We start from the raw sequence: 144,179 nt of genomic DNA, 5'->3' as shown, positions 1-144,179 counted from the left end.
AGACAAGGAAGAGGCTCCCGATCACACCATACAGGTTATTTCACAGGATCTTTTCAGAAGCCCTCCGAAGCAGGACTTAAAAAATCCCATTATACGTGTAAAGAAACTGAAGCTTCGAGGCAGGTGCCGAAACCTGCCCAGGATGCTCCAGGGAGGAAGCGGTGGAGCCTGGTAATGATGTGGGCTGGCCAGACTCCACGCCCTGTGCTCTCCCGGCCTCTGCACAGCACCTCTCTCTGCGCCAGCCCCAGGTGGGACTAACCAAGGCAGACCGACCTGCCAGTTCTGGGTCCCACCTCGCCTGCCCAGGCCCAAGGTTTCAGGACCCCAGACGGGGCCCCAAATCCACTCCACAGGCAGGCAGACTCAGACATCCAGGCTCGGGCTGCCGCCACTACCCTGGGAGGAGAGCTGGACCAGGGCATCCACTGGACGCCCAGCCCCTAGATGAGGCTCTGGAAGGACGATCTTGTCCCACAGAGGGGTGGAAGGGAGAGGGGGTTAGGCTGGGGGCTTTCTGCTATTCACACAGCTCACAGAACCCAGGTGGCCTCAGCCACTCCTTCAGAGTCACCATGGAGACCTCAGGGCCGACTTCCTGGCCTGAGCCCTCCCAGGACTTTACAACAACCAGGCCTGCCCCAGGGAAACTCTGCACCTATGCTCACCCTCCAACCCCTGTCCCATGCTCCCTAGTGCCTGTGGGGGGCAGGGAGGAGAGGCAGGGGCAGCACCCGAGGATCTCAGCTCAGCCCCAGCGGGCCCATTCTCCCAGCCCGGCAGGCCCTGGCCAGCCTGGAGGTCGTGCTGCCCAGGCCCTCCCCCCACGGCATCCTGGAGGAGTGTGGTCACCAGGGACAGCAGTATGGCCCCCAGCGGTTTTCTCCGGGAGAAGCTGGAGTGACCTCAGCCTCTACTATAGTCTCAGAGGTTCCTGAAACACCCTGCAAGCCCAAACCTGACCACATGTCCATCCGGGACACTCCCCAGAGATGGGACTCCAAGGCCCCGGACAGTGTTGTGGGCAGCAGGGGTGTTGAGGAGCTCCTGGAAAGAAGAGCCCCTGCCAAGGGACTGACACAGTCAAGTCCCCAAACAGGTCAGACGTGGCCAGGGCATGAGCCGTGACATGGGAACAGCAGTGCAAGTCCTCAGGTCCTCCTGAGGCCTCCCGGGGCCCAGCACGGGCTAGGAGCTGGGGTGGACAAGCCACCTCGGCCCTCCAGAAGTTCCCCCCCACCTCCCCACGCCCCACCCACCCTGGGCCAGACCCCAGAACCCCGTCACCTAAGCCTGCTGGGGGCAGAAGGCACCCAACGAGGGCCAGCATGGCCACAGGAAGCGTCAGGTAGCCCAAGCAGGAAAGGTTGTGAATTCAACGTCCCGTGGTGGGACAAGTCCCTGCACTGCTCCGGAGACGAAGGGAGCCCAAGAGGGGTCCCAGAGCGGGGCTGGTAGCCTCCGCCACTCCCGCTGCCTCCATCGGGGGGCCCCCTGCCCTAACACAGAAAATGCCCTGCCTTAGGCCTGAGTTCCTGATGGGAGGGGCTCTGGGATGAACCCTTTCTCAGGCTGGATGACCTTTGGTTGTCACTGCCCCCCTGGCCTGTCTGTGCAGACCGACCCTGCTGTCTGGTCCCAGTAATGGCCACCCTCTCTTACACGCGGCCCCGGACCAGGCGTGGACCCTTCCCCACCTGCTCAGGGCTGTGCGCACGGCAGGCAGCCAGGCTCTGGGCTTTAGATCTGGTCAAGCCAGGTAGGCTTCCCAACCCCCCACGCTTGCGGCAGAACTCTCCTGAGGCAGCAGGAGCAGAGGCAGGCCCCACCCAGACGCCACCAGCCCTGTGACACAGCCGTGAGACGTCACCAACATCCAAAGGCGTTACCTCGCCTCTGCCTCTCAGCCGCACTCCCATTTCACACGTGGACTCACTGAGCCCAAGAGAGGCCCGTGCCCAGAGTCACTCAGCGGTAAAAAGGGTCGGGCTGGAAGCCAGGCCCCCGAGCCCTAGTCTTGCCTCACACACAGTGGGCTCAGGGACAAGCTGGTTGGATGAGTCTCAGGGGAGGATCTGTGGGCCTGGCACCATGATTCAGCCGATGACTGGAGCGATAAGCACGCCTGCCTGCCCCACTGCCACAACCTGCCCGCCGCGGCTTCCGTTCCTGCGGATGAGCGGACCTGGGGCAGGTGGGCAGGAGGCCTGGGCGTGCGCAGAGAACATCACCCAGCCCTCACCCCCAGCCTGACCTTGCCCAGGGGCCTCCATACACCTCTGGTTCCCATACTGAGCCCTAAGTCCACCTCTTCCAAGAGCAGCCTGCCGTGACTCCCATCCCACAGATGAGCCCTCAGGCAGGCAGTGCCCCCTCGAGTCCCCAGAGGAATAATGTTGGAGGATTCTGAGCCCCCGCTAGGTCCCCCCAGTGCCACCTTCACCCTCCCCAGGACAAGGTCTCTTTGCAACCACATGGCTGTTGGAGCTGAAGCAGGTAAGGGGGGCCCCTTGAGTGCACAGGGGAACTGAGACGCAGAGGGGCGCGGACCTGCCCAAGTCACACCACGGAGGATTAAACTGAGACTAGGTGGGGCACGGGGTCCTGGCCACCCTCGTCTGTAGGAATAACTTCCACAGACTCTTCTAAAGCCCGGGATAGAGGAAGAGCTGCAGTTAAAAAGGGAGGGAGGGAGGAAGACAGCTTCCTGGTTTCTGAGGAGGAAGTGGCAGACAGGTGGTGACCAGGTTTCCCAAAATCTCAGACTGCAGCCTAACCTGCGGGGAAGCCCAGTGAGGAAATCGACAGGCCAAGCAGAGCCCAGTCATAGCTGCAACCCATGCAGCGTGTGCACGCACACACGGCCTCTCGTGGGGCTGCAACCCTCACATGAGTCACTGGGCAGAGGAGTTTCTTCCCAGGGCTGAAGGCCAGAGGAAGAGCAGCCTCTCCATATAATTAGGCAGCACCACAGAGCCATAAACACGGGAGAGAGACCCTCAAACCTTCCCCCTCCTGATCCGACGGCCCCGAGCCCCACGACTGCCCAGCGCCTCCACAGCCTTGAGGCCCTGCCAGAACCCCTGGCTCCCCAAACCCACAACGGCATGACAGGCAGCAGGACCCTTTCCAGAAAAAGCTTAGACCACTCTGGCCCGTGCCACCCCTCCTCTGCACCGCTCCCCCGCAGGGTACCAAGCCCCAGGGAGCTGACCAGGTGCCCCTGCCTTGGACCTGGAAATGCAGGGGACTTTCTAGTGCTGACTCCCCACCCAATGTCAGCATCCCAAGGACAGGCAGAGGTGGTAACACCACACAGATAAAGCTAGCCCTTCTGGGGGGCAGTGGAGGGGGCTCCCCACATCCACCTGGAGCTGGAAGTTGCGTAGTTGCTGAAGTGACCCCGAGCGCAGGATCGTGCCTCCGGGGGTGAGGGGATGCCCACACGCCTGCCCTCTCTCCGCACCGCCAGGGCACTCATGGCCGTTCAGAGGGAGGTTCCAGAATACACGCCCAACCTCTGCCGAACAGCTGAGAGGGAAATGACACCGCACGGAATCTGTTCCAGGGTGCAGGATCCTGGCGCCTAAAGCCCTCTTTCCACAGACTCCGTTAATCCCCTTCCCTCTCTCTAGACACACTTACGCAGGCCCTCAAGGGGCGGCTTTCAACCCAAGGCTCCAAAATTCGTTGTTGAAAAGAAGGAGGAAATCAGGAAATTGTTTGTTCTGTAGAAATCCCAGGGTTCCAGCGCTTAATGACAATTCCTCATGGGGCTGCTCCTGAAGCGGCGGCGGGACCTGGCATTGAAGGGGCCGGGAGGTGAGCCCAGCACAGGAGCCACGAGTCCTGGGTTCTGGTCGCCCCACTGGGGCCACGGTGCCCGGCTTCGAGGCTTAAAAAAAGATCTACTAATTCCACAAATGTCTCCCCAGTGTCCATGATGAAAGTCAGTGCAGGCTGGTTGTTGCCCTGGGGACAAGCACAAGGGCAAACCTTGCTGGTTTCAGCCAGTCTCCTATGCTGGGTTTGTGGGGGAGACTTGCCAGTCCTTCAATTTCTTCACGCCACACACATATGCACACACGTACGTACAAATCCTGGTTCTCCCACGTCGGCCCCTTGTAGGGGCTCACCTCTGCAGGCCTCATCCACAAAATGGGTACAATGACATACATGGTAAAGGTTTGGGGTAAATATGAAATAGGGATGCAGGAAAAGCATCGAGCACCCAACAGCAGGCACTCAGTTAAAGGTGATCCTAATTCTATTAACAGCTAACTTTCCTCTGGTGTTTTCATTACCAAACACTTTCACACCTTCATTATGAAATGAATACGCAAATGAAAGAATCAGGACGAGGAGAACAGGTATGATGTTCTCTTTACACAGGACATCAAGACTTGGCTGTGAAGTGACTCGCCTGAGACTACGTGGTACATTAGTGGCGGAGCAGAGACCCAATACCGGGGGCTCTACCTCACCCAAAGCTGTTTCTGGCCAGCCAAACAGTATGGGTGCACTGCCACCCGAATAAAACACAGTGTGAAAAATAGAGACAGCCCAAGCTAAGAAAGAGGGCCCTTCGCAGTGGTTGAGAATCCGCCTGCCAATGCAGGGGACACAGGTTCGAGCCCGGGTCCGGGAAGATCCCACATGCCGTGGAGCAACTAAGCCCGTGTGCCACAACTACTGAGCCTGCGCTCTAAAGCCCACGAGCCACAACTACTGAGCCCACATGCCACAACTACTGAAGCCTGCGTGCCTAGAGCCCGTGTTCCACAACAAGAGAAGCCACTGCAATGAGAAGCCCGCGCACTGCAACGAAGAGTAGCTACCGCTCGCCACAACTAGAGAAAGCCCACGCGCAGCAACACAGACCCAACGCAGCCAAAAATAAAGAAATTAAATTAATTAAAAAAAAAAAAAAGGAATGAGGGCCCTTGCCAACCAGGATTTAGATGGAGTTAGCCTTACTGGGTCCAGGCTACCCATGACTGACAAGTCATTTACAACTTCAGCCAGGTGGAAGAACTTGGAACATGGGGTCATCTGTTCCCCTAGGGAGCCCGCCCATAAGCACCTCCCTTGACAGCCTCTGTTATTCTAGGTACTATCAGGACACCACAGAGGTCATTGCTCACAGGTGAGACCCTTACTCAGCGCTGAAAACTCTTGTCTTAGAAATAATTCTAACAAATCTGACTAGCTTCTTAGTACTGCTGGAGAAAAGTGCCAGTTAGAAGTGAACTGAAAAGCCGCTTGCTATACTCAGGCCCACAAATGTCACTTATGGCTGCTATCAGACAGGGATGGAAGAGGAAAAAACGCAAACCAGAATCCCAAGTGCACCAACAGAAGGGCACCAGGCCAGAGGCAAAGTGCTCTTCAGAGCTCAATAAACCCAGGAGACAAACGCCATAACCTAACATGGTGACAGCTATGAGGACCCTGGCATCCAGAGATTTAACTATGCTTAGTAGTCTTTCGTTAATAAAGGAAGGGAAATAAATATTTCGGAGTCCCGCCCAAAGTAAGAATATTTTTGAGGGTAATAAGGATTCTTAACTTTCTGAAAAAACCTGGATACCAAGGATACCTCATTCTCAAGAGACTTCAGAATCCAAAATTCTGCGGCAATAAAAAAGATTCCTCTATAAACTACTCCAAAATTCAAGCTTTTCATTAATTCTTTCCAGGCTCCTCTCCCTCCCTTTCTTATTTCTCTCCCCACGAATCTGGGTTAATGAGGTTTTATTGGAACCCACTATGAGCCACAGGTAGAGACTTAAACCAGCCCCACCCTCCCTGTGGAGCTCAAGCCAGGAGTGACATCACCTCCAGAAGGCTCGGAGCCCAGGCAGAGGAAGTTAATGCCTCCCCCAGCCCCACCCACTCCGCCAGGCCGTCGGGAAATGTCTCTACTAGCCCCCATAATTAAGGCAAAAAGGGATTTTCTGCCTTTCAAGAAAGAGAAGAGAGAAAGAGAGGAAACAGCAAATAACTTTCCAGAACAAGCAATTTTTCTTGCATGGCAGAAACAAAAGACCATGGGAATCTCACACACACACAACCATGCGGAAACCTTTTTAGACAAACCTGTTCTCGTCTCTTGGGAGTGGTTTTGAGCAACCTCCTGCCCTAGCAGCCTTCCCTTGTCCAAAGTCAGGCGCCCAGGATCATACCCTACCTCACTGATCCCCAGGGGATTCTGACCTGCTTCCCACTGGGGCCAAAGTGAACCCTGGGAGAAGCCAGATTTCTGCAACCAGTGGACACCTCCTATTTCAGCAAATCCCACTGCCTTATTTCTTTTAGTAAGAGGGCTCTGGGAAGGTACTTTGTGCCCCCACTTTGAACCAAATATGGACAGCCACTATAAAAGGGAGAGGACAGGGCTGGGAAAGAGAAAACAAACTAAACTTAATAAACAAACAATCAAACAAACAAAAACCTAAGTTCTGAGCCAGTGTCTGACCCCAAAGCTTGGTGCTTTCAGGCTCAGCTCAAACACCCCCTCCAGGAAGCCCTCCTACCACCACAGCTCTAATAAGCCTCCCTCCCTTCCTCGTTTCCCCCTTGAAACTCAACTGCCCTGCCTTTCCATAATGTATCATATTTTCTAGGGTAGAAAAAAAACATGCAGCATCTGCTTCTTCCCAGCACACAGAAAAAGTCTGGGAAACGTGGCCCACAGAAAATTTCTAATCCCATCTGCCTCCCCGTGTTAAAAGGTGCTCTGGGATCCCCGCTCAGGAATGCCAGCCTCACCTAAGGCAAGCAAAGGAACCACCACCAGCACTCCTGATTCTGGCTGGAAATAGGCGGAGTGCTGCTAAGGCCCCACCTTGTGCCTGGAGAGCGTGGGGCAGCCAGGAAAGGCCAGGTGGGCCAGGGAGGTAAGCCAAACACCTTCACCCTCTTCTCCAGAGTACTAACTATTGGTTCAAGGTGCGGTCTGAATGCCACAGAAGCCATACTCTTCAAGAGTGAAGGGGAAGCCAGATGCCAACTTCTTGGACCTAAAAGCCAGGCGTGCTACGGAGATCCAGCTCAGAAATCCTGTCCTTCCCCATGGCTCCCCCAGATAGGGCACCCCACATGAACACTCCAACTCATCAGCAATTCAAGCGGCATTAGGGACCCCTTCCTGGACTCCAAAATGTTTCCAAGCATAACAGTCACCTGGGAAGCAAGGAGGGCACTTCACAGATCAGCCTGAAAAGCACCTCACCTGAGCCAGACCCTGCAAAATACCGCAAGGCTCTCAATAATTGGGAGCTACTATTATTATGGAGGGACCCGCTTTCAGCGGGTTGGCGTTGCTGAGGGACTTGTCCAGATAATACATTGTAAGTGGAGGACCGGAGTACCCACGCCCGGCAGCCGCTCCTTCCCCTCCCACGTGCCTCCTTTTGCCAGAACTAGGGAAGTCGAGCCGTCCAGATGTGCTGGCCAGAGACTGCCACTTCCGGCACGGGAAGAGCCCCTCGGTCCGCACCTCCCTTCTTCATCCCGGGGGATGGCCGACCCGGCCCGCGCGGAGGACCCCGGGACTCTAGCAATGGGTGTGGGGACTGGGGGGGGGGATGGACATGACCACCCGGCGGCCAGGGCTGACACCTGGCGGCAGCCCAGGTCCCAACCCACATTAGGGACGGCGCTGCGGGGCGGTTCCCAGGAAAGGGTTACAGGGTCCGAGAACAAAGCGCCCCCTTTGGGGAAGGCGGGCCAGCGGACTGCGGCTGAGGCGGGAGATCACTTTCTGGGGACCCTCGGGATGCTCTTTGTCGGCCAGGTCCCTCTTCAGAGGGGACTCACTCCTCGCCAAAGATGGATGCTGGAGTCCTACCCAAAGGCCTCCCCCCCAGCCTCGGGCTCCACATTTGTCCCCCTTTTCCTCCAGCTCCACTGGGCGGGCCAAGGGACCCGCCTTCCCTCGGCGCGGCTCCAGCACAAAGCCAGGCCGGGGGAGGGGAAGAGCCATTCGCGGGTCCACTCTCGGGGAAGCTGCCCGCGCGCCGCGGCGGTGCCCAGCGCCGGCTCGCGTCCCTCCCCGGGCAGCACAACTTCAGCAGCCCAGAAGTTGGATTCTTGCGGGTCTCTAGCATTCCGGGGCCAACTTCCCGGAACCTCCTTCTACCAGCTCGGCCCGGCTCGTCTCGGGCAGCCAACGGACAGCCGAGGACCCCGCCTCCGCCCGCCCGCCCCAGTCCCCCTCGCAGCCCTGGCTGGGGCTCCTTAGCGAACACGCCCGCCTGCTCCAGCGCCGACACCGCTGCGCCCAAACTTGCCTCCGCCCGAGGGGCCAGGAGCCGGGGCTCGGCGAGTCTGGTTTGAATTAGGGTCCGCGGACGGGGTATAGTTGCCGCGATCACCGCATCCTCCCGGGTCACAGGCGGGGGAGCCGGCGCCGCGGCGCCCGGGGTGACCGGGTGGGAGCCGGCGACCCCAGGCGCCGCCGCAGGCTGGCGGGCTCCTTCGCCTGTGGAACCGTTTTACCTAATTGAGCGCGGAGCCCCGGCGCAGGTTCCGCTCCGCTGGGCGCCGCGGGCCCCGGGTCTCCGCCCCGAGCGGCGGAACCCGTGCGGCGCCCCCCGACGGCGGAGGTAATTGGGGCGGGAGCCCTGATTTCGGGGCTCCGGGTACCGGGGCCCGCCGGGCTAGCGCGGGAAGAAGGGAAGTCCCCGCTTCCCCTCCCCCTCCACGTGCAGCCGCCGACATCGGCGGCTCTGCCAACCCCGGCTTCCCGCCGCCTCCCAGCCCGGCCCCGGGCCACACTCACCGGGAGGGCCGGCTGCAGGCGCAGCGCCAGCGCGCAGAGCCACAGCCAGAGCGCCGGGCGCCTCATGCTGCCCGGACCGGCGGCTGGAGCGCGGCGAGCTGCGCGGGTCAGGGCTGCGCTGCGCTGCCCAGACTGCACGGGGCTCCGGGTCGGCTCCGCGGGTTGCGCTGCGCGCAGCTCCTTCGAGCGATGTCCAGCGCGCGGCTGGCTGTCCTAGGCGAGGGCTGCGGGGTCCGCCGGCTGCAATCCGCTTTCTACGGCTGGATTCCTCCCCGCTCAGCTCGGCTCCCGCCTGCACCTCTCCCGCCGAGCTCCGCCTTATAATAAAGCCGCAGGCCCTTAGCCGTTGCAAAAACTAGCCCCCCACCCCCAGCTCTCCAGGTCCTGGGGCCAGCCCCAGTCCCCACCCCCTAAGACCACGCCCCCTGAGTGGCCCGGCCCCTCAGGATCGCCCCGCCCCCGGCCTGCGGTGCGTGGGCAGAGCCTCGCCTACCTCCGGAGCCACCTTTCCAGCTGGCCGTGGTTCCGGCGTTGCAGCTCAGCTGCTCCTAGGTTCCCGGGTGGTGGGGGCCGAGCGCACTCCTTTGCGCCCAGGCCCAGGGTATTGAGGCTCTGCCTGGGAGAGTGGCGGGAGGGGCGGCAGTTGGTTGTCGACTGTGGGCGACGGTCAGCAGCGCCCTCTGGGAGTGGACACCGAGCGCCCTCCAGGTGCGTGGGACTCCCAGATCCGGGCAGGAACACTTCGAGGCTGTGCGGAGCCCCGAGGTGATGGGGCCTTAAACGGATGGACCCTACCCTGGCTGCGGATGGGGCTGTCAGCGCCCCCCCCTCCCTCCCCCCAGCACAGGTTCCCACATGCGCTCGCCTTCTGCCAGTATTGGGAACGCGGGGCCTTACTTTAAACAGCTGGACACGCTCAGGAGGGGCTGTTAAAAAATTTAAGAATCTCCGGTCACCTCCGCCTGCCGAGGCAAGGTGGGGAATTAAGAAAGGACTTTTCGGTGCCTCTGTAGAAAACAGTGCCCTCTCTCTTCATCCTCCGAGCTAAAAGGAAAAATAAACGGCTTTGTGTCCAGGTGATCTCCGGCCTGCAGGTCTGAGAAGCACCACTGAGGTTTCTGCTCCTTCATGATTCCCGCAGAGGCCCCAGACCTCAGTCTTTCCATCACCAATCTGGAACCTCGGTGCAAAAAGACTATGGAAGACCTGCGGGTGTACTGCAAAAGGCCCCGAAAGAAAAGGGGGGGGGAGACTTCCCTGGCGGTCCAGTGGTTAAGACTCCATGCTTCCACTGCAGGAAAAGAAAAGGGGAAGAACCGGCAGAGCCCTGCCGGCAATCTGGTAGGCGGGAGAGATGGTGCCAAACGACCTTGGACCTGGAGACCAAAGATGGCGTCTTCCCCACCCGCCCTCCCCAGGCAGAAGACAAGGCCCGCCCGGTTGGCCGGAACTAGGAACCAGAAAGCCTCCTGAGGCGTCTTGGCCTCTTGGGCAGTCTCCCGTGTTTCTCTTTAAACGGATTAAACGTTCCTGGGTCCTGGGTTTTGCAAGTAGGGACAGTTGGCTGTGGGCCCCTGGATTCTTCTCCACCCACTCTGCAGGTTTGCGGTGAGCTACGCAACCTCCTGCGCCCCCATCTTAGACGCTCCTCCCATCAGGCCACTGATGCCCCACCTCCACCCCCACCCCCACACAGCACTCAGCCCTGGTTTTGCCTCTGCTCCTGTATACTTGTTTGACCTCAGGCAGCTCTCCCTTCCGGGGTCTCAGTGTCCCCGGATCTGTCTATGAGGGACGACAGATCCTCATCCGGGTTCTTGAGGCCTGATGCAGGGTCTCTTAGTGCCTCGGTTTCAAGGACCGTCCAACAGCATGGCACCAGGCAGGGCTCCTCCAAGGAGCTCAGGGGGTCCGGGGTAAAATGCCCTTTTGGTAGAAGACCATGAAAAAAAAAAAGAAGACCATGTGTGTGTCCACCAGGGAGTGGCTCATGGTCTGAAGTCAGCTCTCTGGCCCTTTCAACCCAATATGGAGGAAAAGTAGGTACGTTTGAAATCTTGCCTCTCTCTAATGCACAAAATAAAGAAAATTGAGGTCAGGGAGCATTTGATGGAGTCTTTTTATATTATAAAAATGACCAGTTCACTGTTTCTTTCAAACTGAGTAAATTTGCCCCAGATCAATGTATATTTCTCTGGGCAGATTAGGAAGAGGAGGGGACTCAAGGAGGACACTTAAACAGAGAAAGGAAGTAGAGGGTCAGGGCTTGCCTTGACCCAGCTGATTCCTGGCCTGCTTGCTTCTCCTCCCAACCCAAATTCTGCAAGAAAATCTTCCTCCCAGAAGCTCTCTCAGAGTCCCATAGTAGCCAGGACATGTGCCTCCTCAGATCCCCTATGACCCCTTGGAATGCCACAGGGACATCAGCCCATATGCACTGCTGTGGCCACCCTGTCTGCACTCTTATCAGCCCCTTCCTTGGGATTCCCCCAGACCTTCATAGATCTAACAACTAAAGGGTTAATGTCTGGCTGAGCAGAGGGCCTGTAGCCTCCCATCTGGAGGCACTAAGGCTAGGCCTCCTCCTGATTTGTGTTCCTAATAGGGGGTATTAAATATTTTTAATATCATCCCTGTTGAGTCACTAACTGCCTTCAGTGTTGCTTCCTTCTCCCATGAGAGAAAAGAAGTTCCTGGAAGGCAGGGCCAGTGTCCCCACCCCTCATTTCTGTCATTTTTCCCACGTACACACAGGGCTTCCTTCTGGGAGAAAGGCTTACTGTTGCCACTGGGGTGGCAGCTGGAGGAGAGAGGGTAGGAAGAGGCCGGCAGCTGTGTGTGTGGGCGGGGGGAGGGTGAACCTTGGGCACGGGGGCTGCCCCTTTGTTGCATTAGGCACCTACATTGGCACAAGCATTCTCTGGGCAAGATGACATCTATCAAAACTTAAAATGCACTTATCCATTAACTCAGGAATTCTGCTTCAGTGAATTCACTCTTCATAAGTATTTTCACCAGTGCCCAAAGAGGCATGTCTAAATGTTCACTGATAAAGGAACAGTGAAATAAATGTGGGTATTCCCACACCATGGAATACTATACAACACTTTTTTAAATTAAGAAAATGGTATGGAACATTTTTCAAAACCTATTTTTAGGTTAAAAAAGCGATGTAAAGAATGATCTATATGTAGTATAGCCAACATTTTCTTAAAACAAAAACGTGTGTAAACATAGACTGCATATGTATATAGTAAAAAAGGTCTAGGGAAGGAAAATGGGATGGGGAAAGTGAAGGAGAACTTTAAAATTTTCTCAGTATTATTAAGTGTTTATAATTAGAATATATATATATTACTTATCTAATTTTTTAAATTAGAAGTTATTTACTCAATCAGTGAAGATGCTTTCAACCTCAACTAATAGCTTGCACTCAAGTCGCTTGAATAATAGGACATGTATTGCATGTACCTATACCTGTATTACCCACTCAACAGCCAAAAACTCCACAACACTGGAACTTAAGCCCCTCCTACCCTTCGGCTCTGCCTTCTCCTCTGTGGCTCCACCTTCAAGATGGTGACAGAATGGCAGCGTTACAGCCATGCCCAGGACCAAGGCCACCTTCTCCTAGTGTCTTTCTTAGGAGTAAGGAAATAGTTCCTGAAGTTCACTCCGCACCACACACACACTTCTTTTCCCATCTCACTGACCTGAAGTGTGTCCCGTGCCTTCATGAAGGCAGCACTAGCAAGGGGAGCTTGAATACCAGTGTGGGTGTAGCTTAACCTTCTAGGGGCTTTGATTTGGGGGAGCCAATGCCACATCCACTAAATATTTCGAGTTCTTAAAGAGTATTAGACGCATGTAAGGGCATTCTTCCAGACGATGCGTTTTCAGAGTAACTTCTTGCCATTATGAAGCATTTTAAAATACCGTTAATCGTTTAACTGTGAACCATTTCAAACAGATAATAAAAAATAAGGTTCCCTTATATGTGGAATCTAAAAAAATGGTACAAATGAACTTATTTACAAAACAGAAATAGAGTCACAGATGCAGAAAACAAACTTATGGTTACCAAAGGGGGAGAGGGGTGAGGAGGGATAAACTGGGAGATTGCGATTGACATATACACACTACTATATATGGAATAGATAACTAATAAGGACCTACTGTATAACACAGGGAACTCTACTCAATACTCTGTAATGACCTATATGGGAAAAGTATCTAAAAAAGAGTGGATACGTGTATATGTACAACTGATTCACTTTGCTGTACAGCAGAAACTAACACACCATTGTAAATCAACTCTACTGCAATAAAAATTTTAAAAAAAGAAAAATAGTAATGTTCCTCAGAAAATTAAAAATAGAATTACCATATGATCTAGAAATTCCACTTCCGGATATATACCCAAAAGAATTAAAAGCAGGGACTAGAACAGATATTTGTACACCCACGTTCATGGCAGCATTATTCCCAATAGCCAAAAGGTGGAAGCAACCCAAGTGCCCACTGGCAGATGTATGGATAAATAAAAGGTGGTATATAAGTACAATGGAATATTATTCAGCCCTAAAAGGGAAGGAAAATCTGGTACATGCCATCACTGATGAACCTGGAAGATTTTCTGCTCAGTTAAATAAACCAGTCACAAAAGGACAAATTCTGTATGATGCCACTTACATGAGGTTCCTAGGGTTAGTCAGACTCATAGAGACAGAGGAGAGAGTAGTGGCTGCCAGGGGTTGGAGAGAGGGGAGAATGAGGCATTATTGTTGTTGTATTTTGGTTTTTTTTCTTGGCCGTACCGTGCGGCATGTAGGATGTTAGTTCCCTGAACAGGGATCAAACCCATGCCCCCTGCGGTGGAAGCACGGAGTCTTAACCACTGCACCGCCGGGGAAGTCCCCGTTTTACCCATTTTAAGTGTACAGTTCAGTGGCATTAAGCACACTCACATTGTTGTGCAACCATCGCCATCTATCTACAGCACAGACCTTCTTTCATCTTCCCAAAATGAAACTCCATATCTATTAAACAATAATGCCTTGGACTTCCCTGGCGGTCCAGTGGTTAAGACTCTGAGCTTCCCTGGGACGAAGTGAGAGAGTGGCATGGACATATATACACTACCAAATGTAAAACAGATAGCTAGTGGGAAGCAGCCGCATAGCACAGGGAGATCAGCTCGGTGCTTTGTGACCGCCTGGAGGGGTGGGATAGGAAGGGTGGGAGGGAGATGCAAGAGGGAGGGGGTATGGGGATATATGTATATGTATAACTGATTCAGTTTGTTATAAAGCAGAAACTAACACACCATTGTAAAGCAATTATACTCCATGGACATGCAGGCAGACAGACACTTATTCAGGACCTCGGCCCAATAGGAGCCAGGCAGTGAGGCCAGGTGAGTTCAGAGGAGGCCCGTGAGATGGTGGGAGCTTCTAATGACAAGTAGGCCTTGTCTCTGCAGAGCAGAAAGGGAAGGGCCCTCCAGGCAGAGGACACAGAGTGAGCAAAGTGGGAGGGGCTGGAAAGTGCCTTGTTTTACTCGAAACCAGATCACCGGGCTTATGCTGGGAAGGTGCAGTGGGCTGGGGTCGTGGAGGGCTGTGAACACCAACGCTGGGTGGTGGTCCTGCACCCGCAGATGGTGGAGAGCCCTCTGATGAGCAGGCAATTTTCCCACATTTCTCCTGGCCTGAGGGGGAGGGTCTGGGCCACCCTCCAGTCCTCTAGACGAGCCCTCTTTGGGGAGGAGACAGGCTAGGAGTGAGAGCTTCAACTTCCTGCCAAAGGGTCTCTTAATTTACCCATCTTGTTGATCCATTCAATCGTTCAGTTATTCATTCATCAAACCCTTCCTTAGAAAATGGGCTTTATTGTTATTTTAAAGTTTGCTGGTCATAATAAATTCAAACAGTGTCAAAGCAAACAACAAAACTTGAAAAGTTCCTTTAGCCCACTCCTCGAGGTAACCACTGTTAAAAGTTTGTTATGGATCCTTCCAGTTTTTTTCCTATGTATACACAGTTGCATGTGTGTGTTAATATTTAGATTAACTATATATATTGGGCCTATTTCCAAGTCAACATATATAGATCCATCCCATTTTTTAAAAATACAAGTAACCCAAGTATATATTCAGGTTACCAAAAATTCAAACAAATTCAAACGCTACGAGAAGGGTGGGGTTTATTCAGACCTTTTCCTCTGCATTTACACACATAAATGGTACTTATACAGACATCTGCAACTCGCCTTTTTGACTTAACATGTCTTAGAAATGTCGGTATCTATAACCAGACTCAGTCTTGCGGCGATTCCCTGGTTTGGCTCTATGTTGGTCTTTAACCATCTCCCTTCTGACGGGTGGTGTTGTTAAGACTTTGCTATCAAAAAATGCTGCCGAATATCCTCACATGGGCTTCTTCATGCAGGGAGTCAGCCTTCCTAGGATGGCAGTGGATGGCCTGCATGGAAGGAGATTCTGAGAACTCTGCTGAATTGGTCCCCCTGCAGGCTGGGCTTCCACATCCCTTCCCAGGGCTGTTAAAATGGCATCGAACACCTGTCCTGACCCAGGTCCTGGCACAGCTCTTGGCAGGGATACAGTCTTAGGGTCCTATGATGGGGTGATTCAGGGGCCATGGGGGCCCAGAACTGAACAGGGAAGGCTTCCCAAGAGTAGAGTTTTGCCAGGCAGAGCAGCAAGCGGGAAGGTCTGTTCCAGGTGGACGAGGGCTTGCCTGCCAGGCCTGGAAGGGCCAGGGCCATCCGTGCCCTGTTGAGTATCGCTGTCCCCTTAGTGTTCAGGACCACGGAGGAGGGGAGGCGCAGAGGTGGAGCCAATCTGGGGAGTGTGAAGGTCACCGAGGAAGGTCACAGAGGGGCAGAGACGCTTCATCCCCCTTTCTCCCCCACTCACGCCTTTCACGCCCAAGCACATGGTCAAGCCCAACCCAGGAGAGTGGGAAGGGAAAGAGGCAGGAAACTCCTCTCTGCTAAGAGCCCACAGTGAAGCAGGCCCTGTGTGAAGAGGGGTTTTCTTTTGTCCCCTCTCCCTCCTTCCTTCTTTCCTGCCCTCCTTCTTCTCTTTTGTCTAATTAATAGACTTTTTAAGAGCAGTTTTAGGTTTACAGAAAAATTGAGGAGAGAGTACAGAGAGTTCCCGTATACAAGCCCCCCATAGTTTCCCCATTACTAACACCCTGCATTACTGGGCGGGCGGGGGGGGGTTACATCTGTTACAATTGATGAACCAATATTGATATATTATTATTAACTAAAGTTCACAGTTTACATTAGGATTCATTCTTGGTGGTGTACATTCTATGAGTTCTGACAAATATATACGGTCATGTACCCACCATTATCATATCACACAGGGTAGTTTCACTGCCCTAAAAATCCCCTCTGCCCCACCTATTCATCCCTCCCCACCACACAACCCCTAGTAAACCCTGAGCTTCTTACTGTCTCCATAGATTGAGCTTTTCTAGAATGTCATATTGTTGGAATCACACAGCACGTAGCCTTTTTTTTTTTTTTCATAGCAGCATTATTTACAATAGCCAAGACATGGAAGCAACCTAAATGTCCATCGACAGATGAATGGACAAAGAAGATGTGGTACATCTATACAATGGAATATTACTCAAGCCACTGAAAAGCATGAAATAATGCCATTTGCAGCAACATGGATGGACCTAGAGATTATCATACTAAGTGAAGTCATGATAACGCTCATACGTGGAATCTTAAAAAATGATACAAATGAACTTATTTACAAAACAGAAACAGACTCACAGACATAGAAAACAAACTTATGGTTACCAAAGGGGAACAGGGGATAGAGGGATAAATTAGGAATTTGGGATTAACAGACATACATTACTGTATATAAAATGGATAAACAACAAAGGCCTAATGTATAGCACAGGGAACTATATTTAATAACTTGTAATAATCTATAATGGAAAAGAATATGAAAAAGAATAACTGAGTCAGTCTTTGCTGTACACCTGAAACGTTGTAAAGCAACTGTACTTCAATTTTTTAAAAATTAAAAAAAATAAAATAAAATTTAAAAAATTTGTGGTAGAACCACAAGGGATTTCTTTGTGAAATAAGGTGATCAGACACTTTATCTGATCTTCCCACTTATTCTATAATAAATGTCATAAATGAACAAAGGGATGGATGAATGAATGATGTCCATCGTGATGGATTTGGCCAATGCTTGGAGAAATGTGCACATCGAGATTGTTCTTTGGCGGGTAACTCCAGGCCTAGCCCCTTTAGCCACTCACCCACACCCAGATGAAGGCAAATATTCTCTTCCTTGTTGGAAAAGACCAGAATCCACCCCCAAGCCCACCCTAGGACAACTTGTGCACTTACCAGCATCAAATATTCTCATCCTGGCTCCACACATGACCCTGGGTTTCCACATTTTCTACCAAAGGCAGGATTCTCCCCGCACCACCCTGCCCTGCTGCTCTGGCTTGAGAATCTTTGCAGAAGAGAACCAGAATTGCCCACGAACGGCTTTGTCTTTTCTTCCCAAATCCCAGAATTGTTAGAGATTTGCCCTGGGCTACACTTGTTCGTGAAAGATTAACGAATAAGAGAAATCTCCAAAGTTAACACCAAGTCACCCCATTCCACTTTTCTCATTAGACAGCACACTTTTTTTAGAAAATAAAGTGAACATAAAGATGAGGGTGGAAAAATTCCTTCTCTGTTTTCTATCCCAACCCAACTGGGTCTCATCTGAAAACTCACGCGTCTCCTGGAGATACCATTGGCCTCCTTTGTAAGTGAACTGATGCTCATACACCTGCAGAGACCTGTGTCTTTGCATTTGCTAAGGGTCTCCTATAGGCCTTGCTCTGTTCTTGCAGTTTTACTGCCTTAATTTGTTTAACCCATAATCATCTTGCAAAAAAGGGACAGTTACCGTCTGTGTTTTACCAATGAGGGCACTGAGCTCACAGCACTTTGGGACTAACTTGCGCACAGTGCTGGGAGGGGCGAGGCCAGGGCTCATGACAGGTAACTGGGCCGAATGTCGCAAACAAGGGAATGCACGAGTGCACGCGTGAAGGCCTGGATGCACACACGGCAGCCACCGGCTGAGTGCCCGCGCACACCAGGTGCTGAGAATCCACGAAAGGCGCCACGGGCCTTGCATCCCACCTCAAGTCCTGGATGTCACAGCTGCTGCTTCTCCTGGAGCCGCTGGGATGTTGTGAGGTCTGCTGAACTCTGCCTCCACAAAAACCCAGCACTCACAGGGACATCCTGATGCCATCCAGGTGTCTGAATGCCCTGATCCCCTGGAGCAGCCAGTGCCCGTCGAGCGCATCCACTCTCCAACGTTCCGGAAAGAGAAGCCAAGTTCGGTTGTGAATGATGTGGGCTTTGTCGTGTGGACCTTCGTGGTTTTCTAGCTTACTTTCCACTCAATGAAGGAGCCGGGTCACCGGTACGTTGCCCCTTGCTCACGGCCGTCTCCACAGAACCATGGTAGACGTTTAGTGCAAAGCTTTTTTTCCCCTTTCTGCTTCGTCCGGTGTCACTGGCTCACACAGTGCCACACGCAGAGGATGTAGCCTTTTCATATTGGCTTCTTTCACCAAGTAATATGCATTTCAGCTTCCTCCCTGTCTTTTCATAACTTGATGGCTCATTTCTCTTTATCTCAATAATATTCCATTGTCTGGATGCATTCATTTGTGTATCCATTCACCTACTGAAGGATATCTTTGTTGCTTCCAAGTTTTGGCAATTATGAGTACAAGCTGCTATCAACATCTGTGTGCAGTTTTTTGCATGGACATAAATTTTCAGCTCATTTGGGTAAATACTTAGGAGCACCATTGCTGGGTCATGTGGTAAGACTTTATTTTCATAATAACAAATACAGTCACATAATAAAAAAATCATTAAAAAATCGAACAGTACTATATATAACATGAAGGTTGCACCTTGGCCCCGGCCCCAATCCTGTGCTTACCTTATTTTACAAATGAGGAAAGTGTGTCCCTGGGATGTAAGTGACTTGTTCTGGAGTCCACACCAGTAAGCTGGGGAACAAACACTTGCCCTGCAGGCCGTTGGAAGAGAGTCAAGGGTGCTGGCCTGACTGCAGGTGTGAGGCTGATGGAGGTGGGGGGCTTTGCTTACCCCCTTCCCCTCCCCTTCAGAACCCAGTCATCACAAAGTGAGAAAATCAGGCTATGGGAAGAGGTCTCCGTGTGTGGCTGACAGCTGGCAGCTGGCGTCAAGTGCCAGACATGTGAGAGAATTCGCTGTCTTATGATTCTAGCCCCCAGCCTTCAGCCTGCCCCAGCTGACACCCGATGCAGCAGACATGCTGCCCTGCTGATTCTGGTCCACACTGCTAATCTATGAGTGTTTTGTTTTGTTTTGTTTTGTTTTGGCTGCACCACTCAGCTTGTGGGAACTTAGTTCCCTGACCAGGGATTGAACCGGGCCTTGGCTGTGAAAGCGTGGAGTCCTAACCACTGGACCACCAGGGAATTCCCCAACTAATCTATGAATTTAAAAAAAGAAGAAGAAGAAGAAGGAGAATTGCTGTCGTTTTAAGCTGCTGGATTTGGGGGTGGTTTATTTCACAGCAAAAATAGAGCAAAATGTATTAGAATATGACAGAATATTGCAGGCTCATCTTGGACATTTCCTACCCTAGACCTGTAATTAGCCAATGAGAAACGGCACTTGAAGAGCATAGTCTGAACTCTTTGGGTGAATTGAATTTATAGATTAATTTGAGGGAAAATAACAATTTGCAACATCAAATCTTCTTATCCAGGAATATGCTGTCGCTATTTTCATCCATTCTTCTTTACCATCTTTCAATGAAAATTATTTTCTTCACATTGAAAATTTCTTATTTGCTTTTTTCATGGTTACTTCAGAGCTTTAGGTACTATCATGAATTTTTTAAAAATTTAGCTCTTTTTGGTGGATAGAAAAGCTATAGCTGTTACTAGTTGTTGTATATTAATCTTGTATCTGGCCAACTGCTTGAACTCTTAATAGTTCTAAAACTTTTTCAGTTGACTCTCTTGGATTTTTTAGGTAAACAATTCTATCATTTTTTTCCTTTCTAAAACTTATACCTCTTACGCTTTTCTTTCTTTCTTTTTTATTTTAAATATTTATTTATTTGGCTGTGCCGGGTCTTAGTTGCGGCATGCAGGATCTTTAGTTGCGGCATGTGGAATCTAGTTCCCTGACCAGGGATCAAACCCAGGCCCCCTGCATTGGGAGCACAGAGTCTTAACCACTGGACCACCAGGGAAGTCCCTCTAATGCTTTTCTTAATGCATTGTCTAGGGCCCCCTGCTTTATGTTGAATAGCAGTGGAGATTGTGGACATCCTTATTTGCTTCTGTCTTTAATGGGATTACTTCTAATGTTTCAACATTAAGCTTGCTGTTTGCTTTATTTATAATACAAACACCAAGCCGTTTTATTTTATTTTTTTAATTAATTAATTAATTATTTTTTGGCTGCATTGGGTCTTCACTGCTGCATGCGGGCTTTCTCTAGTCGCAGCGAGCAGGGGCTACTCTTCATTGCAGTGCACAGGCTTCTCATTGCGGTGGCGTCTCTTGTTGCGGAGCACAGGCGCTAGGCACACGGGCTTCAGCAGTTGTGGCACACGGGCTCAGTAGTTGTGGCGCACAGGCTTAGCTCCTCCAGGTATTTGGGATCTTCCTGGACCAGGGCTCGAACCTGTATCCCCTGCATTGGCAGACGGATTCTTAACCACTGTGTCACCAGGGAAGTCCCGCTATTTGCTTTAAATTTTTGATAGATACTACTTTTTAGGTTAAGGAAGTTTCTCAACATTGTTAGCTTGTTACGAGTTTTTATCAGCAATGGGTATTGAGCTAGACACCTGAAACTAACACAACATTGTAAATCAACTATACTTCAATAAAAACTTAAAAAAAAGAAATCGGTATTGAAATTTATCAGTTGCTTTTCTTACTGTTTGATATGATTTGTTTTCCCTTATGTATTAATGTACTAAATTACATTAATACAATTTCTAATGTTCAACTATCCTGAATTCCTGTGATAAAATTCTGCGTGGTCATGAAATATGACTGCTGGATGCGATTGGTTTACATATTACCTAAGAGTTTTGTATCTATACACGTAAATGAAAATAGCCCACGGTTATTGTTTGTGTGCGTACTATCATTCTGTGTTGTTTTCCAGGTTATCATAGTTTTGTAGAATAAGCTGGGAAACTTTCATTATTCTCCATGGTCTGTAAAGTTTATATAAACTAGGAATTACATGCTCCTTGAAGATTTACAGTAGGCTCACCGCCCAGACAGTCTGGGCTTGTGCCTTTATTTTAAGGGTATATCTTTGATACCTTCTTTTTTCTTTCTTTCCTTCCTTCTTAAACATTTTTAAGTGTACAGCTCAGTAGTGTTAAGTATACTCACATTGTTGTGCAACAGATCTCTAGAACTTTTTCATCTTGCAAAACTAAAATTCTATATTCACTTAACAGCGACTCTCCATTTCCCCCTCACCCCCCCAGTTCCTGGCAACCACTATTCTGTTTCTATGAATTTAACTATTTAAAACTCCTCATTTAAGTGGAATCATACAGCATGTCTTTTTGTGACTAGCTATTTCACTTAGCATAATGTCCTCAAGGTTTATTCATGTTGTAGCTTGTGTCAAAATTTCCTTCTTTATTAAGGCTGAATAATATTCCATTGTATGTATATACCACATTTTTTTATCCATTCATCCATCAATGGACACTTGGATTGTTTCTGCCTTTTGGCTATTGTGAATAATGCTGCTATAAACATGGGTGTGCAAATATCTCTTTGAGATCCTACTTTCTTTTGGATATATACCCAGAAGTGGGATTGCTGGATCATATGATAATTCTATTTTTAATTTTTTGAGGAACCGCCATACTGTTTTCCATAGCAGCTGCACCATTTTACAGTCCCACCAGCAGTGCACAGGGCTCCAGTTTTTGTACATCCTCACTAACACTTGCTATTTTCTGTTTGATAATAGCCATTCTTATGGGCAAGGGGTAATATCTCATTGTGGTTTTGATTTGCAGTTACCTAATGGTTAGTGATGTTGAGCATTTTTTCACATGCTTGTTGGCCATTTGTATATCATCTTTGGAGAAATGTTTCTTCATGTCCTTTACCCATTTTTTAATAGGGTTGTGTTTTTTCTTCTTGAGTTGTAGTTCTTTATATATATATATATATATATTTTAAGATTTTTTTTGATGTGCACCATTTTTAAAGTCTTAATTGAATTTGTTACAGCATTGCTTCTGTTTTATGTTTTGGTTTTTTTGGCCAAGAGGCAGGTGGGATCTTAGCTCCCCGACCAGGGATGGAACCCGCAACCCCTGCATTGGAAGGCAAAGTCTTAACCACTGGACCGCCAGGGAAGTCCCATGTATCTTGGATATTAACCCCTTATCAGATACATGGCTTGCAAATATTTTCTCCCATCCTGTAGGTTGCTTTTTCACTCTGCTGATTGTTCCCTTTGATGCAGGCATTTTAAAGTTTGATACAGTCCCATTTAACTACTTTTGCTTTTGTTGCATGTACTTTTGGCATTACATGCAAGGAATCATTGCCAAATCCAATGTCATGAAGCTTTTCCCATGTTTTATTCTAGGAGTTTTATAGTTTTAGGTCTTGCATTTAGGTCTTTAATCCATGTTGAGTTAATTTTTGTACATGCTGTAAGTTAAGGTCCAACTTCATTATTTAGCATGAGGATATCCTGTTTTCCCAGCACCATTTGTTGAAAAGACTGTTCTTTCCTCTATTGAATGTTCTTGGCGCTCGTGTTGAAGATAATTTGACCATATACGTGAGGGTTTATTTCTGCACTCTCTCTTCTATTCTGTTGGTTTATATGTTTGTCTTTATGCTAGTCCCACACTGTTTGTTTTGTCTTGTTTTGATTTTTAAAGATATAATTGACATATTAGTTTCAGGTGTACAACATAATGATATGGTATTTGTATGTATTGCAAAATGATCACCACAATAATTCTAGTTAACATCCAAACACTGTTTTTTGATTGCTGTAGCTTTATAAAAAGTTTTGAAATCAGGACATGTGAGACCTTCCTTCAGCTTTGTTCTTTTGACTACCTTCTTAATTTCTTTTATGATTATTGGTCTGTTCAAGTTTTCTACTCTTCTTGAATCCTTTTTTTTATTGAAGTATAGTTGATTTACAATATTGTGTTAGCAAAGTGATTCAGATATATATATATATGTATATATATACACACACATATACACATATACATATATATATATTTCAGATTCTTTCCCATTATAGGTTATTACAAGATACTGTTTCCTGTGCTATACAGTAAATCCTTATTGCTTATCTATTTTATGCATAGTACTTTGTATCTGTTAATCCCATATTCCTAATTTATCCCTCCCCTGCTCCCTTTCCCCTTTGGTAACCATAAGTTTGTTTCCTATGTCTGTTTTTTATCTCAATTCATTTGCATTATTTTTTAGATTCTACATATAAGTGGTATCATATAATATTTGTCTTTCTCTTGAATCAATTCTTGAACTTTATATTGCCCTAGAGAATTATCCACTTCATTTGATTTTTAATTTACAGGTAGACTTTTAATATAAATGGTCTCCTATAATTAAAAAAATAATTTTATATCTGATTACTGTTTGCATCTTCCATCTTTTTTCATAACTCAAATTTGCCAAAAGCATGTCTAATTCATTCTTGTTTTTAACCGACTCTGTTCTTTTATGTGGGGTTTATTATTAATTCCTTCTATTTATTTTTTTGGTAATTATTTTATTTTACTAAATTATTAAATTATCTTCAGATTTTTTTGCTAAGCATTTTCTCTGAATAGGCTTTGGCTCGAGTCCCCCAGGTTTTGTATAGCACTCTCACTGTAATTAATTTTGAAGTTAGCCCAAATAGTTTATTCCAGATTAGATTAGGTCTTTTACCTAGGAGTTATTAAAAATGAACAGTATTTCAAAGATTCCTAAGATATATTTCTAGTAATAGATATATTTCTAAGATATACTTTCAGCCTCCTTTTTAAATTCTATTCAGTGAATCCTACTGCATTCCATTCAATGAATGTGCCCTGTATGATTTCAGAACTGAGCTTCAAAGAAGTAGGGGCAGGGAGGGCTCCCAAACATCCCTCCTCTCCTCTGGGTGATCCACATGCTTTCCTCCTAACCTTTGGTGTAAGATGGGCCCACCAGATGTTGAGACCCCTTGACTTTTCAAGGCTCCTTCTCATGAAAGGCCTGGGTGAGACTGAGGCGAGAGATGGGAGTTGGCAGTTGTAATGGGAATTCTTTAGCTCTGTAACTCACAGAGCTAACTTCACCCTCCCTCCAGTTTCTCCCTACTTCTGATGCTTTGCCCATCATGTAGGTGGATCCTTTCCAGCACTGCACTTGTCACTCCCTGCTCAAGAATTTATGACGATTTCCTATTGCTAACCACAGCATTGCTTCAAGGACCTCATTCTTTGAGGTGCTCATCAAATACAACTGTAAGAAAACATGGTAGCTGATGCCACAGCCTCAACCCCAACCTCCCAGGTCCTCCTACTCATCCTAGTGTAAGTCTATTCACCTCTCCTTCCCCTTACCAGCCCAAGGCACTGCATCCAGTGCTGTGCTTTTCACCAGTATTTATCTTTGAAATCTTGATTTCCGTCTAGATTTAAAGCTACTGAGATAGAAACTAATTTTTTCTCAGGCTTACTCTCTTTCCAAACAATAAATGGGACATGTTTTCTCAGCATGATCTTACTCGATCACGGAATAGATCCATGGTGGCGTATTCTTCTCCACTGTTTACCATTCTTTCCATAAGCCCTGTCTGGCCGTGACCTAGGTTCTGGATACACAGTAAAGACCTGGTCCTGAACTTGAAGGGAATCTCCTACTCAACTGCACGGGCACCAGCACTGCTCCTAAAATGTCTGCTGAGGTGGGAAAATCACAGTCTTCTCAAGCAGCCTTTGTCTTGCCTAGGAAGTCAGACGGCCACGTCCATGGGGAGTTATCGGGCAGACTCAGGCTGAATTCTGTGAGTGGTATCAGGAGTTGGGTGAGACCCTCTGGGTTTCTGATTTCTAAATACCTACTTTGAGGAGACTTCAGCTTGTCCTAACATTGTTGTGCAGGCAGATGCCAGAGGGATTGATTTAGAAGGCCAGCAGGCATTATCTGTCTCAATTAACTGCTTCCCTTGCTATAATAAGCCAAGTTGGCAGAAATTACTGAGGAGTGTTACTGTGGCTTCAAGTCACATCAGTCGGGTGGACCCATACAGAACGCTTTTCCTCACTTAGCTATCACTAGAGCTCACCTCTCAAAGCAAGCAGATACCCATAAAATATCCAAGGCGACTCTTTAATCTTACACTCAGCAAAACATCAATATAGGGCTTCCCTGGTGGCGCAGTGGTTGAGAATCTGCCTGCCAATGCAGGGGACACGGGTTTGAGCCCTGGTCCAGGAAGATCCCACAAGCCGCGGAGCAACTAAGCCCGTGCACCACAACTACTGAGCCTGCGCTCTGGAGCCCGTGAGCCACAACTACTGAGCCTGCGCTCTAGAGCCTTCAGGCCACAGCTACTGAAGCCTGCGCACCTAGAGCCCGTGCTCCGCAACAAGAAAAGCCACCGCAGTGAGAGGCCTGCGCACGGCAATGAAGAGTAGCCCCCGCTCGCTGCAACTAGAGAAAGCCCGCATGCAGCAACAAAGACACAACACAGCCAAAAATTAATAAGTAAAATAAATAAATTAAAAAAAGAAATCAATATATTGGCAGACCACTCTTTTTACTGAAGCATAATCCCAGAACCAAGGGCTCCCAAACTACTCAGTGAAAATGATGCAAGGGATGGCTGTGAGGAATGGCAGAGACCAAAAACCTCAGTGGCTTCTGAGCCTCTAATATGCTTTCCTAGGTGTGTGTTTGTGAGAGATTTTCCCACCACATTGCCTTCGATTTCCTCGCGTTGCCTCCATCCTGGCAGCCATATACATCAGGGCAAAGCTACTGTTACCTATATTAGTACCAAGAAAAAAAGACTAACTGTACAAAGAAAAAGAATTAAAATGCTGTAAAGTTCCTTACTCGTATCTTCAGTAGTTTTCCTACTTAGTGATTTACCTGCAGCTTGAATCGAGAGCTCATTTGCAGAAACATGAGCTCCAAGCCAAATGTTTTGAGGCTGTATGTAGGCAAATTAAAAACAAAAAACCCCTTTTCAAAAGTTAACTGTAACAGGAGGCACTGAGTACTCACTGCCCCTGCATGTCACACATATTTTCATTTAATTTTAGGAGGTGGGTATTTCTTCCCTTGCCTACACATGAGGAAATTAACGCTTAAAAGATGAAAATGCTTGCCTAACAATGTAAAACTAAAGGAACCTGGGCAGTCTAGTTCCAGAATCCAAACTGAACCATTACATGCTAATGCCCAGGAAAATTTGAATCTTAAGGTAGCCAATTTCTTTCTTAAACTATCAAATAGAGTACAGAGCTATTTCATTTAAGTTCCTGGTATATATTTAGAAAAGAAAGTTGTATGACTGAAACATAAACAAGAAATTATCTACAGGATGTGGAGGTAATAAAGTTCAACAAATATTCAACCTAATTTTGAGCTTCCCACAGGATCCATCCTGTAGTTGTAAGGTTCTTAGCATCAAAAGTACTCTCAGATCTGAGGTTCTGTGGGAAGTCAGGATATTATTCCTACTGTGCAGATAGATAACTTAAAGGCCTAAAGGGTTACCACACAGACCACACGCCTCAGGGCCTAACCTAGGCCTGACCCACTCCTTTTCCCTCAGCAGTGCCTTCCAGAGGCCCACTGCAGCCTCTTCCAAGTGGGCACTATTCCTTCTCACCTCTGTCTAGAGATGAATTTACTAAATGTCTGTAGCATCCAAATCCCATCAGATATGTTAATCCAGTCCTTTCAAGTTAGATGGGTAAGGCAGACACTGAATGCTGCTCCTCAGGGCTTCCTCTGCCTTCCCCTACTGGCCCACCCCCTTCTGAGAAACCACTGTCATTAGGGCAAATATTATAGAACACTACCCAGGTCACTTTAGGAAACTACTTTTTTGAAGTTGATAAGCTAGGGTGGGAGGACATGACATTTATTTCCTTTTTAGGATCCTTAATTTCATCACTGCAAGTGGCACAAGTAAACAACTCCAGAGGGGCTTTCAGTTTGGAATAGAACGAAACCAGGATAAAATTAAAATGGAGGACAAACAATGTGTATGATGAAAATTCCTTTTCCCATTTAGTTTTATAAGATCACCACTTTGGATTCTACTGAATTATCTGTATAGATTAAAATAAATTAGTTATAGAAGGGACAGGAAAATGGAAACAGTATTAGCAGCAGTTGAGAATTAGGTTCTAGGTATCTTTTTATATATATTCTCAATTCTTAAAACCATGGATTTAAAAATAGTTCCATCTCATAGTAAAGATGAAGGCTCTGAGGCTAACACACCCAAGTTCACAAGGTTTGTAAACAGTGAGGTTAACTTTAAATCCGTGCCTGAACCCAAACTGTACTTAGTCTCCTGAAGTGCATGTGGAAAGGAAACAAACACGTGTGGGTAGATATGTGATTTAATTTGATCCTCAAAAACCATCATTTTATCAGTATCATTTTATCAGTAAGGAAACAGGCTTAAAGTTTCATCATATGAGGTGTGTAATCACGCTATGTAATTAGATTATGAATATTAAAAGGCAGAATTAATACCATCAGTGTAATCACCAGTGGCCCTAGACTAGCATCCATGTGATAAAGGTATTTTTGTTTTCCTTCAATCAGAGTAAATCTGAATGGTCAATGGAACTGTAACTGAGGTACAGAGGGGTATTTTATCTAGAGAAAAACACAAGACCAGATTTATTTCATACAATGTTATTCACACATTTTTCATTTTCTAATTTATACATAATATACAAAGAAGTGAAGATAACATTATTTCATATGAACCAATAAGAGCCAGGACTTAAGACAAACTGGTCCAGAAACAATCCATATCAAGACACCCAAGAGCAAAGCCTAAGTGGTTCTGCCTAATTAAGTTTATTCTGAAATGTCATTTTCAGATTATACCAAAACTCCACGCCAATTTATTAAAAGATGGAATTAGAGAGGTGGGCACCAAAAATATCAGACCGCAAAATTTCTAGAAAATACAATAAACCCTAAAATACTGGGAAGATTGGTTGTCAACACTGGGATACATGGGAACATCAGGAACCCAAGACAACTGTTCAGTTTCCCAATGTGCCATTCTCTAGGACTTTCTAAATTTGCAGAAATAATTTGCCTGTGTGAACAGAAGATAAGGATAAAGGAAAACCGGGAATTCAACTGTGCAAATCCAGGAAAGTCACCACCGATCTGCAACAAGGACAACTCTGATCCTGAAACCATGATCTGATACTGGGAACAAAAGTTCAACACAGATCCAAGACATTCTGAGGCTGGCAAAACAAAGTGGGCAAGAGTGGCAGAGAGCAGTTCTGTATGGAGGGAAAAAAGCTCTGTTTCTGTGCCTGGGACATGCTGATGAACTAGTGTGACTATGAGAAGGGACCGTGACACTGACAAGTGGTTAAATTTTATGGCCTCAACACGAAATGTTGGGTTATTAGAAAACTAGAATAACTCAACATCAAACATGAAGAAGTATGCCTGGCACCCCAAACTTTATGCCGTTATTCTTAGGTTCATGATATGAACAGCTATGTGAAAAAACCTTTATATTCAATATTGTGCTCAGAAGATTGCTTTTCTTCTGCAGACTTCTAATAAAAAAATCCCTTACATGTTCAATTGAAAGAGACAGCATGGTTCATTAGTTTTTAGCATTAAACATAAGTGGGTCAACATAAAAGTTTTATACAAAATACTGACTTCAACAAAATACAAAGCACTTTCTTTATCTTTCAGAAACTGAATATACAAAGCAAGTTTTTTTTCCAAAATATTTTCATAGGCAAAGGATTAAAAACGATTTTAATTATACACATATGGTCACAATTTTGCCTTAAAAAGATTGTTGGGAAATGTACATAAGGCCGCTTGTAAATGTACATCATGTTACTGTTATGTCTTATGTCCAGAGAAAAAATGTTATCATACAGATTTGCTATTACTTGGGAGTAGGCTATTCAAAAATACAGTACTCTTCTGTACAAAGAAAAAAGTCACATCACATTTAATAAGATGGAAAAAGCATTGGCCTCCATGGTAACCAAATATCTCAGTCCAATACTTTCTATTATGCACAATACCCTGACTTCTTGAAAGTGATCCAAATCCTAGCATGTCCATATTAACAGAGTCAACAACTATGTTATAAAACAAAATGTTTTTCACAATAATAAAAAGAAAGCTGGTTCATACTTCTGAAACCATATAAAGATAAAAAATTTTTAAAAAATCACTCTTGATTTGGAGAAATAAATTTACATTATACAACACTATATGCCAGGTCAGAGGGCAGGGACATAAATGTACACTAAAATGCAAATGTTTCCCAAAGAGATAAAACAAATTCCATTTACAGCATTAAGGTTTACAAATGTACACCTGTACAACCAAAGAAAACATCATTACTAAATTAGCAAGGCTTTTTATAACAAACATTGAAACAAGATTTGCTTTCAAAGTGTAAACTTACATCTATTACTACACACACACAATGCAGATATTTATAGGAAGCAAAAAAAGCTATCTGAATATGTAATCATGCTTAAATGTTGAGCTATCAAATTCACTTTTCAGTGGCCCCTTTTCACCTCTATCTTGTTCCTACTTTCTGAATCTACTATGAAAAAGCAAAATAAATCTCAACACTTTTTCAACATGTCCTTGTAATTCTATAAGCAAAACAATATACAAATCTCCACTCTTTCTCATCGCAAACCAAACTGAAAAGTTAAAATGGAACTTAACTTTTCGTTTAGCGTACTTAACTGGATGGAAGTGTCACCATGATTTTGTTTTTTCTACCTCTTACAACAATTACATATGTAAGTATATACAATACTTCTGTACATTGCCAGAGACATTTTGGGGCAGTATTTGTATTAAAACCACATCTACTGTAAATAATGTAAGTTCATTTCAAATCATTTAATTCTTGTCTTACTTGCCGAGTTTTTATTTGCATGATAGTTTGTGAATTACCAAAATACAACTTAACTTTCTTTTAAAAATATTAATAATATTTATGCAGTTGATTGTTAATCTGTTATAAAAGGCTTCACACAAAGGACAAAAAAAAAACCCATAAGGACTATATTTCTATATACATTTCTATAAACCTGTTGTGCTATGGGGTCCGTAGACCTACCAGACTGCAAGCCAGTTTATTAAAAGAATACTGTACTTTTTCCTTTAAAAACTATTTTTGTGACTTTACAAGGTAAAAATTTACAAAATATGTGACAGCATTTTTTGATACAGTTACATCATATACAGGCATTCTGTGCTTTGCCAGCAATCCAATCTGATAGGTCTCCACTCAGGGCTGAATATAATTTATAATTCACCACCCCCCACCCCCAAATATACACAAGAACCTTAAAAAATTTACAAATGGATGAATAAAGTCAATAAATAGTTTCACTTTAAAAAAAATTTGAAGATTCATAGTTGAGTTGTGTTTTGATAATTCACAAAAGAAACGTTCCTCTCACATGGTTACATCATCTTCTCTTTTTCCTTTACAGCATTCCATTTGGTGGTCCTCCAATAGGCCCTAGATCTGGGCTATTTTTCAAATAATATTTTTCCAACTTGGCCAGTATATGCTTCCCATATGTGTATTTGCGCAAAGTAGTAATGTGAGGTCGAATCTGAAAAATAAATGATCTGCTTAGGAAATCTAAGTTATTTTAGTTTCTGATTCCTTAAAAAAGTGCCCCCAAATTTGGGTGATTTGGAAGAATAATTGAAATTTTAAAATTCAAATCCAAAGAAAGTTGTTTGCAAAAGCAGTTCTGTTCCACTCAATCTCTCCCAACTTCTACTCTCAAAATTGTTCAATGAATAAACAAACCACTATTCCTATAAACTACTACACATGCAAACAGTAGAGGGGCTCCAAACATAGCAGAGAAGTATCACTAATGAGCTATTATATTCTAAGGTTTACGAGGGCAAAATTCTATAACTCTAAGCAACTGGACAAAAATTCATACAAAATGGAGCAAAAGACATGAACAAGCAATCAGACGTGTGATAGCTAATACATTTAACACGTTCAATATCTCCTTGTTTTAAAAATGCAAATGAGAAGAATCATACCATTATCTTTCCATCCAGACTGGCAAAGATTTTATAAATAATAACTGGTATTGATGAGATAACAGTAAAACAGGCACTCTTCTCAAATACTAGATAGATCTGCAAACTTGTACAAGATTTCTGGAGAGCTACTTGGCAGAAATCTACTAAAATGTAACATGTTCACATACTCTGTGCCAGCAATTCCACATCTAGGGATTTACCTTACAAAAACACTTAATTATGCAAAGTTGTTTATATAAACACTGCTAAGAAGTTATTAAATAATCAAAATGCCCTAAATATGATATTGATTAAATAATGTAGTTGTTAAAAATAAGACTGAAAAAAATGTTATAGTTATATATTCTTAAGCAGGAATACTAAATTTTTAAAAACACAGAAAATCAAGAGGGCAAAAATACTACCAGTGTTCTTTTTAACAGTAAGTTTTCCTGTGGAAATTAATGATTTCTTAAAGAATCATTTGATTCTAGCAGGACAGAGAGAGAAAACAGCTTAATTGATTAAAAAAAAATCAAACTGATATAAATTTTCTCTTTAAGAAAATTTACTAGGTGAGAAAATCTAATCAGATTTTAAAATCAATGTTCAGCCAATGTATTATGGCAAATCAAATATACCTAAATAAGACGGTGAAGGGAAAAACAATGCTAACTAACGGTAGGTAAATAGATGAGAAATGAGCGTGATTTTACTGAGTTGATTACCTTAAGAATTTAATAAAGGGGTATTCCATACCTACATCTGCCAACGGTTTCCCACTGATTTTAAATGTTTTTCTGGACTTGAGGATATGGGGAGGGGGAAGGGTGAGCTGTGACAAAGCGAGAGAGAGGCATGGACATATATACACTACCAACCATAAAACAGATAGCTAGTGGGAAGCAGCCGCATAGCACAGGGAGATCAGCTAGGTGCTTTGTGACCACCTAGAGGGGTGGGATAGGGAGGGTGGGAGGGACGGAGACGCAAGAGGGAAGAGATATGGGATCATATGTATATGTATAACTGATTCAGTTTGTTATAAAGCAGAAGCTAACACACCATTGTAAAGCAATTATACCCCAATAAAGATGTAAAAAAAAAATTTTTTTTTCTGCAGTTGTAACAATTCTGAGGAAATTAAAGCCTAGGGAAGTTAAATGAGTAGCCTGAAGTCACACAAATTGAATCATCTATTTTAAGTGCTACAAACTGTATTACCTTGTGCATGATTATCTTTCTCTGAGCAGGTTCAGCCATATCAATCATCTTCTGAACTACATAGTTGGCATACTGGTCCTTCATCATGGTGTATAAGGCACTGTGAGGACCATCATTCTGGCAGCAAACTTCATCAATCAGTAATGCTCTCTCAGCACGGGAGGCATGAGTAACACACTTTTCTACTACATTGCTAAAAATTTAAAGTACATACACAAAAAGTTATTTTGTTATATTTAATAGAAAAATTTCCTTGGTTTTTGAAAGTACCTGCTCAACGCACTGGAAGACAGAAGAGTCAAAATAGGATTCTCTTGTAATTCTCTTACAGTTACTTTCAAAACAGAAATTAATATCATAGAAGAACCCATATTGGATATCTGTAAGTTTAATTACAGGCCTCAAAATTATAATTAAATAATAAATAAAACTGTAATTCAAGGGGGGGGGAAGTAGGTCATTAATAAGGTCTGAGGCTTTCGTGAACATGCACTAAATAAATTAGATTTGCATTTATTTACACATCTTGGGGAGAAATAATTTTCCAAATACAGATTTCAAAAATGGAATATACGAGGGCAAACCAATTTGTCGTGTAAATTCTATAAGAACAAAAGCAACATTCTATTATGTACCTTTTGCCTCTACTAAAAAAGACTATATTCCAACGCTATATTCTATATGCATTTCTGTGCTTACTAATAAAAGCCAGAGAGTTGAAAGACTTGACCCCTGGAATTAGAAAATAACGCAATACCTGGCAAATTTGTGTTGACTCAGGGCTAAGACCTTTCCTCTGATTTCAGAAACAATTTTGCTCTTGTCTTCAGGTCGACCATGTTCCAGTACATGCTGAATAACATAATTGCCATACTGATCCTAAGTGCAGATATTAAAAAATTACTTTCCTTAAGAATAATGGTAATTCTTTAAAAAGATATTCATCAATTTTCTAAAAATCCAATAGTACAATCAGGAGAATACCACAGGTTTTGTCTCACTGAGTGTTTCTACAATGTGTTAACAATAAATTATATTTCCTTTTTAAAATATCAGAATATTTTCAAAAATATATAAACATTTCAAAATATTACGGAGTTTATACCTGTACCAACTGCTCTGTATGTTGGTGAAGTTCTTCTAAGATAGGTAAGGTCTGTTCTGCAGTGCAGTGCTCTAGGATGCGCTGGATTACTCTGCAGCCGTAAGGATGAGTTGAAAGTACAAACACCTTAAAACAATTAGAAGAAATAAATTTCCATTTTGTGACATTTTTGGAAGGACAGGTTTTTGATAACATGCTGAATTAATTTAAAATAGAATGGGGAATTCACATTTATTGATAATATGCCAACTGTCATGTGACAAAGGCTGGGAAGCAGGGTACTGAATTTAGGAGCTAATGGACATCCTTTTTGTTTTTATACTGATTTTTAAAAAACTTTTTGTTTTATATCGGAGTATAGCTGATTAACAATGTTGTAATAGCTTCAGGTACACAGCAAAGCCATTCAGCCATACATATACATGTATCCATTCTCCCCCAAACTCCCCTCCTATCCACGCTGCCACATAACATTGAGCAGAGTTCCCTGTGTTATACAGTAGGTCCTCGTTGGTTATCCATTTGATATACAGCAGTGTGTACATGTCAATCCCACGCTCCCTAACTATCCCTTCACCCACCGCCGGTAACCATAAGTTCACTAACGGATATTTTGATCAAAAGGAACCTAATCAGAAGATGGAAGGCATGTAATAATGACAAGGAATGGATTGTGCAGTAGGGGTAGTGCATGTTGTAATTAGAAGCTATTAATTATTATGTTTTTACTTACTAACTGATATTTATTTTGCCTTTTATTATACAGTCCTAAGTCTTCTTCCCTCCTCTCCCTCACCCAGAAAATTTGGAAAACACTGTTGGGTTTACAATTCTAACAGTAGTTGTCTTTCTTTACTTCTTAGAGTAATATAAATTAAACTCATATTTCTACATTTTTCAGCTGCAAAAAATGAAGCTATCTATTGACTCACTCTATAAAAGAGGCAGAAATTAATGCACATTCAGTATTTATCTCCTATTTTTGTATGAAAGTACTGGGTATTATCTTTTGATTTATAAAAAACATGTCAGTTAACACTCAAATTCTAACTAATTAGAAGCCAAAAATCAATCTTACTTGTCCTTTGAAAGCATCAATGATGAACTGTAGTGACTGTGGTTGAACACATTCAATACATTTTTGTACAACATGGTTTCCATTTTGATCTTTCACACATTTCAGTACATGACCATCTAGCTCCTTTACCATTTCACTCTGCAAAAGAGAAGACATTTAAATTACCTCACCAAACAGCATAGAAGGATTTTACATAAAAGCACTGAGATAGGAACAAAAGTATACTCAAAAATTTGTTTGCAATTTTTTATACGTCAAAGTTTAAAATTCCCACCCCATCCCCCAAAGTGTAATAAGCAGAAGCCACTGAAGGTGAGAATTACTAAAACATTTTACAGGATTATAATGTAAATGATACCTGCTGAAATATAACTTAGTGGTACTCAATTTGCTATATACTACTATCTTCACTGTGTACATCTTCCACTTATCTTTCTCAGCTGACAACTAAGATAATGATTTTAGAATTCTACGTTTTTTTATCCACTTAGCATACCCCTTCCCCCAAATAATAATTATTATTATCATTTTTTGGCTGTGCCGCACAGCATGTGGGATCTTTGTTCCCCGACCAGGGATTGAACTGTGCCCCCTGCAGTGGAAGCGAGGAGTCCTAACCACTGGACTGCCAGGGAATTCCCCCAAGTAATTATTTTTGATGGCTCCTTGAGCTTATCAAGTGACCGGAAAAGGGTAAGGAGCTGAGTGAGCACTGATGGGCTATGTGATTTTCACGTAATATCTCAATTATGAGAAGAAATTATTGTTGAGCACTTTTATTCTTCTTTTTAATAATCTTACAACAAAGAACTTGATTCAGGGAATTCCTTGGCAGTCGAGGCGTTAGGACTCTGAGCTTCCATTGCTGGGGCCTGTGTTTGATCCCTGGTCAGGGAAATAAGATCCCACAAGCCGCTTGGTGCGGCCAAAAAAAACAAAATAAGAACCTGACTCAATATAACTTTCCTTTATCATTTGATACCTTCTTCAGGGACAGATTCTCAGGAGATTTTAGATTTTTGCTCATTTAATGGGCAAAAATGACACCTTTCAATTTTATATTTGATTACTAATAAGGTTAAACTTATTTACAGTAAGGTTTATTTACTAAGTGCATTTTCTTTCAACTAACAATCTTAATATTTTTTTCTTAAGTTTGTAAGACTTCATTAAATAAACATCTTAATCCTTAGGGGAAAATATAGGTAGCCACACAATAACCTGCGTGCCTTTTTAGTGCAATAGGAAATAGTATTGTGAAGAAATGGAGTACACCTAGTGTAAACATATTCACATTTTTTTTTTTGGCTGCGCCGTGCAGCATGCAGGGTTTTAGTTCCCTGACCAGGGATCGAACCCATGTCCTCCGCAGTGGAAGTGCAGAGCCCTAACCACTGGACCACCAGGGAATTCCCGGTATTCACATTTAAAATTTCTCTCACCCAAGGACTTCCCTGGTGGCGCAGAGGTTAAGAATCCACCTGCCAATGCAGGAGACACGGGTTTGATCCCTGGTCCGGGAAGATCCCACATGCCACGGAGCAACTAAGCCTGTGCGCCACAGCTACGGAGCCTGCGCTCTAGAGCCCACCAGACACAAATACGGAGCCCGCACGCCACGACTGCTGAAGCCCACACGCTCCAGGACCCGCATGCTGCAACTACCGAAGCCGCACGCCTAAAGCCCGTGCTCGGCAACAAAGGAAGCCACTGCAATGAGAAGCCGCGCACCACAACAAGGAGTAGCACCTGCTTGCTGCAACTAAAGAAAGCCCGCGCGCAGGAACGAAGACCCAACACAGCCAAAAAAATCCCCAAAACTCTCTCACCCAAAAAACTCTCAACTGTATTCTGACATAACTAGAGGAATCCCTGAAGTCAAGATATCACACAAATGTTAGTTATAAACTAAAAATATGGACTAAATTACAAAATCAAATGTACTTAAGAATCCAAACAGGAGGGAATTCCCTGGTGGTCCAGAGGTTAGGACCCTGCACTCTCACTGCCGAGGGCCTGGGTTCGATCCCTTGTCAAGGAATCCAAAGAGGAAATGTAATACCATTAATCATCTGAAGCTTACTCCCAATGTTTTATATTTTCAAATATTAAAGACACGTAAAATATCGGGGTTTTTTTAAAAGAAAGAATTGGAAAATTTTACTCAAGCCAAACTTGAGGATTATAACCTGGGAAGGGCATCTCAGAAAGCTCTGAGAACTGTTCCCAAAATATCTTTAAAGTATCTATACCAGTCTGAGAGTTAAGAGCAGAGAAGTTCTAAGTACCAATACAGTCAAACTGTTAATCTAATCTCTCTCCATTATGACACATCTTCAATGACTCTAAAACTCAGGATTTCCTCAAGAGGAACAATGCTATTTTCTCACAGATGTTCACTGCTGTGATTAATGTATATACATAACACATACATATCCATCCATATATATTATTGCCTTTAATTCTGGAATTTATCATATGAATGTAGGTTGAAAGTCAGAGCCAATCTCTTTCCAAACTTACTAATTACCAATACCTTTTAAGAAATATTTTCTTTACTCTTATTACATTTCATTGTAATACATAAACCACTTATATACAGTATCTATGGGAGGTTATGAATTTCACTTTAAAAGTCTGTTTACCTCATGCGCAAACCATTAATTAGTGATGCTACAGTTTCTTTAAAAAATCTAGTGGATAAGCAATTTTCCTCATCCCCTACTCTCCTTAATATCCTTGTCTATTTAAAATAATTTAAAAATTTATTTTGATCATTTACAAGAAAATTCCTAGGAGTACATAATTGGAATTGTACTAATCCCTTTTTTACTTAAAATACTTAGACCTTTCCATCCAAGAACATGGTATACTTCCCAATTAATTTATATGTGCTCTCTTTTCTCTTAAAGAACTGTAAATCTTGTTAAGAGGATGCTTGAGGCTACTTTTCCTGTTGAATGAAATTTTTAAAACTTTGTATATACTTTTTTTTTTTTTTTTGGCCACGTCGTGCGGCTTGTGGGATCTTAGTTCCCCGACCAGGAACTGAACCACTCCCTCAGCAGTGAAAGCGTGGAGTCCTAACCACTGGACCACCAGAGAATTCCCTGTATATACATTTTTAACTGGCATATAGGGATACAATTGGTTTTAAAATATTTATTCTTATGATAGAAGTTTAATCCAAATAAACACTGGGAATAGTAAAATGTATTCCTGATACTACAGAAAATCAAGTGAGTAGTGGTAGCAGAAACACCTACCATCTAGCACTCTGCTTGACATAGAGTAGGTACTCACTTTCACTTAGAAATGAAAAGATGAAGAAAATGAACAAAGGACAGATCAAAGATGTGTTGTGTAACTTTCAATTAATTACATACTGTTTGAGATACATTTTAAAAAATATTTTAGTCTGTGGAAATATTTAACATTTCACTCCAAGATTATTGTAAGATAAAAATTTAAAAATTGGATAAAATAATACAAAAATTTTGTCTTAACTTACAATTACCTGCTGGTCAGATGAAATAGACTCTAATGCTTTCTGAATAACACGGCAGCCATACATCTGCAATGCTAAGGGTAGAACATGACCACGAATACGAGTAGCCAGGGCTAATTTTTGATCCAAACTCCCAAACTGACAGAAAAAAAAAATTAATAAAAATGACTATAATATTACTTTGTTAAACTTGAATAACCCACTGTTTGCAGTCTATTTAATCTATTTATAAAATATCACATTTGGCAAGTATGTAGGGAGAAGGCATTTAGGTAAAAGCGAATTAAGATAGACCCAGAGATGCTTGAAATAATATCACTTTTTAGAGGGTAAGTCATTCTATCTACTATTTCCTTTTTACTAACATATTAACCACCTGTTATTCTTTTAAAGTAAACATCTTCACTCTTCATTTCAAATAAACACCCCCACTGTCTTCTAATAAAATGAATTTCTGAGGCATACATTCAGACCAGATAATTCTCAACTATATTCTGACTGTGGAGGAAATCTGTTAAGTCAAGCTACAACACAGATGTTTAGTTATAAACTAAAAAATTTTCTGAATTACAAAATAAATGACACCTAACAAATCCACATAAAGACTGTACTACTATTCATTAATTGCTTCACATAAGACTTACTCCTAATGCTTTATATTTTCAAATATATTTCAAATATTAATCAGGATTGGTATTAAACTTCTCATTTAATGTAAGACCATACACTTAAAAATATATACCATAAAATATGACATTTAAACCATTTTTAATTCAGTGGCATTGACTATATTCTCACCATGTGCAATCACCACCACAATCTGATTCCAAATCTCTTCCATTGCCCCAAACAGAAACACTGTACTCTTTAAGCAATAACCCCCTATTCCCCCTCTTACCCCAACCGGTCTACTAGTAAGACTAGGAAACCCTAGTCGATTTTATGTCTCTATGAATTTGCTTATTCTAGGTATTTCACATAAATGGAGCCCTGTAATGTTTGTTCTTTTGTACCTGGCTTATTTCACTTAGTTCCATCCATGTGTAAGCATGTATCAAAGCTTCATTCCTTCTTATGGCTGAACAATATTCTACTGCATGTATATACCACATTCTGTTTATACATTCATCTGCTGGACTGTTTCCACCTTTGGGCTATTATAAACAATGCTGAAATGAACATTGGTGTTTAAGTCCTTGTTTTCAATCCTTTTGGGTATACACCTAGGATGGAATTGCTGGGTTATATGGTAATTTTATGTTTAGTTTTTTGAGGAACTGCCAAACTTTTCCACAGTGGCTGCACCATTTTACATTCCCATCAACAACGTACAAGGGTTCTCATTTCTCCACGTCTTCATCAACATTCATTATTTTCTGTGTTTTAAATTACAGCCATCCCACTAGATGTAAAATAGACTCTCCTTGTGGTTTTGATTTGCATTTCCCTAATGACTAAGGGTGCTGAGCTTCTTTTCATGTGCTTACTGCACATTTGAATATCTCGCATGGAGAAATGTCTATTCAAGCCCTTTGTCCATTTTTTAACTGAGGTGTCTTTCCGTTGTTGAGTTTCAGGAATTCTTCATATATTCTGGATATAAAATCTTTATCAGACATATGATCTGTAAATATTTTCTCCCAAGCTCACATATTTTTATATGAAAATAAACTCACCCAACTCTCAGAGCTTTCCTAAGCATTAAGCATATACAAACATGTATGTGTGCTTACCTCAAAAAATTTCTGTATAACATAGTTGCCAAAAACATCTGTCATTAATTGATAGGCTGCTTGTAGAATTTCATTAAATACCATCTGTCGCTCAGCTGGAGTAGCTCTCTCTAGCTTTTGCTGTATGAATCTATGTGGGAAAAATTTTAATGCCATGACAGTATATTGATAATAAGCTCCGGCAATATCCGAATCTGACTCGAGTATTATACACCCTGATATATATTGGATATGTGTGTGTGTGTGTGTATATACATATCCACATAAATAAAATCATTTCCAGAAATAGTACTAATACATTTTATTCAATTTAAAATAAAAAGAACAAAAGTTATGGAGCATTTCTTTGTTAACACCTTAATTTAAAATAACTTCTAGTTAGACTGGCAAAAAATCTGGACATGCAGGTGTTTAATGCCTCAAGTTAGTTCTGGTTCTATTATAATCAATGAAAAACTACAAAGATATTACTGGTATTCATTTATTTTTAATAATCATATTACTAAGTATTTTTAGAACATAATAAAAGAAACCTTTAGAAATAAAATTCATGAGACACAACTTAATTCCTAACTAAGCTAGCCACTGTGGACTTCCTTGGTGGTCCAGTGGTTAAGACTCCGTGCTCCCAATGTAGGGGGCATGGGTTCGATCCCTGGTTGGGGAAGATCCCGCATGCCACGGCCAAAAAAAAAAGCTAGCCATTGTGAGTGACACAAGGTCGATTTGCTACTCTTAAGGAACTTTAAGAACTTTCAACCATAGGAAGATAAAATTTGTATGCAACTATATAATCAAAAATTACTTAAAAAAATTTTAGATTTACTTTAAAAAGACACCTCAAATTTAATAAATGTGTTAGAATTCTACTACCATTTTCCTTTCTGTGTATTATCTTGAGAACACTAATTTGCACGTACCTCAAGCATTACAGTACACGTGGTCTGTTTAATGTAAACTTTGTTTTAAACATTTTTTTAGACAAAGTATATATCAGGGACACAAGTCCATAAATGTAATTTGGAGCATTATTTTCAAAAGGAAATTTGAAGAAATCAAATGTATTCTGTCAATGTAACAAAGATAATCCAATAAAAGGACATTGTTGTATTTTTATTATAGAAAACTGAAGAACCATAGAAAATAAATTAAAAACCTGTATTTTTATAGTTCATCCTAACAGGAAAGAAAAATCCATATTGGATATTTATTTTTTAAACAATTCTAGCTTTTATAAAGGTTAAATCATTCTAGTCAAGAAAAACTTTGGCTCTTTCAAAGCAAAAATGCAATAGAAAGTATCATAAATAATAATCACCTACCTAGAACCATGCTGGTCTTGAGAAAACTCAACTATGTGTCCAATCAAGTCTCTAAGTTGAAGGTTTGGGAAGCGGTTGTTTCTGAAATCTTCCAACAATCTACTTCGGCCAGAAGGCATAATATCAGACCTATTATACCGAAGCCGAGAAGGAGGAAAGAGCTGGCTGCTGGAGCTAAACAGACTGGAAGTGCCTGAAGCACTTCGATATTTTGCTTCTGCTCCAGGTGCTGCAGAGATATATCGACCACTACCATTTGTCAGTCCTCCTACAACAAAGCAGCTGTGGTCAGCAAATATTTTTGACAAAGTCATTCCTCAAATAAAAGTCATTTAAACCAAGAAGTCAGTCAATATAGAAATATTCACCCCACTAATTCCTATATGGTATAACAGAAAATTAAAGTTGAAGGAGAAATCTCACACATTAACTTAATGTGTCTGGCTATAATATGGGGGAAAAAGGAGACTAGAAAACATGAGAAAAATAAACCTGTATTTGTTCTTGGCAGTTTAGTTTAAAAACGTCTAACGTCATACACAAAACCTGTATTGGTTCTTGGAAGCTTAGTTTAAAACATAATTATAACAACTAATGTCATACATACTAGTATCAATACCAGAATAATACTGAAACCAACAAAATTTTCAGTTACATTAACAAGCAAGTTACAAACAGCTAGCAAACTCAGATTTTAAGCCACTAAAAGTTTAATTGAAATTTACTCACAGTGTTAACAGAACACCAACTAAATGTGTACTTTTTTGGAATATATAAAAATTCATTAAGTCATATATACTTGTATGTAAAGAAAAATGATTTCTTAGTTAACCCGATTAAGTTTCAAACTTAAAAAACCCACAATATCAGATAATAAAGCCAAATTACACACTATTTAAATTTTTTATTTAAAAATTACTCTCCATAAAATACTACTGTTTTACAGACAAGAAATAGTAGCAGTAAACATATTTACTATTCCTAGAGCTTTAATGTTTTAAAACATTTAAAACAAATGAATAAAAAGCCTTTTTAACTTATATCCCATTCCAAAGAATACTACTAAAGGGCAGTTGATAAAAACAAAAATAAATAGAAGCAGGTAATTGTTCTTATTACAAATAACCATTTAAAAGTACTTGACAGTGTCCTTTTAAAAAAGAAAAATGTATAGAAAATTATAAAATGCAGATTTAGTAGTTCAGATAAACAAAACCCACCGCCAGCTTTCACTATTGTATATCACTTCTATTTAGAATAGTGCTGTATGTACAATCCAGGCCACAAAGTATAGATGGTGCCAAGGACACACTGTCAGTGCAAAGTTACAGAGGCATTAAAGGCCAAAAAGAGTTACAGGGACAAGGAGCAGTAAAAGAGTTATAATCCTGGAGAGTGAAGCAGGTTAGAATATCCCTCTTTTACTTTCAGTCCCCACTGCCCTAGCTTTATTTTTCTTCATTAAATTTCCCATCATCCAGTATATTATACATATTTATTATTTATTTGAATCCTCAGCCCCATTTCCAATGTAAGTGCCATAGAATCACATTCACCTACGTGCTAGATACGTGGTACCTAAAACGATGCCCCATACATAGTGAGTACACAAATATTTATACATATTTAATGTAATATCAACTGCCTAAGGTCTAGTTCCGTAGTATCTTTCTTAAAAGTGTGTAACTTTAACAAGCCGTTTTATACACCAAAGTCATTGACATCAAATTCTCATGTTCATTCCAGTTCTACATAAACTCGTGCTCATGTATGAAAAGTCTAAAAAGTAAAAGAATTCAGTTTTTTAATACTGTCTCGATCTCTTCACTATTAATCCTTCTAGTCCCCTATTTTTATTTCTGTTTATAGTACCATCAACCGTTCACAACAATAACTGATCATTAGCCCATTCCAGTCTCGATAACAATTCTTTAAACTTTTTGTAGGGTAGGGGTGCTCTGCTTATCATTCCAATCTGTTTTCATAAACAACAATTATATCTTCCCATTCAAAGGCCACTTTGATGATGTCATTTTATACTAAAAACCTACAGCATCCTGCTAGAGTACCTTCTCTATATTCTTCAGCTTACTTTTCAAGTCATTACTCCAAACCTACTTTTCACATGAATTTCCTAATAGTACCCTAATTGTTCACTTCTCTCCTTCTTATTCATTACTATCTCTGTACCACTGCTTATCACTACTTGAAACAAGGCCTAATCCTACCTCTTTATTCTTAATGCACTAAAGGTTTCAACACCAAATTCAAAATACATACTTACCCCAGAAAAGACAATTTTATTTGGTACCTTCCAAGTAGTCCTATCAATATCCAACAGGAATTCCTCCTGTGTCTAGATATTTCTTGATTATATTCTATCAGCTCCTAATATACCAAACTCCTGATGCACTTTGACAACTTAAAATGTCTAATGACGCCAAACTGCCTTGAGTTTTAAAAAATCTTGGAATTTCAGTTCTAGAAGACTAATTAGCACTTTCATTTATAAAGTTGAAAAATTAATTTCACAAAGGGCCAGGATACCTTCGTTTCTTTACAAATTAATTAAATAAGCATTTCAACTCAATTTAAAATATACATTAAACATTTAAAATTTGGTTTTTTAGGGAATTGCCTGGTGGTCCAGTGGTTAGGACTCCTCACTTTCACTGCTGAGGGCCTGGGTTCAATCCCGGGTCAGGAAATTAAGATCCCTACAAGCCACGTGGGGAAAAAAAACCCAAAACTGGTTGTTTTTAAACACTGAAAGCATGTCATCCAAAACTATTTTGGGATTGAGGAATATTTTACAAAATTGGCCTATACGTTTCAAAAATGTTGAGGTCATAAAAGACTGAGAAATAGTTCAAGATTAATAAGAGTCATGACAAATAAATGTCATGTGTGAGCCCCCAAATCCATCAATCGCCCTCTCCACCCCAATGCCCCCCCCCCCCGCCTTTCTTATAAAGGATTTCAATGAGACAACTGGCAAAGTGAATAAAGTCGGCTGATTTGATAGTAGTATTGTTAAGTTCCTGACTTTGACAAAAGAATGTCCTTACTTTCAGGACACACACACACACTGATATGTTCATGAGTAAGGGACACTGTGTCTGCAACTTCCTTTCAAAAGTTATCAGGGAAAAAAAATGGGTGTGAAGGGACAGGCAAATGCAGAGAGGGGAAGCGAGGAGAGGGAAACAATAAAGCAAATTCAGTTAAATAACATTTGGAGAAACTGGCTAGGTTTTTTTTTTTAATTGTTAATGATTTCCTCTTAAGTCTGAGATTATTTCAAAATTAGTTAAAAACAAACATACAAATTGGTCATCTATATTCATACCATTGCTACTGGTCATCTAAAAGATGTGTCCTGCACCAAATGTGTTAAACGGTAACAGTCCCTTCAATTTATCACTGACCTCACCCCTATCATTTATCACTTCTTAATCACTAGCTTAATAAGAGTGTATGGGACATGGAGATCTGTACTATAATTTCACAGATGAAGTCACTATAATCCAAAAGTGATGTGACATGCAGCTAGGCAACCAGGAGTCTTAGGCCAGAGCTCATCACACAGTAGTGTGCTGCCCCTTATATGCTATTTACATAGGCATCTATCAAGTTCATTCATGACAACTGAATGAAGGCAAACACCTCACAACTATCCTAGTAGAAATAATATGATTTTATAAGTTTTCATTAATTTCCTTGAGAAGTCCATTGTTTTAGAATCCTTCCCTATTTAATACCAGAAATCAAAAAGATCTTAATACTGTGAAAAACACAGGGGAGAAAAATATAAAACAACTGAAACCACCACAAAATAAATCTTAAAAGTTTTTTCTTTTCATTATTTTCCACCTCCCTGGGATCTGGAATAACAACTCCTGAGCCTATTCTTTTATTTATTTACCTTTTCTATTTTTTTTTTTTTGCGGTACGCGGGCCTTTCACCGCTGCGGCCTCTCCCACTGCGGAGCACAGGTTCCAGACGCACAGGCCCAGCGGCCACAGCTCATGGGCCCAGCCACTCCGCAGCACATCGGATCCCCCCAGACCGGGGCACGAACCCGCATCCCCCGCATCAGCAGGTGGACCCCCAACCACCGCGCCACCAGGGAAGCCCCTACTTTTTCTATTTTTTAAAAAATAAAGATTCTCAAATCTTTCCCAGTGGATAGTTTTTATTTAAAAACAAATCTACCTGAAGATTATTCTGATAGAGGTTTGGAGGCTAATAAATTAGAATCAAGATAAATTAAGGTTTCATTTTAGAGCAAGTTTTCAACTACTAATTTCAAATAAAAATGGTAATCCAAGTAGATTCAGGGTCCCGAAAAGGGTACAACTACATATAGGCTACTAGGCAGAGTCCCTTTCAGAAGGCGAGGCTCTGGAAAGCTCAAGAATGATAAGATGATAATGAAAGATGACTAGTTAGTTGGAGTGGGCAAAGAATAAATGATAAAGAATGCATAGTTGGAAAAAGTCTAAAATGAGGATGACCTATTCCACTTTAAGCTATTACCTTCAGTTAGTTCTAACCCAGAGCCCATACACTTAGTACTTTCAGTTCGCTATTTTTTTTCTCTGATTACTTTTCAAAAGAAATATATGGAACATTCAGAGTAGACTGTAACAGCCATGTAACTCCTTTCCTCCTTCCAATTTCTGCCTTTTGCAAATGGGACTGTCTAACCTATGCCTGTCCCATGACTGTATTTTGGAGGCAGATAACTTGTTTCCTAGGTTTCATAGACCCAAAGATGGAGAGGAATTTTGCCGCAGGGTAGACCACATTCAGAATTTCACCTGATTTAGAAAATAAGATTTGGGATTTTTGGAATGGTTCAAGACTCTTGGGGATGCTGGAATGGGGTGAATGTATTTTGCATGTGGGCGGAACGTGAATTTGGGGGGACCAGAGTTTACATGGTACTGGGCTGAACTGGGCTTCCCCAAAAGATATGTTCAAGTCTTAACTCCTGGTACTTGTGGATTTGACTTTATTTGGAAATAGGATCTTTGCAAATGTAATCAAGTTAAAATGAGGTGTCATGCTGGAGTAGGTTGGGCTCTTATCCAATGACTGGTGTCCTTATAAGAGAAGGAAAATTAGGACAGACACATAAGGAGAATACCAGGTAATGATGGAGGCGGAGACTGGCGTGCTGTGTCTACAAGCCAAAGAACGTTAAGTGTTATCAGCAACCATCAGAAGCCAGAAAGAGGCAAGGAAGGATTGTGCTTACAGCCTTCAAGGGGAGTATGGCCCTGTTGATACCTTAATTTGACTTCTAACCTTCAGAGCTGTGAGACAATAAATCTGTTTTAAGCCACTTAGTTGTAATTTGTAACAGCAGCCTTAGAACACTAATATATAATGCTATCTTAACAACACTCTGAGACAAGGATATTATCTCCAGTTTACTTGTGACACAATAGGCTTAGAGAAGCTAAATCCTTAATAAATCCTTATTCAAGGATGCATAGCTAATAACTAGACTAAGTTTTTTTTTTTAACTATTATATCTGAATAATTCCCTTTCGGTTATACTCTGCTACACCTCATGAAGAACATTTAATGCCATATACCATACTTAAATCTGGGATATTCTTGAGGTTACATGGGAGAGTAAACCACGTAAATTTTTTAACTATAAAATTTTAACTATATATTTGCCATATAAAGACACAAAATTTTTACTCGGGAAAAACCAAGGCTTCAATGAATTAAAAAACCTACATAATTCTAGTTAAAAGTATAATCTTCCACATCATCTTAAAAGACTAATATAAAAAGCAAAAAGCATAAATGTGTCAAGTGTGCTATCTTAAATTTGTACATTTTATGACCATATGTAAGCAAACAATATCAGGTGCAAACTACAAACCAAAATAAAAATCTGTTGTTTCCATTTCTATTGCTTGTAATTCTTTTCTAAAAGCAACTAAGTAATTAATCTACCTTTTAGCATCTAGTCCTTCAACTTTGTAAAAATATAAAGGTAAGAGAGAGGCCATCTTCACAGAAGATACTTAATATTAATAATCTTCCCTCATTCATCAAAGAGCATTTAAACAGACTGAGTTTTAACATATGAACTATGTAGTTCAGACTAGTATTATATCTCACTTCTACCTCTACTCACCTTGCCAATTTCCATCAAAAAAGGCTTGTATGATTTCAAGAACTGTCTGAATCTTACATCTTTATTGAAAACTAAACTACTTCTGTGATTACTGAACATGAGGACACTCTAAAAACCTACCCCTACCCCAAACCAAAGAACAATACACACAGGCAAAAATAAAAACTCACAACCGTCATAAAACTTCTCAAAGTGGAGTACTCTACAGAGTATGATCTTAACACACTGATCAGAGAACACACTACCAGTTAAACAATGCTTTAATGTAGAAATCTATATAGGATGTGAAATAATTTTTTTAAACAAGTAGCCAGTGTCCAAAAATAAATTCATCGATAAAACAGAAAGAAACAAAGCCACTCAAATTACTCCAACCATTTTGTTGAGATCTGAATACAGTTGACCCTTGAACAACACGGAGGTTAGGAGCATCGACTCCCACCCCACCAAAGTATATGTATAAGTTGTGACTCCCCCAAACTTAACTAGTAGTAGTCAGCCTACTGTTGACCAGAAGCCTTACCAGTAACATACAGTCTATTAACACGTTATATGCTATATATATAATTATAATTTTATGCATTCATGAAATACCTAACTTTTAATTTTTTTTTGATATTTCTATGCAGTCTGCGATTTTTTTCAAGTTGTTGCAAATCTCCAAAAAAATTTCCCAGTTTTCCCCATTTTTTGGGGGGAAAACAATCCATGTATAAGTGGACCTGGGCCATTCAAACCTGTGTTGTTCAAGGGTCAACTGTACTGTTAAAGCTGTGGAGAATGGTTTCAGCTTTCTTGTTTCTAATCTAGTAGGGAGAAAAAACCCAGAAACAACTCTAATATAATCTAGCCTGTGGTTAATTTGGTACAAAAAGACCAGAAAGGAAAGATAATAATTCTAATGGAGAGAATCACTGTGTTAAATAAAGTGCAATAAGGCAATAGCATTACAATCATTATACTGTAATTACTGGTTTACTCATCTGTATTCACCACAAAAAAATCAAACTTGATGATGGTGGGTAGAATGTTTTCTTCAAGTGTCTCTCAAGTCAAGCACAGTCTGGCATATAGGGATCTGACATTGGTTGAATAAATTAAGTGAATTAATTAAGCAAAATAAATTAATTAAATAAAAATTTTCATGAGACCCCAGAATTCTTAAACGGAGGCCAATAAAACTACACATAAAAGATAAACATAAAATAGGGATTAGTTTCAGTATAAATTAAGCTTATTACTATCCTATTTAGAATATCATGTAAAGATGCTTATCTGATCAGTTTTAATTTAAAAATTAGCAATAAAATATTATGAGGTCCTTGAAGTAAAAAGTATTTAATTTAGATTAAAAGTCAATTGCAGGGGGACTTCCCTGGTGGTGCAGTGATTAAGAATCAACGCAGGGGACACGGGTTCAAGCCCTGGGTCAGGAAGATCCCACATGCCACGGAGCAGCTAAGCCCGTGTGCCACAACTACTGGGCCTGCACTCTAGAGCGTGCGAGCCACAACTGCTGAGCCTGTGTGCTACAACTACTGAAGCCCGTGCGCCTAGAGCCCGTGCTCCACAAGTGAAGCCACCACAGTGAGAAGCCCGCGCACCACAAGGAAGAGAAGCCCCTGCTCGCCACAACCAGAGAAAGCCCACGCGAAACAATGAAGACCCAAAGGAGCCAAAAAAACAAACAAAAAAAAAGTCAATTGCAGGCAAGTGAAAAATGCCAATATACTGACATTCAAACTCACTTTCCCCACCAACTCACAATAGGCTAAATTATATTTTACCACAATTTTATAAAAAGTTCACAAAAATTCTAAACTTAGGGAATAGGAAAAGATCCTTTATTTATTTAGAGCGATAGTAGACAGAAATAAAAGCATTCTTTGAGAAGCAGTGTTGACACCTTGGAATGAACCAGGTAGACCTGGACTCAAAATTTTTGTTCCTTACTATAACTTCATGACTACAAGCAAGTTCCTTGATTGCTTTGAGAATGAAGTTGTGTGTGTGTGTGTGGTGTGAAAGAGGAGTCAAAGTTAATTTCTCCCCATCTGGATATTCAATTGCTCCAGTTCAACTTACTGAAAAGACCATCCTTCCTAAATACGCCAGAGTGGCACCAGTGGCCACAAATCAGGTAACTAAACGAGCAGGTCTATTTCTGGATCCTCTATTCCACCAATCTATTTCTCTAACCCTTGTGCCAATACCACAAGTTTAGTAAAACTACCACTGCAGTTTTAATAAGTTCGATATCTGGCCAAGTTATTAAATTCTAAATTTGTTCTTCAAGACTGTCTTGACTACTCTTGGCTCTGTTTTTCCATTCATATTAAATAAATCAGCTTATCAATTTCTTTAAAAAAGCCTGAAAAATTCTTATTGAGATTGTGCTAAATCTATACATCAATTAGAAGACAGTTGGTATCTTTATAATACTGAGTCTTTCAAGCCACAAACATGACATGTCCTTTCATTTATTTGCCTTCTTTAACTTCAGTCAGTGCTTTTACGGTTTACAGTGTAAAGATTTTGCCCTTCCTCCAATGGACTTATTCCTGGTTAAGGAAACAGTCTCATGTAAAAATATTCTAAACATAAGTCAATTTTCAGTATTACCCCATGAGACCCATGCTGCATTCATTTTTAAAGGTTATTTGGCTAAAGCTGCAGATCTCTTATGAAGCACATCTGCCTATATTTTAAGAGTTAGTTTTTTGATCCTATGTTTACTTAATGCACATTATTTAGTGTATAAACAGTGCAATGATGTAAGTTCTTGGTGAATTCTTGATTGTTTTTAAGGCACATGAAGACTTATTTGATATCAGTAAGAAGGAAAGGTAGAGAAACAATTGAGGGAGGAGCTGAAATGCAAATATGAAGGAAAGGTAGAGCCAGTGAATAAAATGTAAAACAACCAAATGACAGCAAATAATGATATACAGAATTATAGTCAACATTAAATAAATGGCTCCAATTTGCAAAATACATATCAAGGAAAAAAATATTTTAAAACATATTCAGTAAGAGACCAGACTTTTCTATTTTCTCTCATCCCATAAGCTTTTTTTCAAAAATTTAAAATATGCAATGGCACAAGCAGACTTCAGGTCAATAGAAGGAAACAACGCAGGAAGAAAGAAATCCATTAGGGAGATGATGGGGGACAAGATCAAAGGCTCATATAACACACTAGAGATCCAGGAATTATGAGTTACAAAGAAGTGTGAACTGGAGTAACGCCTTCTATAAACTATGAATTGTCCCAAGGTGTCTCTCTTCACCTGAGTGCTACTGGAAATTTCAGTGGGATAATCCTTTTTAAATGAAAAGTTTAGCATCTGGCTGCTGGGTATTTAATGTCCACAGAATCCCCACAATCATGATGACAAGCAAAAACTGTTGCCACACATTTCCAAATCGTTCACCTCCTCATTCTAGGTATTTTAAACAAGCACTACAAGTGATTCTGGTATGGTAAACCACTGAATCGAATCATCAAGTATTTTTTAGTCTCAAATCTGAGATTACCTTAACTGAATTAGCTGGTGAAAACATTCTCAGTCATTAGAAGCACAAAGTCATAGATAACATTATTAGAGGATAATGGATAAAACATAAGGGCAAAAATTAATCATTGTGACCCCAAACCAGAACTAAGACTAATGAATTTGTACACAGAAATGAAACATAAATTCTTCCACACAATAATTTTAGAACTTTTCCACAACATATTTCATACTTTTCAACAAATAAATGACTTTTCGATGCACCAATGGGTTGAAGCAGTGATTTCATTTACACCACGAGAACCTGTAAATAATATTCTGTTGAGAGCTGAGCATGTTGTCCTATCTATTCAGTCCTGTTGTCCAACATATATTCAGTCCCTGACTGGCCTGCCTTATGAGTAACATATTCTTATTTCATACAGTAGATAAGAGCTTTTCTATAAATCTCAAGAATAACTGAGAAAGGGATCTAGAAGTCTAGTAATCTTATATACACATTTTAAAAACACATAACCTACACCATTGTGAGGTTAAATCTGAGAGGCTGAGTAGAATATTGTTATTGATGTACTTTGTAAAATTGTTCAATTCATTATAGAATAGCAGAACAGAAAAAGAAAAGATAGTATCAGGAGTCAGAACAGTGTTCTAGCTTCAGTTCTGCCATTTACTGGTTTGGGCAAGTCTCTTGGGCTCATATGACCTATAACTGTCTCATCTTTAATGGGCAGATCACTCAGCCAGTTTATGTTAACAATTAGGATGAAATGAAATAATGAATATGAAAGTGCTTTACGAAATTATCAAATGCTATTCAGTTACAGGGAACTTGCTACTTAAAGGATAATAATACTTTCAATGAAAACTTCAAAATAATTTATATTGTTTTCTGCTTTAAGAACCATATATGAAACTCAGAAAAACCGCACATAGCCTTACAACCAATTTGGCCATACTTGTTTTAATTCTCAAACATCTCATTCTAAGAGAAGCGGATGACCAAATCTGCCAAAGGTCAGCAATTTCAACAGATTAACTACTACTGAACAGGGAAAATGACTCTAACAGTTAATAGTACCATGTCTATGTTTCATATAAAATTTTCTGTGATTAGGAGAGAAGATAGGTTATAAAGTTTTTTAGTCTACTGCAAGTTAAAGCACTATGTGACTACTGAATACATGACATTAAGGAATCTTCAAAACTGACAGCCACCTTTGAATTAACTTCACTGAATTCAAAGCTGGAATTAGACTTTTTATCACCCTTTTCTTAAGAAAAAACAAGCCAGTTCAAAAATGAAGAGGTACAAGGGAAGAAGCCATTAGTCTGTCAAACCCTAAGTCAAATAAAAACACAAAATGCTACTTTATACCCAAGAAGTTCCATATCAATCTATTATGAGCATAAAGATTAGAGTAAATAAGAAATCACTAACATATTTTAAACGTTTACTCAAAGAAGAAAAAGAAAGGAAACAAGGAAGGAAAGAACTAGTTAGCTAGCTCCAGGTAGATGAATTAAATAATACTTGAAATATTTAATCTTCTTTTACTGGGAGTAACGTATCTCAAAATAAGAGACTGACTTCTATCATAAAGAGTTAAAAAAAACAACTACGGGTAGAAGATTTTTTCCCCCAACTCTATACATCAGTATAACATGAGAAAATAATTCACTTAATATTCAAGGCTGAACTTGAAGCCCAGAATTTGACATAGTTCTTTGCATTTCAAGATAAAAACCACTAATCTTAAAGTTGTTCTCCTTCCTTGTTCTTTTCCACTTGTTTCTCTGATCAGTATTTTAAGCGCTGCTTTTAACAAGTTGTAGTCAACGTGGGATCCAATCTGAAGGGACTCCAAATGGCCAAAGATAGTAATATTTTAGCATCAAGAAAAGGTATAAAAAGTGTTACCTCCCAGTCTGCAATGGACTGAAACATAACAACTATCCTAAAATCCATCAATTTACACTATAGGGAACAATGATGATTTAAACACAAAAACAAAAAAACTCTGCAAGTCACCTTTAGAAGTTGCTAGGGCATCAACTCATTCTCATTCTCAATTCTCATTTCCCAAGGTCAGAAAATAAAGGAAAAGAAATCAAGCATTATCCTGACTCCTATATGAACTATATATTTTAGGGTAACCTCACAACTGATGAAAGTTCTTTTCCATAGAAAAATTCCAGCTAACAAATGTAAAAGGAATGACAGAGCATCATCATTTTGCAACCTCTGAAGAAATACTTAGGTGATGATCAAAGGCTGCTAAGCCATTAGGTGGATCTGGCAGACAACCTCACACAGGAAATAACCAGACGTGTCTCCTGATACGGTGCAGCAGAAATACAGAACCAAATAGCAAAGCAAACAACCAACCAGATCAAACCCCTAAATTCCACTTTACAGGAAATTCAGAGAATAGAGGAACATGTTAAATACCACCATGGAGAAGAAACCATCCAGGTCCAGAATGTGGGATATTCAACAGGACAAAGTTTCTTCAACAAATAAATGTGAAGGAAAAAAAAAAGATGGGGAAATGGTTCCATATTAAAAGACATCAAACAAATGACGGACCTTATTTGGACCCTGATGGAAACACAACAACTGTAAAAAGACATTTAAGTCAATTAGGGAAATTAGAGTAATGAGAATTTATAAATTTTAAAAGGTATGATAATGATCTTGTGGCTATAATTGTTTTTAAAAAAGGAATCTCTATCTCTTAGAAATTTCATACTAGAATATGGAAGATAAAATTACTTCTCATGTTTCTGACTTCAATATATTTAAAAAGCAACAAGGTTGCAAATCTTAACAAAAATATTTTAGGTTATAAAAAAATGAACAACCAAAATTCATCAGTTGAAATACTTGTTCTTCAATCACAAAGTGACTACTGGTCATCCTGCTAAAAATACTTATGTTGATCAAATGACAACTATTTTTTAAAAAATGAAACATCTTTGTTGGAAAGCCAGAAGCACACAACGTTGCTATTCACTTTTTCTGTGAATCAAGTAACTAGCATGAGCAAAGGCATAGGTGGTTTAAAAAAAAAAAAAAAAGTTACCTGTTTCATCCAATATTTTAAGAATATCGATATCCAGGCCTACCAAGAACTACAATGGCTGTATGTCTTAAAAATCTCATAAGAAAATCAGCTGGAACTAATTAATTACAACCAATTCTAATGAAACTGAGAATTTATCCCTATTTTATGATATTATATTCTTAATATGTGAGCAGAGTAAGATTATTTTTTAAATGGCTATGCAAATTCATTTTCATAGGTATTTTATCAATCAGCAGCCTTGATAACTTGATTCATGAAGAAATCCACTTCGGGGATATACAATTTAAAATATATATTTTTTAGACCAGAGAGCATGTAAGTCTTGCATCGTGATTCAATGACATGAAGACGAAAGATAGATTATTTCCATGAACACTATACAAAGAGCAAATTTATGAAATCTACTTAATTATTTTCAACTTGGCAAGGTCTATTCCTTGTTAACAAACAGGTTGCTAGTCATAATATGACTAAAGCTAAAAGAAACTGGGGAATCACAAAAGAAAATAATCTACAGACAATTTCAATCAGAGGTGTGTTTAAATACTAGATTAAATAAATACTAGATTTAGAAATACTAGATTTCAAGGTGAAGCTAAACTAAGGAGTTTAGCTTAAACTATGGGTACAAAAGTATCAGGCTACAATGTAGAACTGCTGGCCCACACGATGATTACTTCTCATAATTGACTAGAATTCCTTCTAGAAGCATCTATATGCCTGGGTTCTTTATAGTCAAAAAAAAAATCTAGATTGCTATTTAATTAGAGACATCTAAAAAGTCATTTATAAACCAATTTCTAAACAAGCTATGTAGAATAATTAATGCCATTTACACAGGCACTAAAGCACAACGTAAGCAAGTAACAGTTGACAGAAATCTGATCTGAAACTTATCTATGAAAAAAATGACAGGACGCGACAAATATAATCTTAACAAATAAAACACAAAACTATTACGAAAGGCTATTTTTAGGTTTGCTTTGTTCCAAATTTTGGTGTCAATTTCAAAGTCTCAAAGGCATGTTTTATATGGGAGTTGTAGGAATGGGTCTGAATAGAAATAATAAAAATCAGGAATTGAGTAGCTCCTATGACTAAGAAAAGATAAATGAAGGAAAGTGGTAGGCTAAAAACTGATAAGTTTACACAAACAGTGCTGCAAAGCAGATCTTAGGACCCCACTCAAATAAATTAATTGGTTGTATACAGTCAATATCCCCAAAAAGAGCAAAGGCCCAGAATTTGGGGTGGAGGACCAGTCTTTAAAAAAGAAATCTAGCCCACTTTGTAATAACATAAATCTAAATGATCATCACTGTAAAACATTCCTTTGTTACACGGACACTCACTATATTACTGAGCTTTAGGAAAAAAGAACTATAGCCTTATGATGGGGATGGCGGGGTCAAACATAATCACTAATTTATAATATATCTGCTTACAAAAGCAACATGACTTTTTAAATCACAAGCTGATTTAAATCTTCCTAAGCACATAAGAATCAGCAATAGAATCTCTCAGTTTTAGCTGAAATGACTAGAATTACAAAAATCCAAAATTTAACTTTAATAAAATACTTTCTTTGAAGAGACAGGGAGGGATTCAAACACAGCCTCTGATATCCAAAAACCCTTCAAAATATCCTGTTAACTACATGGCTAAATAATTCCTGGAGTGGGAAAAAGGTAACCACCAATTCAAATAATCTTGGGGTGGGGGCGATTTTAATATACAGATATAAACCAAAGTTCTAAATGTTCCGATTTCAAGGGTACAGCAAGCCTAGAACATTTTTTTTCTTAAACAATGTGTTCAAAAGTAAAAGAACTACATGGACCAAACCCATACATAATAAGATTCTCTAACTCACAAACATACTCAATTCATATACCCTGTGGTAAAATGGCCAGGCATTCAAAGGCCAAAGCAAAAACCATCATACTAAACTAAATTATTTAAATTCAATAACTTTGTGACTAATGATTGCTTTTGGTGTGCACAAACTTTTTTTTTGAATTTTATTTTACTTTTTTATACAGCAGGTTCTTATTACTTATCCATTTTATATGGTGTGCACAAACATTTGATCGTGAAATTTCTTTCACTATCACGTATAAATAATTGACTTTTCAGATGATCTAAAACACACACAAATCAAAAGCACAGACGAGAAAAAAAACACACCACTGTATTTCATAAAAGGAACATAAGATACAATAGGGGTCTTTACCTTACTGTACATTAGACCCTCACTTTGAATTTTCACAAAAGTAGAACTTTTTCAAAAGGCTAATATCTATAAGCAAAAGCAATTTGGCATGTTTTATCCAACATTAAATATTTTACACATATTATAAAACACACACACAAACACACTCACATGTATACATACAAATAAAAAGGGTTTTGGTTTTTTTTTTTTACCTAAATGCAAACTGGATGAGGATCCATGTGATGAAAGTGATGGCGGTGGCGTAAGTGAATGTCCTGGAGTTTGGCTTGGCAGAGGCATGCCTATTGGACTTGGAGAGGAGGAAAATCCCAGACTATTGTAAAATGGTTGCCCTATGGGTGCTAGGCTGCTACTAGATCTTTTGTACAAGTCAGAGCTAGTAGATAGAGACTCTCTCCTTGTGGCACTACTACTTGCAGAACTGCCAACTGAAGAAGAAATAAAAAAAACCCTAATTACATACAGTGTTAACTGAATAAAACCTATCCCCAACTCTTGCTGGGAAATAACAGAAGTGATCACAATAATTATTTTTAGAAACATTATAGAGAAGATAATTACTGTGATAACTATACATACTAACTTATTAATCATAAAAGGGTATAAATGCACCCCAAGAAAATAACCAAATATTTAAGAGCAGTCACTCATATGTTCATTATTTCACACATATTTACCATTGACACATATGATTACTGTGCTTTAATACCCTGGTATGATTTATAAACCCTGAAATTGTAAGTTGTCTGCTTTAGGATATGCTAGAGATTAAATTCCAATAAGGTTAAATTTTGGTAGTATCCTAATCTCTGGAACCAAGTTCTTAGACTTCAACCCAATGCCAAGAAAAGATTATACTGATAAACAGAATATTAATGCATTTCCCTCACCATTCACATTTGATTTGGCTTCCAGCTTGTGTTCAAACCATAGTCCTTTAAAGTCCATATTGGCCCGAATATTAGTCAGCTGTGAAGTATAGATGGCAGCTAACTCCTCAGTACTTTTCACACTACACATTCTCCCTATCCTTTAGCAACTAAATTACAAAATACATATGGAAAAATCAAACTTTCTCTTAGAAAACTGATAGCTCTCATTACTGTTATCAACCAAAGACATGTGTTCACTTACCCCTCAGGATCTTCCATTCCTAAGATTCTATTTCTGGCCTCATGAGCCCCTTACTCAAGTAAAGACTGATCAGCCTTTCTTTTCTTATATGGTATACAATTATATCACATCCCTTATTGTACTACATACCAATTTTTTTTTGTTTTTCACTTAATCCCCAATTCAACTATTAACCTTCTAGTTTTTTTCTTTTGTACTTCATAAAATCATAAAAAAATGGTAGGTTCACATTACCATGTAGCTATGCATGCTCAGAAAAGCAACAAGATCTGGCTGTTAATCAACATACATTTGGATAATCAAATTCTTTACTAAGTGTTTAAAAGGGTTGTCCAAAACTCCCAATTCATAAGTCTCACTCAGAGCCCATATTTTCAAGTATGCTTTTTACTGTTTCTAAGCCTTTTTAAACTGAAGCCTTTTATATCCAAAATAATTTCATAATACATTTCTTAACCTATCCAGTTTTTTAAGGACAAGCTCTATATTCGGACCAATATGGTAATTCTTTTCGAGAGAATTTTAAAGTTTCTATTAGGTTGTGGTTTTCTAATAGCAAGTCAATTATAAATAGATCATAAGGGTACAGATTAAAGAGAAAAATTAAGCAGAGCACATGATGGTAGACCAAGTTAAGCTTATTAATACAGATAGGAAACTTAATTACATTGGTTTTACCAAATTTAAAATTCTATAAAGGAAAAATACCAGGCTCACACTACTGTATTAAGCAAAATATTATATGAACAGTATTCAATCTTTTAAACCAGTGAGTGCGCTTTCTGGAAGACTGATCATGTTTTATTGAAATTCTCACTTTTTAAGATATATTACAGGGAAATACTAGTAACTATATGCATTTTTAATAGCAAAAAATAAACACTGTTGTAAGAATGGTTTTGGCAAAATTGTCAATGGCTATATTAACTATGCTAATTTAAAAGGACACTGTCAAAGTGATTTTTCTAAAACATGGCTACATTTAAAATTCCTATTTATTTCAGAAAACAATTTATATGACAAGGAAAAAGACAACAGCTCTCTAATGAGAGCAGCAGCACTATCATTCCTCTGGCAAATAATCAAAGAAACCATAGTTTTGACACATGCGATATTATTTTCCTCTAAAAAGGAAAAGCCAAGCCGAACATTTAAAAGTAATTCAGAAATAGCTTTACTTTAAACCTAACAAGCTGGCTCCTTAAATTTTACTATATGCCTAAATTATCTGCAACAGTATGACTACAAAATATAAAACAAAGTATACCTAAAATATCTAAGCGGCTAGACAGTGGAGTCACTAATCATTTATCAACTGTGGATAAAATGTTAAACTACAAGCTTTCAGTTGTAAAAGAACATTCTAATGGGTCATAGAAATGGTGATTTAATTACTTTATTACAATGGCTAAGCTTCCTGGTGAGCTGAGTTATAAGCTGGGGTATTTAACACTACTAAGCATTAATAATTTCATCATGTGGGTAAAAGAGTGTGTATATGTTACTGTGTGTGTACATGAGCACATAAACACATTACATTTTAGATTTCATATAGGTATGGAATTGCCATAATGTAAAAAGGCAATGGGTAGACTTCAAAGAGTACCTAAGTGCAGCACTTGAATGAACGCTCATGAAATGTCCAAGAGGAGGGAGATGACAGGTTATTTATTGGTATTTAGGGGTGGCAACTGTTAATGTCCTCTGAAGCAAGGTAAAACAGAGGTGCCCCAAACTGGAAATCAGAATGGAGTAAGCAATGCTCATAAATAAGGGAGGAATGAAGATGATTAGATTTTGGGAAAGAGGCATCTGCAGGGGACATGTGTAGAGAACAAAATGTTGATGGCTCACCAGTTCCTGAATGCAGGGGGAAGGCTCTTAACAACTAAGAGACAAATGGGAATTTGGAGTTCCTACAGATCTATACCAGACCATCAGTGACATTTTATTAGAAAAGGGAACATGAGATTTATCAAGTCTTTTCTCTATTTTTCCTGGATTATTTAGGGTCTACAATCTATAGAAACTAGTTATCTCCACACAAAAATTTTTTTTTTATAAAGTTATATGTTCTTTTGATTTTCTCCAGCAATCTAGGATTATCTGGGGAAAATGCTTGTCAATTGTGTTAGAAACAAAAAAATGAGTCTATGGGGGCACTTGGGCGAGAGATAAAAAGGCTAAGCTCCAAAAGGAATGAAAAAAAATCAAACAGGAAAATTACGACTAAACAGTCTTTATGTTCACTAGACTTTTCCTCAGAAGTTCCCATGCCCATTTCTTTAGGTAATTTTTTATTAGGCAAATATATTTCCCTTTTGTATTTCATTGTAACAAAAAAGCATTCTGCACCTAAAAGTTTATAGTTGTTCTAGACCATCATATTTATAAATATGAATGTTCAAGAAGTTCAGAAGATACTGTCTTAGAAAATTGGCAAGCACAGTTAGTAATGACTGGCATGTGTTAGTTTTGCCATTTTTCACACCAGAAAAGAATATAATTTAATGTGGTGGGAAAACAGATGAGAACCAGATTTTAAGACTCAAGGACACGAGAGGAATAAAAAACCTCTTGAGGTGTGAATAAATGGCCCTGCCCCTCATAAAGAAAAGGCTGTCAATTGTACCAAGAGAATGAGAGTAAGCTGTTTTTTCTCTGTTTCCTGAATACTCTGGAAACACCAGAGACTGATAATACAATGTGTGTCAACAGGGTGTCAGTGTGGGCCTCTTCTGATTTCAGCTCTTCCTCAGTTACAAAATCAGTCTGTGTGGGTAAATTATTTATTTTGTGAAGCTATTTAAAATTTGGATTTCTTAAGGATTATACATAAAACTAGGATATGGGGAAAAAAAGTCCTTTTAAATGAACTTTTAGTGATAAAGGCTAAGTTGTTTAATATAAAGATAGGCATATTTATCTTAGGGGTTTCTGTTTAGAACATTACATCATATTTTATTTTTATATATTATACCAAATAGAGACCATTAACAACCATTAGCATTTAATAAGAATAAATCATCTGATGAGCACACAAAAATTATTTTAAAACACCAGAAACTTAAGATGGCAAAAATATTTACTTCCTCGAACATTAATATTATAGAGCAAAGGGAAGAGCTAGTAATTAGCATAATACATATTATCCCAAACAAACCTTACTAAAACAAAAATTACAGTAATATAGTTCTTAAAGCCAGGGGAAAATGTTATTATATTTGAGTAAAGCATGGGCTGCTTGAAATGAGTTAAGCATTCCTAAATGTTACAGGAGGTGGTTTTTCAGCTACAAAACTAAACCAATAAACCAGTATCTTATTCCTGTCCTTTCTATACCACAAGCTACTACTGTTTATATTAATATTAAAAACAAACACATATACCTCATGTCCACTTAGCAGAGTACACTCATCTTAAAAAGAAACTTACCTGATGAGCCAAATCCACTGAGGGCTGAGCCTATAGCAGCACCCAAAGAGCTACTGCTTCCAAAGCCAAGAGATGTACTTCCAGGTTGGCCAGGTCCGTGAGAAAATAAAGAGCTGCTCTGGGAGCTATTAGTCAAAGAAGTGCTCCCGTAAAATGAATTCGACTGCAGATTAGTGCTTGGCTGCTGCGGCTGCTGCTGCTGCGGTGGTGGCTGAGTGCCAAGCGGCCGGAAGAGACCATTTGTGCTGCCTGTGAGACTATTTGCAGTTCCTCCAGCTGCTGCTGCTGCTGCTGTAAATTAAATTTCAGACACTTCTTAAAACTACCCAGAAAACCATTTTCTATTTTTGAAACATCTCAAACAACACCAGAAAAATATTATCCCTGAAAATGTCAGTTACACTTACCAGCTTGTGCTGCTGCTGAACTAATTAAAACAGGTGTTGGAGCCATTAATCGAACTGGAGCTCCAAGGCCAGTTCTTGCTCCAGGGCCAACCACTAAGGCACCAGTCTGATCGTAATAGGCAGTTGGAGTTAGTACTTGATAGCCTAGATAATATTAAAATAAATGTTTACCAATGAAAACATTATAGAAAACATGTATTTATTTTCCCCCGCATTTGTGTTTTTATCAACACAGCTATTTATACTGTTAATATAAAAACGTTAGTCACCATATAAAAGCAAACACAGCTGAGAAGGTATTACTAAATATATGAAAATGTACTAAAGCACAAGTAAATTTTTTTCCTAAATTTTAACAGAGATGCCTCTCGCTTATGGACAACAAAATGATGAGATATATTCCTTGATACTGAAACCACAGGTAATCAAGGGCTGATGCTTGAAGGTTATTACCATTTAGTCAGTTGTCCCGAGAGGAGAATGGATAGAAAGACTACGGGAAGTGAGGGAGAACGCTGTACGATTTATTATGCAATTTTAGTAAATTTCTAAACCAAGTGCCTCATTACCAGCATTCCCTTAGATTTTCATTTGTAAGCAGCCCTTTAAAAATTAAATCATGATATAAACAGATAACTCAAAATCATAAGGTTTAACAGTCAATTTGTAAAGGTTCTCAAGCTGCAACCTGAATAAAAATCACATAGGCTTTAGCTTTATTACAGCCTTGACCACAAGGCAGGTGACAATTTGCATTATTCAGAACGACAGGTGAGTGAAGTTTATCTCTTTACAGACCTTCTCAGTAGGGACTCCTCATCTGAACCACAGAACAGAAAATGACTATTTCGAACAGAAAACTGACTATTTTGCCAATTCTCTCAAGGATGGTGCATAGTAAGTACCACTCAAGACGCATGGGAGAGAAGTTAACTACATATGTATACCGTGGATACTTCAAGGCAATAGGGCTTATTCTCTCCCAGAACGCAGGTTGAGAAAGGCTGTCTTATACAGTAACAGAGACTCAGGCTCAAAAGTCTGAGGACCACTTGCAAAACTGCGCTGGCAACCTTGGATACTTTTAAATTTAAACACTACTTTTCCCACTAAGACCAAAACTTTCACATGCAAAGGCTGTTTTAATTAAATACAGTAATTCTGCTTCGCAATTACCATTTTACTAATACAATGGATATGAATTAGGAGGTCCAGCCAAATGAAGAGAAGCATCGGGCAAAACCTAGGAGGGAATATAAAGCTTTCAAGCCCCTCTCCTCATGGAGTGAACATGATGAATTTGAGAAGATTATTAGATATCCAACTGTAACTGTCACATAGGATATGCAAGTCTAGAGTTCAGGAGAGCGGTTCAGGCTGGAATTATAAATATGGGAGTGGTCAACATAAGGATGGTATAAGCTAAAAAGGACAAAATCACCAAGAAAATAAAAGGGCAGGGCCTGAGGTTACTTTACATTAAGAGGTTGGAGAGAGCAGGAACAAGGGAAGAGACTGAGAGGAAACAGCCAGTAAAGAAGAAAGAAAATTCAAACAATTTGGTCTCTTGGAGGCCAAAGAAAAAAGAATCTGAACAAAGACTGAGTGATCAACAATGTCAAATGCTACTAAAAGCCATTAAAAGTTGAGAACCTGACCAATGAATTTAGCAACATGGAAGTCATTCTGGTAAGGGTAAAAGCCAAACTGTAGTGAATTCAGTAAAGAATGGAAGAACCATAAACAAGTACAGAAATGCTTTTGAGGAGTTTTGCTGTAAAAAAAGGACCAGAGGCGAGCTACACAAAGGGGGCTGAGAGTAATTTTTTTCTTAACCAGAAAATGTACTTGATTAGCAGAGCATGATACTTAGGTGTTTAAATTTTTTTATTGTTATTGTGAAATAAAGCATAAAAAGTACAAAAAACAGTACATCATAATGACTACAACACAAAAAAGTATAACTACCATCCAAGTCAAGAAACAGAAAATTGCCCAGCATCCCACCTCTTGAAAGTCCCTGCTCTACCAGTCTTCTCTTTCCCTTAGAGTTACACATTCTACTTCCCATAAACACTTCTCTCTAAACAATCATTTGGTTTGAATTATTTAAAAAATTTTAGGTACGATTCATCCATGTGGTTATACAGAGACCTTCTAGTTTCCATCTTCATTATTGCATAGCACCTCATTGGACAAACACCACAATGAATTTATCCACTCTACACTTACACGGTTGCCAGTTTGGGGTCACTGCCGACAGGACTGCCATAAACATTTTTGTATATGTATGCTGGTGTGTTATGTGTACATATTTCTCTAATCTAAGGTATGTATCTAGTAGTTGACACCCTGGGCCAAAGGGCATGTGTATTTTCAAACTTTGGCAAATAATGCCAAGCTGCCTTCAAAGTGGTTGTGCAAGTTTACATGCTTACCACCTTGGTATTAGAGTTCCCATTGCTCCATGACTTAGTAATACTTGATGATGTCAGACTTTTAAAAACTGGCCAATCTGAAAGACAGGCAGAAGCGTTCTGTTGTGGTTTTGATTTTCTCTCCCCATAAGGAGGCTGAGCATCTTTTCATATGCTAATTAGGCACTGTGATTTCCTCTGGGGGAAACAGCTGTTCAACTCTCTTTCACCCATTTTCCTATTGGTCTGCCTTTTCTTATTGATTTATAATTCTTTATGTATGCTGAATTCAGGAGTTTCACCGTTTTAATGTATTGCAAATATCTTCTTCCATTCTTAGCCTGACCTGTGATTCTCTTTATGGTGACTTTTGAAGTAATGGGTTCACATTTATTATTTCCTTTATTTTCATAAAAAAATCTCCCTATATTATCTTCTAATAGCTTTAAAATTCCACTTTTCCACACTTAGGTCTAAAATCCAAATGGAGCTGAGTACTGAACACAGGATAAGGCAGCGGTTCAATTTGTTGCCCAAATCATCAATTTTCTTTATTTCATCTTATTTATAAAACAAGTCATTCATTCCTCCCTACTGCTTTTTGCTGCTTTCTTTGCTATTAATTAGGTGGCCATCTCTTCTGGGAATCTCACTTTTGGGGTCTCTACTTTGTTCCACTGGTCTGTTTGTCCATGCAGTAATTCAACTGCAGCTTTAGAGTAAATCTTACTCTGTAAGTTAGAACAGAGCAAGTCCTTCTACTTACTTTTGTTCTTTAAGAATGTTTTGGCTAATCTTGACTCTGCATTTTCATTAAATTTTAGTATCAGCTGTCAAAAAGAACCACCAAAAGAACCCATTGGGATTTTTGATTGGAAATGCACTGAAACTACAGGTTAATATGGGGAGAACTGGCATGTTTAAAATATTGAGTTGCCCAATGGTTTGTTTATTTAGGTCTCCTTTAATGTCTAAACAAAGCTGCTTCCCATAGAAACTGGGCACATTTTTTGTTAGACTTATTCCTAGGTACTTCTGACTACTGTAAATAATAACCTTCAAATTTTTCATTTCAAAACATTATGGTGTTGGGAGTTCCCTTGCAGTCCAGTGGTTAGGACTCAGCGCTTTTACTGCCGTGGGCCTGGGTTCAATCCCTGGTTGGAGAGCTAAGACCCCGCAAGCAGCGCAGCATGTCAGGAAAAAAAAAAAAAAAGAAAAAGAAAAGGCTGTTGGTTAACAGAAAGATTTTTATATCCAAAAACCTTAACAAAAACACATTAATTCTAATACTTTATCTGCAGATTCAGTTAATACAATCATATTTTCTGCAAATGACAGTTGTGTTTTTCTATTTACAGAACTTTTTCATTTTACTAGAATTTCTCTCATGTTATATACTGGCTAGGCTCTTTAATATAACGTTGAAGAGAAGTATCGTTAGCAGAAATCCTTGTCTTATTCCCAGTCTTAGATGGAACACTTTCAAGTATTTCCTATAAATAGCAAAGTCTATCATCCTTGGGAAGTGGGGTAGGGTGTTTAATTCCCTCCCGACTCCCCAGCATATTAAAGACGTTATCTTCTGGTTCATAATTGTTAAAGAGGTTTTTTTTTGTTAAAGCCAATATATAAATTTATTATGCTTTTCCTGCATCTTTTGAGAAGTTCTTATGATTATTATCTTTTAATGTGGTGAATTACACTGTGATTTGCTAATGCTCATCTTGCATTCTTGGGATAAAACCAACTTGTTCATGATATATTATCCTGCTTTATATTGCTACATCTGGGTTGCTAATATTTGAGGATTTCTAAATCCATGTTCATAAGTCTGATGAGCCTACAATTTTCCTTTTCTGCACTGTTTGACGGGTTTTAATATCAAGATAATGCTAGTACCATAAAATGGCATGGGAGGAACACCCTCTTTTTCTGTTCTCTGGAATTTTAAAAATTGGAATTGTTGGAATTATTTCTTCCTTGAATGCCTGATATCATTCACCACTGAAGTTGTGCTGGTCTGGAATTTTCTTGGAATATTTTTGATTATTCAATTGATTTAATGGTAATGAACTTTAGATTTTCTATGTATCCTTGAGTGTGTTTGGTTACATTGTTCTAGTTATTTGTCCATTTTGTCTACAATTTCCAATTTCTTAACATGAGATTGGTTCCTAATACCCTCTTATGATTATTTTATTTTTCTGATATTGGTTATTATGTCTTCTCTCTTTACCTTTTTTTTGGATGAACCTCTCAGAGGTTTATCAATTTTATTAGTCTTTTCAAAGACGTAAATTTTGGGATAACCTGACTCTTTTAACTATATGTTTGTCATCTATTTCATCCACATCAGTTTCTATCTTTATTATTTGGCTTCCTTCTACAATTCTTTGGGTTTATCCTCTTCCTTTTATGGTTCCCAGATAGAAACTTATTTTCTAATGTATGCATTGAAGCCTATATACTCCTGCCATTTGCAGCAACATGGATGGACCTAGAGATTATCATACTAAGTGAAGGAAGCCACACAGAGAAAGACAACTATCATATGATATTGCTTATATGTGGAATCTAAAAAAAAAAAAACAAACAAACACGATACAAATGGACTTATGCACAAAACAGAAATAGACCCACGGACATAGAAAACAAACTTATGGTTACTAAAGAGGGGGCAGAAATTAGAGAAGTTTCGGATTAACATATACACACTACTATATATAAAATAGGTAACCAACAAGGACCTACTGTATAGCACAGGGAACTATACTCAATATTTTATAATAACCTGTAAGGAAAAAGAACCTGAAAAATAATATATATATATATATATATATATATATAAATATAACTGAATCACTCTGTTGTACACATGAAACTAACAACACTGTAAATCAACTATACTTCAATAAAAAAAAAAGCCTATATACCCCTCTTCTATGTTTTGTTTTTAAGTGTAGTCCACAAGTCTAAATATGTAGCATTTTCATAATCATTCAGTTCAAAAGTTTCTAATTTCTATTGTATTATCTTTTTGTTACTTATCTAAAAGACACAAGAGATTAAAAAAGACATGGTCCCCACACTCAAGAATTATGCAATCTGTAGCGAAAATAATGTACTATAGTCTTAATTCTAAGATGCCACTTATTTTCAGACATGACATTGATCAAATAACTTTCCTTAGGGAGAAATACATAACTCTTCCACTTTAATTTTAACACACTTTACACCTCCAAACATGGTAAAATAATTAAATTAAGAAAACAAACCACAAATAGCTAAATGAAACGCAAGGAAGACAAAAGTAGTAAAGAAAGGAGCAAGTTATGTGCCACAAGAACGGCAAAAAGAATGATTATTATTATTTTTCTTTTTTCTGGCTGCGCCACGCGGCCTATGGGATCTTACTTCCCTGACCACGGATCGAACCCACACCCCCTGCACTGGGAGCGCTGTGTCTTAACCACTAGACTGCCAGGGAAGTCCCAGGAGGAATAAGTATTAATGAACAAGCACTGGGAAAGATTTGGGAAGGCTTCGTGGAAAGGATCATATTAAACGATGAGAAGGAAAGTTAATCACAAAGTATAAAGCAAGGCTTTAAAAAGGAAAATGTAAAAGTATATATCCCAATTTTGCTTAAAATTTATAAAAGTGTATTCTAAACTAAAAGTATTAGCTAGGGCTAAAGGCATAAAAGGATATTTGTCAACAGTATGTGGTCTAGTGTGTTAAAGCATAGGACCAGGACAGTACTGATTAGGTTAAAAGGTATCAATAGTTTGGAGCTATATTAATGAAAATGTTAAGAAGCAGAATGGTATGAACTAACCTGTATTTTTGAAAGGTAACTGAGGGGAGAATAAAAAGATGAAATAAACAGAAGAGATTGGAGGCAGACAGAGTTAGTGGGAGGATATAGGAGAAGCTGAACAAGAATAGCAGAGATGAAAAGAAGTGAACATGAGAGAATAAACAACAACTGGCAAGTCACTGAATGTGGAGCACAAAAGAAAACCAAGAGTTAAAGATGACTCTGAGAATGAAGCCAAAAATTTCTAGCTCAAGGGGATAGCGGGGTTAATAGTGAAATAGGGTAAACAATAAGATAAGCAAATTTGGCAGAGGTGAGTTCATTTTGGACATTTTCAGTTTAAGGAGTGGCAGGAACATATACACGGTAATATCTTGTACAAATGTAGAAATGTGTTAAGTGTTTAGAAAAGAATCCAAGATGCAGACGTAAACTCACTGGTTTACTGGTATAGGAAAGACAGGTGAAAAGATGAAAGTAGTTAAGACTCTTCCACAGAAAAAATATAAAGTATCTCTGTTTTTCCAATATTGAAACTAAGGTTCAAAGAGGAAAGTAACATGGCCAAGGTCACACAATTAATTGGCAGAGCAATATGGCAGATCTGACTCCAAAGCATCTAGTCACTAAAGCCAGAAAGTCTTTTACATTTAAGTGATATACAGAGGAAAGGGAGACTGACAAAAAGCAATGAGAAAGATGGGAGAGCCAGGAGAGTAAAATATCACACAAATGTAGTGGAGAGGAGTTGCAGAAAGTTGGACATACAACAAAGTTGTGTAATACAACAAAGAATTGAGAAAAGTAAGGATGGAGGAGAGGAAGTCATACTTTGGCACTGAGTTACATTAGAGCTACGTATGAAAAGGAATCGTGGAGGCGGGGCTTAAAAGAAGTGTGGGGTAGAATGTAAATTCTGAAAGGTAGTATAAGAGGGGAGCACAAGAGATAAAGCTTTTTAGGATGAAGAGGCAGACTAGCATCGTGGTTATGGAAAAGGAGGTGGCAGAGGGAGAAAGACTGAAAATACAAGACTAAAAAACAATGATGGCATATATAATCAAGCAGAAGGATTGAAAGTCTATAATCAATACAGTACAAGGAACAGGGATTTGATGGATGAGAAGTGAAGGACAGAAGGTGGAAAAGCTAAGGACTGCATGAGATTTGAAGAAATAAACAATTTTCTAAGCAAGCTTTTGTATTAGCTTTATATCTTTAAAACATATAAAGATATAACACATAAAACTTTATATCTATGTAACTATTTGAATAAGGGAGAATTATTTCATCATAGTCCTGGGCAGAATAAAGTATAGAAGGTATTAGAGAAAAGTTTTACAGTGAGGGAATCATATGAACAGTCAACAAGTCACTTAGGCACACAAATATTATTTCTAGTAAAGCCCTTTTTGTGAAAATGATTTTTATATTTTACAGTTGTAAAGGGACTAAATGTTGTGGCTTAGAAGGTTAGGTAAAATAATTTGGTTTTTTTCCCTAAAAGTTTTACCTGCTTTTAATTTTCTCATCACTCTGAAGACGGTCAATGGTTTTTAGATAAATATCGTGTAAAAAGTGGTTTTCTTTTAGGAGTACCAAGATAGAGTTCACTGATGAACAAAACAAAACAAAAAAAGCAACAAAGAGCTTTCTTACAGAATGGAAAGAAGTGAACATAAAAATAAATTTTGAGAAGACCAAAGCTGATAAAATTAATAGCAAAATACCTTGATGTTTTTAGTAAATAAGAACATGAGGTGAATATGAGGAAGAGGAGCAAAGGCATTTATAAGAAATGGGTAATAGGCCCAGCACCAAAAGTCTAAAACAATAAGCAATAAGTTAAAGGGAGAAGCAAATAAACACAGGTCAGAAGCATTCTCTTAAATCAAAATCCTACTTAGACTCTAGTAAGACAGGACTGTTGTACTCCATGACTCTTCTCCCTTTTCTATTTATAGCTAAAACCCAAGAGGAACCCAGAATGGTCTTAGCAGTAGCTTTCATAAACTCCCAGCTCAGCTCTTTTAGCCGTGTTCCATGTCTCTCCACATGCCTACAACTTCTGCTTCACAGTCCATTTCACTAAGGGCTGCTTTTGCCAGGGTCTCTAATCTACAGCAGCTCTGGGAGAGCAGCTTCCATGAAGCAAGTATACAGCTGGGGTAAAAAAGGAAAATAATGGGAATGCCCCCATTCTATTATCATTTGTACTCCAGGGACAGCAATATTAACATCCTTTTTTTCATTCAGTAGGCTAAACAAGATGATAAACTCAGACCTTAGAATTTCAGAGAGAACAGAATGAATGTAATTGATACAGAACTCCTCAAAATAATATACAGAAATATTTAGCAGCATGTAAAAAAAACCCCTCAATCATGTAAGTCAGGATCATTTCCAATGCATTAAACACATCTCCTAAATGATCTGAATAGAAAATTTATCTACAGTACAATTAATGAAAACTGGAACACGTATTTCATTAATCAGTATAGTTGACTCTTAAACAATGCAGGGGTTGGGGCACCAACCCTGTGTGCAACTGAAAATCTGCAAATAACTTTACAGTTAACCCTCCATATCCACTATTTTGCACCCGCAGGATTGAAACAACCACAGATTGTGTAGTACTATAGTACATATTTATTGAAAAAGATCCACATATAAGTGGATCCACGCAGTTCAAACCCATGGTTAGCTGTAATCTACAGCTGAAGGAGTAACTACTCATATACTGAAAGTGAAAAGATGGCGTGCTTGAAAGTCAGTCTTCAGGAATGAAGAGAAATGAAGGAATAGAATGGGAAGTGATGCATTATCTACGGACATTCAAATGTAGCCTTTAAAAACATAACAAGTGCTAACAGATAACTAATAAGAACCTGCTGTATAAAAATAAATAAAATAAAATTCAAAAGAACCAAACATAACAAGTGCTGCTTCATTAGCTTAAGAAAAATATCTTCCTTCCATCTTCCACTGTTTAATATTAAAGTACTAATTTTGTATTTAGTTTCACAAATTTACTTCACAAAAAATGTACTTTGTTGGCCTTTTCTAAAAGTTGTACTGTGGCAACGGGCAGAAAACTTTAGTAAATGCTGATGCCATTAGGTTATAAAAACCAACAGGTTAAAATACTATATAAATGTGCTAAACAAGACTGAGCAATGTTCTAAGTGGAAAATGTTAGCTGTACACTTTTCAACATTAATTAATTAAATGACTAACTATCCTTGTAAGGCAGAAATGGCAAACAGGTTTTGTTTGACATACCACCTAATGGTTTTATTTCTTAAAGCACTGCATTAAGAATTCTGGCCTGAGGGCTTCCCTCGTGGCGCAGTGGTTGAGAATCTGCCTGCTAATGGAGGGGACACGGGTTCGAGCCCTGGTCTGGGAGGATCCCACATGCCGCGGAGCAACTAGGCCCGTGAGCCACAACTACTGAGCCTGCGTGTCTGGAGCCTGTGCTCCGCAACAAGAGAGGCTGCGATAGTGAGAGGCCCGCGCACTGCGATGAAGAGTGGCCCCCGTTTGCCACAACTAGAGAAAGCCCTCGCACAGAAACGAAGACCCAACACAGCAAAAATAAATAAATTTATAAATAAACTCCTACCCCCAACATCTTAAAAAAAAAAAAAAAAAGAATTCTGGGCTACACTCCACTGGAAAGACGCTTTGATTTACACCATAAACAGACTTAAGAAAAAAAGGTTTTTGAGAATTCTAACACATATTTGCCATCCCTGTCATTGTCTCGCAAACAATACTGATTTCAACTATTGGCACCTGAGTTGTAAATAATGCATTGCAGGGTAGGCAAGATTTAAAGACATTTCTTGATTTTTCTCACTCCTCAGTGTGAGAATCTACATTTAACATTTTAAGTCTATTCAAATTTCCACAATTAACCAACTATATACCTGGCATGCCGGTAGCAAGACCCTGACCAAAAGCCAAAGTTGGATTTGCTGCTGCAAGTGATTCAGCTTGCTGCCCTTGCTGGCCCTGATTGGGAGTAAGAGGGCGCTGACCTGCTCCAGCACGAAGAACCTACAAAGGACAAACAATTTCCTTAAAAACGAAATTATAAAATAACAAATTTATCTCAGACAACTCTGTATATATCACAGATAGCCTTTGGATATTCTTCGAACATAATTTACATTCAATGAAATGTCAGTTTACCATAAAAAATACAAATAACGTAACACCAAAAACATAATCTATTAAGCAACATGGTAGAGGGTCTTCAGGAACAACTATTTCTAGTATTTGTGCTCTTTAACCTACCAAAGTAGTATTAAAATGAGAGACAGATATTTGGGCGGTGAGAAGGGAATGGCAAAATCTTACATGAAGACAAAAGTTTAAATTTTATTATTTTCTAAGACTGAAAACTCTAAATTAAGTATAATTATTCAATTAGTCTGGTACGAGATTGTGGTGCAGAGTGAAAACTTCAAATTGAACCAAGTTTTCAGAATTCAGAAGCTTTAATTAAAGTGAGTAAAAAGCTGCTATTTACTGTAAGACCTTAGAGTTAAAAAAGGAACAAAAGATTTCATCAAAAAATGTGAAAACTCTTAAGGCTGGTCAAACTGCTTCGTAATACATAGTTGTTGTAGTGAATATATACACAAGCATGATACACATTAATTTCACAAAGGTAAATACTTAAACAATTTAGGACAAGGGGGATTCATCTTAAGTCCATCCGTGTAAGTAAGCATCACGCACAGGTATATGTGATGTTTAGGCAATGTGATATTTTTATCTGCCCAAAGAAGACACAGATTTAAAAAGAATTTATTAAATGGTGCTGTGGTATAATCTACAAGGACTGAGCTAAAGGACAGCTTTAACAGAATATCAATATAGTTTAAAAGAAAATTCAACTGCCAAGTAACACTATACTTGTCCTTAAGTTGCTTCTTTGGTATAAATATGATAAATTTGGGGCTTCCCTGGTGGCACAGTGGTTGAGAGTCCACCTGCCGATGCAGGGGACATGGGTTTGTGCCCCGGTCCGGGAAGATCCCACATGCCGCGGAGCGGCTAGGCCTGTGAGCCATGGCCGCTGAGCCTGCGCGTCCGGAGCCTGTGCTCCGCAACGAGAGAGGCCACAACAGTGAGAGGACCGTGTACCGAAAAAAAAAAAAAAAAAAAAAAAAAAAGATAAATTTGACAAACAGAATTCTGGAATTTTTATCAGAATTTTTCTTTTACATTTATTTATAAAAATAGTTCCAGAAAAGTGGCTGAAATTTAAAAAAAACCTTAAAAATAAACATTTTCTGTTTTAAGAAATTAAATCTAACCTTTAGTGAAAATATTTCATCTTTCCTCTCTTAAAAACAAAGTACCCAGTAATCTCCTTTTTCTGGTCAGAAATATATTAATATTTAAAATAGCAATTTAAATACCCAGAAGAAAATGAAATGACAATTACTTTGACAGAAACATTATGAGCACACTTTAAGAAGTGATGAAAAGAAAATTTTAAATTGCTAGAGATTTCAAGACAGTTTCAATAATAGAAATGTTGAAGTGGAATACAACCAGTGGAATACAACCAGTCATATATATGACTACTGGAGAAAAAAAACCACATAATCAATATTTGTATGCCAACTATATGATAAGTACTGTGCTACATATTGGGGGAAAAAAAAACACAGATCTTGAATGCAGGGAGCTCATGAAATTTCCAAGACTCTTCAGGTAGTATTTAATGAAGGCAGGCCTATACCTGTTGCTGTCCAGGCTGAGCTTGTGATGCTGCTTGCTGATTTGCTGTGTTGTTTGCCGCAGCTGCAGCCTGCTGCTGAAATAAATTGGCTGGATACACCCCCCACGGAACACCATAATACTGAGGTGGAACCACTGCCGGACCTAAACCCCACATCCCACCCCCCCAAAAAAAATAAAAAAAGTCACTACATTTTATAGATAAATAAGGTTACCATTAGATCATAAAAAAGGGACAGTGCATAAGACTTAGAGCAGATGTCCTTACAATCCTCTACCCACATACAACTGTCTTCGCTTTTCTCTTTTTCCCAGTTTTACTAGAAAGTCTCACTGAGGTATGGATTATTAAAAAAGAAAGTATTCAGAGGTGACAGCAGTCGTCTTAATGAAAAGATGTGAACTAAACTCAAGAAGACCAATGAACTGACAGAACACTGAACCATCTATTCAACACCTATTATTGAATGCTAGTTTATGCATTTGATACTGGCAAATAGGAACATTAAACACCATAGAACTGTAAGATTTCCTATACTCAACTCAGCATTTTCTTTAAAAAGGAATTTTAAAAATTAATAACAAAATATTTTTGGCTTTTAATTTGTAATCTATAACATAAAACTAGGGAAAATGTTGGTACTAAGCTTGCTACAACTGTATTTTAATTGTAAACTGTGAATTTTAAAATATTCTTCATATCTGAAACAGAATTAGTTACAATTCTCACAAAACAATTGAAAATCACGTAAAAACAAATGAAACATCAGCGTCTTTATGGTTAGGAAGATGGAACTAGTAAGTTAAGACAAGAAAGAACTATGAAATATAATCATGGACATAGACATAAAAAAGCAAACCAGGAAAAACCGAATGAATTCTTGCTCTATTCTACTTTATTCAAGATAAAATTTCATTTCTGGACAGTAAATAGTATCACACAATAAGCCCTGCCATTAAACTAATGATTACGATGTCATGTTTCCTGACTGATACATGTCCCTAAATTCCACTGATATGATTTTAGTATATCTAATGTGTATACTTTAGAAAGTCAAACTCTTGGTTTCACTTTGTTTTGGAAGAAAATAAAGCCCAGTGTAACTGACTCAATCACTAAAATGAAAAGCTTTGAACAGTTTAAAGGTAAAATATATTTCTAAAGATGGTTTAAGCACAATCTACAATGAAGACTCTTAAAATATAGAAAAGGATTTATGAAGAAAGGATACACTGTCAAAACAAAACAAAAGAATCAGACATCCATCTAGAACCTCTCTGTCCAAAAGTAGCCGGAAGTCATCTGTGGCTAAACAATTAAAAGCTGGAGAGCCTGAATTAAGATGTGCTGTAAGTATGTAATACACACAGGATTTTGAAGACTTAGCATTAAAAATAAATAAAATAAAGTATCTATTAATAATTTAAAAAATATTGATTACATGATATACTGGGCTAAATCAAACATACTGAAATTAATTTCATCTGTGGTTTACTTTTATAATGTGGTTACTAGAAAAATCTAAGTACATTATCTGGCTCACGTTCTATTTCTACTGAACAGTGCTGATCTTAGAAAGCCTAAGTAAGTTCAGAACGCCAGGAATCCTTATCTCAAAACTAATGACCTCTTAAAGTTGCTTCCTTCAGTTCCACAGATTAAAGATTTTATGTATGTATGATATACTAGCACTTTACATACTAACATCCAGTTAAATAGTACCAGGAAAGCTCACATCTTTATGGAATCACATGCAGATCTATACCAAATCTACTGAATGTGACAGGTTAGTTTCAGTCTGCTAAGATATCAAACAAGAATTTGAAATTAACATTTTTTTCAGGTCTTAAAGTCCTGAGTATAAAAAAAACGCCTATGAAAAGACTAACTGTTCTGCAGTCACAATAATAAATAACTACCAGAAGTGGATTTAAAATTAATTGATCAGTGATAATTCAGTGAACTTATCAGTGACAGCTTAAAGTTATGAAAAGTTAGCCAATGAACAGACTCAACCCAAGGAACACACTTCTATGGTTGACATCTCTCTCTTCCTGCCTTGGTAACCAACATAAATCATGCTTAAGACAAATTCATTCCTGTCTCTGTAACTAACTCAACATAAAACAACCTTCCCCCAAAATCCTATAGAAGATCAGCAAATCACTCTGCTCAGTAAGTCTGTGCCTAACCGGTACACAACTCTCCCTTACTTAAATAAGACATAAATACAGTTTGGTTTAAAAAAATTTTTTTCCCAGCTTTACTGCATTCAACTGACATGTGACATTGTGTACTTTTGGTCTTTACTTCAGATTTTGAGTGGTGGTTATCAGGCTTTGACACTTAATAAGTTCTTTCCACCTCAATCCCACCTTTTTGTCCCTCAGCTTGCCTGCACATTTTAACATTGCTAATTTAACTTTACTTTTTAGATACTCATTCTCTTAAGATCACTGAACCTCTTTACCTTGTACTATCCCTGACCTGGGTATTTATAGCAGCTACCCCCAGTTTATATTCTGAGAAGTAACTTTATTTGCACTGTCTCTGTGGGTAATGGGATCAGTCACAAGAATAAAGATTTGTGGCTGCTAATGTAAGATTTCTGAGACTATAAAACTAAAATGTAAAACAACTATGTACAGGAGGAAACGAGTTATCTGACTTAGGTTTTCTCCTGTAGCATTACAGTCGAAAAATAAACTAACTCCCTGGAAACTTCAGTTCATTCTGGATAAATGTTTCAGTTTTTTCCTAGAAACTTCAAATTGCCCAAATAGACAAAAATAAAGCTTATCCCCAAATTAAAACTAAATCCATAACAAGCAACAAGTATGAACAGTAAGTTACCTGCTAATGTTGCTGCTGCAGCCAATCCTGCTGCAGTATACGGATCAGTCCCTGGAGGAGCAGCACTAATAATATATGGATTTGGCACAAATGCAGCTGGAGCAAGGCCTGCTGAGAATACACCAGCTGTATTTTAAAGGGGGAGAAATAATAAATAAAAAAATATGTATGATTTTCTTCATCAGGTTAAAAAAAAAAACATTTCTTCTGAAATTAGGGTTGGTGGGGGAGGAGAGGGTGTATAATGATTCTAATTCTTATTAACTAAGTGACCTTGGGCATGTAATACAACCTGACTCTGGCGTTCTTTGTTTATGAAACTGGTTTATCACCAGTGATTTTTGTTAGAATTAAATATACATGACTGTATAGTACTAGCATATACACACAATAAATGTTTAGAGCTAGAATTGCTATTGTTCAATAGTGGTTTTTCATTCAATCCTTATTAAGCCATACTGTGAGCTAGGGATTCAACACTGAGAGAGACAGATATGACCTACACCCACAAATCACTCCATCTAGTGAGAAAAACAAACAAGTAAGTTGGCAATTAGAATATAGTGTAAGTGCTATATGAGCACAGAAAGTAGGGGTATCCAAGAAGCTTTTGGTAGGATGGAGTGGGGCTGTAGTGTATAAGATAAAACTGGAGTTATAATCAGAATGAAGACTCATGAAGAGTTTCCTGGGTCATGCTAAGTAGTTTGGACTTTATCCTGAAAATAAAACAATGAAGAGTTTTAAGCAGGAGCGTAAACCCACTTCTGAGTCTAATATATGCCAATATAGATTCGGTTAAGGCTAAGCAAGATTTTAAAATATTCATTTGCGGGACTTATTAAAGAAAGAAGAAAACCACTGGTATTGAGCAGGAATCGGTATGTAGACCTTTTATCATAAGGTACTAAAATATTACTTTGAAAATGTACTGCGAGAGTTTCCTCTTCTGGAAACTAACTGTGACAAGTACAAGGTAGGGAAATAATTAAACAGAATGTGTTTAAAGTTAAAGGAGCTCAAAAAGGTTCAAGTTAAAAGATGATGGTGGGGAGATATGGGCATAAAGCAGGTGGACATAAAACAATTTTTTAAGAAGTATTCAAAAGGTACATTTATCTTAGAATCTAGGTCTTAAAATCAAGATTCAGAAACCTAATTCTAACTATATTATAGTGGCTTTCACATTTTGTGACTGTAACCCACAATGTAAAATACATTTCCCTAGTGTCCATATACACACACATGCCACAAACAAAAATCTCAAAAAGATATTTATCCTTATGAGGTTCCAATGCACTCTATTTTCTATTTAATTTTTCTCTTCATTATTTCTAAAATTACTTAATTTTAAGAAATATTGGCCACAAGCTACAATACTGATTTCAAGCCCAGGCATAGCATGGCCATTTGAAAAATCTGCTTTTAGTAAAAAAAATAAGAATTAAACAGAGGGTTCAACAAAATCCTTGCACTATTTAAAAAAGCATTTGCTCCAAGTTGCATTTTTAGCTATGTCCTAGGTCGAAGGTTTCAAGATTTACTTCTGGTTCCTCTACTGTGATTATCTTTATGACAAGAATAAAGATGTATTGATATCCATGTTCTACTCCTATAACTACAAATCGAAAAGTCGGGGCCTAATTTTATATTCTATATTTTTATGATTAAAAAAGATTGCTTTTTAAAAATGAGATACTATTTAAGTATATAACGTGGAAAGCCAAAGTCCTCATGTAACCTTTACTGGCAGGTGGTTTATAGCCTTCTAAAACTTTTTTTTTCAATTTTAGACATGATTTTAACATAGCTCTCTCCATATTTGTATTACAAAGCAGATAAGAAGCAGGAAGGTTTCAAATATTTGAAAAACAAGGAATTAGTGTGACCTAACGGATATATATTGAACCTTCTGCCAAAAAAAATGAAGAAAACTTAGTTTAAGCTCACATGATTCACTTAGAAATATTTTCAACACATTAGACATCAAACCATATGCTTGTTTGTGTACATATAAATATGTATATGTTTGCATGTATATATACATGTTTTTGAATCTGTGTTTACATATGCACATATGTATAAATGTATACCCTTCTAAATTTTTATATTTATATACATAAACACACACTCATAAATTTTATATTACAGGGTATAACGGTACTTTAATATGCTTTTTTCACTTGCCAATTAACCACAGATCCCTTTCTATGTCAACAGATACCTATCTAATTCATTTGGGGAGGGGGTGGGGGTAAGGCGGGGGTGCTGCGTGGCTTGTCGATCTTAGTTCCCCAACCAGGGATGGAACCCTAGCCCTTGGCAGTGAAAGCAGAGTCCTAACCACTAGACCGCCAGGGAATTCCCTAGTTCATTTTTTTTTATAGCTTCATAGTTTTGTATCCCACTACATAGAAGAAACATGATTTAACCAGTCTACTACAGATATATATTTAGATGAGTCACAATTTTTGCTATAAATAGTGCTGCTATTATTCTTTAAGTATAATACAGCATCATCATATCCTCATGAAAATTCACGTAAATGGACAAATACATATAATTTCTTGATCCATATTTCCAGATTACCCTCCAGGAAAGTTGTACCGATTTACATTACTACCATAAGTATATGAGAATACCACTTACACTCCCGCTGAAATAGGATATTATCAAACTTTTTAAAAGTTGTCAACATCAGAAGTAAAATAAAGCGTTCAAATTTTTTGGTTTTAATCTATAGTTCTTTGGCTATCAAAGAGAAAAAACATATCAAATCTTTTATACCTTTATTTTTTCTCATTAAAATTTTTAATCCATCAGGAATATGACCCAATTATCTCCAACTTATTCTCCAAAGATATTCTTTTATAATTAGTTTGCAATGTCAAGGTTAAAATTACCCCACCACTGCACCCCAAATACACACACACCCATTTCAGAGTGTTCTTGTTTACTGATCGACTTGTATATTTCTAGGCCAGTGCCACACCGTTTTAATCACTGTGGATAATAATTGTTTTGAAATATGGTTGAGTACGTCCACCTCTCATTTTAGTGTTCTATTAATTTTCCGGTTTCACTTTTCTGAGATAAACATCAAAAGCAAACTTTCAAATTCAGAACAAAATAAAAATCATGTTGGGATTCCAATCAATATATTAAATTCACAACTTAATTTAAGGAGAATTGACCTCTTTACAGTAATGAGTTTCCCCCAAAGGGCATGTGTCCCCATTTATTTAAGCCTTCAGAAAAAGTTTACAGTTTCCTTTACATACACCTTGAACTGATTTAGTTACTCCCTACTCCACCCCACATCCTGATTACTATGTGCTATATTTCAGTGTTCGTAAGTTTTATCTTCTGGTTCATTTCCTCCTAGGTGATAGCTAGTTAATTATGAAAGCCACCTATGTCTTTTTTTTTTTTTTTTAAACAAGGTTCTGAAATGGTCTGTTTTCACATCATTTTGTTGTTTCAAGACCTCCGATCTTTGATGACTTAAGTCCTTGATCTCTTAATATTCTAAATAAACATTTTAAAGTTCTTTTCAGAACTTTAAGCTTCTCTTATTTCTACATCTTGGGTGTAAATTCTACTATATGTTATATGACTGCCTTCTGACTGCTCTTTCTTGTTTGCACTGTAATTTCTGTTTTAGATACTATCTTATATGAGATTCTCTTACACTTACTCATCCCAATTGCTAACTACACACCATAAGGTGAAGTCTCCAAACCAAGTCTTTATTAGTGACTTGGGGGTCTAACCCTCCAACCCCAATCCTGGCACTGTGCAGGCCTTCTGCTTATTTATCCCTCTTGCAGCCCGCTACAGGCCTCATAGATTTATTTCCAGTTTACTCCTATGGATCACCTCTCAATTTCCTATCCTACAGAAATTCCCCAGCCATCAAAACAACCCCACGTTTTTCTTTTCTTTCTCTCTCTCTCTCTCTCTCTCTCCCTTTTGAGTGTGGCTCTATTTTAAAACATAAAATGTATTGTATCTATACCTCTTTCTGGTCCAGTCCATGGGCCAAGTTCTAGCCTGCTACCTATTTTTCTATGAATTAGCTAAGAATAAACATTCTAAAATGGTTGAAAATAATAATTTGTAACAAATGAAAATTATACAGAATTCATATAACAGTGCCCATAGTAAAGTTTTGTAGAACACAGTTGTACTCATTTATGTATTGTCTATGACTGCTTTGTGCTATAACAGCAGGGTTGAGTAGCTGTGACTGAAACCATATGACTTGCAAAATTTAAATATTTACTATCTGGGACTTTATAGAAAAAGTTTGTCAACCCCATTCTAGAATATGCACTGTCTGTTATGGTAGTTATTACCATATATAGCTACTGAGCATTTAAAATGTGACTAGTCTAAACTGAGATCTGCTCAAAGTGGGAAAATGCATACCTGATTTCAAAGACTTTATATGAAGAAGAGAATTTAACATTTCTTATTAGTGTTATATTGATTATACTTGAAATATTTTGGATATAATGGATTAAATAAAATATTATTCAAACTAATTTCACTTACTTCTTTTTACTTTTTAAAATGTAGCTACTAAATAATTTTAAATTCTGTGTGGCACATATTATATTTCTCTTGGGACAGTGCTGTTCTAAATGAACTATCAGCCAGCTAAGAGATGACTGAGCAAACCTGGATAAAAGGACTATGATCAACTCTCTGTCTCTCTTCCTATTTAACTATGGAACAAAGATGAAAAGATGGGATCAATTTTGCTAAGTTATGCTTTCTTAGAAATTTCCATTTTATTCAGGTTTTCAAATTTATTTGCATAGTTTCCCAGATGGCTTCACAAAGTTGTTCTAAGTTGTGCCAAATCTTTAAAGATCACGTAAGAAAGAATGTAAATGAAAATACTCCAAGGCATTAAAAAAAGGAACATTTCTAAATTATTTTTATGAAGCAAGTATATTGATATCAAAACTAACAAAAAATGCAAAAATGCACACAAACTTAAAGACTAACTTCATTATATGTTGAGTTAAAAAAAAATCCTAAATAACACATCAGCAAATTAAAAGAGCTCATTAAAATAATTATATACAATTCTTCCAAATCCTAAAAACACAGGAATGCTTCAATTATTAGAAAATATCATTCATAAAATTAATAAGTACTAATTAAGAGCTTTCATAGATACCAATTTAAAGATATAATGAAAGACAGGAAGGCATTTACAATGACAGCAAAAGATAAAATACCAAAGAACAGACTTATTGAGAAATATGCAAACTTACATGAGAAAAACTTTAAAGCAATCATAAACAACACAGAAGCAGACTTGAACAAAATTAAAGATACACTATGTCCTGGATAAGAATACTTAATGTCATAAAGATGTTGATCTTCCTAAGTTAAGATTTTAACCTGATCTGGAAGTAAATAAAAGGATTCTAAAGTTCATATGAAAAAGCAAATAAGAACCAAAAATTTAAAACTCTCAAAAGGAAGAGCAATAATGGGTATCCTAGCCTGCCACATATAAATCATACCACAAAGCGTCAAGAAATAAAAAGTGTTGTACTGGCCCACGAGTAGACAGGAGTCAGTATGTTTCTAACAACGAGTAAGAAGTACTGAAGGACAGGGATACAGAAGGCTGAAGAAAACTGGAAAAAACAGGTCTAGAGTGCATGCTGCTATTAGAAGTCATCTAGAAATGTGTGGTCATCTTTGATTAAAACCAAAAATAAAATTTTGGACCTGGAAAGACTTCTTGGATTGACATAGAACAATACACAATTAAGGGAACAAAACCAACTTAGTATATCCCACCCACTGCCCCCAAACATACTGATGTTGAGAGTGTTCACAACTTTTCCAACCAGGAAATAAATCAAGGTCAGCCAAAATCAGGTGTAAAAACGGTTCCACGAACATGATAAAATAACATAAATCTATACACACACATTTACCAATGTCATATACCTGGTTTTGGTATTGTACTATAATTATGTAAGATGTAGTCATTTAGGGAAAACTGGGTGGGGAATCTCTCTGTACTCTCCTTGCAACCTCATGTGAATCAGTAATTATTTTAAAATAACAACAACAAAAAAAAAACCCAAGACACAAAAACACATACTAATGCCTGAACTCTACCAGTAACACATATGTAATTGTAATAATTCACATCATAGTAAAGACTATAAAGGTCAAAGACTAAATAGCTTAATGAATTAAGGAAGAAAATATTCAAAGAAATTTTCTTGGGATTCCTATTTCCAACCCATTTTAAAAATAAACATTCTGACTTGATATGAACACCCATAACTACACTTGAATTTCCAAGTTTTTAATGCTCTCGACTTCACACTGAGAAAAACCCTATGTGCTTGGACTTCCCAGGCGGTCCAGTGGTTAGGACTCTGCCTTCCAGTGCCGGGGGTGTGGGTTCAATCCCTGGTCGGGGAGCTAAGATCCCACATGCTTCATGGCCAAAAAACCCCCAAAACATAAAACAGAAGCAATATTGTAACTAATTCAAGAAATACTTTAAAAATGGTCCACATTAAAAAAAAAATCTTTAAAAACAAACTTATGTGCTGACAGTTTTTATCAAGTTATACATTTTTATTTCACCAAGGACACAAATAAAAGCCAAACTGTTCTTCCCTAATCTTTACTCTTGCCATGTAATCTACTACTGTTTTATCTCAATGAGATGTTTCAAAAGTAATGAAATAACATCGTTCAATAAATACGAAAGGAACATTCTAAACACTTTAACACAAGATTTTCTAACAGTGTGATCAAAATGGTAACTTATAAAGACTCACCTATATGTGGCTGCTGAGCTGTGGCTAATGCATATTGCTGCTGTTGAGCTGCAGTTAACTGCTGAACTGTCAGTGCATTAGTCCTCTGAAAGAGCTATTAAGAAAAAAATATTTAATACAAAGATTAGTCTCAGAGCATTTCATTTTTGTTTAGAAAGCTAAGAATAGAATATTATAAATACATATTTGAATCACTTTTTCAACTACAAGGACATTTTATTCAATAAAACACTAAACATTCAAGAATACCCCTATTATTTATGTCAATGTCTCATAGCACTTCAGGCTATACTAGTACATAGTCGAGAGGAACTTCTTTAAAGGAGTGGCATGCTTTACCTGCTGCTGGGAGTTGTAGTCGAAAAGGCCTACAGTAGCTCCTGAAGAGTCCATTGGTACCTGATTACCAGGATAGTCAAACTGTAAGGAATCCAGACCAACTTGTTCCATGGCATCTAGATTCTGAGTTTCAGGATTTGAAAATTCTTCAACAAGTGGTTTATTAGCTGTAGGATTAGGAAGAGGCCCCAATCCTTCTGGGGGATTAGTATTGGGGCCCAGGCGCTCAACTACTTCAGTTGGAGAGGCTTGACGACTTCCAGGAGTACGACTAAGTAAACAAAACAGAAATGAGTAAAAGTAACAAGTATGTCAAAAGGTGAAATGGGAAAGTAGGAAAATCATGAAAAAACAAATGGCTGTAAAACACAGAGGGCAAATTAGGCACCCTAGGTCACTAACCATTCCACTTTATCACATTTTTTTCTGTTTAATCTAGCTTCCTCTTAAGAGCTGACATGGTTTCATTATTTAAATATCATTAGTGACCATTGTCCCCGATTTGAATAGCATAAAGATATAACTCAATTTTACAGATAAGGAAATTTGCTAATACTAAAATTTAAGCTTAGACTACCCAAAACTTTTGTCTCAAATCAGACAAAGTGAATCGTAGGTATGAACAGCAGACTATCAAGTGACAAATATGGGAAGGCTCAAAACCAAAACCCACCTACCATACTCCCATCCTGTCTACCAGCACATAATTTCCCTAACATCGTGCTTAATATTTCAGGAAAAAAAACTGGCCATAAAGAATCATATGGCCTCCATGACTTAAGGGTGTAAAATATACAATACGACAGAAAAGGGCAGTGAACCAAGACAGAAAGCTGACTCCTGATTCTATCTTTAAGTATTATTTTGAGCAAATCATTTCATCTTCCAGGCCTCAGTTTCCTTGCTGAGACTGAAGAGGTGACCTTGTGGTTCCAAATAACAAGAACAAAAAGACTATTTGTGAAAACCACCTATGAGCGCTCCAAAAACCATCTTTATCATATCAAATTGTTTCAGCTTAAATCATGAGAATAGAAATGTATAACATATTAATCAAAAATTAAGTATGCACATCAATGAAAAATATAATCCTACACACACAAAAAGCAACTTTCCCCACTGACTAGCCTTCTTAATTTTCTGAAGAAATTTATTAACATTGGACTAAATTTTAAGCACTGACTCTTCTCTTTTTATCAACGTCCTTCGCAGTCTAAACTTTATTTTCACTTTATTTCTTGACATAATTCTCATTTACAGTATCTTTCCTTCTACAGAAATATTTTATATAAGATCCTTTCCCTCACAAGAAACAAGTCTGTTCTGGAACCATCGGTTCATAGTATATTCAAATATAAGTACATTAAATAAATGGCAATAACTATTTTACCTGGCTTTCAACGTCAGTTGTTACACCTGTGTAACTGACCCCAACCTTCAGGTGCTTCACGTTGGGATAAATTTGCTAACATGTACAGAACGTTTCACAAAGCAATGCTTAATTACAAGAATTGTTTTCCAGATATTTAGGCAGACTTACATTTTATTTCAAAATTAACCATTGTCCTTGCAACATCAGAAGAAATTTCAAACTCCTTTCCCCTTTATCCGCACCTAATTTTTCATATGAATAATCCCAAGGCTTGTTTTTCATTCAGAATATAGGGGAAGAAAAAAATAAAACTGAAAGGGTCCTCTTTAAAATCAGCCAATTAAAAAAAAGAAAGAAAGCCTGCTATAGTTCATTCCTTTCAGTTCTACTCCAATAATATATATATATGTTGATGATGTATCAGTTAATGTACATAATAATGTGTTGCCATAATGACCATATGACCACAGCTATTAGTTTGAAATGGTTTTATATTGTTGAAGACAATATTGTATCTGAAACATTTTATAAGCAATTTTAAATACATACCCCAAACTTAAACAGAATAAAATTAGAATGCTATTGAATGTAAAGTTCATATCAATATGAAGAAGTATAGCCTCTCATACAAAACAACTCTAATAGCAAAAAGTAGAGGATACAATAGAAAAAAGTCATTATGCTATGAGTGGTGCTATTTTCTTGCTATAGTTAATGGTGTATTAACACTTCAATTATAAATGTATACTCTGCAGGTTTATAGTCAACTCAGTTTTAAATGCGTATCCTTGACTAAAACATAGATTAAGTAATAGCAGAAGCGCAAAATCAGAATTAGGTCCTAAAACAAACTGAATAGCATTAATTTCTTGTCAAAAGAGGTTTACTGGTTTTGGATGCTTTTTTGCATTTAGAACAGATAGAAACGGCACTGTTTTTAAGAAGCACTGTTAGTCTGCTTTTGATAATTAAAGGCAATAAATGTAAACATGTACCTACAACTCACTGATATTCCATGGTTCACAAGATCGCAAAGAAACAGCTTATTTTCAGGTATAGGCCCCAAAGCATCTGACTACTGAAGTATAAAGTATAGGAAATCAGTATGAAGAAACAACTCCCTGTATGAAGAAACAACACCCTAATATTTAGATAAATGTGCACTGTCTAATCCAAGTCCAAAGCTTAGAAGAAAAGAAACAATTATTTGTCATAAAGAGACAATAAAAAATCTGCAACTGAACTTAAATTCTGAACTTAAAACTAACTTTGGAAGTCTCTAATATGTTCCCCCCCTTCCTAATTTCAGCAAGATTAAGTATTAGCACAAACTCAGAGTAAAAGGGGGTATAGGAAATACAATACAGGGATAGAAGGAAGAGGAAACTCTACAGAAAGGTGCTCAAAAGCAAACCCAAGAAGAGTTTGCCAAGAAAAATCACAGATTAAACCTAAAATTCACTAAATTTTAGCAGGGAGAAAACAGTTAAAATTTAGACTACCACATTAGCAGAAAGGTAACGGCAGCTTCTAACATTATTCCTTCAATGGAATGCATTTGTTTTAGAGACTTTTAAAGAATTGTTTTCTTAAAAAATGGCACATAATCATTAACTAATATTCCTTACAAAAAATTTTAAATCTTCCTCCAGATTAGTACAAGGTACAAAGGGAAATAAAAAAAACCAAAATTGGAAAAATGTCTACTTCAGTCACATCACCTAGTAGCAATAATCCCTAAAGAGATATGCTTTTCTTCTCGAGAAAGTTAAAATCTTACTTAAAATCTTTGCAATCGGCATCCATTCCATTTGGCAAACCTCTGCCATTTATTTTAGAATCATCATCATCTCCTTGTTTAAGATCTCTGTTTTGGTCCTCCTCAAATGGAGAAGCCTTGCCTTTTTGATCTCCTTTCTCAGGTCCATCTGTTTCAGCATCTCTAGTGCCCTGAGGAAAAAGAATCTGTTTGATTCTGAATATTTAATAGAACACAAAAAAAGGCACCATGAGGTGACCTAAAACTATACTATAGTGCATGTAAACAATAAAAACATTGAATCTTATATTAATTTCATAGTCAACTAATTTACAAAAGGCCAAAAAAATTGAGTACAAACCAGTGATTTATAACAGAAGGGCTAAGGCAACCTTAACTATAGCGGTGCTGGAAAAGCAGTAACACCACAAATGAGATAAAAATTCTACTTAATGCATAGATGATTTTGTTTTTTTATTTTCATATCAAGTACTACCATGAATATGCAATTTTAATCTTACAAATTTTGTTTTTTAATTAATATGGGTTTTTTTGGTAACATGGTTAAGATTAGAAATATTCCCAGTGGTTCTACCACTTCATGTATTTCAAGTGGCCAAGACAAGAAAACAAGAGCACCAATAGCTATGAAGTTTCCTTTAGTTCTAGGAAGGGCCAGAAAAAGAAACTGGCTTAAAGACAACCAAATAACCATCAAGCAATTTAAAAACCTTTCTTTACTCAAAATACTTACAAAAGTTCCCTTCCTAAATCGAGAATCCAATTTATCAGCAGGAGAAGAACTTAATACATATTCTACCATGCTCACACCAAGGCCTCCACTTTCTGATCGCGGAGACAATATTGCATTTACTTCACTGTTTCCATGAAAACCCTGTCCAGATCTTCTCTGTACCATAATAGGCTGGGACATTGAATGGTCTGTTTGGAAGAAAGAACACAATTACAAATTTGTACTTTTAAGCTAACAAAATGTATTTACATGAATTTATATACTAAAGTAAGAAAAATCAGCATATTGTTTTATTTTGAATATTACTGTAATCTTTATAAAAAGATCTTCAGTCTGTTGAGACTCACTGGCCTGGGCACATTTCTTGAGAATACAGATTAAGAAAGCCATTTGCTAAAAAGCAGGTAAAAGCCTATGTGAAGAACAGTCAAACCCAAAGGTCAATGGAGACAGAAACTAATTTGACATCTCCACTGCCTGTAAGCATCTTATTAAAAAGTTCTAAACAATTCAAAACAAAAAACTTTAGAGATAAGACCTGAAATAAAAGTAACTTCTAAACTGGCAGAGGCACTCCTCAAGCTCACAGTTACGTACTGGACAGATTCAGAACACACGGCTGTACTGCTATAAGCACAAATGACTAAGTTTAGAAAAACCAGTAATATCACAAAATTTTCTATTCTTTTTTTTTTTTTTTTTTTCAGTACGCGGGCTTCTCACTGCTGTGGCCTCTCCCGTTGCGGAGCACAGGCTCCGGACGTGCAGGCCCAACGGCCATGGCTCCCGGGCCCAGCCGCAGAGGATCCTCCCGGACCGGGGCATGAACCCATGTCCCCTGCATTGGCAGGCGGACTCCCAAGCACTGCGCCACCAGGGAAGCCCAGAATTTTCTATTCTTGGTGTAAAAAATTAAGTATCACTTAAGATTTTTTAAAAAACACCTTCTAGTCTAAAAGTTTTCCATTTATTTTTTTTTAAAAAAATTCATCCATATGGTACGAATACATTTTCTACATATTTTTGTGACAAAAAGAAAAAGCAATACTTAAGATCTGAAAGCAAAGAAGATACAAACATAATAAAACATTTGAGGAAGAGTCACACAGATTTGCAGAAAAAATTTTTAAAAAGGAACCAATAAGCCACTATTTATATCTTGCTCATATGTGAACACGTACCATACTAAATATCAGGCATCATCCTTAAAGGGCTGAACTATCATAGAGGTATACTCACTCATCATTTTATTAACTGCAGTAATTTTAAAATGACTAGTACTTTTGTTAAACCATATTAAAACACTTCCATGTCAGTACCTTTATCCATGAGAGATTAGTCATTATATTTTTCATTCAGTCATGCACAGTTTAAATGTTGATTTACTGTCTCTCCTATGCTGGGCACTGTGCTATGTATGGGGAATCCAAGAACAAACAGTCCCTGACTTCAAAAGAGATTATAGTTGTAACAAGAGGCAATCATAAGAGAGTAAAAGCACTTCAATAAAAATAATCCAGGATACTATAGGGAACAGAAAGAAAGGGCATCTATCAATTCTTCCCAGTCTTAAGAGTGAATCCCAAAGGAAGTGATATGAAGAGTAGAGAACAAAAAACAGGTGAAAATGGGGGGTGGAAAGAGCATCTCGGTTTGAACATCCTGGTTTCTCTAAGGCCTAAAAGTGCAGGAGAACACAACGAAATTAACAATTACAAGTAACTCAGTTCAGCTGAGAAGGAAATATGTGTATGATAAAATCTCCTGTAGTCATGGAAAGAATCGTAGAATGAAAATTCTTTTAGGACAAGGAATGTGTTATTCGTATTTGTACATGCTTGGCATTCAATAAATGTTTGTTCAGTAAACAAAACAATCCATTCATTTCTATTTTTCTCATTTCTCCTGGTAAAGACTAATACTTATCTTCAAAATTTTATCCGTACAAGTAAAAAAGTTAAGTTGGAAGAGGGAGTGGTACAAGGAATTAACTAAAATTATAAACTTGACGCTAAAAAGATACATCAGGAATATATAAACAGTTGCTTAAATGTTTTATTGCTGGTACTAGTTGTCCTCCAAATATAACATACCAAAGATATTTCCCTATCATCCATCTTGAAAATATCTCTCATTACCATGTTGTGCTCAAGATGTTTTGCTTTGGAATGCTTTAAAAATTTTTGGTTCTGGTAAATAGAGCAATTAATCATTCAACTTTCAAAATAAAGCAAACATGCCTATCAACCAAGTTTTCAAGCACATTATTTTAGCAAAGAAAGTGCCTTTTGTGGGAAAAATGTATCCTAGTCCTTATGAGTGCAATCTATATAGGTTAATACAAATCCAGAAAAAAAAATTCCTTGAGGATGGGGATCATACATCTCATTTATCTTTGTATTCTCCAAACCTGGCATATTATATTACATATTGTTTGAAACCAAAGAAAATTCCTAGTATTTTAGTCTAATTTAGTAGTTAGCAAAGTTTTCAATCTTTTTCAGTTTTGACTACAAAACAGTATTAATCACTAAAATTGTCCAGCTTTTCCTAACTTAAAAAAAATTATTTTACCCTTAAAAACAAAATTTAAGACTATATAGGACTTAAAAATCTTTTTAATAATTTGGAGAATAAAAAAGTACCTGGTAAAAAAAAAAAAAAAAAGTACCTGGTAATTTACACCCAAAATATAAGGTTAAGTTGATAATTATCATCCAGAAATTTGTTTTTATATTACTTTGATCATTTTCTATAGCTTTAGTAAGCTGCATTAAACTTAGTTACAAAGAGAAAACTTATTTGTAAAATACATGTTCAAAGTTCCACGTGTATATCTCAAATTTTACTAGTCAGAAACATTTAAAAATATAATCAGTACTATTTTAAGAATATAACTATGCTCTTTAATTTACCAATAAATACTGTCACCCCTTGTGAGTTATACTCCTTACACCCCAGTTCCTTTTCCCTTAAGAGTTTCTTGGACCTATGTCTCTCTTCACTACTTGCGGATATCAAAAACATTCAAAGTCTGCTCCCTTTCTGGGAATTCTACCTTACTAAGGGGGTTTACTTCCTTTGTGGGTGTGGCTGATGTTTAATAAAGCTTGACTGAGCTGCAATTAAATAAATCAGTCACTGTCCATTAATACAATTCAAGCTTAAAAATTCCTATGGTTAATGTGTCCTCTATTTTAACTGAAATTCAGAATTTTATAATCAGTTTAACCTCAAATAAAACTTAATAAAATCTTATTGTGACAAACATTCCTAATCAATAAGTGGACTGTTAGATATGAATTACTTTACATAAGAAAATGTGCATTATAAGGATATATGAAATCCTCACAGATATTGCAAAGTTTCTCCAAATACTGTCTGGGGGGCAGGGTTAAAAGAAAATTCAAGTATGCAACAAATTCAGAACTCTCACACATACACCAATAACTTACGAGAAGTTCCCCATGCAGTCTCTCTCCATTCATCATCTCCAAGAAATATGCCTTTTTGTCCATCTTTTGTTGAATCATCAGGTTCCCAAAATTTTTTGGTAGGCAAAAGCTATATGGAATGGAAAAAAATATTGTATTTAAATTTTATTCTAATTACAAAGAGCTAAAACATAGAGGAAAGTAAACTTACCACCAATAGGCACAAGTTAGTTTTCAATGCTAATGAAAATTCAGATGACCTATTTCTTAATTTGTCCAGTTAACAATCACTCCCCACTTGTGCTTAGATACTGGCTCTAATAATTCTAGACCTGAAAAGTCGACTTCAGACTTTTCTACATTTTTCAAATCGTTTTACTGTCATGTGATATTTTTTATAATTTTTTTCAAAAGACTCACTAAATTTCTTAATACAGTAATACAATAAAAATATCTAAACAAATGATTAAAATTTTTCCTTTACTTCCAAGTATTGCCCTTGGATCACCTCCTATCCTACAGCTTCAATGATAGAAAATTTTCATTCTTACTTCACAATGCAATGGAGGTGAACTTCACAATTCTTCCTAGGTCCTCAATACTAACAATCTATTGATCCCAAATCAGGAAGCTATGGGATGGCAGAAGAGACACATAGAAAAGACCCTTAAATACTTTTTGAGGTAACAATGTCAAAGCCCTGTGCCCTATCCTATACTGTTAACATACACAAGCATATAAAAATTGTGTTGATATAAGCATTCAATGATAATTCAAAATGTACATTTGGCCAATTCCTAATGAGACTTTAACGTTCATCCAAGTCTCCCCTCTCTACCTTTCCTGACACTCAGAGAAGGCAAACTGAGGATATGTTTGTTTGAAAAGTACAGACTGGTTTCTAAAACATGCATTTGACATTTAAATAAGCATTTGTAAGGCACCCATCCCTCTCAGCCCATAATTAGGTCCTCATAATCAAACCTGTATATACTTCTATTACTACACTTATCACACTAAATTACCTGTGTTTGCCTCCTTAAGGGCCTGGTGACCTTATCTTCAGAGAGCTCACAAATATAAACCAACCATAATAAAATGAACTTAGGTGAAACCTGAATTGGGTCTGAGAGATAAGACTGTATGTGTGTTGGGGGTTTAAAGTGTGAATGTAAGGTGGGGAGGACACAAGAAATTATGAACAGAGGCACAACTTGAGAAAATGCAGTTTGTAGAATAGGGTGTGAGATGGAGGAACAGATGTGGAAGCTGATGTTGTTAAAGCTATCTAGGCAGACTATGAGGAACCTCAAAGACACGCTAAAGAAATATCAATAGTATATTACAGTGAAGCAACAGGGCTCAAGAGAGGATGGCAGAAGAGTGACACTGTGTTTCAGAAAACAATTCAAGTTGTAAGTTCTAAGAATAATGGATATTCTAGACTAGAGGCAAAGAAATCGTTAAGGAGAATTACAACAAAGCCAAGACGACAAGAACTGAAACAACTGGCAGAAAGAACTGAGAAAATAAAATGGATTTCAGAAACATTCAGGAGAGTCAACAGAATATGAATAAAAATAAGGGGAGGTCTGGGACTCCCCTGGTGGTCCAGCAGCTACAGCTCCAAGATCCCAATGCAAGGGGCCTAGGTTCAATCCCTGGTCAGGGAACTAGATCCCACATGCCGCAACTAAGAGTGTGCATGCTGCAACTAAAAAGTCCCGCACACAGCAACGAAGATCCTGCATGCTGCAACTAAGACCCGACACAGCCAAATAAACAAACAAATAAATATTTTTTTAAAATAAGGGGAGGTTGATAAAAAGAATAAAAGTTTAAAATGTGGGTAATGAGGTAAATGATACTACTGACCAAAACAGAAAAAAAAAAACAGGATAAGCAGCTTTAGAGGGAGGAGGGAAAATTCAATTTGGGCATATATCCCGAGGATCTTTTGCTAAACTAAATACTGTTAATTTTACTGCTATTTTAAGAAAGAAAACTTTTTGCATGTTAGGATCTTCCTGAGCTGCAAATGATTTGTATTATAGACATTTTATTTACTTATTTTTATTATTTTCAAAGATTTTATTTACTTATTTTGGCCACGCTGCATGGCTTGAGGGATCCTAGTTCCATGACCAGGGATCTAACTTGTGCCCCTGCAGTGGAAGGGCGGAGCCTTAACCACTGGACCACCAGGTAATTCCCTAAAGTATAGACATTTAAAACAATAATCTGCTCTAATAAAGATCTCGGTAAAATACAACCTCTGTTGCTGCGATTTTTAAAAATCTCACTATAAAAGTTTCATGAAAATATTCAAACAAAATGTAAATCTGATAATACAGTACTAAAACACTGCACTTGATATATTTAAATAATTGAACATTTATTCATAGTAAAACCCAAGTTAATCCCTTTGAAGTACTGTATAAATAAGCCATTTCAGGCAGAAGGAAATGGCTTCTAAGCAAATAATGCTTTTATCCCATACTTCATAAAGAAAAATGTTTTAACAGCAAAATAAGGATAACAAATAAGAAATCAGAAATGAAGTTATAACAACTTAGTAGAAGCATTTATTACAGACACAGAAGCGGCTGAAACAAACTAATCTTCTGAGGTAAAAGAAATAATAGAATCTTCTTGAGGGGCCTATTCCAGTCTTTTGGGATAAGATTCCATGCAGTACAGTAGTAGTTCATAGATCACTGCTTTGACACCCAAACTGTAAAACTGGGGGCGGGGGGGAGTCTATGTCAAGCACTTACCCAGTGTGCTTACTTTCTGCCAGGCACTGGGCTATGAATGTCTCTTCATTTTGCAAACATTTATAAGTTATCACGGACCGGCAAACAATTTAGTAGTTAATAAAATTAACACTTTTCCTAACAAAGGCCCTTATCACCATTCTAGAAACAGCTGTGACAGTATAGACACTGATTTCAAATATTTTTAGAGAAACTACTGGCTTGTGACCAAGAATTAAGTTAAAATGGACTAAATATAGGGGGAGGCAACAATTCAGGATATCCAGGATAGAACAGTTAAAAAAAAAAAAAGAAAAGATTAAGTGGTACAAAGGTTGGAATAGCAATAAAAGTGTTTTGCCCCTGGAGACTCTTTTACTATAGTAGAAATGGGAGAGCACAAAAACAAGGGCTAAGAGATCTTGAAGATCTGTAAAACATATTATCCAATACTGTTTCAAATTAGTTCCCTAATTCACAAAAGCTCTAAACCAAGGTCAAGCAACTCAGTATTTCTTGTCAACCTACTCCTCCATCATTCCAACTCAGAAATGATTGGGTGGACATACAAATTCATCCCTCCACTATCCACCAGTTTATTAGTTCTTCCTTCAAGAAGCACGTATGGCTTGCCCTTTTCCATCTCCAAAGAAATCAGTCAACACGATAGTATACTACCGCAAAATAAATAATTATTAAAATTCCTGCTAGAATTTATACTATGAGGTGCATTTACACTTCAGATTTTTCTAATACAAATTGTTATGTAAGGGCTTCCCTGGTAGTGCAGTGGTTGAGAGTCCGCCTGCCGGTGCAGGGGACACGGGTTCGTGCCCCGGTCCGGGAAGATCCCACATGCCGCGGAGCGGCTAGGCCCGTGAGCCGTAGCCGCTGGGCCTGTGCGTCCGGAGCCTGTGCTCCGCAACGGGAGAGGCCACAGCAGTGAGAGGCCCACGTACCACAAAAAAAAAAAAAAAAATTGTTATGTAAAATCACCAAGTCAACCAAATTAATATAATCCTAAGAATTAAAAGAACTTGAAGGCTCTATGTCTACATTATAGTGTTCATATAACATCCAAACTGGGACACTTCTGAGAAAGGGAGTGCTATTAACAATTATGCCACGAAAACACGTATCTGGACAGTCTGGGCAAATTAGGATGTAAGGTGACTCTATTTACAATGGAAGTTCATAAAAGATAGGCAGGCATAGATGCTAATAACCAAGTGTGTAGAACAACAGCCACAAGAGAACTCCAGAATGGTGCTTTTCCAGACTTTAATCTTTTCCGTTGATGAAAGATATCAATACTTAATGTTTTCAAATCATACTACTTCCCCAAATCTTCTACATTCCCAATATCCCTTAATATCAGCAGCAAATATTATTAGATGTCATCACTTCCAATGGGAAGCAGTACTGCAAACAGTCAAGGCACTCAAGAGTTCAAACTGCTGTTCAAGCACTGTTACTTGGTATTGGGCCAGTTAAATAACTGTTCTGAGCCTCAGTTTCTTCATCTGTAAAATAAGGATAATAATAAAGCTACTGTTATAGAGTTTTCTATGAGGCAATAATGAAATAATGTAAGTAAACTACTTAGAACAGCATCTAGCAGGTGGCAAACATACACATTACGTATCTTCACTACGAAAAGTATGAATCCTTTAAGATTCTAAAACATGAGTAACATGCTGGCCAGCAACATTTAATTGGCTGATTATTTTAAATGATTATAAGAGTATTCATTACAAAAATCTTGTCTATAGCTGTTTGCCTTCTTTTTAAATTTGAGTATCCTGGGGGATCATGAAACTACACTACTTACATCAATAAAAAAGTTGCCTAATAAAGTCACATTTTGCGTAAGGAAAGAGAATCAGAAGTTAAATAAACTATCCAAGATTACATGTAAGATTACATATACAGCTAGTAAGTGGCAGCATTAGGAGCTGAAACCATAACTGTTTAATTCTAAAGCCCATTTTCTTTACACTTAACTACCACAGAAGATGGTTCTTTCCAATCATAGTCTAACTCATCAATATTTCTAAAAATATTCAGTTATTAGGCCACGACTAGCCATAATGAAAAAAATAAAACAGTTCAAGATGTTATCAGGATATTCAGACTATATAATGTGGGAATTCATTAGAGTGGATAAAGTTTATGATAGAATGTCTAAGATAGGGATTTATAGACATTGGCGATAATCAGCTATTTAAAACAGCTGATTTCCATTCCAGTTATCCCTAACAGCTCAGATCAGAGCTAGAGCATTTTGGGAGGTATATGTGATTCATACAAAAGGCTATTCTTATTACTACCTTCAAAGAAGTCAGTCTTTCTCACTAGTGATATAGCACTAGTGATAGATCACTAGTGCTATATCACTAGTGATAGATCTGAGAGAAATACATAGCACTAATGATAGATCTGAGAGAAAACAGAAGTCTCCTTACTCTTCTCTCCAGTACATTTTCCACTTCACCATGCTACCTGGGATCTTAGTACATAAATTTTCTCTAATGTTTTCTTTAAATATTACTGTGTCAGAAAAGAAAGGAGGGAGCTTTATCATACTAAGCTATGAAAATACTCCCCCAAAACACATTAACTCAGTGATTTAAAGTTAAATTCTGGGTTCCCTAAAGAATTTCAGGCAGGAGCCTCTTTTTCCATACACACACACACAAAGTTCCTGTTTAATTTTTATATATAAAAATAAAGGTATGTGTCTCTGCAGTATAGTTTTAAAACACCATACTAATGAAGCTGAGTTCAACCGCCTATGGGTTAGCTTTGTTCTTTTTAAGCCATGTGACATAACACAAACTGTTAGGCCTTTTGACAAAAATGTGCTATGGAAAAAATTGGAAAGGATGAGTTTATGAATGGATGAATACAAATCTGTTCCTACTCTGGATGAACAACTAGAAGAAACCGCCCTTCTGATGATGAGTCAGTGAAAGCTATCATGATCTACATAACCCAGTACATTTGAAAATAACCCTGTATGTAATGCAGTGCTTTGTACATTATAGATTTACAGCAACTTAAGACATAATAAGTAAAGCTTTATTTTTAAAGAAAAAGTCAAGATAGGGCAATATATTAGAAAAGGATGTCGCATTAAAAAAAATAAACGAGCAATTTTAGAAAACTCAAGAGCCAGAAACTCAAGGCTGCTTTTAGGTTATTAAAATGAATGAATTCTGGGATAAAACAAAAAACCTCACCTGTCAGGAAAGGAGGAGAAGACTGGTGAGAGAGAGACAGGCAAAGAAGGAAATCCCAGAAGGTTCCCTGCTGCCTGCGAGATGAGGAAAGATAGAAAGGCTTGTGGGAGAGAGAACCCAGAGACAGAAACCTCAATAGGTTTCTTAGCTATCTCTTAGAGGTAACAGAATTAGTTGGTAAACTGTTAAGAAAAAAATTTAATTAGTGAATAACAGCTTATTTAAAAATACATTTTTAATAGATGAAGGTCACAGAAGCACTGACCTGCTGCTTCCTGCCAAAAAACCAGACAGCCTAACCCTAGCCATTTTTACTCTGCATATCTGACATTCCCATTAAGAAAAGCCTAGATTTAAGCTTAGATCATTTAACATGCTATTAAAACCAGCCTCTCTTCTCCAAAAACCTCAAATACCCCTCCCTCCACCCCCCAAATACCTAAACTCTCTCAACTACTGTTTCTGGTCATGACATTTTTTTTTTAAACTGCCAACATGTCTTTGGGTTTATCAAATACTACTTAAAAAGGGAGGAAAAAAAAGAGCCAATTTGTAAATACATACACAGTGTAGATCTGCAAAGTAAAGTGTCGTGGGGTCTAAACAGAATCAAGGTAAGGGTGTGACTTTATCTGGTCTTTAAGAAAATCAAGTTCAAGTTTGTCACAGACTAGGCTGAAGCACTGTTCAAACCTGCTTTTAAGATATGTTATTCTGCTTTCTAAAGACCAAAGAAAACAAGTAACAGGGAAAAAAAACAAAAGCCCTTTTCAACTGCTTCTTTTTATTCACCCATAGTGTAAATAATGCCTAAGCCGCCACTGCACCGCAGTGAAGCTACAAGGTTTTTTAACTAAAAAATTATTCCCTCTCTCAAATTTTCTTAGGGCCCAGAGTTTTACCTTAAGCGCTGGACTAACAAGTTTACTTTGGCAATACTCATGCTTAAGCACCTTAACTCACCCTTAAATCAGTCCTCTGAAAATGACAAACTCTTTGGAAAACGCTGTTCTGAAGAAGGGGAGGGTTAGCTAGCTGCAGGGTGCCCTCTTGTGGCCCAGAAGAGTGACTGGACTCTTTTTCTGCATCTGAAGAGCACAGCATTGGATGGAGTGAGTCTCATGAAGGTCTACCAAAGTAAAATAATCTCCAGGAGCAAGCGGTTAATTACACATCTTAGGTCTGTTCACGGTTATTTTCTATTATCAAAGTCCACACTATGTTAGTACTACAGAACATGACAAAACAAAATGTGACCGCAAGGTTTTCATAATCAATTAAAGTTTTCTAAATATTCATTAGGTATATGGAAAACTAAGTAGTTTTGATGTCTTAAATTATGTAATGGTGAGGTTAAATGGGGTGCCCCAATGAAAATCATAGATTAACAGGACTGATAAAAGCCAAAATCTTAGAGTGCCCACTGTGCCCTAGTCATTCAAAGCTAACAATCTACAGAGGAGACTAATATAAAACAAATAAACTGTAACCAGTAATATAATAAAAGTATGTACAAAGATCCATGAGAAGTCAGATGAAGAAGTAATTAATTTTACTGCAGATATCAATGGGACAATAAAGAGTCTTTTTCAGTAGAGTCCTGCAGAGGATTAGAAGTTTATTAAGCAAACAATGAACAAGGAGAAATTTTTGTAAGAAAGAACAGTGAACAATTAAGTGTGGCTAAAGCAAACATAGCATACATATATAAAACAGCAGGACAAAGATCAAGGAAGGCTCTTTTCTGATCAAAGTAATTATGGTCCATTACCAAAATAGAAGACATTATTAGGTCAATCAAATCAACTAGACACAAATAACCTCACTAAAATTACTGCTAAAAGTTAAAAAAAAAAAGCTGAAAATCCCACAACCACAGATTTTAAAAGCCCACATCATTTGGAAGATACAACCACTATTTTCAAGGAGACTTATGGTTAAAAAACAAGTCTCAATGGCTCAAATAATCAAAGTGAGGTATACATTCTTAGTATTCGTAAATATTTACCTCTCCCATTCCCCGAGATTCTAATGCAAGAGCTTGAAAATCATGATTCATTTCATCCACAGATCAAACCTGTTAAATAACAAAAAGAAACATTAGTAGAAAGAAAAATTTGAAAAACAGACTGCATCAACTATTTTTATATTACACTGCTGCTATTACTGATGTTACAGCATGAGCTGAGATGGACAAGAATCCATTTCTCTATAAAGACAGGTTTTCCTAAATAGAGCACCATAGCAATCTACACTAAAATTTGTGGGAAACCTGGGGTCAACGGTTCCTGGATTATTCTGTGTGCCAAAAGAAACCCCTACTAGTTTCCTGCGCAAAAGAAAAGAAGTGAGCTGACGTGCTAAAATACAGTTACCTTTTTTTTTTTTTTTTTTTGGCCATGCTGCGCCGCATGCGGGATCTTAGTTCCCGGACTAGGGATTGGATGCCTGCCCCCTGCCGTGGAAGCGTGGAGTCTTAACCACTGGACCTCCAGGGAACTCCCCAATTATCTTCTTTTAAAAAAAAAAGTTGTAATTCCTATTACAAAATTATTACTTCTTTAAGATTTCTCAAAATTTCTCAGAATTTCATTATTTGTGGATCTTATAACAATGATAAAAAAATTTTTTTAAGTGGTGATCCAGTTCTCCTCAAAGCAACATATAATCTGCTGTGAGAGTAATTATAATATTCAGAGGTTTCCTTAAGAATAATTCCTTTCCCTACAATAATCAAAACAGCATGGAAATGGCACAAACACATACATCAATGGAACAGAAGAGAGCCCAGAAATAAACCCATGCACTTACGGTCGATTAATCTATAAAACAAAGGAGGCAAGAGTATACATGGAAAGAAGACAGTCTCTTCAGCAAGTGGTGCTGGGAAAACTGGACAGCTACATGTATTATAAAACAATGAGATTAGAACATTATCTCATACCATATTAAAAAAAAAGCTCAAAATGTATTAAAGACCTAAATGTAAGACTTGAAATCATAAAACTCTTGGAAGAGAACTTCTGACATAAATCGCAGCAATATTTTTTGGATCTGTCTCCTAAGACAAAGTAAAAGCAAAAATAAACAAACGGGACCTAATTAAACTTAAAAGCTTTTGCATAGCAAAAGAAATCATCAATAAACTGAAAAGACAACCAACAGAATGGGAGAAAATAACTGCAAATGATATGACTAACAAGGGGTTAATATCCAAAATAAACAGCCAATACGACGCAATTAAAAAAAAAAAAACCCACCCCCAGCCAAAAAAAACACACACCCCAATCAAAAAATGGGCAGAAGACCAGAATAGACATTTTTCCAGAGAAGAAATACAGATGTCTAACAGGCACATGAAAAGATGCTCAACATCACTAATTATTAGAAAAATGCAAATCAAAACAACAGAGATATCACCTCACAACTGTCAGAATGGCTGTCATCAAAAAAATCTACAAATAACACAGGACTTCCATGGTGGTACAGTGGTTGGGAATCTGCCTGCCAATGCAGGAGACAAGGGTTAGATCCCTGGTCTGGGGAGATCCCAAATGCCGCGGAGCAACTAAGCCCATGCGCCACAGCTCCTTAGCCTGCGCTCTAGAGTCTGCGAGCCATAACTACCGAAGCCCGCGTGCCTAGAGCCTGTGCTCCACAACAAGAGAAGCCACCGCAATGAGAAGCCTGCCAACACAACAAAGAGTAGCCCCCGCTTGCTGCAACTAGAGAAAGCCAGCGCGAAGCAACGAAGACCCAACGTCGCAATCAAATAAAAACAAGGGCCAGAAATTCCCCTAAACTTGATGAAAGCAAAATTTACGGATTCAAGATGCTCAGTGAGGGGCTCCCCTGGCGGCGCAGTGGTTGAGAGTCCGCCTGCCGATGCAGGGAACACGGGTTCGTGACCCGGTCCGGGAAGACCCCACATGCCGCGGAGCGGCTAGGCCCGTGAGCCATGGCCGCTGAGCCTGCGCGTCCGGAGCCTGTGCTCTGCAACGGGAGAGGCCGGAACAGTGAGAGGCCCGCGTACCGCAAAAAAAAAGATGCTCAGCGAACCCCAGGCAAGATAAACAGGAAAAACAAAAACGAGACCCCACATCCACGCACATCATAATAAAAGTGCTGAAAATCAAAGAGAAAATCCTGAAAGCAGCGAGAGGAAAAACATTACAAAAAGGGGAAAAATGATGACTGACTTCGCACTAGAAACAATGGGGACCAGAATAAAAAGGACAGACTTTAGAGGGCTGAAAGAAGAAAAACGCTAACCTAGAATTTTTATCTGATGGAAATCTCCTTCAAGAATAAAGACTAAAAGACATTTTTAAATAAAAGGAAAATAAAATTTGTTAAACAGACTTCCACCTCAGAAAATCCCTTTAAAAAATTCTTAGGCTAAAGGAAAAGGGTACCAGATGGAAACTCAAATCAGGAAGGAATTAAGAGCACCAGAAATGCTAAGTATGTGCATAAGTACAAAGGACTAGTTTTTCCTCTCAATTTCTTCAAAACACATAAGCCCATGTAAAGCAAAAATTTTATTATGGGTTTGATAACATGTAGATGAACCAATTTACATGTACAACCAATACCTACTATAAAAAATATCTCTAGCCATACCATCATGACACCTAGTGATTTAAAACAAAACTCAGTTTGAGATCAAAATACTCGTTTATCACACAACATTATACAGTTGGCCCTCTATATCCATGAGTTCCACATCTGCAGGTTTCACCAATCAGGGATCAAAAGTATTTAAAAAAAAAAAATTCCAGAAAGTTCCAAAAAGCAGGGAATTAAATTCCCTGAGGGCTGGTAATTATTTATCAATACATAGCACTGACATTGTATTTACAACTATTTACAAAGCATTTACATTGTATTAGGTATTATAAGTAATCTAGAAATGATTTAAAGTATACCCTAGTATGCACACAGGTTATATGCAAATGCTACACCATTTTATACAATGAACGTGAACATCCTCAGATTTTGGTATTGGGCTGGGGAGGCACCTGGAACCAATACCCTGCAGATACTGAGGAACAACTGTACATCCTTAAATACATATATAGTTTGGAGGGGCCCCCAATTATCTGATTAAGTAAAGGAATCTTAGTCCAAATGTGTCCTACACTTCTCAGTCATGCAATCAAAGTTCTACATCTCACATGACACAATTCATGCTAATGTCTAGTATGGTCTGCTCAAACCATCTTTGATTTCCCTTGTTTCTTTAAAATTTCCTAAATTTGGGCAGCGTCCATTTTATTTTTCTATTTAAATAATTCCTAGGGTCTCCATATTGCCCTAGACTCGATGTCCTTTATATTCTTTTTCTTAAGATGATTTACATTTGTGATTTCACTTTCTTTAAACCTTACATTTTATAGACCTTGTATTTTCTAGATTTCCCATCCCATTACAGCCTCAACTTCTTCCAAGCATCAACTGCTTCCCAAACCTAATGGCCAATCCTTTGAAAGCTTTGAGATACTGCTGACATGTTATCAGGAATCATGTATTGATATTTTCAATCACCTAAAGAGGTGTTCTAATTTCTTAAGAATGCTTCAAATTTAAATCCTACCAACTTGACAATGCAGCCATATAATTTTGAGTTCATAATTCAATTTATGAACACACACTAAATGACATTAAGCCCTGAAATCTGGGCTCAACATACAAAGATCACACCAATTACAGTCATTAAAAAAAAAAATCTCCCATGTGACATCTTATTTACCTGTATCCTCTGAGGACAGACTGTCCTTATTAAGAATTATTCCACTAGGGCCAAAAACATAAGATTCTTATTATTTAGGATGGAAATAGTTCTAAAATGGATTCATTATTCTGCAATCCTGAAGAAAGAATAATGGACAAATTTTATATTTAAGATCATGTGGTAGAGTACAAATAGTATGTGATTTTAATTCAGAATATGAGTTCAAGTTTTAACTTTTGCCCGTTGTCTAACCTCTAAATCTTACTTATCTGTTGTGAAGATCAAACTAGATAATGTATCCAAAAGTGTTTTGTGAGCAATTAATAAAAAGTGCTAAACAAATAACTAGTTACTATTAAGATCATTACATACTACTCGAGAAAGAACTGATACTTCCTGAGACTCCTGGGGTGCTCAACGTTTTGTGTTTCTTGTATGCTTCTGTTAGTATTCCACCCTCCTGCCTTGTTGTCAGGTTAAATATCACTTGACCTGAACATACAGTATCCCTTCTGACCTTTCTAATTAGGTTGCTTTTAATTTGTAGTAATGTGTAGCCTCAGATGAGTGTGGTAGACTTGTAAGAGTAAACAAGCTCTAAGAAGGAAACTACCTCCAACAAACACAAAAACACATTCTAAAGTTACAATCCTTTCTTAGGAAAGCAATTTGGCATCATATATACAGGTTCGTACATCTTGAGCCCATCTCCCTAACTTTGAAAATCAATCCTAAAAAGAAAACCTAAACACAAAAAAGTTTTATGTACAAAGATGTTTGTAGCAGTGTTGCTTGCAGATCCTGAAATTATAAGCTGCATAACTGCCTCACAATAGTTAAGTGATATAACACATCTATAAAGTATAGTGTAGCTATTAAAAATATTAAAAATATCGTAATTTTTAGTTTATTACAATAAATCTGTATAATCTATGAATGAAAGAAAGGAGATTTTTATTAGGAAAAAAGGAGTAGACTTAAGAAATCTTCTCAGGAGTAGACTTAAGAAATCTTCTCAGGCAGTGTCTTATTTAGTAAAACATGCACTTACCATGTGATCAAGCTATGCGCATCCAAGGCATTTACCTAAGAGAAATGAAGACTATGCCCACATAAAGTCCTGTACCTATTTAGAGCATCTTTATAATGGAAATGACAGAAACGCCTCTACACAGATGACTGGATAAACACACTGTTATGCCATACGATGGTGTACTGCTCATTGATAAAAAGGAGCGAACAGTGCCACAACAGGGATGAATCTTCAAATGTGGAATAAAAACCTTCACACAAAAGAATGCGTATTGTGTGATTCCAAAATGAATCAGTAGCATCAAAAAGCAAATCAGTGGTTGCTTGGGGTTGGAAAGCAGAGAGAGGATTACCTGAAAAGAAGTACTTCTGTATATTAATTCTGGGGTTGTTACATTAGTGTATAGATTGATTGGTATTGGTGAACCATATACTTTTTAGTGTATGTAAATTAGATCTTGATAAAGTTGATGTTTTAAAAGATGACTGTATAACATGAACTGAAATTATGATAAAACTAAAGAGATCAAAACAATATGGTACTGGGACAAAGAGAGACAAAGAGAGGGACAGAACAATAAATTCGAGAAACTGAAAAAAAAAAAAAAGAAATCTTCTCAGGAATAAAAGCATCAGAGCTTTACCAAAGCCCCTTCTTTGCTTACTTCTACATTTTCATCCGTGGTCCAAATAGATAAGGTAATAAGGTGAAGAAACTCTGGATAAATGTGAGAGGTATCTTAGCTATATGGATCCACATACTTTTGTGGTGAATCATGCCCTAGTGCAGGGGTCAACAAACTTATTCTGTAAAGAGCCAGACACTATACATTTTAGGCTTTACAGGCCGTATGGTCCCTCAACTTCTCAACTGTGCATCTATAGCACAAAAGCAGCCACAGACAATAAGAAAATGAGTGAGCACGAATGTGTCCTAATAAAACTTTATTTATGAACAGTGAAGTCTGAATTCCATATTTTTTCATGTGTCACAAAATATTATTTTTCTTTTGATTTTTTTCCCCAACCATTAAAAATTCTAAAAGTCAATTCTAGAGAGCAGTTCAAACAAAAACAGTTGGTGGGCCAGATCTGGCCTGTAGGCCAAAGTTTGCTGACCTCTGCTCTAGCGCATTTACTCTCGACTGTTACACAAAAAATCAAATGCAGATAATTCACCCTCAAACTCGAGCAGACCCAAAGTTAAGCATCAGGGCTTTGCTTTCAACCTTTTCATTTATACTCTCACCATGTACATTTTTTATTTTAATAATGAACGGGAATTTCAGATTACGTTTAATGAAGGTTATTTTATTATTTTCTTTCAATGACCAGGGTGGGTTATGGGGAAAAGACTTTAAAAACAAGATAGGGGCTTCCCTCGTGGCGCAGTGGTTGAGAGTCCGCCTGCCGATGCAGGGGAGGCGGGTTCGTGCCCCGGTCCGGGAAGATCCCACATCCCACGGAGCGGCTAGGCCCATGAGCCATGGCCGATGAGCCTGCGCATCTGGAGCCTGTGCTCCGCAACGGGAGAGGCCGCAACAGTGAGAGGCCCGCGTACCACAAAAAAAAAAAAAAAAAAAAAAAAAAAAAAAAAGAGAGACAAAACAAAACTCACAAAGCAAGACTCAAGCTCAGCTTTTCAGTTTAAGGTGTTATTTATTTCAACTATGAGAACGCAAATGGAGGAGAAAGTAGGCAAAACAATGAGATACAAAGAAAATAAACACTTTCGATTCTTCTGCAATGACCTTCATATTAACCATAATGAAACTGCAGGGGTGGGGGTCACACACATGCCACTAAGGACGCTTAAAATTTCTGCGCTGGTGTCACCTGATGGCAAGGGAAAAGAATCTGGACATAATTTAACAACTCTCCCCTGCGTGGTTAGACCTAAGGAAGAAAGAGAACAATCTCTTCTTTCAACAAGCAATGGAGTATCTAGCTATCAGTTATATAATACTGACCTGACTAGTTCCCTTGAAGAAAATGTATCCCAGAATTATAGTACACACTATACTGCTTGGGGGTGTAAAGTCTGTCTTCATTGTTTTTTTTTTTTTGGTCTGCATTATTAAGCCATGAAGTTTTCCAATATTATTTCCTTAAACAATTAGAATTTGCTAATATAGAAAACACATAATAGAAACTTTTCTATGGACAAGACCATGTGTAATCTTGAGGTAAATTTAAATTAAAAAGTTAATAGTTTTTGGGGCTTCCCTGGTGGCGCAGTGGTTGAGAGTCCGCCTGCTGATGCAGGGGACACGGGTTCGTGCCCCGGTCTGGGAAGATCCCACATGCCGCGGAGCGGCTGGGCCCGTGAGCCATGGCCGCTGAGCCTGCGCATCTGCAACAGGAGAGGCCACAACAGTGAGAGGCCTGCGTACCGCAAACAAACAAACAAAAGTTAATCGTTTTTGAGGTTATGATGTTTCCTAGCAAAAGAAGAGTGTCTTATTAAGTTCTAAAATTTAACAGTATTAGTTAATTTTTCTGTAGACAACATTACTAATTATGTGAGAAAAACAGATCAAGTACTTCAAATAACAACTTGGTTAAGTTTTGTGGGTTTTCATATTTACTAATGCGTACGCCAAAAGGTTTACAAATAGTTGGTGTAATGAACCAAGAATATGCATTATTTTCTTAGGTAACATCTGATCCAATTCCTTACCATATGCCTACCATAAAAAATAGGTTGGGGGGCAAAAACCATTTAAAGCTACAATAAATGGTATTAAAGCACCAGCATATAACACCAATTACATTTTTATAGTTTTATAATTAGTTCTATTTTAAAGCCATAGTAGTAATTAAACTCTGGAGTTAAAGGGGCTAGGAACTGTGTCTTAGCCACCAAAATGCTCAATATATACTGAATGAAAAAAATCATTCTATATTTTATGAAATGTAAATTCAGATCATGAAATCATCTAATATCTGGATAGTGACTGTTTATAAATGCCTTCATATATATGAATACACAATGCTCATTTTATAGAGACATAAACAAGACTTTTCCTCAGACTTTTTGTACAACTGAAAACATTTACCAAACATAAAATGAGTGCTACTTCCCATTGGCACTACTTCTCCAAACTGGTCCTCTAATACCTAGAGGCTGCTGCTACCTCATGCATCCATTACAAAAACAACAAAATTACATGAAAACTGGGACTTCCCTGGTGGTCCACTGGGTAAGACTCCATGCTCCCAGTGCAGGGGGCCTGGGTTCAATCCCTGGTCCAGGAACTAGATCCCTCAAGTGTGCCACAACTGAAGAGTCTGCATGCTGCAACTAAGAAGCCTGCATGTCCCAGCTAAAAGATCCCACATTCAGCAACAAAGACCTGGCGCACCCTAATAAATAAATATTTTTTTAAAAATTACATGAAAACTTAATTGATTCACATAAGTCAATGCACACAAAGAGTAACTTAAGCTGCTTATAAAATATTCTTAGTAGTCATACTCTTTGGACTGTTTTTAGTGAACATAATCATTGAGCATTAGTGGTATCCACTGAAAACAGGTACTAAAGTCCTTAAGAATACCTTAGTCTCTTCAGCATAGTAAATCACTTACGCAAATTTTCCAACAAAATTCATTTGTTTAGCAATGCCTTTTCTTATCCATATGACAAAGGTAAACGTAAATCCAGGTGTAAGTATTTCTGGTAGACCATTAGCCTTCACAGGCTTAATATTAGAAGTCTCTAGGAACCACCATCAACACCCAGTAATCTGTTATTTATCTGGGGGTACAAATTGAATCACACACTTTTCTAGTGGTGTTGGACAAGTCACTCAGGGGGTAACTAAGCCAGGAACCATAAATATTTTTTTGATATTTGCTACTCATTTGTCCATGTACTTCATGGGGGAATTACATACTTGTTTTACCAGCATCAAGAACAGTACTGTATAACTGACTTGACTATATTAAGGAAAAGTCAAAGTTCACATTTTGAATAAAACTTGGCCAAAAAAATGTGTTATCAATATACAGACTCCCAGAAACTAGAAATCTTCAAAGACCGTAGCTCAATTCTTCTAACTAAGATTAGAAATTAAGATTGTTTCAGCACCGGCATTAAGACATTAAATAAAAGTTAACCAAATATTTATGTGCAAGAATACTTTAGCTCTTTGAGGATCAATCTCAGATATCATATTTCTCAAGGAGATTAAATAGGGTAAATATATACTTACTTAATGCAAATATAAGACAAGGTATTTTTTTTTCCTTAGAATTCTCTCAAAGGCGAATCACCATATATTTGAGTCCTTACAAAGTCTCTTGTATTACAAGGCATTCTCTCAATTGGTTTAGTTTAAGAAATAAAATACTGCTTATGGAAATTCTTTTTTTTCTTTGAAAAACAAAATACTGTTTAGAGAAGATCTACACACTAAAACAACCTCAATCAATGCCAGTTTTTCATGCTTTTACACATCACCTGAGAGAAGTAGGTCAAATAACTTAAGATGGAAATGAAGATAATTATTAGATAACGCAAAGTGGCTCTAATGAGTCCAAGATACATGTGAAATGTCCAAGATATATCATGAAGTGAGTCCCCCAAAAGCAGTATTTCTAAATTAATGTTCTTATATGTAATTTAATATGCCATCACCCTAAAAGTGGAACAAGCAGACATTATATGCCTCATGACATAATGTAATACAAAACAGTACCACCAATGAAGAATTACTGCCTAAAAAACTCCCCCAGTAAACATCAATCTAATAATAAAGCTGCTAGATCTAAATACTGATTTATCAGAAATATGAGAGAGAGAGAGAGCAAAGTCAATAGATAACACAAGGAAGCAATCGCCCAATCTAGAATACGGAAAAAAGAAAAAATTCACCTCATTTCACTATCAATGAAATTTTTAAAAGAGGAGGAGAGGGAGGACTATTATATACACTAAAAGACTTAAAAGTCAAATACATTGTATAAACCTTGCTTGAATCCGGATTCTAACAAACCAACTATAAAAAAACTTTTTAGAAAATCAGGGAATTCTAGATATAGAATGGGTATTAGATGATATTAAGGAATTTTGTTAGCTGTGATAATAGCAAGAAGATTGCATTTTTTAATAAGTTCTCATCAGTAAGAGAATTTATGCTTAAACTGGCTACTGTCTGGGATTTGCTTTGAAATATTCAAAAAAGTAAAATATGGGTATAAAGATTTCACACACTGTTGAATATGGATGATAGATCTCCAAGGGTGTACTGTACTATTCTACTTGTGCTTGAAAATTTCCATAATAAGTTTAACAAAATAACAATATGACAAGCAGCCATGTGAAGCAGGTGGTATTTAAGCTGGGCCCTGAAGGATAGGTACAATTTGGACACCCCCCCACCACACACACACACACACACACACACACACTTTTAAACAAAACATTTATAAACTGCAGCTTGTAAAGGGGGTTACTCTCCAGAAAGTTAACTGACTTACAGTCCAAGCTGTTGTTTAAACCTAACATCACTTATTATTTCAACCATATTTTTGACAAGTAGTATATGAAATTTAAAAAAACAAAACTGATTTCCAAATGAGCATAAACCTCCTTGCACTAATTTCTATCAGACACCATCCCCAAAGAGAACAAGAGAATGTACTGAGCACTTGATTTTATGCCAGAGATGATATTAGGAACATTATATTTAATTCTCATTACAATTCAGCAAAGTAGGTATTGTATTCCTACTTTACAAATAAGGAAATTGTGGTCAATTTCCCTACCGTAATAGACAAAGCTACTAAAACGGCAGAGGATTCAACACCATCAAGACTTCAAAAGCTCCATGCTCTTTTCTATACCAACCAAGCATAAACCATCACTCTGTTCCCCAACCTTCCTTTTGCTAAACTATTCCAGTCCCCTGGACAGCTCTTTGCCATTTATCTCTTCATGTGCAGATCCTACAAATCCCTTAAAGTTTGGCTCAAATGCCACTTTCTCCATTAAAACCTCCCCCAAGTCATCTTTTTCTCAATTCTCATGGCATTTAATTTGTATTTTTCAATGTATTAATATCATCTTATCCATTAGACTTTAAAACTTCTCTCAATCAGAATTATGATAGAAAAAAACATGAACCACAATTTTGCACTTTCTGGTTATGCCAGTGTTCTGTGAAATGTTAATAGTCATGAGGAAGGAGACCAAAAGAAGGATACTAAATACTGTAATAGGGAGAGAGGGAAAATGATAATATTATCAACTATACACCCATTAAAAAGCATGAAATGGATATATTTATGCATACATGGAAAAAATTCTAGGATACTAAGTGAAAAGGCAAGGTGAAAACAGTGTTTCTATCATTCCACTTTTGTAAAACAGAAAACAATCAGAAAGAGTGACACAACCATTAACAGTGGTCACATCAGGAAAAGGGTATGCATGATTTTTATTTTACATTTTATAGTTCTATACTCTGAATATTTGCCATTTGTTACTTATATTTTTAAAATATTCAAAATATATACATGTTAAAAATCACTATAAACAAGTCAACTTGGAAATCAATAGTCTTATATGGTAGAACTCAAATATACATACACCTATACATAAGAGAGGTTATCATGACTTATCAACAAACATAACAGAAAAACATCTTTTCAATAAATTAAGCATCACTTAAAAATATTCTCTGGAATTCCCTGGCGGTCCAGTGGTTAGGACTCAGTGCTCTCACTGCCATGGGCCCAGGTTCAATCCCACCCCTTATCTGTAAACTTTTAAGGGTTTTTAAGATGATACAAAGGAATTTACACGTATACCCAATACCTACTATAGTAACTATCTCTAGCCACACCTTCATGAGACTTTGAGTTTAAAAAAAATCAAAATCCAATTTGTAGATCTAAATATTCTATCATCACCTGATTTAAAGGAATTACACTTGTGGTCAGCACTTAGTTTTTTAAATCTAAGTTAGTTCTACCTTACTCTTTGATATATTTCTGCAAAGTGTTTAAAAAAAACAATGGAGCCAACCAAATCATACATTTAAACACAATATATTTGACAGTATGCTATAACAAACATGATTTACGTATTTCTAGCTTTCAAAGTATTTCATAGTATTGTTCTTTGTAAGTATTCTTTGACAAAAAGTTAGGAAAGAAGAGGTGAACTGGTTTAAAAACAATTTACCATTACTCCCTACCACTCAAGACTATCACTGACCCGAATTCAGAAAATCCCAATGGAAGCCAAAATACTCCAGTTTCACATAGCAATGTGAATACATAAAATTAATCACTACAGGAAGCTAACTCCAAGTCTGGTGCCCTGAAGGTTAATTATCCGGGGTAAAATACACCACATTAAAATCTGAGATGGATCAAAGATGTGCCTTTCTCAGTACACATAGTGAGGATCTGTAAATTGATCCTCAGGAAACTAAACGTGCTAACATTTTGGAAACACTTCATGTACTCCTCAGGGATATTAGCACCTCAATTTTAAGGTCACTGGTTCTCAAATCCTCACAGTACATCAGAATCTAGACAGAAGGTTTGAAAACTACTAACACTTAGATCCCACCTATCTAAGACTTATTTGAATTAGTCTGGGCAGGGAGAAAGGCCCAGGTTTTTATTAGTATTTTTAAGCTCTCCAGGCAATGCTTCCCTGTGCAGATAGGATTGAAAGCCTTACATACACCATACCACCTACAGCTAAGGGATATATTCACAAGCACCCTAATGGTTTTCCAATGAAAAAATTTTGTGTCATTCATCATGGTGTAACAGAAACAGAAACCAGAACCAAAAGATCTAGAATATGGTACCATGTTTGCCTCTAACTAGCTGAATGAACTCAGACCACTTGAACTCTCTGGTTCTGTTTCCCCATTTACAGATGAGAATAACAATGCTTCCTCATAAGGTTATTGTGAAGACTAAATGAGATAATATGTGAAATTGCAATATAAGTCCTTTCTAGAATATTAACTCACCATAATGAGTGAACATATTTTTTTCTGTTTAAGACTCAATATATAATCCTTTGACACAGTAATTTCTCTTCTGGTAATTTAACTTACATAAACAATAACATAAAAGGATGAACTGAATAATGGTATTTGCTGCAGCACTGCCTGCAGTGGTTCAAAAACAGAAAATGAACAACCTAAACTCGACAAAAATGCGTTAGCAAAATGAAAAGCCATACACTAAGTATTACAAGTTATTAAAGTTATATGTACTAATACAATAAAATATCCATGATATTAAATAAAAACACCAAGTTGCCTAAGGTGTGTAACCTGATCCCAGTTTTGTTTAACAAAAGAGGGGCAATGTATATGTTAGTGTGGAGTATGAAAAAAATAAACATCTAACTTTGGTAGGAGAGGGGGTACTGTTGGTGTTGTAAGGCTTGTTGACATTAGCAAATGAAAGCTTTTTTTAAAAAGGTCCTATATTAATACAGTTTAAACACATTATAATTTAGAAGCTTTATCACAGTCAATAGAGTACAAGCAATCTTGTGCTATTTTCAGTTCAGTTTAGTACTAGGCTGAATGCCCAACAACAGAAGACTTGTCTAGAATGGCTACCTAGTAATTTTCAATTGTTACACAGTATCAATAGAATCCCTATGGCACCAAGGAGGAATAACTGAAGAAATGTTAATTAGGTTGTAACAGAGGACTAAAGGAAATCATTTGAGTTCATGGTCTGAGAGAACTGGAAAAAATAAAAACCACTTTAAGCAGCAGACTTTAGTGCAGTTTTTAAAAGATTTTTTCTTCCGACAAAAATTTTCCAAAGTGTGTTCCTTAATCGCCAATGCACAGTGTTCTTTAAAATAAGAGGTTCCTCGTCCAATACATTTAAGATATGCTGCTCCCCAGCACCCACTTGTTCTTTTGCAAGCTGAGTACATGGTCATTCTGGAATTCATTCTCTGTGATAACAGCATAGTAAAGGCTCTGAGAAGTCCCACAATTAAAACTGTTTAACTGGGAATTTCCTGGCAGTCCAGTGGTTATGACTCTGCGCTTACACTGCTGAAGGCCTGGGTTCCATCCCTGGTTGAGGAACTAAGATCCTACAAGCAGCACAGTGCGACATGCATGCATGCATAAATAAATAAATCTGCTTAACTTTAACCCAGTATTATTGTAACTTTCTGTAAGCATGTTAACACAAAGCTGATTATTTTGAGAAGCAGCTATTTCTAGTCATTTCCAAGAAAAAAATGAACGAGTTATCTATTTCAACTTTCTTGAACTTTTGTCTAGGAAAAGTCATAACCTATGACAGTTAAAAGGTTTTAAAATGTTTAGTTCATGATAGGCATAATAAATAGTCTAAGAAAAATATTAGCTGTACAAATCTTTGAATTAAACAAATACGAGGAAATTTTTTAGGTGACGAATATGAACTGTGATTTTTTAAAAAGTTCCTCAAATATTCAAGAACAAGCCTTGAATTGGTGATCTGTTTCCCAATGACTTTAAAGTGATATGACCAAACCAATTTCCTAAAGACATAAAAGTTAAAAAAAAAAAAAAAATTCTAAGTTGTTGCTTAGAAAACAACCAAAAACCAAACACCTAGACTGCAATGTCTGAAAAGAGAAACCAAATCTATGTCAGTTTCAAGGAGTACTAAGTTATATGCCATAAAAAGTGTCTGTGGTAGAAACAGTCTTGAGTATAATCTAAATGAAATTTACTCTATATTCATTTAAATAAAAATTTTTGGAAGAAGGCACACCAAGTAACTCATAGGAAATGTACACAATAAAACAAAAACTAATCTTAGGAAAATAACTAAGCAAATACTAAATAACAAAAACAGTAAGAACTTTAACTTCTGAAAGACACAAAGATGGGGGGGTGACACAGCACATTACAAAAAATTTTCATTATCCAATTCCTTGGAGACATCCTTATTTCTAACACTAAGCTTTAAAAGAAATCTCTTATATGGGGTATTATAGAGAACACAGAGTTGTAACAGAAAATACGCTCAACAACTCTCTTCGCAGATGCAAGGTTTCAGAATCTCATTTTTTTAGTCAATCCCTGAAGGAAAGTCATGTGTCTAACTCCTCTAACACAATCCAGGGAAAGCGATTCACAGTAATCATGTTAAGGGTTGCTGGAAAATATAGTCTGAATCTTCCCAAGATGTAATCTTGGATCTCCAAAGTCTTCTTCAGAATTATTCAAATTTAAAAAGGCCCTGGATTTCCCTGGTGGCGCAGTGGTTAAGAATCCGCCTACCAATGCAGGGGACACGGGTTTGATCCCTGGTCTGGGAAGATCCCACATGCTGCGAAACAACTAAGCCGGTGCGCCAAAACTACTGAGCCCACGTGCCACAACTACTGAAATCCTCGCGCCTAGAGCCCGTGCTCCTCAACAAGAGAAGCCACGACAGTGAGAAGCCCACGCACCGCAATGAAGAGTAGCCCCCGCTCACCACAACTAGAGAAAGCCGGTGCTCAGCAACGAAGACCCAACGCAACCAAATAAATAAATACATTTTTAAAAAAAAAAAGGTCCTTTAATCTAGTGTGCTGCTACCTGTATCTCCAATCAAATCTTTTCAATTCTCCTCCTTACCTCCACTTTAAGCTCTGCCATTCTCCCCTATCTGGGTCACTACACATACTAAACCCTCTGGCTAAATGCTACTACTTCACCCATCTCTTGACTAAATTAACTTTTCTAAGTCTTTTTATAGTCAACTTTACCTCTTCTGGAAAGCTTTTCCTGACCCCCTGCAGTGTCTACCTGAGTCCAGAGCACTTTTGCAACACCACCTCCAGTGGCACTTAGTGTACTGCACTGTGTAAACATGAGTTTAATCATCTTCCTCTCCACTGTAAACATAAGCTTATAGTTACAGTAAAACTGTAAGAACAGGAATCACTGTACCACTAACATCTAAGGACAATCTGGCACATGATAGGCCTGCAAACCTCAAAAAATGAATGCAAGTTTCTGGTAGTCTAGCTTGATGAAATGATACAACTTAGAATATCCAGAGTAACAAATGGACTGAAAGTCAGGTAATACTCCATGAGTATCTTCTCAACCAGACTTACCATAAAAATTAACAACAATTTATCTTTGGCAAGATCCTTGAATACTATTTTTGCCAGTGTAAGAGCCAAATAATTTAGAGATTAAATGACGGCACCTTTGGATGAAAAGCAATCAATTATATTTCAACTGCAAGATGGTCTAAGAAAACATCTGTAGGCAAAACCTGGAGCTATCACCTTCTCTAAACTCCAAATCTTAATTCTGTTTATGTTAAATTGGTTTCAAATGACTCAGGTTTTGCCACATAAAGTACAATGTTTTGCATTAAATCATGCTAAAAGTGCTAATACTACATAGATGTTAAATAAATGACCTGGTCACCAAAATGGAAGACACAAGTAGCTCCTTCCTGTATACAATTCTTTGTTGGTATGTAACAAAGTCATACCATAGTCCATATTTTTCTCTACCAACAATGTGCCTCATTTGACTGCTTAGCAAAAGACCTGTACTTACAGTCAGCCTGCCTCTGCCGTTTATTTACCTTTTTTTAACATGAGAATGAATAAAACCATCTTATACATTAGTGAAGACTATCTCCTGCTGATCTCTTTCAGAAACAGTGCCTAAAATCAGAGATTACCACCTTGAGATCTAGAACTTGCTACTCTTGACATAAAATGTCCAGTAAAACTGAAACCACAAAGATTTCTCTAAAACTAGTCTCTCTACACATTTTCTGGGGGACTAAAGGAAAAAAAGAAAAAAGTTAACCCCCCCCATACTATTTTTTATGTACTCTGGCGGTTTTATTTTCCTAGGCAGGTATCGAATATGTGGTTTTGTAATGTCACTTTACGGTCAATTTCACCAAATCCCTTCCAGGAAGCAGATTTTTGGAGATTTTTATGGCCCAAATATACATATCACCCTAGGGAGGTGAAAATGGCTGCCTTCTTTTGCTGTACCATTTGCAGTCAAAGTATTCTGACACCCTAACTACCCCTTCTCCCTTCACACTTCTTCCCCCTTTTTGTATCTGGTAGCTACAGTGAAATTCTGGAATATATATATAAGGTGTACACAATCTAGATGTTTTCCAGTACTCTATAATCTTTTCTCGCTCCATAAGAGAATAGTAAGAGAATAAGAAGTGAAAATCTGTGATATGTAAACTGAAAATGGATGGGATTACAGAAGCTATATTTGCAGAGGTGGTATATACTAAAGAAACTATCTTTTTGCCAACATGCTTGAATAACCATCCCTTTTAACTTCTTTTCTTTGAATTTCATTTATTTATTTATACAGCAGGTTCTTATCCCTTTTTAATTCTTTAATGCACTTTAGAAAATGAGTCAGGCAAGGGCCAAATACAACTTTTCATTTTAAGAAAAATCAATGAGGGACTTCCCTGGTGGTGCAGTGGTTAAGAATCCGCCTGCCAATGCAGGGGACACGGGTTCGATCCCTGGTCTGGGAAGATCCCACATGCCGTGGAGCAACTAAGGTCCTGCGCCACAATTACTGAGCCTGCGCTCTAAAGCCCGTGTGCCACAACTACGTGCCTAGAGCCCGTGCTCCGCAACAAGAGAAGCCACTGCAATGAGAAGCATGCGCACCACAACGAAGAGTAGCCCCCCCTCGCTGCAACTAGAGAAAGCCTGTGCACAGCAACGAAGACCCAATGCAGCCAAAAATAAATAAATAAATACGATAAAATAAAATAAATTTTAAAAGTCAATGAAACAAAACCTTCTGCAATTTCAATAAGAATTAAAATGACCCTCTGTGGGAATTCCCTGGCGGTCCAGTGGTTAGGACTGAGCGCCTTCACTGCTGTGGGCCGGGATTCAATCCCTGGTTGGGGAACTAAGACCCCGCAAGCCTCGCGGCATGGCCAAAAAAAAAAAGACACTTTGGAAGCTGACACTTGTGTTCAATTAGGCAAGCTTTAATTTCTCATTTATAAATAAGCTGGATCTTCTGAGTTACTGAAAGGAAAAGTCACTAGGGAAAAAATATTACTAAGCTAATGTCTCTAAGCATACTGCTACATGAAAATCTGAGAAGAAAAAGCATATGCCATGCACCTACCTATACAATAATTCTATACAATGTATCACTGGAAAAGCATGAAAATAATATTTCTCTGTAAATTCACTTTTCCACTGCAAAAGCAACTTAAAAAAAATGTCTTCTATCTATATTGCTAAATATGAAAATCACTATTTAAACGTTAGCTTCTAAATGATAGGGTTTGAAGAAACCTTTTCCCCACCACATCAGAATTCAGGAGTGAGAGACATTAGTTGTTAGGCTGATGGTAATCCAAATAGCTCCTTTATTACTGAAAAGCTACACTGGAAAGCATAATCTAGAGGAACAGGGCTTCCTAACACCACACCCCACAATTATCCTAACGCAGTCACAGGTAGCACCGGACAACCATGGTCCTCCTCCAGAAAGGGACAGAGTCTATCCCTGGTGGCCTTCAGAAAAAGCAAAGTGCTTTCTGCAGGGGCCAGGCTCCCAAAGAGAAAGAGGAAAGGGGCTGAGCGTACTTGATCAGTTCCTTCTTACAAACTCATCAAAGGGAAGAGTGAGAAGGTGGGACAATAGGAGCAAGTCAGACTATTTTTATGCTTTCTTAAGAACAGCAAAAAAATCTAATATGTCACAAACCAATTTACACTATTATAAGTACAATTATTACCTTAATCACACCTGTCAGTAAAAATGGCCTTAAACTGTGAATGCAAGCTAGACGAAGCCATATGTGGTACATTCAGATGTCTAAAATATGTATCCACAAGTCTTAAAAACATGAGAAAATACGGAATATTTTCCTATCTTAGAAACGCAACGAATTCAAAGGTTGTTAAATTAGAAACTACAAAGAACTTGAGTCCAGGTGACAGAACCAACCTCCACTTAAAATTATGAAGATCCTATCAGTATCTATAAAAAGGGGACCGTCTGGTCACTGAGAAGATTGGTTTTGGATGTCACACTTGGCCCAAATCTCTGATAATTACTTCTGTAAATAGGATAAGTACCTGCACAAGAAAATAAATTATCTTTCAACACCAGAAATGTTTATAGACAAGTATGGAAGGCTTAAGAAACAAAATCCTCATATTCGTATCTGTGTTAAGACTGCATTATTTGGTTTATATACTTGTAATGCCTAAGAAAAACTGGCCTACTTAAAGTGACAACCTTGTAACACCAACTTTAATACAGCAGTAATTAACTTACTTTTAAAAAAGCTGAAATCTTACCAATATCAAAACATCAAAGAACTTTAGACTCAAATTAAGAAAACCATGTGTTAAAATTAAACAGTTTAAACTGTTTGAAGATGTTTAAGCTTGTTAATCGCAAATCTAACTCGAAGATAAGAGACCTGTGCAAATAACAAAAATGAACTTTACAAAAAACTGAACTTTAGAAGTGAGAGCGTGGCAAGGACATATATACACTACCAAATGTAAAATAGATAGCTAGTGGAAGCAGCCGCATAGCACAGGGAGATCAGCTCAGTGCTTTGTGACCACCTAGAGGGGAGGGATAGGGAGGGTGGGAGGCAGACGCAAGAGGGAGGAGATATGGCGATATATGTATATGTATAGCTGATTCACTTTGTTATACAGCAGAAAGTAACACAACATTGTAAAGCAATTATACTCCAATAAAGATGTTAAAAAAAAAAAGAACCAGGATTCTGAAATATAACTTTAATTTTTTAAAAAATACAGCTTACTTCATACAAAAACCGCCCTCAAGGACACCGAAAGACAATTCTAAAATAACTGAATTTCACCAAAAATTGGACTTTTAAAGACATTCTTGAAATAAGGGAAATGCCAGCAACTATTTAGGACTGTGCAGATAAAGCAAATCATTTTTTAAAAGGAGGATATTAAAAAACTAAGAACAGAAACGTATCCAATTAAAACTATTTATCTTTGTGTTTTTAACCGTATTCCTAGCCAGAAATCCTTAAATCATCCTCCAATGCTCCAGGTCACATGGTGAAGAGTCACCTATTAAACATGAATCCAAGCAGTAAACAAGCTCTTAAAATCCTTAGGTAACACCCTTTATTAAAATTTTCTTGGTATACAATACCTTTACAAGTATTACATTTCTCTTAAGCATTTAAAAGCCTTTATCTAATAAAGCTTTCCTCAAAAAACTTCACCCCAAAAAATCTGTCACCAGTTTTAAGTTAAAATCTCACAAAGTACTAAAGTCCAGATTTTAACGTGATTGTCTTATTACACCTAATACGTCCGCAATTCCCATCCTACCCAAATGTTTAAATATGTGTTACAATGAAAAGCTAAGAAAAATCGGTTTTCCCCAGCTATGTTTTCAGAAGTAACAGTAACTTTTACACGCGTGTTTGGGCATACAACTTTTAACAATTTATCTTCCCCAAATTTGGCCCAGTTCAGATACAAAACGACTGCTAAAATGTTTAAAGTCCCTAATCTCTTCTTTGGTTTTAATGTACACATTTCCCTAAGTATCGAAATCTGTTCCGATAACAAAAACACAACATTCCTAACACACCGAACCCAAGTCGCCTTTTCTTTCAAACCCACACCTGTCTACCAGAAGCTTTTCCTGCACACACTCGGGCCCTCGAGAATTCCCACACTTGTTTTCATAAGCCCACGCCTTCCTCTTCGCCCACTTCCAACTCGCACGCTTCTCGGGATCCACCCGGCCTCTCCCCCCCCATTCCCGGCCCAAGGGCTGGGCGAGCGGGCGGACAGCTCGGTCTCTAACCCCGAGCGCGCCGAAACCAAAGGAAGAGCCGGGTGGGCCACCCAGCGCCGCGAGGCTGAGGCGTGGGGAGGAAAGGAAGCGGGAAAGCCGAGAGCACCCCCCGCCGGGCCCACACCCCCTTCCGGCACCCCTCCCCCGGCATTGTGCGAGCGGGCCCAAGGCCGCAGCCGTCCCGGGCAGCCCGGAGGCCCCATCCACCCTCCCTCCGGCAGGCGGCCCCCGCCAAGGCCGCCACACAAAGCCCGGGGAGCCAACCCCACGGCGCCAGAGCACGGGGAGAGGGTGCAAGCGCGACTGACTTACGGGGCTGCTGCGGCCGCGCTGCCTCAGCCGGGGACACCGACCGTTGGGCACACGGCGGCGTCGCTCTCGGCCGTCCTCCCCTCCTCCGCCTTCGGTGGTGGCAATATCTTCTTTCTCCACCTACCTCCCTCCCCCCCACCCCACCTCCTCCTTCTCCTCCCCCTCCTCCTCCGAACCACCGAAGTACCGAGGGTGAGACACAGAGACTCACAACAACATGGCTGCCACCGCCGCCTCCCCTCCCCTCCCCCCAGGCCACCGGGCGCGCGCAAGGCACCCCGGGAAATAAGGGAGGGGAACACTCACCGAGGTGCCGCTCCTCTCAGTGGCTTCCGACGCTTCTCCCGCGCTCCGGGCGCCGGCCGGCGGGAGTTCTGCGCGTGCGCACGCTTTCTGCGCTCGCGCGTTTCGGCCTTCCCTCCCGCGTGTGCTCCCCCGCCCTCACCTTTCGGGCTAGCTGCAGGTTCTGGGCTCGGCTGGGGCGCCAGGCGGGAGTTCGCGCCGGGCTCGGGAGTGCGCTCCGGGGTCTGGAGGCGCAGGCGTGGTGTTTCCGAAGTCGGCTTACGTCTCTGTCTTCCCGCGTGGGGCCTAGTCTTCAGAACTCGCTTACCCTCGGCTTCCTGCCCCGTTGCTCATTGTTCTCCCCCAGCTGCCTGTGCGGGTATCAGCGCCCCCGACCTCGGTGTACTCCTCGCACTTCGCTTTCGTGGTGCTGGCACCCACAAGAGCCGGACAGTAATCCAGGCCTTTAAGGTTTCATCCTTACCCTCTCCCCGAAGCAAGACGGTGGAGACACAACTTGGGTGGAAGAGTGAACCCTTTAAGTGGACTGTCATTCTCCTAGTCTTTACTGCATGGGCAGGTGGAGCCGGCTCAGCAGATTGCTGCCCCCCTTCCCCCCCCCGTGCTTGGCCCGGTAAACACAAAGGAAACTCAGGTGGTTCTCCTACGCCCAAGTGTGTTCTGTTCAATGCTAATAGATGTCCCTGTAAAAAATGTCCTATAATCAAGTAAGCATAGGAGACACTGGGATGTAAATATTTTGCCTGCTTTCTCCTTTCCCGCCGTTGAGCTGGTAACAGCAAAAGAGTTTATGTACAGTTGCTTAGTCTGGGTAAAAAGAGGTGAACCCATCAGAGGCCCTCCCTGAGAATTCGGAACTGGGACTAAGAGACCCTAATCTCTCCCTAAGAAGTCTCTTAAACCTGGGATCTCTGGGCTGATTGGTCCTACCGTGTGGATAGGAAACCCATGGAGACGAGTGGGGTTGACAGAGAAGAGGAGAGTTCTGACATTTCTCTTTCCCTTTGTTCCTGGACCTTGTTGGCGGCCTCTTGGGTTCTGAAACAAATGCCTCGATTCAGATAATAAAATCTGCTTTTTTGTTTCAGCTAGATAAAGAGAGTTTCTGTCACAACCAAGAGTTCTGACTAAAAGCCATGCGTATACCATAGTTATTATTTATTTAGTGCTTATAGTATGCAAGCACTATAGCTTTTTCCTTGTCGCATTTAATATACTCATAAGCAGGGTGCTTCACTAGCATGTGACCTGTGCAGTCCCACAAAGCCTCAAGCTTTAGAAAGAAGCGTTCCTCAATTGGTTTAATGCTTCGTTGTTGCCATCTAGAAAGTCTTAGTTTTTGGAAAAGAGAGGGCCCTCGTTTTCATTTTGTACTGGGCTCCACAAATTATATATAGCCCGTCCTGTCTATGAAGTATTATCGCTGTTTAACAAAAGGCTTCTTTACTACCAGACTGCTTAGCACCCTTAAAATCAAAATGTGCTTTGCAAATATCCAAGTGAGGGACATGGTATGCAACATTTCCCAGACAAATTTGACTGTATAAGACTTTTTTCCATGGTAAATCTGTTAGAGGTTTTGTGCTCTGCAGAACACAGATCAAAGCCCAGCCCTTTAGTGATTTGACTGCCTATCTCCAGCTCCTGACTCCCTGTGCATGGTGAGCAGTTTCTTGCTTCTGTGCCTTCAGTATGCTTTGCAATCTGGCCTTGCTCATTGAGCACCTTATGATTATAATTGGCTTCTCTTGTAGATTTACCTGCAAGGAAAGAACAAGTGCCTCAGCTACTATAAATATCAGGTGTGCTTGATATTTAAGGTGGACATTGTAAATGTCATTGACATTGAGGCCTGACAGCCACTTTAATCACCTGGGAGCTCATTAGAAATGCAGAATCTCGGCCCCACTCGAGACTTAATGAATCAAAATCTGCACTTTAACAAGATTCCCAGGCAGTTTCTCTACACAATAATGTTTAAGAAGCATTGGTGATCCAATCACAATAATTCCATCTCACTTAATAGGAACTGTTTCTGGAATGGGTGGGTTATCCATTTTGAGCCAGTGAGACACAAAGATGCCAACTCAGAGCATCTGGGAGGGGGGAGCAGGATCCAGTCTCTCTCTCCTTCTGGATGTGAAAAAGACAGCAAGAAAGCATGTTGCCTCAGTTCCTGCTGTCAGGCATCTTATGACTACAAGGGAACCTAGACTGTGGCCAAGTAGCCTACCCGGATTATTCATTCTCCACTTCTTGAGTAACAAACAGGTCCAGTGGATATTCCCATGGGACAGAGGAGGCATAGGATGGAATGAGTGCCCTAGACCTTCCAGCAACACAAATTGCATCTTAGGAATGTGTCTATACAGCCTGTTGAGACAAGTGGTTCTCAACCAGAGTTGCATATCAGGATCACCCGGGCAACATTTTAAAGATATCAATTTCCAGGCCCCATCCCAGAGATTTTTATTTAATGGGTGTGGGCGGAAGTCTGGACACTGATGTTTTTAAAAAGCTCCTCAGGGCTTCCCTGGTGGCGCAGTGGTTGTGAGTCCACCTGCCGATGCAGGGGACACGGGTTCGTGCCCCGGTCCGGGAAGATCCCACATGCCGCAGAGCGGCTAGGCCCGTGAGCCGTGGCCACTGGGCCTGTGCGTCCGGAGCCTGTGCTCCGCAACGGGAGAGGCCACAGCAGTGAGAGGCCCGCGTACCGCAAAAAAAAAAAAAAAAAAAAAAAGCTCCTCAGTGGTTATACTGTGTAGCCGTTGAGAACCACCAGCTTAGATCACATCTTACAGCATAATGCCATTTCAGTATTCCCTTTGCAAATGCCCCCTTTCCACTGGGACAGCTCAAGGAACTTCTTGTAAACTCCTTTTATAACTTTGTCATTTTTTTTTTTTTTTTTTGCGTTACTCGGGCCTCTCACTGTTGTGGCCTCTCCCGTTGCGGAGCACAGGCTCCGGACGCGCAGGCTCAGCAGCCATGGCTCACGGGCCCAGCCGCTCGGCGGCATGTGGGCTCTTCCTGGACCGGGGCACGAACCCGTGTCCCCTGCATCGGCAGGTGGACTCTCAACCACTGCACCACCAGGGAAGCCCTAACTTTGTCATTTTTATGAAAATTATTTAAACCTTTATAAAAGCTTCAAGAAATAAAAGCTCATATCATCCCAATTTTAATATCACAGAAATACCACAAATATCCACAGTTGGTGAACACCATTATTAAATAGATAAATACAGATAGAAGGATGGATAGGGAGCTACATAGATAGAGTGTAACAGGAATAGGCTCAATTCGCACAGGCTGTTTTTAAAGTACAGCGTTGAATTTAGTCTTACTTGAATTTAACAAAAGAAGTAAATGAAGGAAATACTCAGATGCATGTTTCTTCACTGCAAGAGAAATTGACTTGTAAAGGGTTTCTCAAAGGTTAAACACAATTATAAAAATCACTAATGGGACAGAGTAACTTTTTCAAACTAAATGCTTCGATATTGGTCAGTACTGAGTTCCCTGCTATGAAAGATAGATCTGCACACTTTCACTTCCTTCTACCTCCTTCCTGTACTTCCTAATTTTTTGCTCATATTATTTTTCACTTTGTCAGGGTTTATAACATTTACATTCTATTTTAATCCATCATTTCCATATTGATTTGTCTTAATTTCAGTATTTAAATGTATTTTTATTTTTTTTAATTGAAGTATAGTTAATTTACAGTATTGTGTTATTTCTGGTGTACAGCAGATTCAGTTATATATATATATACACATTCTTTTCAGATTCTTTTCCATTATAGTATATTTAAAGATACTGAATATAGTTCCCTGTGCTATACAGTAGAATCTTGTTGTTTATCTATTTTATATATAGTAGCACATATCTGCTAATCCCAAACTCCTAATTTATCCCTCCCCACATATTTGTTTCCCCTTTGGTAACCCGTAAGTTTGTTTTCTATATCTGTGAGTCTATTTCTGTTTTGTAAATAAGTTCATTTGTATCTTTTTTTAGATTCCACATATAAGTGATATCGTATGATATTTGTCTTTGACTTCACTTAGTATGATAATCTCTAGGTCTATCCATGTTGCTGCAAATGGCATTATTTTATTCTTTTTTATGTTGAGTAATATTCCATTATATATATGTACCACATCTTCTTTATCCATTCCTCTGTTGATGGACATTTAGGTTGCTTCCATGTCCTGGCTATTGTAAATAGTGCTGCTATGAACATTGCAGTGCATATATCTTTTCGAATTAGAGTTTTCTCCAGATATATGCCCAGGAGTGGGATTGCTGGATCATATGGTAACTCTATTTTTAGTTTTTTGAGGAACCTCCATACTCTTCTCCATAGTGGCTGCCCCAGTTTACATTCCCAGCAACAGTGTAGGTGGGTTCCCTTTTCTCCACACCCTCTCCAGTTAAATGTATTTATTGTTCATTGCTTCTTCATTTCTGTCTTCATTTTGATGTGGTTATATGCATTTCGTCATGTATCAGCCTCTACTTGGGTTGCAAACCACCCCCAACTGTCGTTTCCTATATCCCAATTCTGTGGGTTAGTCAGCTGGGCTGCATTCAGCTGGGGGTTTCAGCTGGTCTCTCCTGGGTTCACCTATGCAACTGCAGTCAGCTGGTGGCTTGGTAGGGAGCCTTGGCTCCGGTCAGGTGGTCAGCCAAGGCCCTTTGTAGCCCCTGCAGCAAGCTTGCTCAGGCCTGTTCACATGGTGGCAGAGTGGGAGACTGGAAGATGCAATGTCCCCTCAGGCCTAGGTTTGGACCTCATACAGTGTCCCATCCATTACAAGTCACTGGCCAAAGCAAATCATAAGGCCAGCATGGAGTTTACAGAGGAAGACACAGACTTTATCTTTTTTTTTTTTTTTTGCTGTACGCGGGCCTCTCACTGCCGTGGTCTCTCCCGTTGCGGAGCACAGGCTCCGGACGCGCAGGCTCAGCAGCCATGGCTCACGGGCCCAGCCGCTCCGCGGCATGTGGGATCTTCCCGGACCGGGGCACGAACCCGCGTCCCCCGCATCGGCAGGCAGACTCTCAACCACTGCGCCACCAGGGAAGCCCCCAGACTTTATCTTTTGATGACAGAAACTTCAAAGTATTTGTGTCCATTTGCAATCTTTCATGATAGCTTCATATTCCCTAAGTTATTTCATGCTTGAAAATGCCTTTCTGTTTTAATTAAACTCAAGCAACAACTATTCTTGGGTCTTGCTGTTTTTCCTCTCAGGACTTTGTGAACATTGCTTTTAGGGAAAAGACTTATGGAAAACCCGAGGCTGATTTGACTTTAACCTATTTTAAGAATTTTTTCTCTACTTTTGAACTTCAGTGTCTTAACCACAATATGTCTCACTGTCAGTCTCTAACAGATTTGCCTGGTATTAAAATATAACCTGGATATTTGGAAATTAAGTGGGTTTTTTTTTTATCATTTCAGGGAAATTTTTCTGTTCGTACATTTATATATTCATTTCTTGTTGCAAATCCAAAATAAGTTATAATTCATGATTCCTGTACTAGCTCTGAATATTTTTTCTCTGACATTTGATAGATTCTTTACTTCAGGGACAATGATTATTCTTTTTTTTTTTTTTTTGATTATTCTTATTTGAAACATTTTGTGCAACTACCATTGTAAAGCTAATGTAAAGATACTATTAAAAAGAATTATTTTTGGCTGTGCTGCGCAGCTTGTGGGATCTTAGCTCCCTGACCAGGGATCAAACCCGCACCCCCTGCAGCAGAAGCCGGGAATCTTAACTATTGGACTGCCAGAGAAGTCCCTGGAACTAATTTTTTTGAAGTCATGTTATTAAAGTTTATTATAGCATAAATATTTGCAGAAAATGTGGCTGTTTCTTTTCTTTCTTTTTAAATTCTTTTTCCATGCCTTCATTGTGAATTTTTTCTGCATCTTATTTTTTGTTTAAATGAGTCTCTTTTTAGACAATTTTTTTTTTTTTTTTTTTCAGTATGCGGGCCTCTCACTGTTGTGGCCTCTCCCGTTGTGGAGCACAGGCTCCAGACACGCAGGCTCAGCGGCCATGGCTCACGGGCCCCACCGCTCCGCAGCATGTGGGATCTTCCCGGACTGGGGCACGAACCCGTGTCCCCTGCATCGGCAGGCGGACTCTCAACCACTGCACCACCAGGGAAGCCCTCTTTTTAGACAACTTTGCTGGCTTTTATTTTTAAAACAGATTTACAGGCCATGCAGTTTGCCTGTTTAACGTGTACAATTCAGTGTGTTTTAGCGTATCCACAGATATGTGCAACCATCAGACAGTCAATTTTAGAATATTTTCATCACTTTAAAAAGAAGACATACCGTAAGCTATCACTCTACTGTCCCTGATACCTCCTAATTCTAAGCAACAACTAATTCACTTTTTTTCTGTGTAGATAATTTGCCTATTCTGGACATTTTATATAAATGGAATCATACTAGATGTGGGTTTTTGGTGACTGTCTTCTTTCACTTAGCATAATGTTTCAAGGTTCATCTATGGGGTAGCATGTATCAATACTTCATTCCTTTTTATGGCCAAATAATATTCCATTGTACAGATATGCCACATTTTGTTTATCCATTCAACTGATAGACATTTGGGTTGTTTCTACCTTGTGGCTTTTATGAATACACTGCTGTGAACATTTGTGTACAAGTTTTTGTGAGGAGTGTTTTGGTTCTTTGATTATGGTTTCTCTCATAGTGGGTTTGCTGTCTTTTGTGTGATGTATTCCTTCTCCTCCCACCCCCCCCCCTCCCCCCTTGTAGTACATTTGCCTAATGGAGAGGCCCCTTTTATTTTCTTGCTACTCAAGGTCATCCTGGGCAGACCTGGCATGCTTTCTTTTTGCTTTGAGCAACTGCCAGTGAAATCTCTGATAGCGTTCTCACTCATCTGGGACCAATGTGTCTTCCCTTCAAAGCATTAGTTTGAGTACTGGGTATAGTTTGAAGCCACTTTTCTGTAGGCTGAGGAAACCGTGGTGGGAGAAGGAAAGAGCTCAGTCAGCACTAAGTTGATTTCTTGCTGGATGACCTAGATTCTGGTCACTCGGTAGAGATTCTCTTAAACGTTCTTTGCCAAGGTCCATGACACCCGGTCAAAGGTCTGTTCCATTCCCCTGGGCTTCAGCTTGTTGTGTCAACTAAGAGTGTCCTGCAGGTGGCAAACTATGGTGACATCCACTTTGCCTCCTGGCTTGCCCTATCGTAGCAGCTTGGTCTGGTAGCATCCTATCTCACTGCTAAAGTGAAGCAAGAGTCCTGACCAGCCCGTGCATAGCTGCCATACGCCTCCTTCCCCTTCCAGGACAGAGCCCAATTATTTAAGGAATTGTATATTTGTAGAGGCTTGGTTTATAACAATTTTCCATTTTCAAAATTATGAGGAGAAATTTTTCTTAGATGTTCTTAGTCTGGTGAGTTTCTGTAACATGGAATAATCCCTTGCTCTCAAAGTGAAACATCCAGTCTCAAGTATAGCATTTCTCCAAAGCTTTTATTTCCAATCTCAAAGTGGTTTCTACAGTTTCCTTCTGTGATTTTGGTGGCATTCTAAGAAACACAAGGCTTGAATTCCACTCACTTGCCCTAAAGCCTGAACAAAATAAAGAACCCCGCTGTTAGCTAAACCTTGACTATCATTGCCCTTCCAAGACAGGCAATTAAACAATGGGATCTGGATTGTGGTATGTTTTGGGTTTGGGGAACAGGTCTTGGGTAAGCTGTGGTGGCTGTGGGTTTACTTGCTTGTGTTATCTAAATGTTTGTGCATAAAGCCAGGGCTGCTGTGATCTTATATATTCCATTGCCCCTGAAGGAGAGGCCAAATGAATATTAGAGGGAGAGCCAGAGGGGTTTCCCTGAATATAAACATGCCTGGATAGGGTGGGTTTTCCCAGCTTTTTATGGTTTCTCAGAGGGAAAATCCTGGCCATTTGGGCATAGTGGAGAGTAACAGCTTCCTTGGTTTGAAATAAGGAAGGTCGGTCCTAGAAACCGGGAGATCTATGACTTTGCCCAATGTCTCTGACCAAGGCAAGGGCCAAACTGGAACAAGAGACTTTATGCTATCTCAGACACACCGCACTTCCATAATTCCCAGAGTCTGACTTGCATGCCATTGGGGTGCTTTCTGAGGCTGTGAGGTGAGTCAAGGAGTCAAACTATGTTCATAAATTAAAAAATAAATCACCATCAGTCCATAATGTCTAGGAAAATCTACTAGTATCTTCTGCTTTATAGACTGCCAGGGATGGAGATTTTGAAAGTAGATTATATTTTCTCATTTTGTCATTAAACTAGAGATGCATTCCCATGAGAAAAAAATATATATAAAAAATATTATTGGAAACTTCCTAGTAGTGCAACAGGCTCACTGTGAAATTGTGATTTATACTAAGAAATATATATTTGGTCGTAGGCCCCATTCCTGGCACAGAGCTCCTAAAACCCTTGGAATCTTCTATGTGAAAAGAGAAACAAAAGTGTCTTTTGCTATTCATAACAAGTCTCTTTCAACCACACATGAGTTTACATTAAGAAGGTGACTTTTGGAAAACCTCTAAAGATGGGGACCGGTTGCCAGGGGAACCAATTGGGTAATTAAAAGATTGGAACTTTCAGCCCCACCCCTTGACCTCCAGTAGAGCAAGGAGGGGCTGGAGATTGAGTTCCATCACCAAGTCCAATGATTTAAACAATCATGTCTACAAATGAAACCTCCAAAAACCCTAAACAACTGGAGTTTGGAGAGCTTCCGGGTTGCTGAACATGTGGGGGTGATGGGAGGATGGCACACGTGGAGACGGCATGGAAACCCTGTGCCCCTTTCCTCGTGCCTTGTCCTATGCGTCTCTGCCATCTGGCTGTTCTGAGTGGTATTCCATTATAATAAACTGGTAATCTAGTAAGTAAACTACTTTCCTGACTTCTGTGAGCCTCTCTAGCAAATTATCAAAACCAAGGAGGTCATTGTGGGAACCTGGGAACCTCTGATTTATAGCCAGTAGGTCAGAAGCACAGGGGACAACCCGGACTTGTGATTGGCATCTGCAGTAGGGGAGGGTGGGCAGGTCTTCCGGGACTGGGGTCTGCTCCAGCCCTGGGTAGATAGCGTCAGAATTGAATTGAATTACAGGACACACAGTTAATGTCCACAGAGAACTGGAGAATTGCTTGGTGTGGGAACCCGCCCTCCCCCACCCATGACATATTTGGTGACAAGAGGTGAAGTATGGAGAGTAGCAGAGGGAGAAAAGAGTTTTTCTATTAGTTGGTACATGGAGGAATCAAAGAGTTTTTCCTATTCCCTCGCCCTCTGTGTTCATGGTCCCCTGTATGCTGCATGTGTCCAAGGGGCTTTAAGATATCCCTCCCATCGCTGACGCTCACAGAGAGGGCTGATCCCAGAGAGAAAACAGCGTGGCAGGGAAAACAGAACTGCCCTGTTGCACAGTCTTCTCGGGTTAACAAGTACAGCCAACATTCAGCATTTTATAATGCATGTTAGAGAGAAGCAAATCCTCCTTTGAAATACAGACATAAGTGAAAACTGAGAATCCTTGGCCATGAATAGTAACAAATGGGTTGAAGGAAGAGGTAAACCTCCTAGAGCAAACTACACCCTGTGGGACAATCTTGTCATGGACCCCACAAAGCTGGACATGGAGGAAACCTGAGGGGAAGAAACTATTCTCTTGGCCACACCAGTTACAGACTTTCACCAGTTTCTAAGTGAGAAGAAACTGGAGCCAAGATCAGAACCTTCTGCCCAGCATTTATAATTCATTGTCTTTGAGAATTTAGAGTAAACCGATTGTGGTTCTCATTCCAGGGCATGTGCTCTTTGTTCTCAACTAATCCTTTTGGTGTCTACACATAGTCCCACATAAAACCTCAAGATTTTGCTATAGATGATATCAGAGCTGGGAGAATCTTATTGCACTATTCAAGTCAAAAGTCTAGGGCATACATTGGTCAAAACAAGAAGAGTAACTGCTCTTTCAGTGCTGCTTTAACGAGATTCTGTCTGAGAGTACCGTATGGTACATGCATCTCGTGATGCACACCTGTAGCGTCACCCTCCACGTGTGCCGTGTGCTAACCTGCATCTGCACCCACATGCCCCCCATCGGTGTCCTGTCTTCACTGTGCCCCTTGTGCACCTACATGCCCATCAACACCTTCGCAGGGTCACCATCATCAGTGGGCTAAGATTACTAAGTCCAGGTCCTTGGCATGTCCTGATTTTCGTTTCCTTTTCAGAGAAATACGAGATCCCAGGGTGGAAAGCATTTACTCGTGGTAGCTTCATTCTTCCTCTTTGCTCAGATCAACAGTCTGAGTCATCACCGGAGGCATCTTTGACTTTTATCTTTCTCTAATACCACACATGCAATCTACCTGAAAATCCTGTTGGCTCTGCCTTTGAAATATACTCAGATTCCACCCATTTCTTACTACTTCCACCATAACCGCCAACCACTGTGGTCTAGGCTACCATCATCCCCCAGGTGGATTATTGCAAAGCCTTGTCTCCCTACCCCCACGCTTGCCCAGCTCTAGTCTATTCTGCACCCAGCAGCAAGTGTGTCCCTTTTATAACTCAAGTCAGATCATGTCTCTTCTCTGCTCAGAACCCTTTAATACCTGCCCGTGTCACTTGGAATAAATCCAGAATCTTTACCATGACATTCGTGATCTGGCTCCCAGCTATCTCTCAGATCTACTCCTCTTACCCTTACTTAAGCCACACTGGATGCTGGGCTGTTCCTAAAACACATCAGACACTCTTGCTTCAGGGTCTTTTTGTGTGTGTGTTTTTTAAAATAAATAAATTGTATTTATTTATTTTGGCCGCGTTGGGTCTTCGTTGCTGCGCGCAGGCTTTCTCTAGTCGCTCATGTTCTTTGCAGCCATTTTGTATCCCCTTACTCTGATTGAGTTTTCTTCTTGGCACGTAGCACTGTCTCAAGAATTATTTGTTTATTTACGATCTGTCTTCCCATACCAGGATGTAAGCTCCATGAGGGCGGGGACTTTGTTGTGTTCAGTGCTGGACCCCAGCTCCTAGGACAGTGCTTGACACGGAGAAGGCATGTGAGAAATATGTGTGGAGTGGATGAATGAACTCCTTGTGGGAGGTGTCTACTCACACTTGCATGTCTGGGGAAAAAGCTTTTATAGGGATTTCCTCCAGACCCTCTGAAGAGAAGCAGTCAAGGAGGCCGCTGTCTGGCTCTGCTTTCGTCCTCACCACAGCTGGCACCTGTCCCGGGAAAGTGAGGCTGAGGTGTGGGAGAGCTGGAAAAGTGAGATGCTTATGCCACTTTTTAGGAGTTCAGGCCCCGTTAAATGGAGCCATCTAAACCTGTCTGACAGGAGTGAGGGCGGGATTCTGTCCAGACTTGTCAAAATTCTGCCCAAACTAGAGAATCTCGGGGCCTTCCCAAGGCCTGATGCTGTCCGTGCCAAGTGAGACTTGCAGAGAGGGCACTGTGACAGTCCCAGAGTTCTTGCTAAGGGCCAGGGACCAGGGACTGAGACAGTGAAGGAATGGGGCATCATCCCTATACACAAAGGAGGTAGAAGCTGCAACCTGTTTTGCCATGAAACCAGCAGCTACAGGTAAGCAGAGTCTTACTTTTAGAGTCATCCATTCATTGGGTGAATATTTCCTGCGTATGTGCTATGTGCTAAGCACAATTTTAGGCCTTATAGGACTGCTCTAGGAGCTGAAGATTCTGGGATGTGGACCACGGGGCCACAGGGAGGGACTGAAGTTGGCTCAGGAGAGTGCCCAGATCCCCTTCAAGTCCCAGACCCCCTCCCATCTCCCCTTGTCTCTGTAGGAGAGGCAGCTGAGGTATCCAGGGCTGCCTTTCCACCTCCAGCAGGGATCAACACTGCCTGGGTCGCCGAGGCTGCTGGTGACCCACGGAGGCATTGGGCAGCCTCTGAAGCTTCCTACCCCTTCTCCTCACCACGAGGGCCCCTCGGCCCCTCCTCCTAACTCCCTAAGGGATGGAGGGTCATCTCCATCACCTGCTGCCCTGTGCTCTGGACCCAGAGCTCCACCTGCTGACGGACGATCCCCTTCAGGAGAGACAGGAGAGGGCCAACTTATAAACCAGGCAGTCATGTTGGGAGTTTAGAATGGAGCCCAGGCACTGACGCCCAGAAGCCAGTCTTGACTCAGGCAGAAGTTTCCCCCTCTGGGTGCCTCAAGGCCTGGAGGGCAATGGGAGATCCAGACTCTCCAGCAGGGCATGACAACGTTGAGGTCTCACAGGCTGGCCTCACCCATTCACCCTCAGGCACAGGGGCCTGGGCGCCAGCTCGGATTCTATAGGACTTTGGGAGTGGCAGGACTTCTGTGATAACTGTCTTTCTCCCTGGCAGCTGGAGGGGGTGTAAACACTTGGGTGGACGTCTGAAACAGCAGGTGAGGCTAAGAGCTCACAACTGCTGATGTGATCTGGTTTCCAAAATCTGGCACTCCCTGCCTGGCCCGTGAAACCCATCCTGAGTTCCTGGGATGACCAGGCCAGTGGGGCCGGGGCTGTCCTCACAAGTAGAACAATCACCTCTGGGGATGCTTTCAGCACTGCTCTTCTCTGACTCAAGAGAAGAGAGCTGTGTCTACTGAGCTTTCATTTATTTATTTACTTATATTTATTTATTTATTTATTGTTTTTAATTTTTTTTTGGTCGAGCTGCGAGATCTTAGTTCCCCGACCAGGGATCGAACCTGTGCCCCCTGCAGTGGAAGTGTGGAGTCTTAACCACTGGACGGCCAGGGAAGTCCCTCTACCGGGCTTTTAGACTTTTCGGTTTCTCTATAAGAACACTCTGAGCTCTGAGCACAGCACTTTGTATTTTTCAGGGCATATTTATACTTGGTTCTTCGAGAGAATCCAGACCCACTTGTGGCCGGCCTGGCCAGAGGTTGGCGTTTGCAGAGTCTGGGCACTGGGGTTGTGCTTGAACCTCAGTTTTCCAGGCGAGGGAAGCTAGTGAGTGACAGGAAGGGTAAACCACAGACAGCAAAGCATTCCTGAGGGCCCTCAAAATACCTGAAGGGAGGTGCTACCAAATGCGCTTCCACCTCAGAAAGAGGGAGGGAGGTGGGAGGTTGAGGAGGATCTCATGATTGTCAAAAATTAGTTTGATTTTTTTTTAATGACCTTATGTGGCGGCCAGAGGTTGCTGAGATATGATCCTTTGGGTGAAATAAGCAGGGTTGCTCCAGGGCTGGGGAGGTAAAATATTTCACAAAATCTGGGACATTTCTGCCTGGAGCCCAGCACCTCTGGCACCTCAGGCAGCAGCTCTGGACACAAAGGAGAGAGAGCATTCTTGGGAACCATGGCATTTGCATAAGGGGCACTGGTGCTGAGACAGAGAGTGCCCTCCCTGCAGGATCCTGGGAGGGGACTTGGAGGGGCCGGCAGGAGGGAGAACGGGGGGGGGGGAGGGAAGGTGGTCCACGCTGCCTGTAACTGCCCGACTGGTCTGTGAGCACACATGAGGCGCCGCCTGAGAGCTCCTCAAAATGCTTAAGAAGTTTTCAGGGCCCTGGAGCCCAGAGTGGGCAAGTGGGAAGGAGAGTAGGAATCTGACTTATTGAATTTGCTCTAGGCGTGTGGGCTTCAGTAGTTGTGGCTCGCGGGTTCTAGAGCGCAGGCTCAGTAGTTGTGGTGCACGGGCTTAGTTGCTCCGCAGCATGTGGGATCTTCCCGGACCTGGGCTCGAATCCGTGTCCCCTGCATTGGCAGGCGGATTCTTAACCACTGCGCCACCAGGGAAGTCCCCCCAAATTGCTGGCTTCTTGCCTCAGACACTAGTTTCCCTTTCCTGCTGACAGCATTCTACCCCTCATTTCCCGTCTATTTTCTTCTTTCCCAGTCTTTGTTACCCTTTCTCTATTACTTCCCCTGCATAAGACCCCACGGGTGCTGGTGGGAAGAGAACCACGCCACCTCTTCTTTTGGCATCTGTCTGATAGGCTTTGTAGAGAAGGTGTAGGTGGGAATGGGATCCCTGGGGAATTCTACTCCACTGAGACGTCTCCGTGGCACATTACCTATTCACAAAGCTTCTTCATTACACGAGATAGCAACTGGTCATCATCGCGCTCCAGTGGTGCCCGTTGGGGAGCACTTTCTCATATGCTTCCCCCACTCTGGACACCACCGCCTGGACCACAATTAGCAGCTGAATCCACTTACCATGCCTACATGCGACTCCAGAGCCCTGCAGACTTGACTAACACGAATTAAGAAGGGTTCTTTAACTAAGACTTTTACTTATACAAGAAATACTTTTTTGATTATCTGAGACAATTGAAAACAACCAAAATAACTCACACAGTACACAGGCAGTCAATTATACAATGATCACAAATTCTGTAGAGCTGCGCTGTCTGCTGTGGTCGCCACTAGCTACATGGGCCTATTGAAATATTTTAAGTAATGAAAATTAAGTAAAATTAAAAATGCAGACCCTCAGTTGCACTAGTCACATTTCACGTGCTCAATAGCCACATGTAGCTAGTGCTGCTGTATTAGTGCAGATAGAGAACATTTCTACCATGGCAGAGAAACTATATTACAACGCTGTTCCACAGTCACCCAATCTCTGAAATTGCTGAAAACCTTATCCAGCTGTGACTAATGAAAACAGTCCTGTCCAGTCCTGTCCCTATGTTCCTCATCATTAATTCTGAAGCTTTCTTACCTGTGACCCTCATCCCATGTTGTCTGACCCACAAGGAGAAACTCTTGATATCTTTGCTGATCTGCTCATTACGAAGAATTCTGTCTATCCATCTGCGATTGCTTGGAGTTTACATTTTAAGTGCAGGATCCTCTTCAGCAAGAACGGCTTTAGAGAGTGAATCCTAGGAGCTTGCGTGAAAACCTCTCCTTTCTGGAACTTGGCTGAGTCGTCCTGGGAACATGTGTCCTGCATTTACACAAGTCTGAGTCAGTAAGGTGCCGCCTGCTTGTCCTTTGGTTCAGACGCCCTGGGGCTGCTGTAATCGTTAACTCTTGCAGGAGGCTCAGAGCATCTGCTTCGCATCAACTAGAGGCAGCTGCTGTTGAAGTCCTGAGTTGGGGAGAAGAAATGGGTGAGAGGGTGGCAGTCAAGAGCTTGGGGGTGGGACACTGGGGAGGGAGGGACATTGACCTGCAATGCAGTGTCCCTGATCAGCTCTGGCACCTTTGTGTCTCCACAGTTGTGTTGGTCCCCAGGGACAGCCCTGGGGCCAGCTGCATGGTCTGAGCAGCCTGCGGTCTCCTGGTCGTGCTGGGCACTGTGTGCTATACTGCGCTGGGCACCCTGGTTCCTGAGTCCAGGGGCGGAGGTGTTCTACATTTACATCTCCCCTACCCATGGCTCCTTGTCTGCCTTTCTTATCACCTACACATTGGCCCTGATAACCTGCCAAAGCTCTCTGAGCTTTGCTGAGTACGCACGGCCCCAGGCCCTGGTCAGGCCACAACATGTCATGCTGGACCGCCTCCCATCCTGTGCCATTATCATGCTGCTTGGGCTCAACACCCTGTGCTGAGCTGTCCCACCATGCGGAAGCCCTCCTTACCCACTTAGGCTCCAGCCCGGACACTTACCTCACTCCACTCAGGCTGTGACATCCTTTGCAAGCCAGCTGTTCCCCACGTGGCACCCTCCTTAGGCTCCAACCTCACAGGACGGGTCACTCTTTGTCTTAGTTCAGGCTGCTATAACAAAGTGCCTTAGACTAAGCGGCGTATAAACAACAGACATGTATTTCTCACAGTTCCGGAGACTGGACATCTGAGATCAGGGTACCTGCAGGGTTGGTTCTGGTGAGGACCCTCTTCCAGCTTGCAGACTGCTGACTTTTAACTGTGTCCTCACATGTGGAAGGAGAGTGAGGGAGCTCTCCGGGGACCCTTTTGTTTACAAGGGCACTAATCCCATTCATGAAGGCTTCACCCTTATGACCTAATCACCTCCCAAAGGCCCCACCTCCTAATACCATCACATTGGGGGTTGGGATTTCAACATATCAATTTTGGGGGACACGTTCAGTCCACTGCACTCTTTTACCCAGATGTCCTCCTTACTCTGCTGAGGCTACAACATCACTGCTTTCCTCCCCTCCTTCCATGCATGCCTGTTTTGCTTGGTGCCACCGAATGTCTTTGGGACTTAATTGACTAGAAGGGAAAGGGAAAAGAAAGAGGAAAAGAGGAAGGGGGATTGTGTCTTTATTTTTAACATCTAATATGTTTTGGCACATACTGACCACTTTGTGTTCACTTCCCCCGGTGCACAGTCTGTCAAGTTGCCTTTTATTTCAGGAACATTCTTGCATGATTTGTCCAGTTCCATGGCATTGTTTTCCTTCTTTGGGGACTCCAGTTCTGTGCTTGCTGCAGCTCCACTGTCTGTCTTCTCTGTGTATCAATGTCTTTAGGATTTATTTAAAAATGGTTTCTTTTCTATGCTTATTTCATTTCTATCCTCAAAAGATTTTACTGTATTTTCCACTGTATTTGTAGCCCCTCCCCTGTGCTCCTCTGCTTTTGTTTTGATTTCTGTGATGTTTCTTTTTTTCTTGTACCTCTTTTCTGAGTTCTGCAAATGTGTAAGATCAAGTTTTCTCTTGTCTTCTCACCATTTCTTCTCTGGGACTACATATTTTTTTAATTCATTCTTCCTTATTGAGGCTATTTCTTTATTAAGTCTTTGAAAGTAATGGCCAAATGTTTGGTCAAAATTTTCACCTATTTCATGGCAACTTGACTGGTGATCCTTTGTAGCTGGTAAGTTTTCCAGCAATTCCCTGCCTGTTTTTATTTTCCCCTCTTTGAATTAAAGCTGGCTGCCTTTGAATTTCTCTAGTTGACCTATTTGTTGGGGTTTGCTTCAGGGGACAAAGTTTTGCTAATGTTTTTCTCATATTGGTTGTTGCTAGGTTGTTTCACTTCCCCCCAAAGAGGTCTCTATCCTGTGCTCCTAACTATCACAGCTCTTATACTGTATGCAAGGGGTACTGATTTATTACTTCAAGTTGAGCCTTTTACCAAAAGCAAGTTTTCATGCGGGGGTTTCTGGGATCTGTTCCTTCTGGGCTGTTTTGCATTTCATTTCCCTTCTCTACTCCAAGGGGCTTTCACAACATATTACCTTCATAAAGATTATGAAGTAAGTTTAGCAGCTTTCGGTAGCATTTATGAGTTGTGGGTTGTATGTTTCCTAGTTTGACAGAAAAAGAAGTTTCTATTTATCTCCATTATTTATGCTAAAGAAAACTCCTGTTTCCTTTGCTACTGCTCACACTACTTCTGACACCAGATGTGAGGGATTTTCCACACCAAGCAATTCTCCAATTTTCAGTAGACACCAACTGGGTTTCCTACAGTTTAATTCTGACACTAACTGCCTGGAGTTAGCACAGACCCCACAGGTTAAGGGCTCAGTTCAAGATTGCCCCTCATTTCAGATGCCAATTGCAAGTCCCAGGTGGTCTGTCAGCTTCCAATCAGGTGACAGAAACCACACAGCAATTTTATTAGCAGTAGGAAGTTAATATAGAGAATGGTCAACTCCGTAAAACCACTGAAAGGGCAAAAGGAGAATGGTATATGTGAAATACTAAGAAATACGTATACTGGTCTCTGTCCCCAGCTTCTGCTAGTATTTTGTCTTTGACCCCAGTTCCACAAACTTTCTAAACCCCTTGTAATTCCCAGGGTGATAAAGGTGCGTGGAGCACCTTCTGTACTAATATTTGTTCTCTGACCCTATTCCTGACACAGAGCTCCTAAAATCCTTGCAATTTCCTGAGTAACGAGGGGGTGATAAGAGTTAGCAGAGCTCCTAAATCCCTTGGAATTTCCTGGGTGATAGGAGCATTTTTGTTCTAATACAGTGACTCTGGGTGGGCTCCTGGGTGGGAGCTGGTCACCAGAAAAACTAAACATGATTAGAAGCTTGTAACTCTCAGCCCCAAACCCTGTTCTCCAGGGAGGGAATAGGAGCTAGAGATTGAGTGAATTATCCATCATGCCTATATGATGAAGCCTCCATAAAAATCCCTAAGGTATGGACTTCAGGTAGCTCCTGGGTTGGTACAGGGTGGTGCACCCCAGCTCCACAGAGACAGAAACTCCTGCACTGGGGACCATTCCAGACCTTGCCTTATGTACCTCTTCATCTGGCTGTTCATCTGTATCCTTTATTATGTTCTTTATTATAAACTGGCAAGCATAAGTGTTTCCCTGCATTCTGTGAGCTATTCTAGCAAACTATCAAACTCAAGGAGGGGGTTGTGAGAAACCCCAGTTTATAATATTAAACTCTAGCAAATATGTTTCCTGCAGCTGTTGAGATAATATTTTTTCTCCCTTAATGTTTTAATATGTAAGTAAGTTATATTAATAGGTTTTCTGAAATTTAGACATCTTTGTGTTGGTGAGATAAAGCAATTTTATCATGAGAAACTAAAAAAAATTTGTTGGATTCTATTTTCTAATATTATGTTCAGAAATTCTGCATCTATATTCATAAATGGGTTACCTTTTAATTTTTCATTTTTTCTTTCTTTCTTTGGCCATGGCGTGTGGCATGCAGGATCTTAGTTCCCTGACCAGGGATTGAACCCGCAACCCCTGTAGTGGAAGTGTGGAGCCCTAACCACTGGACAGTCAGGGAATTCTCAACATTTAATTTTTCTTTCTTGATCTGTTCTTGTCTGGTGGTGGTTAAGACTATTCTAACCTCATCAAATGATTTGGGCAATGTTTCCACTTTCTTCTTTTCTCTGATAATTTGCATAATATTAGAATGATCTGTTCTTTGAAATTTGACAGATTGTTTCCTTTTTTTTTTTTTCTGTTGTTTTTCTTCTAAACTTTTTAACCTTTTTTTTTTTTTTTTTGCGGTACGCGGGCCTCTCACCGCTGCGGTCCCTCCAGCTGCGGAGCACAGGCTCCGGACGCGCAGGCCCAGCGGTCATGGCCCACGGGCCCAGCCGCTCCGCAGCACGCGGGTTCCTCCCGGACCGGGGCACGAACCCGTGTCCCCTGCATCGGCAGGCGGACTCTCAACCGCTGCGCCACCAGGGAAGCCCACTTTTTAACTTCTGATTTAATTTATTTAATGGTTTAGCATACAAGTTATCTATTTTTTCCTAACTTTCAGATTTGTTGAAAAAATAGTACGTAATGTTCTCTTACTCTCTTTCCTTGAGTTAACTTTATTTGTATTTAATTGTTTAAAAAGTCAAAATATTACAGATCTCGGTTCCATTCCTTCCCACTCCTCTTGCTTCTATCCCAGAGAGAATCACTTTCGACTCTCATAGCTATGTCATCTTTCTTCTAGAATTCAGACTTTCTTTTTCCATATGAGTATATTTCTGTCTTTTAATTCTTCCATATTTTCTTTACATTCTGTTATAACTTTTTTGCATGATCTATTTAATCCATTTAGATTTTTAAAAATGACATTAATAAGGGAACTAGCTTTTTTTCTCATTGTGTCTAGTGAATTGTACCAGTATAATGTATTGAAAAGTCCTTTCTTCCTCTGAAATCCATTTTCTGTGGGTCCACGGAGCCTGTGCTTCTCATAGCTACTCCCAGCTGATTACTGAGTAAGCTGGGAATACTATGGCAGGCCCTTTCCTGGGAGACAGGGGACTCCTGGAAGGGTGACGGTGGCCTGAGAAGTCCTTGCTCAGCTTTCCTTCTAACTGCACTGAAAACTTCCTCCCAACTTTCCATCCTTCCTTGCCTTTCTCCTCCACTCCAGGTCAGGCATATATCATGGGCTGACACCTCTTCCAGCCTTTGCTGACTTCCTCCCCATTTTCCTTCACTGAGGATTCCCCTGATAAATTTCCTGTACCTTTAATCTTGTCTTGGTATCTGTTCCTTGGAGGATCTGTGGTAACACATATGTGCACGTATTGGGACAAGAGTCATGTAGAGATAAGAGAACCTCCAGATATGTTGGGGGATCTGAGGGTGGAGGAACCTTTGCTTACTTCCACGGGGAAGACCCAGGAAAGCACGTCAGGTCATAGAATTCCCCCATTGTACAAGACAACATGATGCAGCATAGAAATGTAGAAATGTTGGCATGACACATTTAGGCAAAATGCCTCAAGATAGCCTCTCTGGTCTTCTGTGGCTCCAGAGAGGCGCTAGAATATCAAAACATTCCCCATGCTCCTTACACCTGCAGCAATAGCAGGTCAGCTGTTAAGGTAGAGCAGACCCCAACAATGGCCGTGGAGGACCTGAACAAAGTGAATCCTCCCTGTCTATAGAGCCTTTAGCAACCTAGTGGCTCATTTGAAACTTAATAAGTAGCTGTACCTTATAACTCCTGTTTAGTAAGATATGGTATAAACTCTGGATTGGTGACTAATTGTATCTGGTAGCATTCTTAGTTGTAAACAACAGACACTGACTGATTTATGCATAAAAAGGAGTTTATTACTGTGATATTAAGTAATAAAGCAATACTAACATTTATTAAGTGCTTACATTTTGCCAACCATCATGTGAAATTCTTTGCATGTATGAAACTCATTGTAATCCTTACCACAACCTTTATAACAATAATAGTACCTCTGACACTGATACTATGGTTAACCCCACATTTTGGATGGGAACATAGCATAGAGAAGTTAAGGAACTTTCTCAAGGTCACACAGCCAATTGGTAATAAAGCCAGGGTTTAAACCCAGGCAGTTGGATTCCAGAGCTTCTCCATTGCCCATGACACTCTGTAGAACTTGTGATAGGAGTATTGTGTGTGTTAGGCTGGAAGGATATGAAGGCAGGGACAATAGTCTAGAGCATAACATACAAATTATGTGGTGAAACCCTGAGGCTTGCCTTGCCCACACAATGATGCTGCCACTGGACACTGTCCCTAGAACTGTCACCACTCACAAACCAAATGGGTTTTCTGCCTCTTCACATCACAGTTCTCTGATTCAAAAGGTAAATGCATCTGAGTGGCAGAACCAAGGCCATGTGCCCACACCCAAGCTGGAAGGGAGTCTGAGGAATACTTTTTAGCTTCTATAGTGGGATGTATACAGGTTCTGCTTCATAAGGTGAGGGACTCCTTATATGTAAAAAAAAAAAGTTCAAATGCTGGGCACTCAAAAATAATGATAAATGTCATTATACTAGATATTTTGCCTTTCTTTTTCTGTTTTCTGAAAGGGACTTTGTTATCTTGTTTTTCTCCAGCGTTGTTTACCAGGTGTTTTGGAGATAATTGAATTCCGCACTTAATATGTGGGTTGCTCAATCATATCTTAAACTTGCAGAGAAGAACAGAGATAATTAAGAGATCCTGGACAGCAGACTGTAACAACTGGATATAATCCTTGGTTGTTTCCCTTTGGGAATAGGATAAGTGTATCAGTTAGCTTTTGCTGTGTAACAAATTACCTTAGCATACAGTGGCTTAATATAGTCATCATTTATTAATCAATGATTCTGCAGGTCAGCGATTTGGGCTGGGTCCAGTGGATAGTTCCGTGGGTCTCGGCTGGGCCCATGCAAGCTTCTGTGGCCTTCCTTCAGTTTTGGAGGCCTTCGGTCAATAACCCCCTCAATTTCTGGCTGTTGGCTTGAAGAACAGGACAACTGGTTTTGTGTCTCTCACCACTCAGCTCATTCACCTACCTCATGCACATGATTGATGTCAGGGTTCCAAGTGGAATAAGAGAGGGTAAGCTTGAACGTGCAAGCACTTTTTAAGTCTCTGCTTGCTTCAAGTTTGCTATTGTCACCTGAGGTGACATGAGACCAAACCCTGGGCTAGTATGGGAGGGGACAGAATGATGAGACCTTGAGAGCTGATTGTTAAATTTGCACGAATTTTGCAAGCTAGTGGTGAAACTGCTTGTAGCTCGAAATTGGCCATGGTGCGAATATTTATACCATAGAAATTGGCAAATGCTACAAACCAAGGTTTTTTTTTTTCTTCTTCTTCTTCTCTTTTCAGAGAACCAATTTAACAGTATGTCACTAGATCTATATGAGGGCATGGGCACATGGAGAGAAATTATAGCAGCTGTTCTGGAAACAATCTAATGAATATGGTTTTTTTATATTTGAGACTCACAGTTTCTAAGCATGACCATTATTAGAATTGCATATATAAAAGATAGGATTGCATGTGTGTCAAGCAGCCTAGGGTTCACATTATAGTGGTCATTTACTTCTTTTAAAGCATCCTTTCATCTTTTCCAGTAACAGACCCTGCTTGAACCAAGCTAAGCCACTCTCATGACATAGTGATTTATCCAAAGGACAAGCACATGAACCAAACTAATTCAGTCAGAATTATTCCCCAGGGTTTTTTCAAACTGAAGTTGGGGGAGGAAAGTCCCTCTCCTTTCTCTTACAAATTATGAAGATATGAGCTAAGAGCTACCAGCAGTCGAAATGACATTTTTGTAGGGGACAGCTGGCCTAAGAGAAAAAAAGCTAACAGAGAGAGATTTGCATGACAGAGAGACAGAAAAACAGAGAGTGAAAGAAGGAGAGTTGAGGGAGAGAGAGGAAAAGATGGATCCATCCCAACCCTTCTTGCTGTTTGGTTGTGTCTAACACAATATATGTATATTTTTACCTATAGTAGATTGAATTAACAGTTTCTGTCACTTGCAACCAAATAGTCCTGACTAATACATGAACACAGATATCTTGTTGAAGAGGCAGAGAAACTAGGACAAGGAAGGGACCAGTACTGCAGTGCAAAGACAGGATCTGGGTCAGGGTGTCTTGTTCATTCTTGGGAGGTAAATTATACAAAGGAGAACATTGGTAATATCATATGAAGAGCTCCTCTGAGATTTGTAACTCTCCTCTCTACTCACTGTGTCAGTTCAGGGTATGGTTGCACATAATGAAAATGACTCCAGACAACTGAAGTAGAAAGAGATTTAACACAGGGAGTTAGATGATTACAAAATTATTGGAAGGGCAGGAGGGCCAAACTGGACACTGAGCTTCCAGGACTGGCTCCCCTATAACAATGCCACAGAACTGGCCTGCCAAGGAAATCATTGCCCCAGCTGCTGACTTAGGGATATACCACCTCCACTGCAATTCACATAAAAAAATTGGACGCCCTATACTCTATCTCTTTGCAACTACAAAGTTAGACCAGCCAAGGAGGTTTCTGTTTTTGCAACCACAGAAGAAACAAATACCTCCTTGACCATACTTGCCAGCAGAAACACCAGCAGCCACAGAAGCATGTACTCACTTCCCAATCTCACTCCTTACAGGCAACAACAGTTAACCTTTTCTGAAATTTTCCAAACATACACAAACATATGTGTGTGTGTGAACGTGTGCGTAAAACAAATGGGATCACGCTGAATATTGGTCTGGTTGCTAACTGATTTAAAGGACCTTTATTTTGATGCCTTTTCTAGGTGAAGAATGAAAGAATATAACTGGGCTTCTTAAGCAGATCACTCTGAGCCCTAATTTTAACATGGAAACAGAATCCTTGGGAACAAAGATAAAATATTTAGGAACAACATTAAGAATTAAATTAAATAAATAATGGAAGAGGCACACAATTTCCTTGAAAATCACATCAAAATGAAGTATTCTTTTGAAAGTAAAGTTTGGATTTGTATATACACACCTTTTTCATTTAAAAATGAAAAGCTTTTATAATTTATGAAGGTAAAAATGTACATTATTAATTTTTAAAAAGCAGAATTTTATATTTTATCTAAATGTCATTTCAAAACTTACAGAGCAAAGAGCAAATACATTGCTCTTTCAAAAACACAATATAAAGGGCAAAAGTTAAAATGATTTTTATATACCTGCCAAAGTTAGAAACTAAAGAAAACCTTCAAAAATATAGAAAGAAATAAAAATTCCTGAATCTAAGAGTAAATGGCATGGATAGGCTTGATTTCACATAAGAGATAATAAGATCAATATATCACCTAGTCAGTGCCACAGATATCTGACTCTATATAGTTCAGCGCTATAAGACAAAAAAAAAAGTCTAGATGATGAGAAGAGAAAAAAGAAAGATAGCCACTTGTCGGAGAAGAGCACCGGCCTCATCCTCACTTCTCACTGGGCGCACGCATGTCCCGGGCCCTCCCACACGCCTGGGGACTGTGTGAGGGACACACTGTGTGAGGCTGGGGGAACCTGAGTTACTGCCTTTGTGCACTGACCCTGCTCCAGGAGCCCATCTCTCTCTGCGATTCATTGATCCTGGCGCCGCTCACGACTGTTAATCATCGCAGCCCAGAGGGAGGCCTCTTGAGCGGGAGACTCAGACAGGGAGAGATTCCACCCCGTCTCTATGGGCAACCAGTCAGTTGTAAAGTCTGCA

The 144,179-nt window shown here is 39.4% G+C and overlaps 2 protein-coding genes across 9 annotated transcripts in view; both read right to left on the bottom strand.

The window, feature by feature from the left end:
- Positions 1-9,090, bottom strand: part of SDC1 (syndecan 1) — a 24,758-nt gene extending 15,668 nt beyond the window's left edge. Inside the window, exon 1 of the mRNA XM_029232377.1 lies at positions 8,786-9,090. Within this exon, the coding sequence (XP_029088210.1) occupies positions 8,786-8,851 (66 nt within the window). The 5' untranslated portion in view covers positions 8,852-9,090. The remainder of the gene's footprint in view (positions 1-8,785) is intronic.
- An 18,432-nt stretch (positions 9,091-27,522) lies between these two features.
- Positions 27,523-119,680, bottom strand: PUM2 (pumilio RNA binding family member 2). 8 transcript variants are annotated; one of them, XM_029232808.1, is made up of 21 exons: positions 119,429-119,680; positions 98,520-98,588; positions 90,535-90,643; positions 87,080-87,267; positions 86,347-86,516; positions 83,195-83,465; positions 82,856-82,949; positions 76,026-76,151; positions 73,173-73,315; positions 71,344-71,473; positions 61,172-61,315; positions 60,765-61,055; positions 56,387-56,623; positions 41,192-41,459; positions 39,870-39,999; positions 38,146-38,274; positions 34,629-34,766; positions 33,551-33,676; positions 33,203-33,324; positions 32,446-32,638; positions 27,523-30,788 (listed from the first exon to the last, which is right to left on the bottom strand). In XM_029232808.1, exons 2-21 carry the CDS (start codon positions 98,568-98,570, stop codon positions 30,657-30,659), a joined length of 3,192 nt encoding a protein of 1,063 aa, XP_029088641.1. In that variant the 5' UTR covers positions 98,571-98,588; positions 119,429-119,680; the 3' UTR covers positions 27,523-30,656. The 8 variants fall into 8 exon arrangements, with proteins under 8 accessions (XP_029088641.1, XP_029088640.1, XP_029088645.1 ...); XM_029232807.1 differs by having other exon boundaries at positions 38,140-38,274; positions 119,429-119,563; XM_029232812.1 differs by lacking the exon at positions 56,387-56,623.
- Between the last annotated feature and the right edge of the window lie 24,499 nt (positions 119,681-144,179).

The sequence above is a fragment of the Monodon monoceros genome, unplaced genomic scaffold (genome assembly GCF_005190385.1).
Source record: "Monodon monoceros isolate NGI ecotype Baffin Bay Population unplaced genomic scaffold, NGI_Narwhal_1 Super_Scaffold_19, whole genome shotgun sequence".
NCBI classification, from domain to species: domain Eukaryota; kingdom Metazoa; phylum Chordata; class Mammalia; order Artiodactyla; family Monodontidae; genus Monodon; species Monodon monoceros.
The sequence above is the reverse complement of the archived record's forward strand: the minus strand, read 5'-3'. Positions and strand labels throughout refer to the sequence as shown.

Bases quoted from the DNA above. Each gene is read 5' to 3' on its own strand.
- PUM2 (XM_029232805.1), bottom strand. From the start codon at position 97,615: ATGCTGTGCTCTTCAGATGCAGAAAAAGAGTCCAGTCACTCTTCTGGG. The intron at 87,268-90,534 runs GTAAGTTATTGG...TCTTCCAAACAG, and splicing joins GACTGCATGGGGAACTTCTC to ACCATTCAATGTCCCAGCCT. The intron at 83,466-86,346 runs GTAAGATTTTAA...TTGTTTACTTAG, and splicing joins GCCGATTGCAAAGATTTTAA to TCGTACTCCTGGAAGTCGTC.